This window comes from Desmodus rotundus, chromosome 5 (assembly GCF_022682495.2).
Source record: "Desmodus rotundus isolate HL8 chromosome 5, HLdesRot8A.1, whole genome shotgun sequence".
In the NCBI taxonomy this organism is placed as follows: Eukaryota; Metazoa; Chordata; class Mammalia; order Chiroptera; family Phyllostomidae; genus Desmodus; species Desmodus rotundus.
The window spans coordinates 153,077,155-153,199,050 of record NC_071391.1 but is presented as its reverse complement, the minus strand read 5'-3'; the positions used below and the strand labels follow the sequence as shown (position 1 = coordinate 153,199,050).

At 45.7% G+C, this 121,896-nt stretch overlaps 4 protein-coding genes, 2 long non-coding RNA genes and 1 other non-coding gene across 7 annotated transcripts in view; 3 read left to right on the top strand and 4 right to left on the bottom strand.

The window, feature by feature from the left end:
• Positions 1–386: 386 nt before the first annotated feature.
• LOC123478918 (uncharacterized) lies at positions 387–8,555 on the bottom strand. Its single transcript, XR_006654328.2, has 3 exons — positions 8,131–8,555; positions 7,455–7,615; positions 387–507 (listed from the first exon to the last, which is right to left on the bottom strand). It is a non-coding gene; the product is annotated as an uncharacterized lncRNA (long non-coding RNA).
• Positions 8,556–8,825: 270 nt separating this feature from the next.
• GAREM2 (GRB2 associated regulator of MAPK1 subtype 2) lies at positions 8,826–23,673 on the top strand. The gene is made up of 6 exons (XM_053923746.2): positions 8,826–9,052; positions 11,923–12,063; positions 16,432–16,562; positions 17,346–18,365; positions 19,316–19,485; positions 20,030–23,673. Exons 1-6 carry the CDS (start codon positions 8,941–8,943, stop codon positions 21,054–21,056), a joined length of 2,601 nt encoding a protein of 866 aa, XP_053779721.1. The 5' UTR covers positions 8,826–8,940; the 3' UTR covers positions 21,057–23,673.
• HADHA (hydroxyacyl-CoA dehydrogenase trifunctional multienzyme complex subunit alpha) lies at positions 23,667–58,418 on the bottom strand. The gene is made up of 20 exons (XM_053923747.2): positions 58,246–58,418; positions 52,138–52,179; positions 51,972–52,042; positions 50,602–50,735; positions 48,646–48,784; positions 47,367–47,486; positions 46,038–46,140; positions 42,198–42,320; positions 41,642–41,760; positions 39,656–39,712; positions 37,781–37,890; positions 34,763–34,897; positions 32,258–32,429; positions 28,854–28,940; positions 27,211–27,351; positions 26,715–26,783; positions 25,770–25,965; positions 24,948–25,062; positions 24,257–24,402; positions 23,667–24,170 (listed from the first exon to the last, which is right to left on the bottom strand). The coding sequence occupies exons 1-20, from the start codon at positions 58,313–58,315 to the stop codon at positions 24,025–24,027; spliced, it is 2,295 nt and encodes a 764-aa protein (XP_053779722.1). The 5' UTR covers positions 58,316–58,418; the 3' UTR covers positions 23,667–24,024.
• A 152-nt stretch (positions 58,419–58,570) lies between these two features.
• Positions 58,571–86,624, top strand: HADHB (hydroxyacyl-CoA dehydrogenase trifunctional multienzyme complex subunit beta). The gene is made up of 16 exons (XM_024552548.3): positions 58,571–58,725; positions 63,377–63,451; positions 63,562–63,606; positions 65,849–65,948; positions 69,479–69,523; positions 73,043–73,142; positions 76,525–76,612; positions 77,564–77,751; positions 78,074–78,254; positions 79,248–79,369; positions 81,281–81,360; positions 81,439–81,486; positions 82,176–82,263; positions 82,609–82,683; positions 83,410–83,574; positions 86,063–86,624. The coding sequence occupies exons 2-16, from the start codon at positions 63,385–63,387 to the stop codon at positions 86,096–86,098; spliced, it is 1,428 nt and encodes a 475-aa protein (XP_024408316.2). The 5' UTR covers positions 58,571–58,725; positions 63,377–63,384; the 3' UTR covers positions 86,099–86,624.
• A 5,519-nt stretch (positions 86,625–92,143) lies between these two features.
• On the bottom strand, positions 92,144–97,748 carry ADGRF3 (adhesion G protein-coupled receptor F3). Its single transcript, XM_053924486.1, is given in 12 exon segments — positions 92,144–92,203; positions 92,663–92,725; positions 92,812–92,853; positions 93,313–93,443; positions 93,446–93,732; positions 93,734–93,947; positions 93,950–94,402; positions 94,405–94,466; positions 94,468–94,712; positions 95,399–95,581; positions 95,583–95,784; positions 97,627–97,748. Coding segments are annotated over 12 exon segments (2,064 nt in total).
• A 9,407-nt stretch (positions 97,749–107,155) lies between these two features.
• On the bottom strand, positions 107,156–107,262 carry LOC112298221 (U6 spliceosomal RNA). The gene has a single exon (XR_002974126.2). It is a non-coding gene; the product is annotated as a U6 spliceosomal RNA (small nuclear RNA).
• A 7,861-nt stretch (positions 107,263–115,123) lies between these two features.
• Positions 115,124–121,896, top strand: part of LOC123478974 (uncharacterized) — a 6,995-nt gene continuing 222 nt past the window's right edge. The window contains exons 1-2 of the long non-coding RNA XR_006654409.3: positions 115,124–117,668; positions 121,424–121,488. This is a non-coding gene — a long non-coding RNA (uncharacterized lncRNA). The remainder of the gene's footprint in view (positions 117,669–121,423; positions 121,489–121,896) is intronic.

Genomic DNA, 121,896 nt, shown 5'->3' with positions numbered 1-121,896 from the left:
TTAAAAAATGGGAGATGGAATACAGAACTAACTGCTGTAGGACAGAAGTTACAGCCTAGATGTCCCAAGGAGGGGGGGCGCCAATAAAAAGTGGGCAAATTTTCCCTGAGCCCCAAGACAAAGAGGGAGACCTGAGGCCCCGGAAACCAGCGCTGGAGGGCTGTGCAGCCGGCTGCGAAGCAGCCCACCTGGGGAGGACCTGGAGGTCGAAGGCTCCAGGAAAACACGTGCGGGAGGTTGTGCTGACACGTGTGTTACACAGCTGAGGGGCCACGTGCAAATAATGAGGAAAGCTTTCCATCAGACAGGGAGAAGGCTCTCTGAGAGCAGGGCTAAGGCCGGCCTTCTTGGCCCCTGGCCCCCAGCCTACCTGTTCCTGGCACAGAGCAGGTGCTCAGTAAGTAACAGCAAACGAGCGAGTGAACAAACCACAGTGGATCCAGCTTCACGTACCTGCTTTATGTCCGGCAGTAAACACGACCAGCTTCCTTTCCCCACTGCAGACACCTAGAAATGCAAGATAAACATAAATTTAAATGCAGAGTCAAGTTCTAAGAAAGCAAGAACAACCGAAGGGACAAACAGGCCACTTAGAAACCGTGTTTCAGTGCTTTAATTTACAGATGCCCAGAGATGCCACACAACAGGCACCTGACCCCGCAGCGACAGTGCCTGAGCTGGGCATCCAGGGGACTCTCCTTCAGCCAGGCTGTCCCCACTTTACCGCGGGGCCTCTGCACTTACCCGAGAGCTGGCGAAGCGCAGCACAGGCACTTCGTGAGAGTAAGACCTTCCCGTAGGGGCTCTGACCAGTCCTCACGCTCCCTGAGCCGCAGAAAGCTGGGTAAAAACTCTTTGATTTACCCTTGTTAACTGGGTACGGTAATTACAGAGGACGTTGTTACTCCCGGCAAGTGTTTAGTGTTGACAAAACTGAGTGGGTAATTCTGAAAGAAAATGTTTTCTAGAGAAGTGGTTGTAAACCCCATTTCGAATAGGGGAAATCAATCTTTCTCTCTCTCTCTCTCTCTCTCTCTCAATCCCTCCCTCCTTCTCTCCATCTCTCATAGTTGACGTACAATATTATAGAGCACAGGTGGCAAACACAAGGCCCGAGGGCCGAATCCGGCCCTCCACCTTGTTTCTACCCGGCAGCAGCCCCTAGCTCCTTGCCCCTCGTTAAGGAGTAGTTACATTTACACAGCCCTAAAACTACATTAGGCCCTTTGAAGGCAACCGTGAGGCTGATGTGGCCCCCGGTGAAAATGAGTTTGGCGTCCCTGTTACAGGGGAAATCCCTTTTAAGGGCATAGTGCTTCACACAAAGTGGGAGAAATGACAACGTGAAACAGGCTGAAATATCTCGAATACCAAAACTAAAACCACTCTCCCTTGGTTCCAGACCCCACAGCCCCCACCTCCAGCTCCCACCCATGTCTCTGCTCCCTTTTACGGCAAAACTCCCTGAAAGAGCCATCTAGATACTCACCTCCAATCCTCCAGCTCTGCCTCTTCCGTCCACTAGAGTGGGGGCTTCCTCCCCACCACGCACCAGGGCGGCTCTCCCCAAGGTCACAGGGTGCTAAACCTGAGATGCTGGCTCGCTTAATCCCTCTCCTTCCTAAAACCCTCGCTCAGCTGGCTTCCAGGCCACTGCTTTCTGCCTACCTCCCTCGTCCCCCTCAGTCTGGCTGGTGTCTTCCTCTTCTTCGCCTCTAAGTGTTACAGCGTCTCAGGACCCAGTTATGGGGCCACTTCATCTACACTCTGGCCCCCGGGGAACTTCCTCCGAGTTCATGTCTTTAGACGTCACATGTGTCCCGATGACTCCCCAACTGGTTTAACTGTCCTAAAACGAACTCCCCACCAAAGGCTTCCCACAGCCTTCCCCATCTCAGAAAACGGGCAGCGCCATCCTTCCAAGGACTCTAACCATCCTCAGCTCTCTCTCTCCCACGCCTCACATCCAGCTCATCAGCAAATCCCATCGGTTGTACCTTCAGCTGTGCCCACAGCCCACCACGTCTCACTGCCAGCCACGGCTCTACCTAGCCCGTCGGCCGTCAGTCCGAGCAATAACCAAGAGCCCAAAGGGGTCTGCTTCCTCCCTGGCCCACAGGTTCTTCTCCACACAGCAGACAGCATGACCCCGAAAACATTTAGATCACCTCAAGGTTCTTCTGAAAATACCTCAAAGGCTTCCTATCTCACTCAGAATAAAATCTGAAGTCCTTAATGTGTCCCCCATTGTCCCCCTTCCCGTCCTGGCCTCTGACAGGCCATGCTGAGATCTTAAATCTGGGGAAGGAAGCGAACACTCCGACCGATGAAAATTGTCCAAGCTCTATTTCTCAGGTTGGAAATGCAGAAGTTTTTCATTTTGACGAAGTCCAACTTATCAATTTCTTTCATGGATTGTACTTTTGGGGTGGTTCCTAAAAAGTCATTGGCCAACCCAAGTTCACTTAGATTTTCTCTTATGTTATCTTCTACAAGTTCTATAATTTTGTATTTTATATTTAGATCTAGGGTCCATTTAGAATTAATTTTGTGAAGAGTGTAAGGTCTGTGTCTAGATTTTTTTATGTGAACGTCCCGTTATTATTCCAGCACCATTTGTTGAAAGGCTATTTTTCTTTCACCATTAAATTGCCTTTGCGCCTTTGTCAAAGATCAGCTGATTACCTGAAACTAATACAAAATAATATTGAATTTAAACTGTAATTGAAAAATAAAATTTAAAAAAGATCAGCTGTTATATTTGTGTGTTTTTCTCTGGGTTCTCTATTTTCTTCCATTGATCTATGTGTCTCATTGCTCTGGGATTATTGGACAATGTCTCTCAGCAAACCAAGGCAAATCTGTTAGATCCTCAGTTAATTCTCAATGATTTACACAAATGATGTTGAACAATTTTTACAGTTTCGCTTCATCATTTGCTGTCCCTTGGGCCCAGATGACACCAAGCCCATCTGAAATGGTTATTTAGGCAAATGTGGTTCTGAATGGTATGAAGGACAGCTAGCACAAAAATCTCTCTTATGGGAAACAATTTGAATGAAGTCATTTGTAAAGGATTCTGAAAGTTGTCAGGTTGTGAAAATAAACAGCACCATTTAAATGTGAGAGATGAAAAGGATGATGAAGCTTCAGGTAAAAAAATGTCTTAGTGGTTGTGAAGCTTAATTAGAAGAGAATTTACAGAATTAAAAATATGAAATAATTAAAAGAATAAACCATGTTGATCATTTGTTACTTTTTTCTTTCTTTTGAAACAAAACAAAACAAAAAAAAGATCAGTGGATTGAGTGCTGGACTGCAAACCAAAGGGTCGTCAGTTCCATTCCCAGTCAGAGCACATGCCTGGGTTGTGGGGCAGGTCCCCAGTAGGGGGGCGCTGGGGGGGGGCAACAATACATCAACGTTTCTCTTCCTCTCTTTCTCCCTCCCTTCCCCTCTCTAAAAATAAATAAGTGAAATCTTTAAAAATAAAATAAAAATGAATAAGACTGGTAACTAATAAAATCACTCCAAAAGAGTAAAAAAAAAATAAGAAACTAACATGAGACTTTTTTTAAAAAAAAGACCTTATTCATTTTTAGAGAGAGGAAAGGAGGGAGAAGGAAAGGAAGAGAAACGTCAATGTGTGGTTGCCTCTGGCATGCCCCCTACTGGGGACCTGGCCCACAACCCAGGTGTGTGCCCTGACTAGTAATGGAACTAGAGACCTTTTAGTTCTCAGGCCAGCGCTCAATCCACTGAGCCACACCAGCCAGGGCTTACCACCTTTTTCTTAAGTTTAAAATACTGCTGAGAGTCAAACGTTTCCTTTGTTTCAGATAAACATGTGTTATTCACTTGAAAACAAAGCGTACCCACTAAAAGTACCAGACCTGTGAGGGGCGGGGTTCGATGAGCTGTGTTCAGCACTACTGACCACAACTTAAAATTCCAGCTTCCTGAGACAAATATTTCGTGGGCTATCTATTTTTTAGAAAGGTGCATTTCAGGAATAATCTGTAGGTGAGGGTTGGATTTTAATTCCCCTCTACGCCCATAACATTCTCTTTTTTATCCTAAAATATAAACATGCAAAAAAAAAATCCCCTTAAATAGGGTCCTTTCTGTATTTCCTTGCATAATAAGCTACATTAGGTAAATTACAAAAGTCAATCAAATTATCGTTATTTCCTACTTTGCACCATTTTAAGACATTTTATAACTCACACCACAGAAATAAGAAAGAAAATCTCAAATGAGCTGTGCTTCATTGTAGAGAACCGAGGAAAAAGAAAACCAACACATGTGACTTTGATGAGGGCTGAACGTCAACAAATTGAACTCATTTTTTCAAAAATCCTCATCTGAGGACATGTTTACTGATTTCAGAGAGAGGGGAAGGGAGGGAGAGAGAGAGGGAGAGAAACACTGATTGGTTGCCTCTCCCACACCCCCCAACTGGGAACTGAACAGGAAACCTAGGCAGGTGCCCTGCCCTGCCATCAACTGGCCAGGGCTGTGTATCTCTTTAAGGACATTGTCTTGTGGGGTTAAGAAAATATATGTGGAAGTACTACATACTGCACTAAACACAATATACTGGAGAGGGAATAATGGATCTGTATGTTACATATTTTTTACATTTAATATGAACTAGTAAAACATTAATTCTATATAGACTGTGAAAATTTAAGAATAATGTAATTCCTATAGTAACCACCAAAAAGCGGGGTGGGGGGAGGAGTTTACTAAAAAGCCAATAGAAAAATAAAATAGATTTTTTTAAAAAAGAAAAAAGATCCAAGGAAGACATACAGATGGCCAACAGATACATGGAAAGATGCTCAACATCGCTAGTTATAAGGAAAGTGCCAATCAAAACCACAATGAGCTACCACCTCACACCTGGTAGAATGGCCATTATCAGTAAGACAAGAAATAACACGTGTTGGTGAGGAAGTGAAGAAAAGGGAACCCTCACACACTGCTGGTGGGAACGTAAACTGGTGCAACCACTATGGAAACAGTACGGAGGAGGTTCCTCGAAAAATTAAGAATACTCTCGCTGGTGTGGCTCAGTTGGCTGGAGCATTGTCCCGTAATCGAAAGGTTGCAGGTTCGATTCTTGGTCAGGGCATATACCTAGGTTGCAGGTTCAATCCCTGGTGCGGTTGTATATGATCCCTGGTCCAGGAGTCTATGGGAGGCAACCAATCAATGTTTCTCTCTCTCCCTCTAAAAAAGCAATAAAAAAATGTCCTCAAGTGAGGATTAAAAAAAGTTAAAAAAAAATTAAGGAATAGGCTCTTCCTGCAGGTAGTAGTGAAAGGTGACCTCTGAAAATGGTTTGCTTTTCACCTGACCCAGACAACCCTACAAAAATCATGCAGATCAAGAGGTTCAAATCTTCATGTTCACTTTAAGAACACTCATGAAACTGGCCAGGCCATCAAGCACATACATATCTGAAAGTCACCAAGTATCTGAAGGATGTCCCTTTATAGAAGCAATGTGAGCCATTCTGCTGTTACAGCAATGGAGCTGGCAGGTGCACTCAGGCCAAATAGTGGGGCTGGACACAGGATCAGTGGCACAAAAAGTGCTGAATTTTTGCTGCACGTGCTTAAAAATGCAGAGAGTAATGCTGAGCTTCAGGCTTTCGCTGTGGCCTCTGTGGTCATCGAGCACACCCAGGTGAACAAAGTTGCTGCAGAACAGAGCTTACAGAGCTCACGGGCAGGTCAACCCACACACGGATGGGCTCTCCCGCCACACTGGAGGTGCTCCTTCCTGAGAAGGAGCAGATTGTTCCTAAACCAGGAAAGGAGGTTGCACAGACGAATACGGTATCCCAAAAGAGCCCTGGCTGGTGTGGCTCAATGGACTGAGTGCCGGCCCATGAACTGAATCGCTGGTTCGATTCCCAGTCAGGGTACAGGCCTGGTTTGCCGGCCAGGTTCCCGGTTGGGAGTGTGTGAGAGGCAACTGATCACTGGATCTCTCACACATCCATGTGTCTCTCCCTCTCTTCCCCTCTCTTTAAAATAAATAAATAAATAACATCTTTAAAAAAAAAAAAGATATCCCAGAAGAAACTAAAGAAACAAAAACGCATGGCCTGGGAGTAAATTCAGCATAAAATAAATATTGATACAAGTAAAATAAAAATTAAGAATAGAGTTACCATGACCCAGAAACCCCTCTTCTGAGTATCTACCTGAAAAATTTGAAAGCAGTTGCTCATAAAGATATATGCATCCCTATGTTCATTGCAGTCTTATTCATAATAGCCAAGACATGGAAACAAACTAACTGTCCTTCAACAGCTGATTGGATAAAGAAGATGTGTTACACATATACAGTGGAATAGTACTTAGCCATAAAAGGATAAAATACTGCTATTTGTGACAACATGGATGGATCTTGAGAGTATCATACTAAGCAAAATAAGACAGAAAAGAGACAAGAACCATATGATTTGATTCACACTTGGAACATAAAATAAGAAGCAACAAATGAACAAACAAGACAAGCAAACTAACTCATAGATATGGACAAGGGATTCTGGGGGTTACCAGGAGGGGCCGGGAACCAGTGAAGAGGGCCAAGGGGGTCAAGTAGATGGTGACAAGGTGGCGGAAGGAGACTGGTCTTTGGGTGGTGAGCACACAGTGGAGTAGCAGATGTCATATTATAAAGTCACACACCTGAAATTTATGTAATGTTACTAACCAGCGTTACACCAAATTTAATAAAGAAAAAATGCTACAACTTTACACGAGGCACCAGATAGAAGAACTAGGGAACAACAACAACAACAAAGAAGAGCGATAAACAGAAAACAATAGAATAGTAGGTACAGAAAGGAACTTTCTCAACCTGAAGGAGCTCATCTATAAAAACTGTGCTTAACGGTGAACGACCAGAGACTTTCCTTCTAAGATCAGGAACAAGGCGAGGACGTCGCTGTCACCTCTCCCGGTCAACATAAGACGGCGGGGGGGGGGGGGGGGGGGGGGTCAGTGCCAGCGCGGTGGTTAGGCACAAAATAAAAAGCGTCCGGACTGGAGAGGGTCAAGTAAAACCGTTCTATATTCAAACATGCTCCCAAGGAATCTACAAAAACAGCCATGAGAACTGATCCTTCACTCTCAGAAGTGTCCCAGTGTGGTCGCCCTGCCCAAGAGAGAGACTTCGGGGACAAGAAAGTGACTTTAAGTTAGACCCCTTTTCATTCACTTGCTTCTTTCCACCTCCTCATCCTCCCACTCCAGACCCTCTATTCCCTTCTAGACTCTTTCATTTTCACGTCTCTATTTTCTTCTCTTCTACCCGTGTCCCTAGGGTACCTACCTCCACCCCCACCCCCACCGACCCAAGTGAGCTTCAGCCTCTTGCCCACCCGGGTTACCCCAAGTCACAGCCCTGTGGGGCAGAAGGCGGAGAGAGCCTACCCGCAGCTGCCAGCCCTCCGCGGTGGGTGCTCCGGCCAGGCCCGAGTTTGGAGTCAGCGCTGGCCCGGAGGGACCTGCCTTCGGGTCACGGCTCTGCTTCTTTCTTGCGGTGTGATCTTGGAACAAAGCATTTCCACTCCAGGAGTCTCCGCTTCTTTCCTCTGCAAAAGACGGAGAATGCACGATGATCGGAACTGTCTCTTCCTGCCGAGAAGTTGCGTTCACCTTACCTGGCGCCACTTCTCTCGGGGCTCGGGTCAGAGGCGCGGTGGCGGGGGAGGATGTCCGTCACCTGGGAAAAGAGGACATTGTGTGTGCGTGCTGGGGGGTCTCCCTAGGCCACTGAGGCGGGGGACTAGCCCGTGGAGCCCTTGCAGCGTCCTGACGGCCACAGAGCCGTCGCCTTGGGCTCGTCCCGCCGCAGGCCTGCACCGGCCGCGATCGCCTGCAGAGGCGCCGCGGGCACATCCAGGGGAAGGCGGTCCTGAGGCCAGGGGGCAAGGTCGGGCCACCGCAGCCTTTGGGAAGGGCTTCCCAAGAGGAGCCCCGGAGCCCAAGACAAGAAGGGTTGGAAGGAGGAGGCGAGTAGAACAGAAAAGGAAGAGCAAATTAAGAGAAGGGGCCACCGGAGAGAGGACGCCACCTGGGCGACCCCTGCACCCGTTTCTTCATTTACCGCGTGGGAGCCGCTGGCTCACAGGACTTGTGAAGATCGGTACCGGGGCGCTGGAAGCTTGGAACGTGCTCCACGGTGAGGACCGAGGTGGCGCGGACGACCAGGGAAGGCAGTAGGATGTGCAGTCAAAACTAGGTTCAAGTCCCCGCGGCCACTCGTCGTCGCTGGAGTCTCAGTCTGCTCGTCAATAAATGGGGTTTAATGCGGTGGCCTCGCCGGGCTGCGTGAAGCTGGAGATGATAAATGTCCCAGGGGCAGCGCCCGCTGCTGGGGTTGCAGTGGCTGAATTCAGGGCAGGAGCCTGGGGAAGCGGAGCAGGATCCGGCGCGGGCGCGCGGCGCCCCCCGGAGGCCGCGGCACCGCGGGAAGAGGACAGGCGCCGCTCCCGGCGCGGCGGGGGGAGGCAGACCCAGACCCACTCGGCTGCGGGAGCGGGGGGGGGGGGGGAGACCACCCCCACCCCGGCCCCCGCCCCGGCCCCCGCCGATGCCGCTCCGCTTCTCGGTGTTCTCTCCAGACTCCAGCCCCGGATTCTCGGTCCCCGGCTGTCACCTGGAAGCTCGCGGAGGGGGCGGGCCGCGGGGGCCCGGCGGAGAGGCGGGACTTGGCGGCGGCTGGCCGCGGGGTGGGGCGAGGGGCGGGGGCAGGCGCCCCGTGGGGAGTCCGGCCACGTGACGCCCGCTGCCCGGCCGGGCCTCCAGGCGGGGAGCGCCGCGGCGGCCCCAGGAGGTGGCGGCGGGCGCGGGAGCCCGGGCCGCGCGGGACTGGCCGTCGGGGGCCCGGGACGGCGGCCCCGGAGGCGCCCATGCCATGGACAAGCTGGCGGCCGGCCTGGCCGGCCTGCGCTGGAGCATGGTCGCCTTCCCGCTGGACCTCATCGTCAGCCGCTGCCGCCTGCCAACGCTCGCCTGCCTCGGGCCAGGTACCGGGGGTGCTGGGAAGGGCGACCGGGGTCCGCAGGGGAACCGGGAACTCCGCGGGCAGGCGCTGGCGGGGCCGTAGGAGCGGCCCCCGCGCGCCCCCGCTCGGCACGCGCGCTGCGCAGCTCCCGGCGCGTCTCCGCCGGAGACCAGGGCCCCCCTAGCCGAGGGTCTGCCTCGCCCGGCGCCCCGCGGACGACTCTGGGACAGAAACTAGGACACGGCCTGGGACGGGCCTGGGGCACAGTGTGCCGGCCCAGCTGGAACCCGGAGCACGGCCGAGCCGCCGCGCCCGCCCCGTCGGTGCGCCCCTTCCCTCGCTGCCCTCAGACCCCCGCCTGGGCCGCACCCCCTCCGTCCCTTTGTCTCCCGCCTCTCCCTCAAACCACCCGCATCCCTGGGACCGGTCTTCCCACCGCCGCCGCCCCCCAGCCCCTCTCCGCCCCTCTCGGGACCCTTCTCGCATCCTCCTTTCGCGTCTCGGGAGCTCCTCTGGGCCCGGGGCGAGCAGGCCACCTGGAGGAGAGGCCCTAATGAGCGAGTCCTCCCTCCGGGCGTGTCCTGGAGCCCCCAGCCCTCCCCCCCCATCTTGCCCCACTTCTCCTTGGGACGCCAGGGCCGGGGTTGCCCAGAGGATGGAACCTCGCCTGGGGCCTGAGAGGGGACGCCTGGAGGCTACACGGAGCGAGGGGACTGTTTGCGAGAAGAGGTGGGGGTGGGGGGGGCTGCTTGGCTGGGGGAGGGGCAGGAGCCGGGGCTGGCTGCCAGTCCGGGGGTTTTGTGTGTGAGAAGAATAGGGGTTTGGCCCGCGTTGGCACACTCGCTTCCCTGAATGCTAATGGGGCCCTAAGCCACAGTCTCCTGTCCTCTCCGCGGGGGCGGCAGCCCCTCCTCCGACCCGCGGCGGCCTGGGGTGGGCACAGTGAGCGGCAGGGCCCATAGCCGGGCCGTCGGACAGGGTGCCCCGCAGACTAACGTCTTGTTCTCGGGATCATCAGCTTGTGGTCCCGAGACAGTGCTTGTCGGCAGCGAGGGTGTATTCGTCCGCGTGAGAATGGGATATGCCGGCCCCTTCCCACACGTCCTCCTTGGCATCCCTCTCTCCTGGGGAGGGTCCTTTCTGAGCTCAGTATGATCGGGCCTCCTTTGGGCTCCCGTGATACTTCCGGCACACTGACTTGCCGCCTGCTGTGCGCACCTGATAGAAATGGTTAGTGTGCTGTCTTCGCACTGCGCTGCAGACTCCAGGAGCCGGGCATCCTGCCGAACAAAGATTGTGGGGGGGCTGACCCCCGAATGAATGAATGAATGAGTGAGCGAATGAGCAACTGGTGGGATGGCCCAGCTGTCTGTGACAGTAGTGGCTGTGGCAGTTGTCACCGTGTGAATATGTGATCGAAAGTGTGTCTTGAAGTCTTGAAGATCCGTCCCTGTGTGCCTTACGCATTTAGAAGGGGCCTCTTAGTGGGACAGTAGAATTGAGTTGTGCCACTGGAGTGACAAGCCCTTGTCACTGTGGGCCAGGTGGCTGTGCTGGCTCAACTGTTACCACGACCTATGGCTGTGGGTGTGCAGACGGGTGGGCTGGGGGTTAGGAGAGCTTTAAGAGGAGGTTGCAGAGTGGCAGAGCTTCCTCTGCCCCAGGAGGAAGGCTCAGATCCCCCCAAAACACATACAGTGGGAGAGCCAGGTCTCCCCACAGCCCTGAACACATTCCCTGTCCCCCTTCGTGGAGCACCTAGCCATGAGAGTAACCAGTTCCCATTGGCTGGATGGCAGACGTTTAGTAAGTTGTGTCTGAGGGGGCTGGGAAGGAGGCATCCCCACCCCCACTCTGCCCACCAGCTGCAGCCAGGAGACAGCTCCACCAGCTTCCTGGAAGCTGGGCCAGCCCCTCCTGCTCCCCTGGAAACGGTTGCTGGGGTTGGAGCCTCCAGGGGCCCAGGGCCCCCTCAGCACCTCTGCCCCTGTGCTGCTTCCCCCAGGACCAGGCCCCTCCCCACTTCTAAATCCACCCCCTTCTCCAGCAGTCATCGCTGTGTTCTAGGCACTGGGAGCACGAAGGGCTGACAGAGGGAGGGCCAAGAAAGAGCTTCTCCTCCGAGGTCCCCTGAAAGCAGGAGAGCCCTGTGGCACAGGGGGGAAGGGGCTGCCCATAAGACACCCAGGAATCAGCTCCCTTAAGCCCTCCTGGGTCCAAGTGACTCATGGCTCTGGGGAGCCCTCACAGCTGGGACCTCCAACAGGCGGCCCCCCAGGGCTCTCTCCAGTCCTCCAACTGGACCCTCTTTGCCTGGTCTAGCTGCTGGTTTGGGGGCGGAATATTCTGCTGCTGTGAGTGTGGGTGGTTCTGAGGCCCACCTGAAGTGTCTGCTGCTCAGTAACGTCTCCCTTCCTCACCCCACCCTCAGCTAGCCTGCTGCTCTCCTCTGGGGAGCCTGGCCACCCTCAGCTCAGCACCTCACACTCGGCCTGTATTCTTTGTTCGCATCTTTTTCCACTTCCCCACAGGCATAAGGGGTCCTGGAGGCTGGGGGCTGGCCTCATCTGCTGGGAGGCCCTGGCCTCAGCACAGGGCCTGGGACAGCAGGCAGTCCAGTCAAATGATGAATGAAGAGCAGTGGCTGGGCTGGTTGCTAGGGCCCCATCAGGAGCCTGAGCCCTGAGAGAGGGGCTTGACTCTGCCCTGAGGCCACAGCTGGCAGTCCGCCTGTCCCTAGAGCATTGCCGACCTGGTCAGGGATCGGGGGGGGCTGTCCCCGGAAAGGGTCTTGGTGAGAAAGTGAGGAGGTCATCTTGCCTATTCTTGCTGCCCCTCCTAATGTTTTCTCTTTTTCCTTCCTTCCTCTTCCCTCCTTCTTTCCCTTCCCAGGGGAGTATGCCGAGGGCGTCAGTGAGCGAGACATCCTGCTCATCCACTCCTGCCGCCAGTGGACGACGGTGACAGCCCACACACTGGAGGAAGGCCACTATGTCATCGGGCCCAAGATTGACATCCCCCTGCAGTACCCAGGTGTGCCAGCCGGGACCAGATGGTGCAAAGCTGGGGCGGGGGGGGGGGGGGGGAAGCTGTGGGATGAGGGAGGACAGGGTTGGCAGGGTGGCAGTTGGGGTTAGTGTTAGGGTGGGAGTTAGGACCCAGTGTTTTTCATACTCTTGTGTGCAGCCCCTAGTTTCTGGTTGCAAACCTTTGATTCTATTTTAAAATAGATTTTAAACTGATTTTTAAAAAAATACCCACAGTCTTAAACTGCTACAAATCCAACCTTGAGCTGCCTCATTAACCCGTTTTTGTATGAGCCTCAAAGAGAACGCCTCCAGCTGCAGGCTGCTCGGTGCTGTGCACCCCAAGCACCTCAGGATGGAGATGCCCAGGCTGGTCATCTGGCTGCACGCGTCAGCTCTCATCTTTTATTATTATTATTTTCTTCTTTTATTGTTTTATTGCGGTGACATTGGTTAAAACGTTAATCTGGTTTTCCCCGGTTTTAGTGTTAAACTCGTTGTTTTCGTTGATTGACTTTATAATTGAGTGTTAAACGTTTAGGCTTTTAAATAAGATCATGTGAGTGAAGTTCCACCTTGGTCTGCGTTACATATGGAGTTGACATGCTATGTAAGAGTTTGTTTGAAGAAAGGATTATGTTGCTAAAAAAAGAAAGTACAGCCCTTCCATTTAACTCACAAGGAAACAGGCTGAACTTCAGTAACTTGCTCAGTTCTGTGTTTTAACTGCTACCCCTTTCTCTTCCCCCCCCACCAAAAGTTGGGGCTCCTTTGTGCTGGGAAGGCCATAGTCCTTTCCTCGGGGACACCACTGTTCCCCCTCTGGCTCTGCCTGGGTCTCGCCTGGAGCCTGTGGGACAGGACTGAGCTGTCTGTCACATGCTTCTCTGCTCTTTATGACACCCCATTCGGTTGGGAAGCTCTCTCGGGTGTCTTTCTGACTTGGGACTGGGCTTTGTTCTGGGCCTGAAGCCCTTGAGGGGGCCTGCTGAAGCTAGGAACTCCCAGCTGGGGACAGGTCCCAGGTCTCCTTCTTGGGATAAAAAAGCAAAGATTGGAAATAGTCCTCGTTGACTAAAATGTGACTTAAGGGACTGTGCCATTTTAGTTTGTCATTAAAAATCTGGGAAACCAAGGCATGGAGCCTTCTAGGGAACTGTGGGTCCAGGGGGCTCCTAGCACTTTCTCCCCCAGTGCACGTGTACCGCGCGGTCGTGGGGTGACAGCTGGCTGCAGAGCTGCTGCCGCCCACTCTCTTTCCGGTGGACTGGACTGCCCGATGGGGGAGGGGAGGTCGAGGCCCCCTAGGAGGGGGAGGGGCCGGCCGACTAGTGGGTTAACGAGGAAGCTGAGTGCACAGCTTGGAACTGGTTCCTCTTAATGAATTAATAATTGTGCGGGTGGGCAGGGGTGGCCGGCCTCGGACCGCGGAGAGAGCCGGACGAAGGTGGGGAAGGGGAGGAGGGCGGAGGAGCTGGGTCTTTAGGCTGCCCACTGCCCAGGGGATGGGGACACCTGGCTCCTCTGAGACGGCCCGCACCGGCCCTGCTGGGGCCAGGCTGCTTCCCCAGCTTCGGCCGAGGAGGGCCCGTCGGAGCCGGGACAGTCACATCCTGGGAGCTAAGTAGCATGCTCCATTTTACAGATGGTAAAACGGAAGCCCAGCGAGATTCAGTAATTTGCCCAAGGTTGTGCAGCCGGTTGGTGGCAGAGCTGGAATTCAACCTGGCCTGTCCCGGCCCCACACTCTGTGCATATACCGACCATTCTTTATGGAGCATCTGCCATGGGTCAGGTGCTGGGAGGAGGGGTGATGGGCGAGACCCGTTCAGGCTGGAAGGGACCCTCAGGCCAGCGCAGTTGTGTGTGGGGAAAGAAGGGCAGGGGAGGAGGGACGGGCTCGGGTAGGGCTGGTCCCTAGAGTCGTGGGAACCTTGGGTCTCACGTAGTGGGAGGCAGGAGAGGAAGCTGCCCCTGGAGGGGCTGCACGGGGAGGAAAAGGCTTCCAGGGACTGGAGCATCACTCCCGGGAGGTCTCCCTTCCTTCCTCAGGGCAGTAATGACCGATGCTGGGCCCCAGCCTGCAGCAGAGGGGGTGGTGCTGGCTACCATGGTTACATCGATCTTTCCTGCCACATCCTCCCCTGGCTCCAGCCCTGATTTGGCTCCTGCTCTCCCCACAGGGGGCAGCGGGCATTTCTCCCTGCTTGGCTGCTTGGGGTTGGGGGTTTGTGTGTGGATATGGGGGGGGGAGGTTGAGTGGGGGCAGGGTACCACTGGCTGTTGGGTAGCAGAAGACCCTGATTCCTGTCCCCTGACCCTAGGTCCGGGCTCCTCGCCTGGTCCTCTCCCCAGTTTATCCCTCCGCCCGCCAGGGCTGTGGCACCTTCGGGCCTCTTCCCACCCGGGTCTCAGGGTGGTTAGGACATGACCTGGGGCCTCTCCTCCCAGCTCTGTGCAGGGCATTTCCCCTTCTTTTTCTTGGCTTTCACGTCTCTTCCTGCTCCTAGATATCAATGCTGCAGGCCCTGCCCTTGGCGGTCGGCTCCTCATACCCTGCACTGGGGGGGAAGGCTGGGTCTCAGTCTCAGTTTCTCTCTGGGTTGGGGGCTCCAGGAACCCCTGGCACTATGTGCAAAATGGCATGTGTTCATGCTAAGAATACACTGAGTATTTTTCTGGGAAGAGAGTCCCCAAAGGGTTAAGACCCTCTCTTCATCTTCTCTGAGCCATCCTACCTTCCTCTTGCAGGCCGGTGACTTTCAGTCTGTGCTTCCGGCCAGGCTGCCCCAGCCCCTGCCCCACAACCTGTTTCTTCTGGGCTCCAGTTTTGCCTAACAGCTCTGCTGGCTCCATTTTGGACCAGGCTGGTAGCCCAAGTCCCTACCTTCCCATCGGCCCCTCGTGAGTCACACCAGGCTGGTGAGCCTCCCACTCCGGGCTGCTTGGCACAGCCAAATGGGCCGTCCACTTCAACCCCCCCACCCCCCGGTCATCGTTCTCCTGAAGTCCTACCCTCCGGGCTCTCCCACTGGGGGCTGGCAGTCTGCTCTTGTGATTCTGTTTTTGCTCGTTCTTTTGCACAGGGACTGGTGTTTTGTGAAACTCTTTTCATTCTTAAGGTCCCTTCAAACTGCCAGGCAGCTTTCCCCCAATCCAGTGGTCCTCTAGCTCTTTTGTCACGAGTCTGTTGTAGCATTTGTCACATCCTGCCATCACTGGGTGCTGCCTGTCACATCTACTATATCTGGAAGTCTTGGAGCTGGCTGTGTTATGCCGATTTGCAGCCTCGGTCGGGCTGGCCGGCCCAGTGTCTGCTCCATAAATGTTTGTGGAGTGAGCAAATGAATGTACTGTGACTGAAGCAACCACCAGGAAGGCCACGAAGCTGAAGAGGCACCTAGTCTTCCCTCAGCCTGTTGTCGCCTCACCTGTACAAGACTCTCTGCCTCCTGTGTCAGGTCTGAGAAGAAGCCATCTGTCCAGATGTCAGGGTGGCGCACAGCCTATCCCTGTGTTCGTGGGGTGGGCTCATAGAGTGTGTGTGGCCAGTGAGGTGAGACAGTGACACAGGGGTGTCAGCCTTATGGATTATCACCATTCTTTAAAGTCCAAGTCTGCTGGAGGCGTCTGCCGAGCCAACCAAATCTCACAGCCCTAGACTGCCGGTGGGAAGGCCTCATTGGCAGGAGGCTTTGCTGGGCTCAGATCAGAGGCCTCTGGGACAGCTGAGCTGGGTGTTGGACGAGGGCAGGTTCTGGGAGCAGAGCTGGGGGCGGAGTGGCTCTCCCTGGGCCTCCAAGGCCTGGGGCTGGGCCCCGGTCTGCCCAGTGTATCGGTGTGCATCAGCAACCTGAGGCAGATGCACAGCATGCCAGGTCCAGGTGGGGCCCGATGCCATCTGTCTCAGCCTCCTCAGATGAGGACTTGGAGGCCCAGAGAGGGGAAGGGACTTGTCTAGGGTCATAGCAAGTCAGAGTGGGGCTGGGACCAAGTTAGGAGCCAGCATTCCCAATGCCACAGTGATGCTTGGTCAGAGGCCAGCTCTGTGTTCAAGTATTTGGGCTCCAGTTTGCACTTGGGCATCTCTGGGAAGACAGTCACCAGCCTCATCGCACACCCACAGCTCTCCACAGGGATAGGGCTGTGCTCTAGTTGTTAGGGACCTGTGCTCACCTCCTGCTGAGGCTTGAGCCAGCTAACCAGCTCCTTCCATCCCGTGCTGGTGCAAACCTGTCTTTCCACCCTCCTGAGTTCCAGAGGGGCTGGCTGAGGTGAGGGGAGCAGTAAGTAGGGACCACGAGGCCTCTTGGGATGCAGGCCAGGATCCCAGCAAGCAGGCCCACCCTAGCAGCCTGCATTTCCTCCTGTGCAGGGAAGTTCAAGCTCCTGGAACAGGCCCGGGATGTGCGGGAGCCAGTGAGGTACTTCAGCAGCGTGGAGGAGGTGGCCAGTGTCTTCCCCGACCGCATCTTTGTGATGGAAGCCATCACCTTCAGTGTCAAGGTCAGTCTTTCTGGCACTGGGCATGGTGTCCCCAGGCTGCCCCTTCCCTTCAGAGCAACTCTGACCCTGGCTGGAGGGTTGCCTTAGGGTCCAGGAGGTAGCAGGGATCACAGTGTGACTTCTGACAGCCCCTTGAGGGCCTTTGGCAAAATCAGGCCATGACAAATAAGCCAGGTGTTATGACCGACTGGGCTGAAGATCCTGTGAAAGGTAGTGCCACAGGAGGAAGTGTGTGGCGGGTCCTGCCCTGACTTAGAGACCTTCAGGGAAGCCTGTCCTCCTTATCCACGGGTAGAGGTGAGGGCGGGTTGGGGGGGGCGCAGGCAGAATGCAGACAGTCCTCCACTCTGTACAACAGCTTTTTACAGACCCTTTTCTTATCCAGCAATTTGCTACTTAGTTGCTTTGTTGAATGGATGGAGAATTATTGTCATCCAGATTATAAAGATAATGATAAAGGTGGTCATTTATTGAATATTTTCAAAGTATGTCACTATAGATGTAGCCTATTTAACCCTTAGAGCAACTCTTCCAAGTGTTACTAGATGACTAAAGCCCCAGAGGTGACTCACGGAAGGGTGCGCAGCCACTATGTGGCGTCCCCAGGGTGGAACATGCGTCGCTGACCCTGCCCGCCCCTTCGTGCCGCCCAGTCAAGTGCTCTGGATCTGATCCCAGCTTTGGGAAGACCCCCGATGCTGCCCTCCTGGGTCCTGAAGGTTCTCACAGCGCTGGCTTTCCCTGGGGCTCTGGCTAAGGCCTCCCCATTTGTGGGATCCCCAGGTGGTGTCAGGAGAGTTCAGCGAGGACAGCGAGGTGTACAATTTCACGCTGCACGCGGGCGATGAGCTCACTCTCATGGGTCAGGCAGAGATCCTGTGCGCCAAGACCACCAAGGAGCGCTCGCGCTTCACCACCCTGCTGCGCAAGCTGGGCCGGGCTGGGGCCCTGGCCGGAGTGGGCGGGCCCGGGGGCGCAGGGGCCGCGAGCGGGGGCGCCCGACCCATCAAAGGCAAGATGCCCTGTCTCATCTGCATGAACCACCGCACCAACGAGAGTCTGAGCCTGCCCTTCCAGTGCCAGGGCCGCTTCAGCACGCGCAGCCCGCTGGAGCTGCAGATGCAAGAGGGCGAGCACACCGTGCGCGCCATCATCGAGCGCGTGAGGCTCCCGGTGAACGTGCTGGTGCCCAGCCGGCCTCCACGCAACCCCTATGACCTGCACCCGGTGCGGGAGGGCCACTGCTACAAGCTGGTCAGCATCATCTCCAAGACCGTGGTGCTGGGGCTGGCGCTGCGCCGCGAGGGCCCGGCGCCCCTGCACTTCCTGCTGCTCACCGACACGCCACGCTTCGCGCTGCCGCAGGGCCTGCTGGCCGGGGACCCTCGTGTGGAGCGCCTGGTGCGCGACAGCGCCTCCTACTGCCGCGAGCGCTTCGACCCCGACGAGTACTCCACTGCGGTGAGAGAGGCGCCCGCAGAGCTGGCCGACGACTGCGCCAGCCCGCGCCGCGCCCGCCTCTGCCTGCCCGCGCCCCAGCGCGCCCCTGCGCGCGCCCCTAGCCCTCCGGGAGACGGCGACCAGGAGTACGTGAGCCCGGACTGGGCTGGCGCGCCCGAGCCTGCAGCCTCGCCCGCCGAGATCCCTTACGAGGAGCTGTGGGCGCACCAGGTGGCCGAGGGCCTCACCGAGGGCCGGACCAGGCCGCCCCCGGGACCCGACCTCATCTCCTTCGGGGCCCCGGGGCCGCCACGCCTGGAGCCCGAGACGCAGCCGCCTCCCGTGCCTCCCAAATCTGAGGCGGTGAGTGGACGCGGTTGAGGGGTGAAGGGTGCAGGGCAAGGGGCTGAGCGCTGTCGCTCTGTCCTCCAGGGAGGGAACCGCCAGGACGCTCCGTTTGGGCCTGAATAGTGAATTTTCCTGGGCACCCAACCCTTGGAGTGTGTGACAGAGGGTGGCCGATATGTAGGGTAAGGGAAGAAGAAAAAGGAGGAAGGGTTGCAAGGGCATTTGTAGTTCGGGATACCAGGGATGGTGGCGTTGGGAGTTGTGGGACAGGAGTGCCAGCAGGTCCCGAGCCACAGAAAAGTTGCGTTGAGCCTAGAAAAGCGATACCCAGAAGGTTCCACAGAACAGCCTTTGAAGTTGTCTAGCGAAAAGAAGGTTCCACGGAGAACTCAGTTGAGAAAATGTGTTGGGACCTCCAGCCCTCCACCCCGCTTCCCTTTGGAGTTGCAGAGCATGGGCCCGTCAAGGGCTCTGAGAAGTCCCGCCCTGCGGAAGCCTGCTCATCTGTGCTCCGCGCGGTTGCCCAGCCGCACCTGTCCGCAGAATGTGGACAGCGCGCACTGACACCCCAGGGCGTCCACTTTGAGTATCTGACCTGTACGGAAGGGATCCCGATGGCAGCTACTGTAGTTCGGTTCCCCCCCACCCCCATGCGTTTTCCCTCTTCTTTCCTTTTTTAAAAAAAATAATTGTTTTTTAACCCATTTTTCTGTATTCTTTTCGTACATTCATGAAGGATTTCCAAGGCAGTAGGAGATTCTGTTGTGGGCTCCTGATGGGTGGAACAGGTTGGAGAGAGGAGAAGGGGTGGAGGGGGAGGGTGGCTGGGTGAGGAGGTGGGGTGGAAGGTAAGGCAGCCTCTTTGCAAAGTGGGGCAAAGTGTCAGTCTCCGGGTTGCTGGGAAGGGGTAGATGGGGAGTGTCAGCTGCCCGGGGACAGACAGAGCCGTGGCTCTCCGTTCGCAGGTGAAGGAGGAGTGCCGCCTGCTCAATGCCCCGCCTGTGCCTCCCCGGGGTGGCAATGGCAGCGGCCGGCTCTCTGGCAGCCCCCCAGTGCCCCCGCGCTTCCCCAAGCTCCAGCCTGTCCATTCGCCCAGCTCCAGCCTCTCCTACTACTCCTCTGGCCTCCAGGATGGGTGAGCCCCTTCCTTCTCTTGGTCCTGGGGCCTCTCACAGTGGATGGAGGCAGGGGAGAGCTGGGAGGGCATCAGTGCTAAGGAAGAGGAAGACTTCAGGCTGGGGGTTCAGGGGCTGCAAGTCCCTGAGCAGTACTGAGAGGGAGGGCACTGGGGTTTGGGGGCTCGAGGCCCAGTCATTTCCTCTCCACTGTCCTGCTTCAGTTTGCTGCTTTCCTGAACACGAGGACTGGATGGGAACGCTGCTCTGGGTCCTTCCAGACTGGAGCTCCGCCACAGGATGATGTAGTCCTTGCTGTTTAAAGTTCTTTGTGCAATTCAGTTTCATTTACTTTTTCCTGGGGCTGGGGTTGCCTGAAGAAAGAAGCAAGCAACTGCAGAGGGTCTCGGGCCTGAGGGCTGGGGTGCGGGCCAGTGTTTCAGGGATCAGGACGGCAGCCGCTGAGCCGGCAGAGCGCTGGTTTGCAGGGTCAGGTGTGACCCTGTCACTTTTCCCTCCTGCTCTGTCCTACCCTTCCATATGTGTCTGTCTCTCTGCCCACAGGACGGGTTCCCGCAGTGGCAGTGGCTCCCCGTCACCAGATGCCTACTCCCTCTACTGCTACCCATGCACTTGGGGAGACTGCAAAGTGGGCGAGTCCTCTAGCCGCCCACCCTCGGGGCCCCTGCCCTCCACCACGCAGCCCAGCCAGGCCTCGCGGGCCCTTTCGGAGACCCTGAGCAGTCGAGCTGCCTCCCTCCTGGGGGCCGACACCCCTGTCAAGACCTACCACGGCTGCCCGCCACTCTTCAAGCCCTCTCAGCCCCAGAAACGCTTTGCTCCATTTGGAGCTCTCAACCCCTTTTCCGGGCCTGCCTACCCCTCAGGCCCTTCAGTGGCCCCCTCTCCTGGGCCCACAACCACCTCGGGGACCGTGGCTACCTCCAGCCCTGCGTATTCCCCAGGCCCAGGTTCACCAGGCCAGGCCTATTCAGCTGCTTCCACCTCCTCCGGTCCCACCTCCTCTTCCTCTTCCTCAGAGTGGCAGGAACCCGCCCTGGAGCCCTTTGACCCCTTTGAGCTGGGGCAGGGTGGTTCTCCGGAGCCTGAGGTGCTGCGCTGCCAGGAGCCCAGAGCTGTGGGGGTACCTGGGCCTGGACCCTGCCTCTCACCACTTGGACCCCCCAAGGTTTTAGAGCCTGAAGGTTTAGTGCTACGGCAGGTGTCTGCTCCACTGTCACCAGTGGCCCTGAAGGGTCCCAAGGCAGGTGGAGCACGACTCCTCCTCAACCAAGGGCGCTTAGAAGGGCCTCCTGCCAGTCCCCGGGATGGGCCCACGGGCTGGGGGGGCCGGGATGCTTCCTGGCAGCCCCCCGCTGACCTGTCTGCACTCTCCCTGGAGGAGGTCTCTCACAGCCTGCGTTTCATCGGGCTCTCAGAGGACGTGGTGAGCTTCTTTGCCCGAGAACGCATCGACGGCAGCATCTTTGTGCAGCTCAGTGAGGACATCCTGGCAGACGACTTCCACCTCACCAAGCTTCAGGTCAAGAAGATCATGCAGTTCATCAAAGGCTGGCGGCCCAAGATCTGACCTTCCAGCTTGTAGCTGCACAACCGGAATGCTGACGGAGAGGCTCTGGGGCCAACCACGGGGCTGCAGGGGCAGAACCCCGGGGGCAGGTCCTGCCTGCGGGGAGAATCTTTGCCGAGACTAAGGATGCTCGGGAGCTAGCTATCTGTTGAGTCCAGGGTAGACACACTTGGAAATGGGGTCCTCTGGGGCCACACCCCTGCATGGGGATGGCTTGCCTTTGAGCGTGCAGAGTAGGTGGGGAGAGGACAGGACGCCCCAGTGTGCACCTGGACCTGGTGCATTTGCTGCGATTCCCACAGTGGGGTCAAAAGATGGTCTCCATGGTGACCTAACACCTTCCCACAGCCTGCTGCATAGCTTCACAGACATCTCGCACTTCTCCTTTGTAGGTTCAGGTTAGAGACAAGGGAAGCTGGTCCCTAATTTAAGCACGAATTCCTTAAGTGCCCTCTCTCCTCTGAGCTCTGGGGGCTTCTGGCCTAAGCCACCCCAGGGTCGGGGTGCCAATTTTGGGACCTCTGCCATGCCCTTCCCCTCCCCTTCTGCTCCACCATGGGTAGGCCCCTGGCCCTGAGCACAAGTGTATCGAGTACAAGCCCATGCCAGCGCAGCTCGAGGCTCCACCTCTGGGTTCTGGCTCTTGGGCGATGACTTTGGAAGAGCACAGCGCTGCCTTTGAGGGACTTATCTAGTCAGGGAGGCGGATGCTCCCCTCATGTCCTGGGTTCTCACTTGAACTCAATGCAACATGCCCCTTCCATCCTGCTGGGTTGGGACCAGTCTGCCAAGACCTTGACTCCGTGGAAGAGCAGGTGGATTTGAGTCAGCTGCTCCTTGATCCTAGAGGCAAGGGCTTTCAACCCCTCCCACTTGCCCCCGTCTCCTGCCCCCACCCCTCAACTCTGGCAAACACCTGGTGTCCTTCCCTGGTTTCCTGTCACTGGTGCACAGAGTGGACAGGCGGGAGAGAGAGAGCACAGTGGCCTGGGAAAACCTGCCTTTTCTCCCCAGGAGCTCAGTCCTCCTGCACCTGCTCACGTGCTGCAGGGCAGGTCTTGGTGCCCTGGGTCTCAAGCACAGTCACCTGCTTGGCCCCCAGAGCAGGTTGGCCACTGTGCACCACTCTCCACCTCCTGCCCTTCCCTGTCTCACCTGCCCGGGACCACACCAATCCTCACGCTCACTAGTGCCAGGCTGCAGAGGTACCCGCCTTCTCTTCTGCCTTACCCTGCCAACCTTAATATTTATTTCCTCTCTCTGTCTCAAGTGTAGCAAAGCCATGCTGGCACTTGTGCCTCGAGCAGGCTGAGGGCAGGGGAGTCAGGGAACAGCACAGAAACTGACCTGGAGACTTGGTTTCCTTGCCTGTCACTGAATGAACCCTCCGGGACAAGTGAAATAAATGCTAGACCGCTGAAGGATAGTGCAAGTGGAGCTCTGGGTGTCAGGTGCTGGCCTCTCTTGGAGGAACGATGGACTTGCCTCCAGCAGGAGGAGACTCTGGAATGGCGTGTGCACGCGGCCCATTCATGCGGTCCCCAGAGGCAGCTGGCGGTGCAGGCCGGTTCCCTGCCGAAAGCCCCTCACCAGCCCCTGCCCAAGAACCTTCAGCTGTTTCAATGGGATTCACACTTACCTAGTGCTGCTGAGTGGAAAGACCAGACTTCAGAGCTCCCCCATACCCCCAGCCAGGGCCCAGGTTCAACTTCCTGTACTGGCTGAACGCCTGCCTTAGGCTCTCAGACCCCCGCATTTAGATGTCTGTTAATGGCCATGGTGTAGAGGATCAGTTCTCTACCTTCTACCGCTCATCTGAAAACCCCAACTTAGAGATGACTTGGTTTCAGAGCCTGGCTTCCTAGCTGCCAACTGTCAGTGTTTGGTAGAGCCAGAGTTAAGGGTCCTCGCCTGCCAGTCCCACCAGCAGAACTGCGCCGGGCAGTATCTGAAGTACTTGCAACCGCACAGAGGCTGAAGGGAAGTCGAGAAGCCACAGTGATGGGTCTTGAATTACGATTCTGCACACACTCAGCCGAATCCTTCCGCCAGACGGAGCTGAGAGCTGGGATGCCGCTTACCCAGACTGGGCTCCGCTTCTGCCCGAACACGTGCAGGAATGCTGCACGCCGCAGGGCAGGGGTCGAGTGTGGGGTCTAGCAGAGTGGAGGTGGTGGCGGGCTGACTCGGCAGCCCTTGTGGACTCCCCTGCGCTGCCTCTGACCGCTGTGCAGGGTGTATTGACCAGGGAAACGTTCTCTCTGGTTTAGCTGGGTAAAATTGTGCAACAAGGAGGGGCCGTGCAGGGAAAAAAAGTCTGCTTTCCGTCCTGGTCCTCCACACCTATTGTCCTTCTGCTGCTCTGGTTAGCCAGGGCCGCTTCCCCGCTTTACGCAGAAGCCCAGCCAAAGCAGTTAAATACAGTCAGGTCTAAAAGGCTCAAGCCTCATAAAGTACCACCTTCGATCATCAGTCTCTCTCCAGGTGCTGCTTAGAACTCTCAACACTTCTTATGCCAAAAGCACTGGGGTTTAGTCTAGCTCACTCCTTGAAGGAGGGGTTTAAACCAGAAGCACAAAGACAGAAGAAAAAGGAACAAGCAGGCAGGGAGGCTGATAAATAAGTTTGGTTTTTATTGTTATCCTGTGTTTGGCCAAGTGCATAGTTGCCCTCATCACTGTTAGCTGCCACTGGCCTCCGGGAGGAGCGCTGCCGCGCTGGGTCTTGGGGCTTATAGATTCACAAGGATAGCCGGTCCACCTCCCAACGTGAAGTGCAAACACAGCCAGACACCACCAGGAGGGAGGCACAGTCATGGCTGAAGGCACTTTAATCAAGGCACACACCCAATGCCAGAGTTGTTTTTCCTTGTGGTTACCGAAAATCTAGACACCACTCTGCTGGAGAACCAGCGCTGCCAGGAGTCGGGGTTAGTGGGCGAGCGAGCGAGCAGGGTGTGAGGGCCCGCTCACTGGTAAAATTTCTTGTTAGGGCTGTTGGCGTGATCGATTAGCAGCTGGCACGGGGTGAACTGTTTTCCGTAGGCGGCCTCATACTTCCTGAGCCGGTCCACTACCTTCTGAGCGCCAAACAGGTCGACAAAGCGGAAGGGCCCTGAGGGAGAGACCGGACTTGGGTGAAGCAGACAGCAACACGAGCTCTGGACCAAGCAAGCTGCCTTCCCGACCTGCAAGACCCACCTCCGAGGCAGGGGGGGAAGCCGAGCCCGAAGACTGCTCCGATGTCTCCCTCTGCGGGGGTGGCCAAGATCCCTTCCTGCAGGCACAGGGCAGCCTCGTTCACGAACCTGGTCACCAGGCGGTACTGGATGTCTTCATCAGAGGACCTGCCAACAAGGAGAGACGTTCAGGTGGAGGAAGAGCGGGAGGGGAGGGCCGCAGGAGCCACACGTGGAAGGTCCAGCCTCTAGCTCTAGAGAAGGTGCAGCTGGGAGGCCAGCCTGTCCCCTGGAAGAAGGCTCTGGAGACTGCAGCACAGAGATGCTGGCCCTAATTAGCCAGAAGCTGAGCACCTAGAACAGGGCCTGCCACAGAGTAGATAATTCATATCCCCTGACATCAGCAACAGCCAATCACAAATGACAAGAAAGGGTTTGGAGCCTGAAGGAGCCTGGGGTAATTGTCCCCCGAGTTGCTCTCTGGGACCTTCGGTGGGAAGGCTGGAGCAGGGGCCTCCCCAAAGTTTGGCTGCCACTCCCGATGGAGGCCGAGAACGAGATGGCGTGTGGAAGGGCCCAAGCGCACAGTGCTGTGCCAGCATCGGGAGTGCCTGGGTCAGTCCCAGCGATCCCAACAAAGGTGGAAGGGGGGCCGAGAAGCTCCGGGCTGATGAGAAATGTTTCCATGCCACAAGCCACTCGAACTGACTTACACATCAGACCTAGGAGGCACCTGCAGACTTGCCAAAACACTGTCCATGTCAGAATTCAAGTTCTTACTCTTCACACCCTCCTGGTAGATGTAAAAGCCCTTCCCAGACTTGCGACCTAAAGGCAGGAAAGGTAGAGTTAAAAACTCTCGGAGCCTGGGCCTGAGAAGTATCTTTCTGGCTAGTTGGCTATAAAGCTCCTGCCTCTCTTCTGTATTCCTGAGTTTGTATTTCTAGCTAACCCTAGGAAGCTAGTGTTTGTCAGAAGAGTTCACAGACAAGGAAAAAGGTCTTGTTTCTTGGAAATCTGTGTGTCTGGATGGGGAAGATCAGTGGGTGAGTTTTACTGTCCAGATGTGCAACCCCAGAACCTAGGATGCTCAGGCCCTCACTCCGATTCCGCTGCTACTTTGCCAGAAGAGAGAGCCGCCTCCCTCTGGTGGGCCTCAACTGTGTACTCACTGTGCAGAGGTTTTTAATATTCTGCACACAGGTGGCCAGACAACACGGTAAAAGCCGATGTAAGCTTGCTAGTGCAGAAGCAGATGTAGGAGAGGCCTTGGGCAGGAGGAAAATGCCTGTCGATCTAGTTTAACCTGGGCCAGGGAGTGGCAAAGCTTCAGGAGGCCAGAGTTCTGCCTTTTGTCTACAATCTACAGGCCCAGGCTAAGGAGAGTAGTCATGAAATCATTTTTGAAATCCCCTATGATAGCAGGCTTCATGTTTAGCAAACACACACACGGGCCTTCTGTAACTCTGGTGTCAAGAAACTGCTCAGAACTTGGTGAGTGATGGTCCTAGCTATGTTTCCTTGAGGCTACTCACCCAGGAAGCCCTTGGACACCATCTGTTTCAGCAGTTCTAGGCTTCCACCTCCAAATCTCTCCCCAAAGGCTTTGCCTAGATCTTCTGCTACGTGTTTTGCTACATCCACGCCAACTTCATCCACCAGTGTGGCAGCACCAACAGGAAAGCCAAAGCTTGTGGTCAGAGAATCCAACTTCTTAGGGTCCACTCCTTCCTGAATGAGAAGGGAAGCAGGGACCTCAGGGGAAGGCCATCTCTGACCCCCCACGAGGGCTCCCTGTGCTCGCCTTCAGAAACAGCCTTGTGCCACACCCACCTCTCATCTGGGTGCCACCTGGCCAGGCCAGGGCGGGCACTGCTACACTTAGGGAAACGTAAGAGGCGTAGGAGTCACAAGGGCAAAGTCTGAGCCTTCCCTAACCTATAGCCCTTTAAGGAAGGCTTGAGATGAACAAATATTTCATTTCCCTGTTGCCTGCAACTCTGAATCTCAGTAGCAACAAGATTCCATGGCCGACAGGGCGGCTTCCACAAGTGGGAGAAGAGACACTACTGAGGAGCGGTGCTGCAGAGTCCCAGGATCCCTGTGTCTAAGGGCCTGGTGAATGACCTCGATGGCCACCAGAAGGGCTGGCTTGCACAGAGGCAGATGTAGCACCAGGTGGGCCCTGTTCTGGACAGTCCCTGCCTCAAAGAGGGTGCAGAAGCAGCATGGGAGAGCATGTTGGGAGGCCTTTGGCCTAATGCAGCAGAGGGGAAGCTAAGAGAGCAGAGCTCAAATTCTGCCACCGGCCCATGACTTCCCACCACTTGCATAAAGGGAGGGCACAAACGGGCCTTCTTGGAGAAGAGCCAGGAGCTGGTGTATTAGGAGGCAGCTTGCTCCTCTTCTTGACATTACAAGTGTGGAGGACCGGTCTAAGGAGTGGAAGACACCTCAGACATTCCAAGGGCAATACCAACCTGGAGAATTCGGAGGACTTCAGACATCATGGGTGCGAGACACCTCGTGGTGTAGAAGCCAGGTCCATCCTGCCAAGGAAGAGAACATGAACTTGGTGGCCCCTCTGTTGTGGGTACTACCTGAGTTGAAAGCAGTCTCTCTTCCCCAGATTGCATTTCAAAGTTCAAAGTGATTATAAAGTCAATCAGAACCCTTCAAAGAGACTTCGAGGGGAGCCACAGCCAGGGCAGCACGGCTTGATTCCCAGAACACAGCGCATGGCTTCGCGGTCACCAGAGACGTCTGGGACAGCTGAGGGCGCCTGCCACGTCCGACACTCCCCACTGACCCGGACTCAGTGGTGCAGTCAGCACCACTATCCAGGTTGTAGGCAACCAGGAGGAAGTCATGTCCAAAGTTGGTGTGTTTGCCTCAGACAAGTTACAAAAAGCCCGGAGATGTAAGGAGTCTCAATAAAACTTTCCCAATCTGCCACTCTGTTACACAGCCCCTCACCTTCACCACGATGATGACCTTCCCCTGCCTGAGGCCCACGGCTACAGCAGAGGCACTTGTGTCCTTAGACGTTTTCTCCGTTGTGATGATCTCCAGCAGCTGCATCTTGTCCACAGGAGAGAAGTAGTGCATGCCAATCACCTGGCAAAGGAAACAGGAAGCCAAGAGACTGAGCACTGAGGAAGAAGCTTAGCAGCACCTTTCCTGCTGGCAAAGCCGTGGGGAGAAAGGTGGCTGGAATGCAGGGACACTGCTTGCTACAATCGGGTGGTTCGGCTCCATGGCTCTCTGACCCAAGTTCGGAGTGTCAGGGAGCGCTTACTGGACTCCTCTTCCATCTGCTCCCTGGGCTTTTCACTAAGGGCGACTGATTCTCAACAACCGGCACGAAAATGACAACTGAAGGCCAAGCTGGATGTATCAGGGAAGAGTGAAGGTCCCACTTACGTTAGTGAAGCTGAAGGTTTAGGTGAGGGTCCAGCTTTTTGGGGGGAGAAGGGGCAGGGGGAAAGCCATCCGGCCCTAACAGACTGAGGTGGCTGGTCGCCCTACTTGTGCCCCTTTGGCCTTCCTTGAATTCGAATGCTATAAGGCCAGCAGGTGATAACAGTTATCCAGGATACCCGCAGGCTGGACGGCAAAGTGTGATGCTCGTTCCACTCCACTGGGGAGAAGGAGAGGCTGGCGTCTCGGGAATGGTGGCAGACTGCCTTTGCTGGTTTGCACTGTGGCGGCGGTGGCAGAGTGATGAGGCCTGGCCAGGGCTGTCCACCCGCCTTTCTACTGCTTTTGTGCCCTCCCCAGTGTTACGCTGTCAGCTGCCACTTCTCCCTGGGACCTTTCCCTGCCATCACTGAACCTGCCTCTACCAGGCCCTAACCTGCTGAATGCTAGGAGACAAGATTGCCTTGCATCCACCAGCTATTACAATAGGAATGAGGCGGCTTCTGTGTTCTTAGTACATGGATTGTGTGTGAACCTTTTCAAATCCTTCAAGTCTTTTCTACTTCCTGCCTGCTTTTGGCTGGTTCTGGTTAGATGAGGCCAACTAGGTCCTCCTGAGAGGGGAGCTGTGTTATTTCTCCTTGAGTGTTTTTACTTTCCCTTGGTTACTCTGGTAGACAGCAGAAGCCCAAAGATAAACGTCTAGGCCTCATTCCCAATTGCCGAAAGTGCACCCACACCTGGCCCTTCATGCCCTGGGCTGAAGGTCTAAGTTACCTCACCGGGGGAGACATCCCACCACACGCTCCGACCCTCCGTTCCTGAGTCAGGAATTGGAACCAAACCAACCCCGGACAGTCACCAGAGTCTGCTCTGGAGCTGAAGTGATAGTTTGGAGCATCCCTTCTCAGGGCCTATCTTTCACTACCTAATTGTGATAGGGTAGGTCTCATAGTCTAAACCTGCATATTAATTCCCATTAGGGCTGCAAATCACCTATAAAGGTATCTTTCGTTGTATGTCACTTGTTCCTGCAATGCATGCTGGTTGTACTAGCTTTTGCTGTGCCCAGTTTTGGGGAACACACTGTCACCCCCATTCATTTCATAATCCATACTAGTCCCTTCTCACGTTTTAGCCTTTACCAGTGAGTCTGAAGCTGTAAAACCTTTTAGGGTTTTTCTCTCTTCAGGATTTACCTTCTCGGGTCTTTTGCTGACAGCGGCGATTTCATTGATTGGGAGAGCCGATGTGTTACTGGCAAAGATACAATGCTCTGGAATCACCTGCGGAGGAGGAGCATTTAAGACTATGTCAAGTAGGCCTGGGAGATGACTCGAGTCCAAAGAGGCTAAGGAGTGTCACTGGGCCCAGCCCACCACCTCAGCCAGAACCGCTCAGGCAGCAGACACCACTCACCGACATTTTCGATCACCCAGGGCAGCTGGGTTGGGGAGTGTGTTGGCCTTTTCTATTTCCCATCCGGCCCTCTGGTTATGGCCCATCATAAAGTCACCTCATCCTAATCTGGAGACTACATCCCAACAGTAGGTACATGAGAGACCTTAGATAAGCACTGAGAAGATGGCGTTGAATCAAATCTCATTGATCTCAGATCCATTATGGGCCCTGGCAGCCATGGCTCAGTGGATTGAGCACTGGACTACAAAGCACAGGGTCACTGGTTTGACTCCCGGTCAGGGCACATGCCTGGGTTGTGGACTAGGTCCCATTGGGGGGGGGGGCGTGAGAGGCAACCACACACTGGCGTTTCTTTCTCTTTTTCTCTCTCCCTTCCCCTCTCTAAAAATAAATAAATAACATCTTAAAAAAAAAAAGATCCACCATGGGTGGCAATGCCTCTTCTTGTTTGGATCTGCCCTCAAGTATGAGAGCTTAAGCTTCCGACACTTCCACCTTTCACCTTTGGAAGAATAAGCCACGAAGGGCACGCCCATCTCATTTACACTCCGGGCTCCTAGGAAACAGTACAGCGCCACAATCACATCTCCAGTACACGAGCACTATTAACTATTAGCTTCATCAGCCTGAAGAGTCTCTCTGTAGATCCTCCCAGCATTCTGTCCACGACCCCAGCTTATTCTCGTCCGTGTTCAGCTGCCTGGTGCGAAGAACACGGAAAGCATACTGTCGCGTCTGTGCGAATGTGGGACAGGCAGGATCCTAGTAAAGATGAGAGTCAAGGTTCAAGATGCCTTCAACACACTGGAGAGCTGAGTGTAAAATAAGGTCAATTATAATGGGAATGCAGGTTAAAGTACTGCATTAAGATTTAAAAAGAAAAGGGGGGAAAAAAAAGAACTGGAGAGGCACCTGATGAACAAGACCTGAACTGGCAGTAAGCTTGCGATAAAGATCCCGTGACTTTGGTTAGTCAAAAGTATAAGGTGAGCTGCCCGCGGAGCAAGGCTGTAAGAAAGCTAACGTCGTCTCAAGCTACGACACAGTGGTACAGGGCCCAAGGCTGGTGGTAAAATTTTTTATGAAGAGCAAACCAATGTCTCCGAAGATGGCTGGCAACAGCTCTTCCCCTCCTGTACGTGCCTGTCACTCCCCCATCCAGAGGCAGAGGCTGTTTTCCCGGCCCCTGCATCTGGGCTAGCCTGTGACGTGCTTTTAGCAATGGAAAGCAGCAGAAGTGACTGGGCCAGTTCCAGGCCCAGCCGTAAGCCCAGTAGCCTCTGCTTTTGCTCTCCTGGAAGCCAGCAGCCCCGCTACAGACCACGCCTGGCCAGACCGCTAAGTGAGGACAGGCTACGTGGAGGAGCACTGCGTGCCCCAACCCAGCTTTCGGCTGCGTGTGAAGTCGCGGAGTGCCCAGCTGCCGCTGCGAAGTCCTACCCAAACTGCAGAGCTGTGAACTGTTGTTACAGTGGTTTGTCACACGGCAATAGAGCACTGGGACATGCAGAAGACACTAAAAGGGACAACCAGGACCGGGAGGGGTCTGGAGACAAGGATTATGCAGAATGACAAAGGAGTGAGTTCAGTTCTGAGCAGAGGAAGAGAAGTTCTCAGTCCTTAAAGTGTCATGTAAACACAGCTCTAAGTTTTTCTTACACAGAAAACATAGACAAGAAGACGACCTTGATGACCTCCTAACAGGACCCGACTCCTGTCTTCTCTTCTCTGAATAACTTCGAGTATCTCCTACCTTAGATGATTTTACTAGCTTCACTAAGAAAGTAAAGGCATCTGACGTTATATAAGAAGCTAAGATACACAGAATATTTTGGATTTTACCTTTAGTAATAATCTTCCTTCCCAAAGCTGGCATCTCTTTTCTCCACTCTACTAAAAATTGATGATTCCCTGAGAGCCCCCCCCCCCTTTCTCTCTCTCTAATCACTTCCCACCGTGCCTCCCCCTCTGCTTTACTTCTCTTTCCCTTCGAGGCCCTGCCCATCTCTTTTTCTCTCATAATAACCTTTCTGTTTCCACTGGAACTACTCTACTGACTTATTCCTAGTCTGCACTTCTCTTGATCGGGTCTCTCTCCCCTTTTCCTTTACCACTGGCTTCCCAACCGCTAAACTAACAAACTTTCCTCCATACTGATCCTCGCAAACCCAGGTTTTCCAAGAGCAAATATCACCCACTCAGTGGGCAGTGTGCCTCTCTCCACTCTGGCTGTGTCTGCTTCTGCTGCTCCTCACGTTCTACCTGTCACTGGCTCAGTGGAGCCCTGGCAAGATCATCTTCATGTCTAGGCTGAAGTGCCACCCAGCAGAGAAGGAATGCAAACCCACCCAGCTTTTCTGAACTTCCTTCCTCAGCTACATCCGGCATCACGCTGTGTATAAGAAAAGGATTTGGAATGTGTGTCTCACGAGTGGCACCTGTGCCAAACAGAGCTGCCTGTCTTCAGTTCCCGAACCCTCCTTAGGTTCCGCCTTGGAGCAGGGGTAGTCCTCACCCAGGCAGGCAGCTCAAGAGCACGGCCCCCTACGCACAGCACCTAGCGCGCTGCCAAGTCAGTGCCACTTTGTTTATATCGTTTATTAGCCCACAGTCTGTTTACCCGAGTGCAGGCCGGTCTAGGTCCCGGCTCTGTCTCATGCCTGGATTACGGCCATTTCTTCTTTTCTGGACTCCATACCACAAGTACTTGTTTCGCTCACGTCATCCCATCTCAAGAACTGGCTACGTAGAGCCTTTGCAACAAAGACCAAAGCAGTATTTCCATAAAACGGACATTTGAATCCTGCCTGGAGAAACTGTTTCTCCCCTCTTTGCTGCCTAGAGCTGAAGAAGTTTGGCTGTGGCTTACGACCACCCGTAAGCAGCAAGACGCCTGGCTATACATACTCCATGTGGCTATCCGTATATTCGGGTGACGGTGGGAGACGGCAGCTAGCAAGCTCTGCACCTCAGATAACAAGCTATTTGATTTTCTTCCTGTAGGACTTAGAGCTGACCTTTATGAGCTCATATGCAGTGTGTATGAGCTCAATAAAAACTCAGGTCTGGAAATGAATAGCCCTACAGCAAGAACCACGAGTTTCCAACAGCTCCTGTAACAACTCCGTCCCTGTGTCCGCCACACACACTAGGAAGCAAGCACGACCGGCCCCTTACTTACCGCTTCTACCTCCTTTAGCACTCTGTGCTTAAGACTGAGGTCCTCAAAAACAGCTTCAATCACCATGTCGGACTTTTCAAAACCCTGGTAATCAAGCTGCCCAGTCAAGTTGCTGAAAATGAAGTCTCTTTCAAATGACGTCAGAGCTTTCTTCTTCACTTTATCATTCAATCTAGAAAAAAAAAAACAAAACACATTCCTAGTCAAAGGGGAAGAGCAGGAAACTAACACTTATGGGGTGCCCACGGGCCAGACAGTATCCCCCCATTGTGAGGGAGCTCACACACGCAGAAAGGCTCAGGGGCCTCACGGTCGAACGACCAGGTACCAGGTTAGCAGGCACAAGCGTTCACACAGGTAACCCTTGGGCCCACATTCTTCCTACTACAAGATGCCTCGAACTTCCCAACTTACAGAAACTGTATCATTCATAAAACAGTTGGATCTGCCAAGAGGAGTAACATGAATGCTAGAATGGCAAAATGAAAGAGCAGCTCTGGTAATTCTCTGCCTACAACAGGGCAAAGAGCCACCCCACGCCCTAGACCCTGTGCAGTTATACTTGCTTATACATCATTTTGTTATTCTGTAATTATAATCTTTTCTTTTATTTTTAAAAAAGATTTTATTTATTTATTTGGAGAGAGGGGAAGGGAAGGAGAGAGGGAGAGAAATATCAATGTGTAGTTGCTCCTTATGTGTTCCCAACTGGGGACCTGGCCTGCAGCCCAGGCATGTGCCCTGACTGGGTATCGAACCAGCAACCCTTTGGTTCACAGGCCCACGCTCAACCCACTGAACTATACCAGCCAGGGCTGTAATTACAATCTTCTAGAGGACAGAGACCAAGGGTTATTTCTTATGTTCTTAATCTGCTTCCCGGTCAGTGCCTCACAGCACAGTGTAGCGATCACATGAAACATTAGCTCCAGGTCCCTTCTCTCTCACAGGGAGCTGAGGAGGGTTCCTGCCACGCACACATTTACCTGATGGTTTTTTACCTGCTCAGGAAAACAGGCTTCCTCAGGTTTTCACCTGACCACATTTTCAGAATAAATGGCTGGGAGTTTTCGTCTGAATGAAGAATGGAGCTAAACCCATTCACGAATTTCCTTAACCAAAAGAAAAACTAAGGCCACAAGATAATTGCTTTTTAGTGATAAAACTACCTTCTAATGGTAGGGGAGGGAGCTTGCTCAAAAACCAAACGTTTTTATTAAAATAAAGTTCTCTTTTAAAAAAAGCCACAAGATTCAAAGAAGTTCAAAGAAGAATTCAAGCCTTAAAAGTATGGGTTCAAAACTCCTGGTTCCTGACAGCCTTGTCAGTGGTCAGCAACCAAAATGTTTTGAACCAAAAGTTCAAAATATTCTTAGTTGTTCTAAATCTAATGCCTAATGAAACCAAATGCCGGTCCCTAGTCAGCAGTATGCTGAGGGACATTCACCAGAGCCTGATGTTTCTCAGGCAAAAGGGACACCAGGGCACCTGGACCCCAAAGAGGTCAAGAGCAGGAAGCTATCTGACAGGCGCAAGTTCTCTGTAGGTGGCTGTACGAAGTGCTGTTTGGGGACGCTTGGGGGCTAGTCTCAGCCAATGCTGGTACCTGGCACATGCCCTTTCTTTTACTCTAACTCCTTGCTATCTTAAAATAATCTGCCAAAATGATTACACCTGCCAGGTCCTGGAAAGCGTTATGGTGACAACATATTAGCTTCTCTGCAGAAAAGGGGTAAAACCATGCTTCAGCTACACAGTCCATTTAAGAAACAGAAAATGCTCACTCGGCTAAAAGTCCCATGCAGGACAGTCCAAGTGCAGCCAGCTAGTCTATGACAGAGGAGCAGAGAACTGAGCTGAAACCAATCTCCAGTTTGGCGAAGCTGCTGCTCCCCTCTTCCCCTCGGCAAAACAGGCAGTGGGCGTGTGTGGCAGTGGGGCTAGGGGATAGGCAAACGGGAGGGAGAATAATTTTTATTCCTTGTTAATTCAGAAGTAAGATGCAGACAGTCTTGTAAAGCCTCAGACACTGCGGAACCGAACCAGTTACTTGCTTCTCCACAGCAGCGCCAGTCAACAAATACAGGTTCAGGAGCCCTGGCCCCGGTCCTGCCTTCCACATGCGGTCAGCACCCACTTCCTGACAGCCACACCTCAGTTCTCTCCACGGGGACAGCCCTGCTGTTTCAGTGTTCCCTAGCCACACAGCTATTTACATGGGGACTGTCAAAACGCACAAACACCGCAAGTTCTAGTCTGACATCCCAGCACAAAGTAAATGGCGTTTTGAAATATCTGTAGGTTTTTTCTTCTGCATTCAATGATGCTAATGGTTTGTAATACCTGTACCAACACAAAGTGAAGGAAGGCATTACTGTTTCCAAAAATCAAAGGAAACTTAACTATGGAGTATCTCGTTTTCACCGTGTTCAGGAAAAAGGAATCCGTGATGGCACCCCCCCGCCCCACCAAAGCTGTTCTAACTCCCAGCGAAGGCAGACTTACCCTTTGAACACCTGTTGCTGTCCTCGGCTCAGCCCGCCTAGTGTGGCATCTTTAAGTGTAGTCTTCATGCCCTTGTCCACGGAGACTTGGGCGATGCCGGCCCCCATCAGCCCTGCGCCAAGGACGGACAGGTGCCTGGAAGGCAAGGACAGAATGGCTCTCAGTAAACAGCTTTCAATCATCTCAGTACCAGTGGGGGACTGCCCCAGTTATTATCTAAAAAGCCAACTGAAGCAGGCACAACAATAAGGTATGTCAAATAATTTTTATCTGTAAGAATATACCTTCAAGAAATGATTTTCTAAGTTAAACGTAAAAATCCATTAGGTCTACAAGAATGGGCCTACCCATTAGAATTGCACACCTGAAACCTATATATAATTTTATTAACTGTCACCCCAATAACTACAGTAAGAAAGAAAAAGAATTGGCCTACCCAAGAAGATCAAATTACATTGCTCTTCAATCACGCCTGAGATCACTGAAAACTTGGTTTATGCCTAAGTCATCCTAAGTGTTTTTGTTTTCCAGAGAAAAAAGCCCGGGTTGCATTGATGTGCCCAAAGACCAGCTGCTCTTCCTCCAGCTACTTCTTTGTTAGTGATTTTACCATCTTCCAGTCATCTCTCTTTTCTCCTGAAATCTGTGCCTTTATCACCCCTACTTGGATTAGTCCAAAGTCTCTTGGAGCCGCCTTGCTTCCAGACCTTACCCTTGCCTCCAGCACCCGCACGCACGCACAGTCCTGCCTCTTCCAGTCCTGAATTCCTCTTGAACTTGTCAGGACCACTTGGTTTACTCTACAGTATTTTGGAATGGCTTCATGGCCATTATTTTTGTCTCTTCAATTACTTTCTAAGTGTTTTGAGGCTAGAGATCGTATCTGGTTACTTTTAGTTTTCCATAGTTCTGGAACAATATGGGTGGTCCCATAGTAACTAAATAAATTTCTTTTTCCATGACAACTTCTTTCATAACAGAAGGCCAAGTTTATAGCACGGCAGATCTAGAGTTATAATGTAAGATAAAATTTCATTCCTAACAATTCTAATTAAAAAAAAAATCATATTCGTGACCCAAAAGGAAACCTAATTTCAAGTCCTGGGAACATCTTTCAAATGTAGTTTTAAAAGAATAAAAATATTTATACGGTGAGTGTTAAATAATTGGAGAACAATGAGAAAATAGGGTGGAGAAATATAAAGAACAGGGCTGAAAAAAGATTGATACATTTACTGCTTCAAAATTTAAAATTTGTTTTACAAATGACTCCACCACTGGGAAAGCAGAGAGGGGGGACACTCTTTTTTCAAGAGTAAAATTGAAGAGAAAATTTAATGTTTTTCATTAAATTTTCAACTCAACCTATTCTGCCTTGGGTATGTTATAATCTGTCCTTCATTTTTAGATGCTATTATCTTTTCCTTCCTTATTTATTTCCCTAGTTAGGTCAACTCTTAGATCATATTTTTCTATCCATTTAGTTCGGAGCTTTAAATTTTGATTCAGGTGATTTTTTTTTCTCATCTGCACGTGCTTGTTTTAAGGATATTTAATTCAAGTTTGGAAGTGTTCTGTTATAAATGTCCTCCATTGTGGATGTTGTTTTGGGGGAGAGTTTTCATAAGCTTCAGTATTTTGATTCTCATTTTTTTCTTCTCATATTCGTTTCACGTGGCTGTGGCCTGTCTTTCTGGTGTATCTGGTACACACCACCACCTTCTCCAGGTGCACATACTTCTCAATGGTACATGCAGACGGGAACAGGAGTCTGGAGTGGTTAATTAGGTGTGTAAATTGAAGAGCACCCTCTTCTATTGCAAAGTGCAGTCTCTCCCTCTTATATAACAGAAATCAGTAGCATTAGCTGTCCTCTGTTTATGCTGTGCATTGGGAATGGGTGGCCCCGTCGTCCTTGTCCACCTGTTTGATTTCTGCAGGACCCATGAGCACATGCAGATTTAAGTGGCCGCCGTCAACACGGAAGGAATTGACCTTGCCCACTGAACGTGAGACCCTGCCAGTACTACGCGAGACAAACGCACCCAGATGATGCCGGCCACCGCGCGTGCTGGAGGATTTACGGCTGCAGTTCACAGTCTGTCTGGAAATCTGCCCTCTCATCTGTCTCATCCAGATTTCTTGCCCATTTTACCTTCTATTTTGAATTGAAATCTCCTTAAAGGTGAAGGGACAGAGAAGGTAGTAACATTAGCTGCTTTTCTTAAATCCCTCACTGTAATTCATCTAGAAGAGTATTTCTCAACCTTGGCACTACTGACATTTTAGAAAAAAATAATTCTTTGTTGTGGGGGCTCATCTTTGGGATGTTTAGCAGCATCCCTGGCCTCTAGCCACTATATGCCAGTGGCACCGCCCCCCCTCCAGTTGTGACAACTAAAACATTTCCAGACATTGTTAAGTGTCCCCTGGGGAGCAACACCACCCAGGTTGAGAAGCGCTGAGCAAGACGGTGAGTGCAGAGGCATTATTAAATTTAAAAGGCTGAAGAGCTCGTTAGGAAGCATAACATTGAAAGGCTTGCTGAAGAGAATACATATGACACAGGTAAGTAGAATCTCAAATGCTTAGGTGGTAAGCAAAAAGAAGGACAAGCTTTTAGCAATTAGAATGAGGCTTATGTTTTTTAATGGGGCAGAAGTGTGAGTTTCCAGAAACGGTATCTGAAGTCACAGGGAGAGACGAGATCATGAAACAGGGCACAGTGTGTGTGTTTGGTTCGGGAAGGGGGCACCTAAACCAGACTCCTCAGGAACATCAGTGGTGAGACAAGGAAGCCTCCACAGGAACCATCAGAGAGGGCTGCAGAAAACTTAACACGGGCCCAGCTTTGACAGCCAAGAAGTTCCTGGTAGGAATGGGCATCTAACGTGCTCGGACAGAAGGAGTTCATGGCAAGATCGAAGATATAAACCTAGCTCTGCAGACCTCCAAAGACAGCTGCAAGCTCAGCACATCACAAAATCCACAAGGGCTTCCTAGGTAGAGTTAACTTACTTAACCTCCTTCTGCGGAGATCCAAATTTATTCTTCTTGCACAGGACCTGACCATGATACAATCCTATCAAGGCCTTTGATTCTTTGGTCATCGCGAGCTCGGCAAATTTCTGAAATGTGAAAAGGGAACAAGAAAAGGTAGAACTTCACAGTCTCGGTGATGTGGACCCCTCCGGTTCGGTTTCCCTGGGGAGCAGAGGTGACGCATGCGAGCCACAGCTCCTCAGGTCTCGCAGTGCCTGGGCCGCGGAGTCTGTCTCCCACGGATGTCCCTTCCCCACTCATCTGCAGCGCTTTCCGACTACAGCTTTGAAAAGGTTCCAGATATAACTGTGCTCCCATGCTCTACACTAGCGCTGTGGTAACCGTTCTCATGGAACCAGAGTGTCAGAGCCAAAATGGTCTCCACAATCCTCTCAACCAACCCCTCCTTTGAAAGATCGGGAAGAGGAGGCCCAGAAAAGTTAAGTGACCTTGCTCAGAGTCACACTGCCTCAGAGTGGCGAAGACGGAAGGTGAACTCAAGCAGTATGACGCCCAACTCCATTTCTCTTTCCACTGGCCTCTAGCAGGTGGCCCACATGGTCCCAAACCACTTTAAAGAGTACCTTGCCGCTTACTGAGAACAAGTCTCAACCCAGCGGGGAGTAGCATGAGATTTAGAGCCTGGGTTTGACAGAGCTGGGTATGAATCCTGGCTCTGCCACTTCCCAGCCGTGAGGCCTTCTTCATCCTTCCACAACGGAAAAACGATGCCTATTTACAGCGCGGCGGGGATGAAATGAGAACACCAGCCAAATGGCTAGGGTCTCCGTGTTAGCTACTGTCATCAGCAATAATACCAGGATTGGCTGGTATAACTACATGGTTTCCAATGGTATTTCAAAGAAGGAATCCCTCTAATAAAGTTGCTATTAGGTCCTAATAAAGCATTAAACAATGTTCTACAGAATTAATGCTTTACTAATCTTGATATAGTAGGTATTATTCAATAAACCAGTGATTTTCAAAAAGATTAAAAAATAAATAAATAAATAAACCAGTGATTTTCAAACTGTGGGTAGAAACCCATTAGTGGTCATGAACTTAGTGGGTTGTGCTAAATAGAACAGACAGGAGATAGTGAGTATCATGCTCACAATTTTGATTTATAAAATATGCTTCAATTTTCCTGTACACATGACTACGTATAGGTAGTTATGACAGAAAAGAAGGAACCAGAAGTGCAAGGCAATAAGCAATAGAGTACAGGCCATGTTTTCTCTGGAACTTGTCTTAAGCTCTTTGCACACCTTTTGTCTTATTATCAAAGAATAATCACTCTTCAGTGATTGCTTAAAACTTAAAAACAACCAAACCACTTAAATTTGTCACGTCACCAACTCAAAGTGGAAGGGGGGAGGCTGGACCCTGTGTCCCTTCTCTTCTTTTTTTAGTGGGTACAAAACATTTCTTTTCACTTTCTAATTCACCAAAGAGAGGCTGGGCTTCAAAGTTTATCTCTTGTTTGTTAGGCCCTAACAAATAAGGATCGGACTTATCTATCAATGTTTTCATTTTATCACAACAAAACCAGCCGGACTGTAGAACACAATGTCCGCGCTTCATTCCGAAAGGATTGTAACTCTGCCCCTGCTCTTCCTAGTTATATTCAATACCTTCATTATTAAGAGCAAGTTCAAATGTCTGGGACCGCCAGAGCTTTCTTGCATCTACTTGCTGCCTGAGATTTATCAGAAGAAATGAAAACCACTGGAGAAAAAGTTTTACTAGGCTTTGGATACTTTTTCTTTTTTTCAGTTTTGTACAGTTTTAGATCTTTGGCTTTCTTGTATCTAATAACAAAAAAAAAAAATCAAAAGAAAAGAACTTTACCTGAGATTCAGCGAGATAGCCAGCCTCTTTCCCTTGCTCAAGTCCAGTTTTTACCACCTGAAAAAACATACAAGATACTTATTCATTGTTGGAGTGGATTGGCAAGATGTACGAATGCTGAATGAAATCCCTAGTGTTAGTTTTTAAAGACTAGATTGGAGTGAGGAAAAGGAGAGGATTTAGTGCCTGGTTACTTAAGGCCGACTTAATTCTCTGTCTCTGAGGCTAGAGCCAACCAAGCTCATCAAAAAATGGAAGGAAATAAATAGAATTTAAAAAGTCAGAATAGGAAGACAAAGACATTCTATAGCTCGAACTCCACCTCCTCGTCCACCTTTGAACCCTATTATTTTGTCAGAGAAAGAGTTGTTGCCGCCCCTCTCCAAGTCCGCTTGAATTGCTCGTCCAGCTTTTCACCAGCTCTCTACCAGAGGGCAGATCCCCAAAGCTTCACCTTCAGGCCTTTTCTCCCTCTCTGCTCTCCTCCTCAAACACCTCACCTAGCTTACCACATTAATCACAAACTCTATGAAACTGAACTTAACATTTGGGGTAGGTTCTATCCTAAGTACAATGGCAAATAGAAAAGATGAAGAGATGACCCTGTACTCAATCACTGTAACTTATTGGAATGACAAATCAAAACAAACATAGAGCTACATCCTTAATTGACATCTCCATCTACACTACCGATGCCTGAATTTCCTCAAATACCTACACTCAACACTTCTCAAACTTAACTCATGTCTGTCTTTGGTGAGTCTCTCACTACCTGCCTATTTTTACTAGTATATCTCAGGGTCTTATTTGAACTTCAAGTGTGGGATAACAAGGTAGCTTCCTAATTCATGGCTCTACTTTGTTTCTCTCTAATCCATTTTCTCTGACTCACTACCATGACAATGGTTCTCTGTGGTCTACACAGAACCAAGGTCAAATTTCTTAATTCATTATTGACCAACCTTCTAAAATCTAGCTTTGATCTGCTGTTCTGCAGACACTTCACCGTCCTCCTACAAAAACTGATTTCATTTTAGGTCTCTTGAAGAGCCTGCTGTTTTCCACCTCCTGTAACTTTGCTCACAATGCCAACTCTGCCTGGAGCCACTTTCCCTCCACCTACTCTCTACCCACTTTCCAGGGTGCAGGCCAACTCCGCTTTTCCTGATCTCTTTTGGCCCATGGTGACGGTTCCCTCCTCTGTGCACTCGGCAATTCTCCTCTGTCCCAATTAGCTGGCAAAATTTCTATGCTGCTTTTATAATGTCACTTACACTGTTATCTGCCTCACCACATACCTGTGTCTCATCTCCCCAGCCCGGACTGGGAAATGAATGGAGGTAGGGGATCATGTTTCGTATTTATGTACTTCAGTGTCTCCTGCTCAAAATATATCTGTTGACTAACTCATTCTCCAATTCTGATGTTTTTAGTTATATGCTCTCTTAATCTTAGACTTTCCAGAGCAAAGAGTTCTGTTTCAAAGTCTACCTTTAGAAAAAAGTTTCTTTAACCCTACGATTGTTTCACCTATTCTCTTCGTTCTGTTCAGAATTTCTCAACATCGTTACAGCTTTTTTGTAATTATGGCAATGAGGAAATCGATGAATGAGACACTGTAGTTACCGACAACGGTTTTGACAAAGGATAAAATACAGTCATCAATTTTTGTTTCAACTACGTTTCTATAAATGCTCAGTATTTTACTAGCCTTGTTATACTGACATGACAGAAATTCCATCCTGGTTTATAAGTGACAGTTTTAAACTCATCAACTAATTAAGTATGATGCATTATCCCCAAATACAACAGTTTATATGAATCCCTATAGTTTGTTGTGTTCTTCCTTATTTTTGGAGGGTACTTCAATAGCAGAATGCAGACGTTCTGTACTGGTGCACACAGGCCAGAGGGGTGGTGAGAGTGCCGTGCTATATACAAAGGGAGAAAATACATGGGACCTGAGAGTGGGGGAAAAAGACTCACGTCAATTATTTTCAGAGGCGCAGGATAAAGGCCTTTGGTCTGCTTTCGTACTTGTTCTTCCACCTTTTTGTACACTTGCTGCCTGACAAATGGAATACTCATGGCGTACGACGTCAATTCTGTAAGGTAAAATGCTTTTAGACACTTATTGGCAATGAGCAAATTCCTTGTTAGTTTGTTCTGTAAACTCCATAAAAATGCAGGCGTTCTAGCTACCTGAAAGAACTGCTCTTTACTCTGATACACAGAATCTAAAGTTCAATCTCAGCACTCTTTTAAACACAGTTTCATTAGGTGATAAATTCTAAAGCTAGGTCTTGTAGTGTTCTTCTTTTGTACTAATGCTAAAAATTTTCTGTGGAAGTTTTCAAACAACGTTTTTAACTAGGCAGTGTAAGGTTCAGGAGCTGCCCCAGAGCAGAGCTACCGCACCCCCAAGGCTGACTCCATGCTTCTAGTAAATGATTCACTTACCTCTTCCTCACTTAAAAGTTATAGCAAATAAAGTTAAACTCCTTGCAACGAAGCATTGCCTTGTTTTTTTAACAACACTCACTTTCCATTAATCCCCTGTTTCTCTTTAAAGAGATTTTCTTATCAGCTAGTCCTTTGGCAAAAGTAACTGCAACTTCTTCTAGGTATTCAACAGTCCGTTCCTCTGGAGGTTTGATTCCTGGTCCTGTAAAAAGGAACAACAGACTGGGATGCAAATTGGGCTTAGATCAGTCCCTGGAGGCAAAGGACCAGCACGACAAGGCAAGAGGCCCTAGTCCTGGCTCTCAGCTCAGGAGCTTTCTGTGTCGGTCAGGTGAGAGACCGGTAGGGGGAGGAGTTAGGGCCTAGGCCTCCCAGCTGGGGACCGAGCTCGTGAGGACTCACTGTACTCTGACCACCACAAACTTAAACTAGCAATATATAACAGGAAGATACCTGACACATCCCCCAAATATCTGGGAATTAACACACTTCTAAATCACACGTGGGTCAAATAAGAAATCACACAAAAAAATCAGAAAATATTTTGACATTCAGGGAAATGAAAACATTACATTAAAATATGCAGATAAAGAAAGCAATGCTAAGAGGGAAATTTATAGCTTTAAATGTTTATGTTAAAAAGAAGAAACGCCTAAAATCAATGATGTAAGGTTCTACCTTAAGAAACGAGAAAGAGTAAATTAAATCCAAAGCAAGCAGAAAGAAAGAATGATAGCTGAAACCAATAAAATAGCAAACAAATGTACCAGAAAAAATATCAATGAAACTAAAAGCTGGTTCTTAAAGATGATCAATAAAGTTAATAAATTTCTAGTCAGACTCATCAGGAAGAGAGAAAACATGTATTATCAATGTTGGGAATGAAAGAGGAGACACCATTCCAGAGTATAAAAATATTAAAAGAATAATTTTGAAGTATTATGAAAAACTTTATTGCAATAACTTTGGTAAGTTAGATCAAACAGACAAAATCACTGAAAAACATTCAGCCACAGCTCACTCAAGAAATGGAAAACCCAAATAGCCCTGTATCCCTTCAGGAAACTGAGTTCATAGGGGAAAACCTTCCCACAAGAAAACTCCAAGTCTGTGACTTCACTAGTGAACTCTATAAAGGATTTAAGGAAGAAATAATAGCAATTCTACACAAAGTCTTCCAGAGAAGAGAAGAGAAGATTTTCCAACTCATTTTATTAAACCAGCATTATCCTGATAAGAATAGCAGGCAGAAATATCACAAGAAAACTATCGCTGAGGTAATTACCGCTCATAACCAGGCATAAAAATCCTTTACACAATTTTAGCTGATCCAGCCAACAATTTAGTACATCATGACTACGTGGATTTTGTTCCAGGAATGCAAAGCTAGTTCTATAGTCAAAAATCAGGGTAACTGACATCACCAACGGACTAAAAAAAGAAAAAACCCACACAATCATCTCAATAAGAGCAGAAACAGCATTGGACAAAATTCAACATCTGTTCTCAGCAAAATATAAATGAAAGGGAACCCCACAATCTGATAAAGGGCATACAAGAAAAATCTACATAGCTAACATTAAGCATCAGGGCGCATGCTTCCTCCTAACACTGGAGCAAGTTAACCTTAGCTGCTTTCCCACTTCTGTCCAGTATCACACCAAAGATCTTAGCCATCAGCAGTCGGTCAAGCAAAAGAAACGAATGTCCAGATGGGAAAGGAGGAAGTCAAAATGCCTTTGTTTGTAGACAACATGATTATTTATGTAGAGGGTCCTTAGGAATCTACAGAAAAAGCTAATAGAACTAGTAAATTTAGCAAAATCACAGAAAACAAGGTCTATGTATAAAAATCAATTATATTTATATAGTAGTAATTAACAAGGAGAAATTAAAGTAAAGTATGAAACACTTAGGCATACATTTAACAAAGTGTGTGCAAGATCTATTCAATGAAAAGCAGAGAACACTGCTGAGAGAGACTGAAGAAGACCCAAACAGAGCGCTACCCCACGTTCACCATGACAAGATTCAGCATGTCGAAGATGTCAGTTCTCCCCGCCTGACAGTGACTCGATGCGGTGTCACTCAGAATCCGAGCAGGGGTGTTTACAGATAGGGCTTCGATGACTGTGAAGTTTATATGTGAACGGAAAGAAACTAGTGTAGGCGAAGTAATTTTGAAAGAAGAGAAAGAACCGAGTTAGAGAGGGTCACACTCCCTGATTTCAAGTGTTATTAAAAAAACACAGTAATTAAGACAGCGTGATATTGGCTTAAGTGAAGATATATAGGTAACTGGAAATGGGAAATCCAGACATAGATTCAAACACAGAGGGGCAACTGATTTCAACCAAGGTGTCCGGGCAGTTCAACGGGGAAAGAAGAGTCTTCCCAACAAACTGTGTTAGGACACTGGGATACTCTTATGCCAACAAACAGACAAACAGACAGAAACACCTTCAATCTTTACCTCACGCCGCATACAAAAATTAACTTGAAAAGGATTGCAGACCGAAATGTAAGAGCTAACCTACAAAACTGCCAGAGGGAAACACAGGAGAAAATCTCCGTGGTCTTGTTAGAAAAAGGTCTCCCAGATGCAACGCCAACAGCATGATCCATACATGGGACCTTGGATTTCACTGAAATTCAACAATTTCTGCTCTGAGATAATGGAGGCAAGCCACAGACAGGGAGAAAATATTTGAAAATCACAAATCTCATAAAGGACTTGTATCCTGCTATATAAAGAACTCTGAAAACTCAATAAAACAAAACAAAACCCAATCAAACGAAATGGGTAAAACATTCAGACACTTCACCAGAAGATACACAGAAGCAGATAAACACATGAAAGAAATGCAGTATCTTTGGTGACTAGGAAGGTACAAATTAAAACCACAATGAGACAGTGCTACACTCCTATTAAAATATCTAAAATTAAAAAAGACTGACTGTGCAAAGTGGTCGGTAATTATAATAGAACCCACGCTGCCAGCCCTCAAATAATGCTGGCAGAGTGCAAAATGGTGTTACCACTTTGGGAAAACAGTTTGACAATTTTATAAAAGTTAAACACACATCTATCATATGGTCCAGCCAATCTACTCTTTGATATTTGTCAAATAGAAATGAAGTACAGGTCCACACTCAGAACAGCCCTGAATTGGAGACAACTCACTGTCCACCATTTGGTGAATGGATATACAAGTCACGGTGTAGCTACACAACGGAATAACCCTCACCAGTAAGAAGGGACACACTGCTGACAGTGCAACAAGGTGGATGAGTATCAAAGGCATTACACTAAATGAAAGACACAAAAAACTACAAACTAAAATGTTCTATTGTATGATCATGATTGTGTTTACACAGTTACGTACATTTGTCCAAATTCAAACTGTACATCAAAAACTGGTAAATTTATTATTACGCAAATGACATCTCCATAGTGCTGACTTTTAAGAAATAAAAGAGGGTGATGAACACACAATCTAGAATAGTGATTTCCTTGGGTGAGGGGAGGCGACGAAATTGTATGTGGGGAAGTAGTACATCAGCAGATGACAATTATTGTTAATATTCTCAGGTTGTTTCATGAGTTTATTGTATTATTAAAATAAAAACAAAAAAGGAAGGTGGGTTATCATGGATAATGATACAGGTAATTTAATAACCAAAAATAATGACGATTTAACTCTGTACCCCTGATGTCCAAATTATAAATAAAGTAGAACAGAAACTGGGGTGATGTTGAAATGATTTAGTATTGTAATTTTTAGAAAACTTCACTCTTCAGAATGATGACTCACTCCTTAAGAGCCTGAGTTTCAGTCTAACCAATATTCAAGACATTAACTCCTTAAGAAAATAAGTAAGTTTGTAGGACTCAACTCTAAGGCATGCCCGCACTTACCCAGCGGTTCCACCAATTGGTCAACCAGCCCCATCCTTTTTGCTCTGTCTGCACGAATGTTCCTACCAGTCAGCATCATGTCAAAAGCAGCAGGTATGCTCACCTAACATGCACGCCAAGGTCAGGACACAGAAGGAAAAAGTATCAGTGACAATTACAGTTTACAAATCATCCAACTGAGCAAAATAAATACTCAAGTGAGAAAAGGCAAACCCATTTTTTATGCCATTTATCACATTTAGGTAACTTCTGGGATTAGAAATCTTCAGATAAAGCAAAAATGTCTTTATATCTCTTCTTTTAACTCAATATGCAAGAGTTGTAATACAATTAATAAAGTGGAGAAATAATTTCATGTATCCTAAAATTGTGTACGCATGGCATTCTAAGTTTCTTCTCTATCATGTATATAACATTTAAAATTCCTCTATGGGAACTAGTAGAGACTCTGAGAAACCTGATAGTTTTGATGACGTCTTTAGAAAGGATTTCAAGCTTAACAAAAACTGAACTCAGCCAAGAGCTTCTTAGGTAAATAGTAGAAGAATGGCTCCCAGCAACATTCCAATACCAACTACAATAAACGAAAGAAACTCAGCAGTATTTTCTACACGCACACTGGCTTAATCATTCTCTGGATAAATCTTCTTGACAATTCCTATGAAGGAATGTACACTATTTATTATCAGGAAATTAATACATAAAACCTTCTTCCTATTTTTCTGTGCCCAACACATATCAACTTCCCTCCGAAGAGTGTTTCTGCTGAGCCTTGTTTTCATCGAGGAATCTATAGAGCCAGAAGCTGCGAGGCTTGGCAAGCTCTGAAGTTGGATATTAAATAGCTCTGCAGCCTCTAGGTCTGACTGCCCTTCCCCTCTCCTTAAGAACTCAAGACTCTAACGGGCCTCTTTTGGTTCTATAGAATCCAACAACGAGATCATCCAAATCAGGGGAAGGTCTGCCCCTTCTGTTTATTAGGAAACGTGGCCCACGGCTTTGCAACACTGGGACCGCGCACAGAAGGAAGAGGTTAAACCACAAGCACCAGAGAGGCAAGACGTGTGCCTCAGTTACCTCTGTCCTTCCTCAGGAACGAACAAAGAACCTGGCTTAACAATCATAATCAAGAAACTGAAAAAGTAAAAGTAGAATTGAAAAAATGCCAAAAATAGAAACCTGTCATTGATCCTAAATATTCATATTTTATTTGGTTTCTAGATTCTACAGTGAATACACACATTTATGCCTTTTGTATTAACAAAAAATAGATCTAAAGGGGCACAGAAGTACCAAGGTTCTAAAGTTCACGGGAGGGTTTAAACTCACCAATTTGGGTAGCCTTTGTGTGCCTCCCGCTCCTGGTAAGAGTCCCAGCAAGACTTCAGGGACACCTAAGGCTGTTTTCTTATCTTTTGTTGCTATCCTGTATTGGCATGAAATGGCAAGCTTCAAACAAATGAAAGAAAATTAGAATGTTAGAAAATGTAACTTTATAACATCTCAGGATCTGTGAGGGTTTAAAATTTATTTAAAAAAAAGATTTTATTTACTTATTTTTAGAGCGAGGAGAAGGGAGGAAGAGAAGGAGAGAAACATTCATGTGAGAGAGAAACATCGACTGGTTACCTCTGGCACTGAACCTGCAACCCTGGCATGTGCCTTGACCAGATAGCAAAATGGCAACCTTTCCCCTTGTGGGACATCGCCCCACCGACGGGAGCCACAGCGGTCAGGGCTAAAGACGACTTTAGAGCAAGAATGGGCCCAGAGAAGAAACTGTACTTCCTTAGGCCAGCACTTGATGCTTTCTACAATTTACATTTCCAGCTTTATTTCCCTTGATTCATTAACCTCTTTTTGGGTTGCGGATTTCCTTAAAATTCTGCTGAAAGCTGTGGAAGCTCTCAGTGGAAAAACGCATACACACTGCAGGTTAAGAAGCCCTGTACCCTGGAGACTCTCCTTTCGATAAGGCAGGCCGACTTCTGACGTCCTAACAGGCTTCACTTATCCTTGCATTTGCCCACACCTCACCACACGTGGAATGCTCTGGGGAATGAAATCCTGCCTATTGCTGAGGACCAAGTACAGGTTCCCTTAATTAATTATTGTGAAAGTAATTACAAATTTTATATCCTCTAGCATAGAGCCCAGCATGTGACAGATGCTTGATGAATGTTATTTTCTTTTCCCTTTCTTTTTTCCTACATGCCCTAGTCTAGTAAGCATCTCTTCTGTCAAATCTTTTATTATTTTCCATCTTTGCTACTCACAGAGCAGTTAAGTGTATATTATGCTTTGTGTGTCTCAACTAGGCTTAAGCAGCTCAAGAGCATGTATCACACTTCTGAATCTCTGCCCTGCAAACCTGAACAAGGTTTTCAGACTCAAAGGGGACCTAAGAGATCTAGTAGAGATGTTCTGTTTACAAATGAAAACATCACACTTTGGTGCACATGCGTTGTGCCATGAGAACAAGGATTAAAACAGATTAAAAAGAAAGCTGATTCTCCAAGAACTTTTCTCAGGCAAAACAGTGCCTGAAGTTTTATAGCTGGTGCACCCTCCCAATGAGCTAAACAGTGACTTTGTAAGAAATGCATACCTCAAGGCCTCCTCCCAAGCAGGATCCACTGATGGCTGCCACGATTGGCTTTGTAGACTTCTCGAGTTTCTCGAACATTTTCTGACCCTCCTGTGATATTTCTCTCACCTCTTCAGGGGTCTTGCAAGAAGCTATCATGCTGCAGTAGCACGGAGGCAGAGGGCAGAAAAAACCGAAGATGAAACCATAGGCTACTTTGTTAAGTACCTCGTGTACTACATCCTCATCCTAGCCTACATCAGCACGTGGTGGGGACTCTTCAAGTGCTCGGAAGTGTAAGCATGGTTCCACCTCGGCACAGTACCAGTGACATCATCTCTCTATAGAGTGTTAGATTTCTGGATCTACAGAACGTGAAACAGAACGTGGCGCACAACTTTATTTTCATTTCCATTAGCAAATCATTAGATTACAAAGCTCTGAGCATGAGAAAATCATCTTCTGCTAAATATTTCCATGATCAGAGTAAAGATTTTTCCTATCAGGTAGATTTCAGATTAAACGGCAATCAAAATCACAGAAAAAGAAAGCTTTCAAATTGATTTCAGGCATCTAAAATCTTAAATGGATCCCCTAATGACCAAAAAAAGATCTGCTAAGATAATGTAATCGATGTCCTTTAGTTTCAGTTTGCTTCATTTCCTACTTTGTTTCTGAACACACTTCTGCAGTGAATTTTGTACTTGTGCCGAAGGACAACTAGTTTTCTGCCATTTTACACCCTGGGCGTTGCTCAGCTAGCCCCGTGGGAGCTGCAGTATTTTCTCACGGATGCAGCTAGCTACAGGTGTGTCAGTGTCTCCCTAGGTTCAGATCACGGAGCTAAAGACAAAGCATTTGATACAGATAATTTTGTTTTCTAAAAACTAAACAATGAACAGAATACTTGTAAATTGCTAATTACATAACCAAAAAAGGGCACACAATGCACAGCAAGGTTTAAAAATGTACAAGTACTTTAAGTACAAATTATTAAGCCTATAATATTAGTTTCCATTGCCTAAAGTACAAAGCGTAACAAATACCCACATTTTGGCCAAATTAACTGTTAAAATTTTAACCCATTAAAGTAACACTAATGTAGCACTTCTCCTTCTCATATATGCTGTAAAGAATTATGAACAGGTTTTAGAGCCATACAGTCAATCATTTAAAGAGAGAAAGAAACTACTAGCTGCATCAGTGAAGTCCCGTCTGACAAATTCCTCAGGGTCTGCCGGCCATTCACTGGCCTGGAACCACACATTCATGCCTGTGTGTGCGCCCTTCCAGAGCAGCCACCTGTTGTGTCCACAGATGCTATAAAGAAGTGTTTCACGTATGGTTCACAAACCTTTACATAAACTATATACTGTGTGAATCATTCTATAACTCATCTTTTTAAAAAAAACGTCATGTTTCTGACTAGTGTTATGTTGCAGATCTAGTTAATTCCTTTGAGCTGTTTTGGAGTACCCTGTTCCACATTTTCCTTAGCCATTCCCCTGATGGCAGACATTTAGCTTGTTTCAAATTCTATTTTAAACCACATAGGACTGCACACCCTTGCACATGGGTCCTTAAACACAAAGGGGAGGACTTCTCCAGCAAACATACCTAGAAGAGGTATCACCAGTTTGTACGATACGTGCATTTGCATTTTTACTAAGTGCTGCCCAACTGCCCTCCAAAGTGGCTGTGCCGACTGGCGTTCCTACTGGTAACACATTAACTTTCTCATTTCCCCAAGTCCCTGCTAACGCATTTTCAAACTTTTAAGTGGTATCTCACTGTTAGGTTAATTTTACAGTATTTTTGTATTCTACTCACACAGGAGTTTGAACTGCTTTCAAATTCGTTAAGGAAAGTCTGTATTTAGTCTTACATGGCTTAAGCAATTAGCTCTACATACCCCCCCCCCTCCACACCCCCCCCCCCCCCCCCCCCCGCTTTTAAATCAACTCTATTGAAACTTACTTGATGTCAGCACCTGCAATAAAGCAGCCCGGCTTCGAGGAGATAAGGACAGCACTTCTGACTTGATCACTTGCCCAGATTTCATTCATTACTTCTATGAACTCCAGTTGTAGTTCTTTATTCAGTGTATTTACCTGTCAAAGAGAAACACGTATAAATCTAAGGGTTTACATTTGAAGAACCAGATGTGCGAGCCACCATCAGCCGCTATTTTGATGGAACGAAATACATTTATCCATCAGGAAGATACTGTTATAAGAAGGAGAGGTGGGGAAAAAAATCAAATACCCAGTGACTTTCTATTCAGGCAGTTTTGATGAACTATGAGCAACTGCACCCTTAAAAACAGGTCTACTCAAAGGAGGAACCCAGAGCCACGTTCCTAAGAGTTTACAGGCTGTAAGTAACTCTACGAGTGTTGACTGGCATGGAAAAAATTTACATAACGTTAAGGGAAAAAATAAAACTTAGGTATATAGTGTGATCTTAATTTCATAAACAGTTTGCTGAAAGTGGATTAAATGTTAAAAGTAGTTATTTATGGGTTTGAAATAGAAGGGATTATTTTTTCTTCAGTTTTGAAATTCCCTACCACAGCTACATGTTGTTGGAACCACTGGTCGGGGTGCCAAGATTACTCTAGTGAGGGGAACTATCTGTTTTCCTTGATTTGCTATAGTTGTTCGTTGCTTCCACCTAGGTCCTCCCATTTCATCTAGGCCTCTGGTGAGAAGATTTCTGAAATACAATATCTTTACAGCAACTGGAGATGGGGTTTTCATGAGCTCCTGCAATAGAACTCTTTTTGGCAGAGACTAGATGAATGCTATACGCTTTGCTGAAGTCGCCAAAAACAAATAAAGCTCCACTTTGAACAGAACTTGACCTCCAATATGTGACCTCCACTAAGTCATTCATGTCCCTCAGGAAGCTTAACAACCACATTTAACCCAGCTAATTTATGGATAGTAACTTATGTCAGGCCGGTAATGAAGAACCCAGATTAAATAATCTCACAGCTAAGATGGTCAGTTTTGATTCTTATAAACAAAAATGGTACTTTGATTCTTATTTAGTGAGTCAACTCTTATTTGATAAATCATCATTCTACAATGCAGCAGAAGGCTAGTTTTATTAATCCTTGATGTTAATATGACACCTGAGGTCAGCTAGAAAGAATTCTTAAACAAGGACCTCTGCTTCAGAAAACTCTATTCCTTTGGCAACCTGTCAAACTAGTTTAACTATGAAAACCGTAAATTCCTACGACAAGGTTACTGCCAGATTGGTGGGTTTCCTTCTTTCCCATCCCGGACTGCATTCACAAATGTAGTTAGCAGAGACAAACCGCAGCAAGTTCAGGTAGGTACCTTGGAATTGGGTGAGTTAATTCGGATAACTGCCACATCCCCTTTGACTCCATAGTTAATATGGGTTCTGGCTAAAAACAAATAAAGAAAATTTATTTGTAAACATTTTTATTGCTAGATAAATCTAAAAAGCAATGTAAACGTGTTAATCAGAAATTAAACTTACTCAGCAAAGCAGACGACCTTGTAAAGTTGCGACAAATGTAACCTGTAAGAAAAAAAGATTTCAAACTTAATTATTTTACAAAGCAGGATTTCTGTAGTACCTGTTATATGTGACAGAAAAACATAATCAGAACAATGTGCTCTAGGCCGTACTGTGACCACTATCATATCTTTTTTTGTTTCAATTACCAGGTCATACAATTATTTGGATGCCAAGCGTGGGAGGTAGAAGAATGGCTCCTCAAAGATGTCCACGTCCCTAGAAACTGAGAATATATGAGGTCACATGGCAAAGGGGGATTACAGTTGCTCATAAGGTGACCTTAAGTGCAGGATGATTATCCTGGGTTATCCAGTTGGGCCCAACGTGATCACAAATGGAAAGAGAGAGGCAAAGAGCACCAGAGAGATGGCAGCAGAAGGACTTGGTCGCATTCTGCCGGCTTTGAAGAAATGGAGAAATGCAGGCAGCCTCTAGAAAAGGCAAGGAAATAGATTCTCTCTTACAGCATCCAGAATGAACACAGTCCCGCCAACACCTCTGATTTAGCCCAGTGAGACTCATTTCCGACATCCCGAACAGCAAGAGACAAATTAGTGTCTGCATTGGTTCAGACACTAAATTTGAGGGAATTTCTTACGGCACCGATAGGAAATGTACATACTAGGAAATAAGTTATCTACAGAGCAACCCATGACGTCAGTTCCAAATGTATTCCAAATGTACCTCAACCATGTTCTTCAGCCACATCCTCCTGCATTTTTATGGAGAGACAGAGTTTCCAGTGTTATCAAAGTAAAATCAAGGGGCACTAGGGACTAATAAATAAAAGTCCACATCACACTTTGTTATTTAAGCTCGCCACCAAAGATACTTTGTTATCTGGGGATAACAAAGACCAGCTGCTCTCCTTCCTCTTTCCCAGCCACTTCACCGCTTAAGGCTCTCCAGCACGCTGATGCTGAGATGATCTTTTGAGCAAAAACCATCACGAGAAGTCCCAACAGAGGGTCCTTCAATCTGGACTCTGGGTAGAAGGAAGGAACACTGGGGAATTCTAGGGAAAAACTCCCAGTTTGTTCTGGGCATTACCCGACCTCCTTTCTAGCACTAAAGGCTCACCTCTGCTGTGCTCCCATCTGAACACCTTGCTCCAGGCCGTAACCAAGCTGTTCCGGGAGGCCAGCGCAGAGTTAACACCCCTTAATTACGACTTCCAATCTTTAAAAAAAAAAAAAAAATCCTGCTCTTTTTCCCCTTGCCTTTCACATTTACAGTCCACCTTGAACCCTATCTCCTATGTACCTCTTTAACTCCTACTCCTCCCTACACATATCTTCCAAATCTTGTCCAATCATCACAGGAAAAAGTTTTCTCTTTCTCTGGGTCTAAAAATAAAAACAAATTGTCTCTTAATTCATGACAACTGCAATAGCAGTACACATGAAAACACTTGTACCCAGGAGAGGCGTGAGTTTGAAAGCAATATCGAACGCAATAAAGAACTAGTACTTAAATAATTACCAGTGGTTCCTTTACGTGTCTCCTCTAATGATACCACCTTTCCCCAAGTATTATTTAATTTTTATTACTGGCACTAAAACTTTATTTCTAATTTTCATCAAAATACACTGCATTTGGGCTACATTAGGGGCTACCTAGTCTTGGAATCCACAAACATAATTTAGGAGAGTGTGGAATGCCTACTAATTTAGGAGTGCTACTATTATTATTATTTTTTAAGTTAAAATCCCTACATCCTTTCCACCAGCCTGTGACTGCCTGTCTCTCTCTGTGCCTGCTCTCTCATTCTCTAAACCGCTCCCTCTACCTGGCATGTCAAACCCAGAGTCTAATGAGACTTTGCCTTGGCATTCAATGATAATCAAGGACATTGGACAATGAAATCACCCATTTTGGTCACTTTATGTTATGATGGTATTCTAAATGCGATTTTAGGAATCAACTCAACCGAAAGTATTGTCTACACGATTTAGGAACAAACTCTAGAACCACCCCTAGTTCCCGAGTTAGAATGTCTGCATCTGCCCAGGAGGCAGGGACCCTTCTGGAGCGGAGCACTGTCACACGGGGCCAAACTGTTACACATGAGACAGCTACTCCACATATCCAGCCAGTCCGGGATTCCCAGAGCAGTGCTGAAAAGTGACTCCAGAACTATGTTGGGTATGAGAATCAGCCGGGGAGGTTCAAATATACTCACAAATTCCTGGGTGACAAAATCAGAATTTAAGGGGACTGAGCCTCAGCATCTGTATTTTTAAAAAAGGGTAACTGAAGTAGACAGCAAACATGTGGGCACATGGGAACTACTGATCAGAACCCACTGACAGTGAGGTTAGGAGAGGGCCATAAACAGTGGCCAAGGATCTTGCTGGTTTCGAAGGCAAAGCAACATGTTATTTAAAAGGAAAAGAAAACCGTGTAGATGGCTCCGGAACCACAATGATGTGCTCTGTGGTTCTTCTGCATTTCTTCTTCCAGCCATCCAAGTCGGGCCCCTCTAGTGCAAAGATGAAGGACCTGGTTTATCATTTACTAGTTGACTGCCCAGGCACAACTCTTTCAGTGCATTTCGGTGTTCTGGTAGAGGTAGAAATACAAGTTCCGTAATGATGCTAAAGTACCTGTAAGGCACAGTGCTACGCCAAAGTAAACTGAGAGAAGCAGCCAGGTATTTCCTCAATCCCCTGCGCCCCTACTTCACTAACGATATGCTTCCCTTCTTTGCTTTCCCATCATTTGAAGTCTGTATCATCTGTATTATCACTCTTTCTTCTTTATATTTGTATCATGGCTCCAACCTTTCCCACAAAGCCTTGTTTTGAGATTCTGTCTACAATGATCCTTCCTGTCTCTGCAGAAAATTTTATCTTCATTATCTACTGTTTTGTTCTCTGATCACTGCATCTGTAGCAGGCATTTCCCTTCCTGAACTGTAGTCTTTTCTAACATCACTTCACAATTATTCTTCACTCAACAACAAAAATTTTACTGTGTCCGACAAGTGCCACACAGTCTATGCACTTGGAGTAAGCAAAGACAAAATCCCTGCCTTTGTGCAGCTTGCATTGTATGGCAGCCGGTGAAATGGTATCTGGGAAGAATTAGTTCCTACTCCGTAGAAATAAATTAGAGGTGAAAATAAGCCTGGCATAAAAAGAAGTTTGCCGATAAAGCAGAAATTTCAGTGGGAGGGGAGTCAAGGAATAGGCAATGCTAGCTCAAACAGGGTAAAGTGGATTCAAGTGGGGAATGGATTGACTGGGAATGCAGAGTGGGAGGGATGGGTGAAAAGGCAGATAAAAAAAAGAGAAACGGATATGTAAATACGTATGTTAAAAGATAAGTACCTAAACAGAAAAGAAAATAGAGCTGGTGAGGGGGCTTGGGCATGGGTTGCTATTTGAAAGACCAGATAGTTGAGGAAACAGCTTGGTGCTCATTAGCTTATATATTAAACCATTTTAAACTCTTACCCACTACCTTTAAACTCTTACTCGCTGCCTATACACCCATTAGCACATACACAGTACCTCCTCTAAATCAACTGAGACAAAAAACAGAAAAATCAGTACACGTAAAAACATATCTGGAAAAGAATTCCAAACACGGTCAAGTTGTAGTCAGTTTTGCTTTTGGAATCTAGCTTTACCTACTACCTAACCCACAGAGCTTACGTTGGAGCAGCTGGGTGAACTTTAGCCTACATCTCTTATGCCAGCAGCAGAGAGAGAAACCTTTGTCCCACTTTTTAATCATTTTAACAATGTAACTCAAGAAGATACCGACAAGAGTTACAACTACAGCAGTAGAGAAAGTTAGATTATGCTGACACAAATTTCAAATATGAAAATGTTACATTGGTTGTTACAATCAACAGTTTTCCTCAACATTCAAAGAGACAGGATCAAGAACATAAAAGGATTAAGGAAGTGAGGGTTAAATTTAAATACATGTCTTCTAAAGTATTTGTCTCCAATCCATTTCCTGTGAGAACATTTTACCACTTGTTATGATTCACTCTCTAAACATTTTTTTCAAAATCTATAAGTTGCTATTAAAAGTAGCAATATCTATAATGAGCCATAGTTTCTTATTGGTGAAAATGTAATGCAAAAATGTATGTGTGAATATATTTGTGTGTTAAAAAAAATAGAAAAACTAAGTTTGTAACTTTTAATTACACATGTAAAATGTAAGAATTACTTTCAAAAATTTTCAGATATATAAAATCATAGTTCCTCAGGGCAGGCAGTTAGTAATAGCTAACATTTACGGACACTTTAAAAAAACTGCTTTGTATCTAGAGTGACTCCTTTAACGTTCGCAAGGTGAGATTATTCTCCATTTCACAAGTGAGAACAAAGACAGAAATTAATTGCCCAAGATCATCAAAACGTAAAAGACAGAGCCAGACTGAAATCCACACTCTTCTGTCAGGGAATTTCTCCTTTCAAAGCAAATTCATGGTCTCAGTCATTCATTTTACAGTTGAAGAAAATAAAGCCCAGTGACAGTAAGGTGTTTGCCCAGTCACGCAGTTAGTTAATGACTAGAAATCACATGACCTGATTATCAACTCAGCTGCTAATCCATGAGAAGTACCTTGAAACGAATGCAAGTGCAAATTCAAAAATATACATTTGATTTTTCTAACGTGTTAAATCATAAATGTGGAAAACAGGAAACAAAACAAAACCGTTAGGTAACATGACCAAATTCTACCAGTAGCTATGTGAAAAGTAAGAGATGGCTGATTCTTTTATCTTAATCTCCTTTCCCAATCTTTACATTTAGGTTTTTTTTTGTAGCATTACAATTGGCGTGCGCGCGCGCACACACACGCACACACAGAACAGTCCAGTAGCAGAATAAAAACAGTGGTTGAAATAAAACAGAAAAAGATTTAATTATTTAGAATTAAGCTCTTAGCCCTGGTGGTGTGGCTCCGTGGACTGAGCGCCCGCCTGTTGACCAAAAGGTCACCAGTTTGATTCCCAGTCAAGGCACACACCTGGGTTGGGGGCCAGGTCCCCAGTAGAGGGCGTGTGAGCAGCAACCACACATTGATGTTTCTCTCCCTCTTTCTCCCTCCCCTCTCTAAAATAAATGAAATCTTTAAAAATATATAAAATTAAGCTCTTAAAGGGAGATTCCAGCCAGCTGTCTAAAATCAGTACACTACTCCTGTGGTTCCGGAGGAGGAAGGCATATTACACATTAAACTTCTAATTAATTGGTATTAATATCATACAATAAAAAAAGTCACTTTTCACCTTATAGATGATGTAGATGAGAGGAAAATCCTTCAATTTCAATAATCAACCACTTTCACCCTTTCACCACCTTTCACGTTTGGAGAAAGATGGTATAGCTAATGCAAGCTGATTATCATTAGAAACGAACAAGATTAGAAAGAGTTCTTAAAACTGTCTAACATTTTATTCAATTAGATACACGTGTTTGCGTATTTTAAAAATGTTTCTTCTAGCAAATTGCAGAACCTCCCCCTGAAATTCAACAGATTGGGATTATTGGAACTGCACAGTTGAGCTCCCTATTAAAATATGGTTAAAAAGAAAAAAAACGGTTTTGAGGGAAAGGAGCTGGCAGTGGCAGTCATTTGCAAGGCTGGTTAATTCCATCCAAGAAGCTTTTAAGATAGCTCTGGTTACGGGCAAGTTGCCGTGGAGGCATAAAGATGTGATAGACTTGAGTGTCCCAGTCCTGGAACTCCTGATCTAGTGGGGACAGGTTCAAGGCCATCATTAAAGAACATCAGAGGAACGCGAGCCCAGAAGTGCAACAGGGAGATCTGCGGAAAGTGCCAGAGCGGTGTGGACAGGACTCGGAAACGTTAGGGGTTACGAATCCTTAAGTCGATGAAGGACTCGGAGTCATGAGAGAGGAAGTGACAGTCATTTCCCAAGGACACAAGAGGCCGGGGCGCAGGGCAGCATCCCTCCCCTGCTAATCCAGGGCTGGGGCCCCAGGCGGCAGCGAGCGGGAAACGCGGGTTCGAGGCCGCCCACTCTCCGCAGGCGTTTTGTCCGGGGCTCCGGAGCACCCTCAGCCGGGCCTCACCTGGGCAGCGGAACGTCCTGGAGGCATTCGAGAAGCGTCTGAGGCTGCCGATTGCCCGAGAGGCCACCATCTTCAGCAGAAGAGGACGAAAGTGGAAAGAGGTTCAAGTACTGGGGGCCCGGCAGAAGACTTTTCTGCCCGCTGCCTGGCCCTGAGTAGGCGCCCGACGCATTGCCTGACCAAAAAACCGGGACGCTAAATTGCCGCCGGCTCCTTAAACCTGCCTTTCGCTTCTGGCTATCGGAGCGAAAAGGACTCTTCCTCCGCTGGAAGGAAGGCGGCCCATCGAGAAGGCGGCACAGTGCCGGGTTTTCCAGTCAGGCGGCCGACGGGCAGCCGCAAGGCCCGGGAAGCCCGCGGTACCCGCCGGCGGGCGTGAGGGGTCCTTTCCAGGCAGGACCCGCCTCCTGGTCCCTTCGCGTTCTGCCACTTGGGGCCAGACCTTGCCAGTAGTCGGAGCTCGAGCGGACGCGGACGCAGGTGAGACGGCGGGCGCGCTCGGCTTTCCGCCTGGCCTCTTCCCCTCGGCAAGATCCGCAGTTTTTTTCCACTTGCTGCTTCATTGCCTACGGCCGCCTCCCCAGTTTGGGGGAGTGGGGCTCCAGCCAGCGGAAGGAAGCTCCTCGGCCGAGGTCTCCGGGACCAAATCAATTAGTGCAGGGAACGGGCCTGGCATTCCGTCGTAGCTCCCAGCAGCGATGTCACCCGTGTTTTACTTTTTCACCGCGTGCGAACGAACTCCTCGCTGTGAGCGTGTGGGCTCACAGCGCTGGGCTGCGTGGCAGTGTTTGTTGTTTCACCTGCTTTGCTTGTAGCGGCGGTAGAGGTTCAGCACAGGCCGGCGGGCTTACCCGGCTTCCTGCGGCCAAGGGTGGGACTGCTCCTTTGACTTTTCGGGATTCGACTGTGGAAGGAGACGTTCCCCCATCCTGTTTGGAGGAATGTATTCAGTGCTTCAGAGGGTTTTCTAACCCAGAAGGGACCTGGCCATGTATTTATCTGGTCATCCCCTTCACTTTATCGCTGAGGAAACCCAAGCCCCTGAATCACAGTGAGTGATTTTACCCATGGTCGCAGGTGGTAGAAACAGGACTAGAGCCTTACTCTGCTAACTTCTAGTCAAGAGCTCTGCAATTGCATAATAGCTATTTTTGTTCTGGAAAGGTGGGCTTGAGTCCTCCAAATCGCTGATTGATCCCCAAAGCAAGTTCACGGCATCGCATTTAATCCTCACAATCCTAGAATTATTGTTGTTTGGATTTTCTAGATGAAATTTGGGAGGCTCAGGGACTTCATGTAAATTTTTGGTAGGTGGCAGGCAGAGGCAGGATTCAGACCTAAATCTGCGTTTCACGGCTCAGCACATTGAAAGTTCCACACGAGAGGAAGCAAGAAGGGGCAGGGGGAATCCGCAGGGAGGTTGAGGCTGAAATGAGTGTGGAAAGAAGAGAGAGTTCTGTTTAAAACTCAGGCCACATAGCGAGTTCTCCATCACTCTGAGCACTTTAGGCAGAAACGGGATGACCAGTGATTATTTAATTTTCCAGAAAGGATTCTTGGTGACCTCCAAAGGCCCTCTAACTCATAAGATCTTTGTAGCACTTAGTATTCAGATCAGGGGTGGCAACCTTTTTCTGTAAAGAGCCAGATAGTATATAGTTTAGGCTTTGCAAACCCACATTGACCTCTTGGTATAAATTGTTCTGTTTTGCTCTGCAGCTCTTTAAAAAATATAACAACTGTTATTAGCTAGAGGCCCATGGGTTACAGTTTGGCCCTTGACTTTTTTGTTCCCTGTATTCTCAATAAATAGTGAACTCCATCAAGGCAGAAATGTTATGTCGCTTACTATGGTTTATATAGAGGGAAACTAAGTACCCCACCCACTAATATTAATAGCAAACACATGTACGCCCCTCACTATGTATCAGGTATTATTCTGTTTTATATGTATATGAATTATTACCTATAAGGTAAGTACTGGAATTATCTACATCTTACAGATGCATTTTACAGAGGAATTATCTTAATTCTAAGACAGAGAAAGGTTAAGTAATTTGTTTAAGGTCATACAACTAGGGTGGAGCCAGGATTTGGATTTAGCCCAGTTTACGAGTCTGCGCTCTTAAGCATTATATTGTGTCTTAATGATACCGTAATCCTGAGCTGCCGGGGCCAACTCTTCTTGTTTTCTTTGCTTGCCTAGCCCCTCCTTTCTTTCCCTTGTTCCCAGGTCCCTGCAACTTCATTCATCTTTCCATAGCTCTGAACTCAGCAGAGCCTTACAATTACACTACAGTTTCCGTGCCCCGCAAATCCATGTTTCCTAAAATGTCTGTTTCCTAAAGTTCAGAGAGATGACAACAAGGGTCGGCCCTCCCATACGGTAGTTTGCCTATTCCCTTTTTCTTTTGAAATCGCTCCTAATTTTTATTAATTATTGATGGACTGTATATTCTGTGTAACTTTTTTTTCAGAAACTATGGAAAAGTCTAAAGAAAAATACACCTATAATTCCACCACTCAGATGACAATTATTAACATCGTGATATGTATTTTTGGTCATTTTTAAATGTAGATTTTAAATAAAACGAGCTATACTGTGTAAAAAAATAAAGCACTCATTATAAAAATTCTTTTTTTAATATATTTATTGATTATGCTATTACAGTTGTCCCATTCCCCCCCTCACTCCACTCCATCCTGCCCACCCCCTCCCTCCCACATTCCCCCCCTATAGTTCATGTCTATGGGTCATACTTATAAGTTCTTTGGCTTCTACATTTCCTACACTATTCTTACCCTCCCCCTGTCTATTTTCCACCTATCATCTATGCTACTGATTCTCTGTACCTTTCCCCCCCTCTCCCCCTCCCATTCCCCTATTGACAACCCTCCATGTGATCTCCATCTCTATGGTTCTGTTCCTGTTCTAGTTGTTTGCCTAGTTTGCTCTTGTTTTTGTTTTAGGTGTGGTCGTTAATAACTGTGAGTTTGCTGTCATTTTTACTGTTCATATTTTTTATCTTCTTTTTCTTAGGTAACTCCCTTTAACATTTCATGTAATAAGGGCTTGGTGATGATGAACTTCTTTAACTTGACCTTATCTGAGAAGCACTTTATCTTCCCTTCCATTCTAAATGATAGCTTTGCTGGATACAGTAATCTTGGATGTAGGTCCTTGCGTTTAATCTTGGGTAATGTAATTATGATGTGCCTTGGTGTGTTGCTCCTTGGGTCCAGCTTCTTTGGGACTCTCAGAGCTTCCTGGACTTCCTGGAAGTCTATTTCCTTTGCCAGATTAGGGAAGTTCTCCTTCATTATTTGTTCAAATAAGTTTTCAATTTTTTGTTCTTCCTCTTCTCCTTCTGGCACCCCTATAATTCGGATGTTGGAACGTTTCAAGATGTCCTGGAGATTCCTAAGCCTCTCCTCATTTTTCTGAGTTCTTGTTTCTTCATTCTTTCCTGGTTGGATGTTTCTTTCTTCCTTCTGGTCCACACTGTTGATTTGAGTCCCAGTTTCCTTCGCATCACTATTGGTTCCCTGTACCTTTTCCTTTGTTTCTCTTAGCATAGGCTTCATTTTTTTTCATCTAGTTTTCGAACAAATTCAACCAATTCTGTGAGCATCCTTATTACCAGCGTTTTGAACTGTGCATCTGATAGGTTGGCTATCTCTTCCTCGCTTAGTTGTATTTTTTTCTGGAGCTTTGAAGTGTTCTGTCATTTGGGCCTTTTTTTTTTTTTTTTTTTGTCTTTGCTGGTCTGTTACTTAAAGGGGTGGAACCTTAGGTGTTCACCGAGGTGGGGTGACACTGGTCGCTGTGATGTGACGCTGTACGTGGGGGAGGGGCCGAGAGGGAGCAATGGCGCCCGCTTCACTCTCCTCCGGATTTCAATCCTTCACTCCGCTACCCACAATCAAACTGGGCCCCTCTGGTGCTGGTTCCCGAGTGGGTGGGCTTGTGCACACTCTAGGCCCCTGTGGGTCTCTCCAACGACCTCTCCTGTGAGGCTGGGAGTCTCTCCTGCTGCTGCCCCAACCCCCACGGGCGTTTTCAATCAGAGGTTTGAGGCTTTATTTCTCCGCGCTGGAGCCCTGGGTTGCACGGTCTGCTAGTTTCCTGTTTGTCCCACACTCCGCCAGTCTCAGTCCTGCTACGGCCACGCAAGTCCTCTCCACCCCGGTGCCCGTCTCCGCCCCTCCTACCGGTCTGGATGAATGTTTATTTTTTATTTCCTTGGTGTCGGACCCCCTTGCCGTTCGATTCTCTGTCAGTTCTGGTTGTGCGAGGAGGTGCAGTGTGTCCACCTATGCCGCCATCTTGGTTCTCTCATAAAAATTCTTAAGAAGTCAGAAGAATACGAAATGAAAGCCCCTCTTTTTCCCTTCCATGTACAGACCATTAGCTTTATGGACTTCCTTTTCTCCCTGTGTCCTATGGGGTCTTACCCTACCTACTGTTTCGCAGCTTTTTTTTTTCACTTAATCTATGCATCGTGGATATCTTTCCATGTCAGTGTGTGCGTGCATATCATTATGTTTCATTTTTCTTTCACACTGCTTCACAGTATTTCATGTATAGGGCTTTTATATTTTTATTATTTTGAGACAATATCAAGCTTACAAAAAAGTAGCAAGCGCAGTACGTGAACTTTTTTTTTAAAGAAGTTGAGAGTAAGTTGCTGACATTATACCGCACTATCCTTGAACAGTTTAGTGTGTATTCCCTTGAAATACAAACATACCTCAAGGCATTCTGTATAATCACAATACAAACTTAAAAACCAGGAAATTAATATTGGTGGCTTCTGCCTCTTACTACTGTGAGCCTTTGTGCAGGTTACCAGTCCCTGTATGCCTCAGTTTTCTCATAACAGAGGGGCAAGAATCATGCCCGCTTCACAGGTCAGTGTTAGGGTTAGATGAGTTAATGCTTAGAATAATGATTTGTGTACTATGGAAGCTCTATCAGTGTAGTTATAAGAATATTGGAGGAAGGGTAGTTGGTGATAGACTAAATTTCACAGTACTTTGTAGTAGCCATGGATGAGGTTATCAGAGATCATAGATTATAATATAAGCTACAAATTACTCAAATAACCAGGACGTGTGTTTGTCTTTGCAGATTTCACAATGACTTCCATCTTGACTTACACTTTTAAAAACCTTCCCAGTACATCACAATGGGCCTTCAGATTTTGTAAGTTGAATTTGTTCTTTTCTTTTTTAACATTAGGTTTGGGTTTGTAAGCATCTTACACAGACATTGAATTGTATTTTTTTTGTAAACACTTTATTTTTGTCTTCCAGCTATAAGACCTCTGAGCTGTTCCTCCCAGCTACGAGCAGCACCAGGTACTGTAATTTGTAAAATAAATATTTCTGATTTATTTTTATTTAATTTTTTTAATGTACTGATTTGAGAGAGAAAGAGAAAAACATCAATTTGTTGTTTATTTATGCATTCATTGGTTGATTCTTGTATGTGCCCTGACTGGGGCCGAAAGGGCAACCTTGGCGTATAGAAATGACACTCTCACCAACTGAACTACTCAGCCAGGGCCCAAAACATTTCTGATTTGAATGTTAGATTCTAGGTTTGTGAATTCTGAATGAAAACCAAAACTAATTTGCTAGATTTCCCCCTTTTATGAGCAACATGAATATCACTATTGATTTTAAATTAAAATAATGTAAGGCCAGTCAATAATGATGGTACATGGTGCAGGGCTGGGCTCGAGGATGTTGACAGGAGGCTGCGTGCTGGGATTTGGAGTCTCATGGAGTTATGGATGTTCCCGGAGCCTTGCTGGCCAGTTTATTCACCCACTGGCTGTCAGTCCTGGAGATGATTAGCTAACACTTTTGAGACTGTTGTAGAGTCAAAAGTTAACTCTGCGATTAGTGATAGCGTCTCTACTAATGGATATCTTCTTGTCCCATAAACAAGAGGACGCATTCTTGAAGTAGGGGCAACTAGGAAACTAGGTAACACAAGAAGGTGGTTTGGTCAATGTGAAATGAAAAAGTAAGGAAATGTGTTGATTTTTACATGGTATTAGACACTTGGTAAACCCACTGTTGAAAACATAGCCAGGGCTATGGCCAAGGCTAAAAACACCCTAGCAAATTCGTACTGTATTCTCCTTGCCAGGTCCTGTGTCAACCTGTTGCTTCCGGCTTTGGTTTTATTATGGATGATAACTTAATAGAAAAAGCACCTTACCAGTGCTCAGAGAACCTCTGCTCTGTTTCAGTTCTTCCTTTTTCTGGGCAGTGTGGCCTCAAGCTGGTCACTTTATTTCCTTGTGTTTTAGTTTCTTTGTCTAAAAAAACCCAATAATTTTAGTTTTGTTAGAATTGCCTGAGTCTCTTTATTTTTAAGTTAGTGACTGCTTGCTCAAAATATGAACAAAACAATCTAAGAATAGAACTAGTGTTCCATTTCATTTGAATCCAGTTACCAAAGTCCATCCTCAGCTTTTTGACAGACTGCTACCCTGAAGTCATTTGTAAGCCACAGTTGTGGGGCAGCGAAAACCCTGGTTCTTCCTCATGGCATCCTTTCAGCTTCAGCTAGTTGGCATTTCTCTCTGTGCTTCTGCTTCTTTGCTTAGATTCCTAAGAGAAAGAGTCTGACAGGCACAGCCTATCACTTCTAGGTAGATGACGTGGGTTACCGGCTGACTACCCTGTGGATTGACTTTTGGTGGTCCATTACCCGTCCTGACTCTAATCAGTTTTGGCTGTGGACTTAGGGACACGGTGGGTGTGGCTGCTTCTGGCAGGGACCGTAGCAGGGCAATACCCTTTAGAGGGGGCTGTGGGTGAGCAGGCATTTCAAAATATGTCTCCTTTCTTTGTCTGTACAAAACCGCTCATGTGTCATGGCTGTCTCATCTGCACCTCACTTTCCTCAGAGCTTTAGTTTTGTATCCTAGCTACCTGTCAAGTGGACGTGTCCACCTGTATGTCTCTTCATCACCTTAAAAGTAGCATGTTTAAACGGGAGATCATCTTTCTTCCAGTGGAGAGTAGCTAGGTTTTCTTAGTCTCTAAGATTTCTTTACAATCCTGTTTTCCTTTTTCCTTCCTTTCTATATCTGATTGGTCATCAAGATACCTTCCTTTCTAAAATCTCTTGTGTTACCCCTTCCTTTTCATTCACATTGATACTGTATTTCTTTATAGAAAAGCAAGAATATTAAGCTATGTAAAGAGTTAACAACATCAGTTATTTTGACTTCTAATATTAAGGAACAGCTTATTTGTCAAATTGGTTGCTCAGCGTGATATCGGTGTCAATAGATTGTTAAACACTTGATAAAAAGAAACAGTTTTATTAGTGGCATACATACCCTCATCATTAGGTATAATCTGTGTATTTACCTTAAATATTATTTGTAAGCTCATAAATGTTAGTTTCATAGTCTTTACACACACACACACACACACACAACCACACACGTATATAGAAGTGGTTTGGTGAATGGCATTGAATAATGTAATTCTTCTTAGACTGTCTATCTTTAGAAATGTAAAAAGTCATCTGACTTCATATGTGTTAACTAATAGATCTTTGAACTTTGTCTCAAAGCTGCCCAGGCTAAATCAAAGAAAACCTTGGCAAAACCCAATCTGAGAAACATCGTGGTGGTTGACGGTGTTCGCATTCCATTTCTGCTGTCAGGCACTTCGTACGTATGAAATGATTGTTTTCCCCCCCACTTTATGGAGGTATAATTGACACATAAAAACTGTATCAATTTAGGCTGTGATTTTTTTCTTCTGTTTTTTCTTTTTTTAGGCTATGTTTTTTATAAAAGATATACAATGTGATAGTTTAATGTACATTGTGTATAATGATTACCACAATCAAGTTAATTAACACATCCATCACCTCACATAGTTTATTTATTTTTTCTTTTAAGGCATTGTTAAACATGGTCTTTGTAAATGTAGGTAATATTGTGGTTAGTGGACTAATTAATACATAGATAACATTTGCAGAAATTAATACAGAATAAGTCAAGCCGGTGTGATATAATACGGCAAATTTATTTTTCATCCTTTAACAAGCCTAGTGTAGTGTTTGGCTGAGCTAGCCCTGCTTTGAAAATCCAGTGTGGTCCGGATGCTTGCTTCCAGCAGAGATATCCTTTCCTGTCTGGAGATAAGTACGTTGTTCCGGTGCCTCTTCAGACTTAACAGAATCAGAATGATGCTAAACCAGCCCGAAAATTCCCTAGAACCAAACTGCAGTTCTTCTTAGACTTTTCTGTGCCCAAGTGAAGCCTAGTCTATCCAAAGTTGATAACAGATTTTGGTAATGAACTTAAAAACATGCTGGGGAATGTTAGGCATCTGCTAAGAATAAGGAGACATATTTGTACGTACTAATGTGGACATATGTTGGATATGTTAAGTGTAAAACAAGATGCTGGGCAGCATGTATACTACCGTTAATTGTGGAAGATGCACACCCGCTTGTATGTGTGTGTAGACACATTTACAGACAGTAAACACTCATTTTTAAACTGACGATTTAGTACCTAGAGAGTATTTTCTTAGAGAAGCAATGCTTCAAGAAAATGGTGGCAGTTTCATTTACTGTCTTTTCTCAATATAATAACCCATTTAACAGTGTTTCTATAATCTGTAGTGACACAGCAGCAGTAAGGGTAAGAATCTGAAGCTTTAGCGGCAGGAAAGTGAGGAGATGGGATCCTCTTTGTACTCAGCAGTAAAAAGAAAGTTCGATCAAGAGAAAATTCTCGGCTAGGAAGACATTTTTTTGAAAGGGCTGTTTGTATACTGCACAGATGTTTATTATGACTGTTTTACTAGCTGTTAAAAATATGAACACACTCAGCTGAATTATTTATTTAGACATTATTTTTTGGTAGTTAGTATTTGCAGAAAGGTTGATTTGTGGTATTGGGCACATCAGTATAGGCATTGTTCCACTTGTTGTTTATTGTTACGTCGTAGTTTAATTCAGGGTCCTGACTGAAAAAAAGAAAGTTTATGAACAATTTAGTAGTAGAGAGAATAGATAAGCTTTGAGTAATATAAGAAATGATAGTTAATAGGGAAGGAAGAATAAAAATTTTAAGACAATGTTCATATAAATAATAAAAGTGACAATACAGAGGGGAAAATTTATGAAGTCAAATAGTTTAGGTATATTATTGGTGTTATAATTGAGGTCACAAAAAAGTCTTCTATACTAGATCATTTTCTAGATGGAAAAATATCTTTTTCTGTTCAGGTTGAAGAAGCTTTGCTTTCAACTTGAGTGATGTTTGTTAGAACAGGTGCTTCTAAGAGGGGAGGCATTTGGGAGACACCCCTAGGAATAGACCCCGGGAGCGGGACATGAGTCTGTCCGTCATCCTGGGAGAGGAGGGTACAGGAGCGTGAGAATAAAGATTGTAAGACAGTAATTTATGATTTAAAAATCGACACAACTTTTCCCCAAATTGTTTTGGTCTAAATTTGAGGGACTTGGGAAAAAATTGGAAAACTACTGATGATTCTTCTGTGATTCACAGTGAAAATAAAAACATTTTGGATTTTTAGGTTTTAATTTCCAGGAACTTAAAGAATTAATCTTCTAATTCAATCTAATGGTTAAATATTTGACTTAAAAGTAAAGGGGGTTTAGTTTTGGACATTTAAACAAACAGTTCACGCTTAGGTCTTGTTTTTCAATATAAGGAACTTGGCTCCCTAGAAGAATGAATAGGTCGGGACCAGAGGAAATGCAGGAGCAGCCTGGAACAGTTTGTTGTGCCAGAACACAAAGAAGTGCTTTAAAAAAGAGGATGGCTGCAAGTGAAAAGGTCAAAAACGACAGAAGACCAACCTGAAATAAATTCCAATGACCAAACCTGGAACAGTTTGATCAATAAAATAAATTATGATAGTATTGCATCATAACCCAAAGAATAAAATAAATATGCATGACTCCAATCTGACATAAATAAATGATTGAATAAATAAATAAATGAGAGGGAAAGATAAATCTTCCTTACAGAAGGATTTCAATGAGTAAATGTAGAAGGAACGGGAAGATAAATGACTGCACTAGAACACCACAGTAATAATCGCTGCAGGCTGGGTCTATGAATTAACGCTGAAGTCGGTGGAGGAGAAATGCTGAGAAGAAACAAGGTAGTAGCATAGCCTCTGCCTCTCTCCCCAAATATTTATTATAATCACTGTGGTGATTTTAACATACGTTCCCAAATTCTTTGTTACTTCTTCCACTAGGAAGTAAAGCTTGCTTCTCCTCTGGAGTGAGGACCAGACTAGTGACTCACTTCTAACAATTGAGTAAAGAAAGGGAAAAGCATTAATAGTAGAAAAATCTAGCAAAGACCACCTTAGCCAAGTTAACATTGTTGTTAATAAGTCATATTGATATTATGTACACTCTGATATGAAACAATGAGAAGAGCACTTTACCTCTGTGATATTCTTTTCCCAAATCCATAACCCTGATCTTCAAGGGTCAGGATCATGAAAGACAGGGAAAGATTGAGAAACTCACAGACCGGAGGAGGCTAAGGAGCCATGACAACAAAATGCATGGATAGATTCTGGAACAGAACGTTTAAAGGGTGTTAGTGGGAAAACTGGTGAGGTGCAGATAAAGGTTAGTAGCTTAGTGAATGCATTATGCCGATGTTAATTTCTTAGTTTGGACAAGTGCCTCTTGGCCATACAAGATACTACTAGCATTTGAGGTAGAGGAGTAAAGGGTATGCAGGAACTCTGTTCTATCTTTCCGTTTCTTTTGTAAATCTCGAATTACTTCAATATAACACACATTCCTTGAAATGTCCTAATATATCCTTCATGCCTCTGTAGGCGTCACTAAATAAATAAATAATAAATAAATACTATTTTAAACAGGAGAATTCAAAAGGTGGGATTTAAAGAATAGTTAACATATGTCATGCTGAACACTAATATATTGGGCAGATTGTTTTTGATTCTTGGCTCCTTCTCAGTTAAGCCTTACCAGATTTTTAAGGATGGCAGATAGCAAGTCACACTATTTTCATTTGAAGAACTGGATGGACTGCCTTAGATAGTAAAGATAAATGCATTTGCAGCCTCATATGTTAGAGGATGTCCTTAGGTATTTCAAACAGAATGAAAAAAAAAATTTAGTAAAACTCTAGGCTTTGGGTTTAAATTATTTATGTTCTTTCCCCAGATATAAAGACCTGATGCCACATGATTTGGCTAGAGCAGCACTTTCGTAAGTAAATGCAGTTTCGTTAAAAGCACTTTTCTTCAGTTAGCACTTGAAATAGCATGTTTAATAGAATTTCCGTATCTAGGACATACTAACTTTTATGTGATAAGAAAACACTTATTAAATGGGGAGAAAAGGCATACAACTGTAATTGAATAACAATAAAAATTTAAAAAAAAAGAAAACACTAGTTTTTACAAGATTCATTTATTATTATTATTATTAAAGATTTTGTTTATTTACTTTTAGAGAGAAGGGAAGGGAGGGAGGGAGAAAGAGAGGGAAACATCCATATATGAGAGAAACGATTGGTTGCCTCTCACACGCCCCTAACTGGCGGTCTGGCCCGCAACCCAGGCATGTGCTGCCCTGACTGGGAATCAAACCGGGGACTTTTCCATTCATAGGCTGGCGCTCAGTTCACTGAGCCACACCAGCCAGGACTATTCTTAATTTTAGCCACATGTGCTACCCAGATTCAAGCAGCTGGTGGATGTAGGGCATTATCTCATTTATTTTCCATTGATGCTTTCTTTGCCTTTGTGTCTCCAACCAGCCATAGGGTTTTTCCTAGTTCAAAAAAACCCTTCAGTTGACCTTTCTGCCCATCTGTTTTGTTTCTTCTGTTCCTGCCAGATTTAAAGAATCAATGAAAGCAGCCTTGGCTGGGTGGCTCAGTTGGTTGAACCTTGACTTGTACACCAGAAGGCTGTGAATTCAATTCCTGATCAGGGCACACAAATACCTAGGTTGTAGGTTCGATCCCCATTGGGGGCACATACAGGAGGCAACTGATCAATGTTTCTTTCTCACATCAATGTCTCTCTCTTTCTCTCTCACTCTCTCAATCTCTTTCTCCCCCTTCCTCTCTCTCTGATATCAATAAATATATCCTGGGGTGAGGATTAACAAAAAGAAAGAAAGAATGAAAGCAACAGTTACTACTCCCATTTATTTTCCTTCATTGCATAGTAATCATTTCCATCCCCATTGCTCTACAGTAACTATACTTTGGAAGCTTTTCTTAGTAGCAATGACTTTATGATCACTAAATGCACCAATTTTTTCTCAGGCATCAGTCTTTATATATTCTGTAGCATTTGACATGTCACTTGAAATTGTCTTCCTTTGACTTCTTAATATTATGCCTTTCTGATTTCCCTTCCAGCTCGTGACTGATTCTTCTCTACTTTAAAAAACAAAACTAGAATTCTTCCTATTTCTCTTTTTAAAGGTATTTTGCAAGTTTCAATCCTTAGAGCTTTGCATATCTCTGTGTACATGTTTTTTCTTAAAAATCTCATTTTTTAATCTTTTTTTTTATGCAGAGGACTCACAAATCTCTAAATCTGACTTGTTTTCTTCGACACCTCAAGCTCAGCATATCAAAAATAAAAGTGATCTTTTCCTCAAAACCTGCTTATTTTCCTATTTCTGAATATAGACCCAGGCTGGCAATTTGCAAGTTTGTCCTCAACTTGTTATTTTAAAAAAATATGAAATGTATAATAAAATTGAAAGAATGATACAGTGAATGTTTATATACCCTCTACCTAGATTTAATCATTATCATTTTGCCATATTTGCTATATTATGACATATAGTTTGGAGCATTTGACAGTGAATTGTCAACATCTTAATACTTCAGTCCTAAATGCCTTGACTGGTGTGGCTCAGTGGGCTGGGCATCATCCAGCAAACTAAAAGGTGGCCGGTTCGATTCCCAGTTAGGACACATGCCTGGGCTGTGGGCCAGGTCCTTGGTTGGGGCTGTGTGATGGATCAGTGTTTCTCTCCTCTTTCTCCCTCCCTTCCTCTGTCTCTAAAAACAAGTGGATAAATAAACAAATAAATCTTTTAAAAAGTACCTCAGCCCTAAACACTCCAGTGTTTATCTCCAAAGCACGAGGACCTGCTCTCCTATCGGTGATCCCATTACCATAGCTAAGATAGTAATGGTGATTTCATGATAACATTTAATACCGGGTTCACAGTCAAGTCCCTCTCAATTATTCTAAGCCTGTCTTGTCTTTTAATAGTTTTTGTCAAACCAGCACCCAATCCAGGTTCATAGTGCAGATGAATATGTCTCTTTAGTCTGTTTTAATTCAGAAAATTTCTTCTCCTTCCACTCACTTCCCTATGACAATAATTTTTTGAAAAGTCCAGGCTAGCTGTTCTATAAATGTCCCTTATCCTCCATGTTTTCTCATGATATTTAACTTTCCTCTATGAATTTCCTGTAAACTGGAGATCTCCAGGCTTGATTATATTCAGGTTAAACATTTTTGGGTTTTTTTGGCAACACATCGTGAATAAAGCACACGGGTATTGCATCAGGAGGCACATGAGGTGTGAAACTAAATCTAACCACATGGTCACGGTGGTGGTCAGACAGCCAGACTGTAAAAATAAGGTGGCGTGTTTCCCTTTGCAATTAGTACGTAATCTATAAAGTGCCGTCTTAGTGCCACGGGAATGTCCTGTTCCTTGGCAACCTTTCACTAAGTGGTTTTAGCATTTATCGATAATTTTTGCCTGAATCAGGTGTTACGGATTTGTGATATTTCTAGTTCTGCTATTCCTCCCACATTTGTTGGCTGGTATTTTTCTATAAAGAATAGTTTCCCTTTTTTTTTTATGATGAGGACTTACAGATTTTTATTTATTTCTTATGTTATAGCCAAGTTTAGTCATTATTCTTTTTGTAGCTCAGATTATCCCCCATTTTAACTGCTGGAATTCCTTCAAGGTGGCTCCTGCGCCCCTTTCGTTTTTTTAGTATAGTGTTATTTTTTTGAGGTATAATTTGTACATAATAAAATGCACAGATTTTAAGGGTACAGTGTGATGAGTTTTGACAAATCTGTACACCTGTATTCCTGTTTTTGATATGGTCCCAAAAGCCTTTGAGTGCTTTCCCATGTCCAGCACAAGATCAATGAGGCTCACTTTATACTTTCTCTACCTTAGACCTGGTCTCAGTCATTTATTAAAATGTTCTGATTCCTTTGATGGGGAGTGGCATTTAGAACCAAGTCTGAATTCAGGGTGGCTCATTCCCATTCCTTCTAGTTTCTATCAGTGGAGAGAACTAAAAATATGTATATATTTACATTGATACTTCAAATTTATATTTAACACACAAACGTTAACTTTAACATATCCGGGATTTTTACTTCTTTTTGGTTTTATATTTGTCTCTTCTCTTTTTACTGAACACTGTTTCCCACTATTACTGTGTTTACTTATTTATTTTATTCTATTCCAAATTATTTTTTATTCTTTCTGTAACTTCTCATTGCCAATCGAGCATCACATGTTGACTTTTTAAATCACTCTTTCATTCATTTCTTCTTCGATAAGGTGCCAGCCACATGCTTGTCAAATTAAGAAAAAGATACAGTTGCTGCTCTTTTAAATTCAAGGTTTAACCTTTTGAAAGAAGCGTGGTGTTTTAAGTGATTTGTTGCTCTACCATGATGTGTTAACTGTTCCTTTGCTTTGGACTTCCGCACTCAGGGGTTTATTGCAACGGACCAATGTCCCAAAGGAAGTTGTCGATTATATCATCTTTGGCACAGTTATACAGGAAGTGAAAACAAGCAATGTAGCTAGAGAGGTGAGTAAAACAAACTTTATATTGTTTAAAGAGACTGATAAGAGAATCAATTTGTATTTTAACTAATAGAATGTATTCTTTAAAAGCTATTACAATCCAGCCCTGGCAGGTGTGGCTCAGTGGATTGAGCTCTGGCCTGCAAACCAAAGGGTCATGGGTTCAATTCCCAGTCAGGGCATATGCCTGGGTTGCAGGCCAGGTGCCCAGTAGGAGACATGAGAGGCAACCACACACTGACGTTTCTCTTTCTCCCTCCCTTTCTCTAAAAATAGATAAATGAAATCTTTTCTAAAAAGCTGTTAAAATCCATTAAATAAAAGTTATATCTGACTTAAAATGTGATTTTATAACTTGAATAATGAATGTTGTTTAATATGTAAAAGAATTATAACATAAACCAAATGATGTACACTGTACTTTATTAGTATATATTTATACTATATAAAAATCAAATCAGTTATTTGAGCTGGTTGGGGAAATGTTAATTTGTCTGTTTTCTTAGGAAAGTAGAGATTATAGCAGAGTGTGGTTGATATGATTTTTATAAATATTAGAGTGTGGCTTCTAATTAACTTAAAGTTTTAACATCTTGCAAAGAGCTTATTTTATAGCATGGGTTTTGTTGGAGGTAGCCTTGCTTATTCATTTGTTCCCATTGACTAAATGACACGTAGGTCAGCTTTTTAACACACTGTTTTACAAGAGTTTACTTTTGCCCTAGTTGGCATAACTCCATGCAGTGTTTATTGGGTAACCAAGATAATGACAGACCTTGGAACTTGTGTGACGTGTCTTACAGGCATTTCATGGTGAACAGTACAAACACATCTCCGGGGCTTTGTTTCTCTTTGAAAGTATTATTTGGAGTTGGCTTCATAGCATAATGCAGTGTGCCAAACGTTTTATTTCTAGTCTGTGCCTGCTGTTACTGTGTTCATATCGTTGTAAGGGCAGTTACTCCACACTGTCAGCCCAGAGAAGGGAAAATGAGCAGGACTGAAGTATTTGTTCTGCCCCACCTTTTTACCTGTCAGTGAACGTTCTAACTGTTGAGGGCCTGGTGTTACTGCGGCATACAAAAATCAACTGTATGTTGTTCAGGAATCAGGAAAGAAGTAAGAATAGGAAGAGGTTTTTTTTTCCTCCTCCTTTGATTTCTGTATTTTCCGTGGGCCTTCACATTTTTTTAAAGAGATTTTATTTATTTTTAGGGAGAGGGGAAGGGAGTGAGAAAGAGGGAGAGAAACATCACTGTGCAAGAGAAATATCAGTCAATTGCCTCTCACATGCCCCCAGCTGGGAACCTGGCCTGCAACCCAGGCATGTGCCCTGACTGGGAATTGAACCAGCGATCCTTTGGTTTGCAGGCTGGCACTCAGCCCACTGAGCCATACCAGCCAGGGCTCCCTTAATTATTTTCCTAGAAGCTTTACATCCATATGCAGATCTCAGCTATTGATTGATGTTAGCTAGATTCCCTTTCTCTGTCCTATCTTGACACCAGTTGCTTGCACTCCAGGTAATTTTTGCAGTGGCTGCAGGGAAAGATTCAGTTGAGGAGATGTCACCTAAAAGCTGAAATAACTTGCAGCTAGGGAATTTATTGTGTGTATTAATACAAAATTGATAGGAAATCCTAAAAAAATTTGGTGCTGAGTTCACATGAATCTGGCTTGACCGAAGCATATTTCCCTGCTCTCTCACTTAACTAAGAGGCACTTTGCTCCTTAGTGTACCACCTAGGGCCTAAGCTTGTCGTCAGAGGTACTCCAACTTTAAATAGAAGAAGCATGTGGACAAGGCTCACCAGCTCCCACTTCTATTTAAAGCTCCTCCTGTCCTGAGAGTCATCTGGGGCCAAGGGTGTTGTCACACAGGCTTGGAAGGACCTCGTGAGCATGGCTCTTGTGACCTGAGTGCCCTTTACACTTGCCCCACTGAGGAGCTCTCCCCGCCCCCTGAAGAGTTGCTTTTCTCTTCATTTTGGATTGGTTTACGTGGAGAGGCTGACCTGCAGTTGGCAGTGGGGTACTTTTCAGCAAAATCAGTTGGTCACTTAGTATCAGACCTACCTGGAAGACCAGAGTAAGGTCATGTTGCATGTACAGAACTCTAACGTGTTTATATTTCTGTAGATTGTGGGAGTGTACAGATAGTATAAATATAAAGGTGAAAATCAGTTAAGTAACACTGAACCTCTTTAATCTAGACTTTGGAAACATGTTTATTTTACCAAATTATAGGAGAGTTTGGATTCTGAGGATAGTTAAATAGTTTCAGAAAAAGGCCCCTAAAAATTAATCCCCCTAATGTTAGAATTTCATAGTAAACAGTGGTGATAGTGGTGGAATGTGGGGAGTTGAGAGTGTTATTTTTACAGTGAAACTTTAATACTATAAAAATAAGTATTTTGTTGTTGAACCTGTGCTTTTAATTCTTTACACGAACCATGGAGTCAGGCATTTCTTGGTTTATTGGCAGCCTAATATCCCCAATAAATAGTGTGATAAAATAATAGAGGTGCTCTTTTCACGTGTAACTAACTTTTCTGTGCCATCGTAATGTAGACCATTTTTGTAAGAGTGACATGGGGTCTCATTTTTTCTCAAGGCCCCTCAAATTGTTCTCTTTGAAGCCCCTGTGTCATCATCCCGGCTAGCTCACTCTTCCAGGCATTGACTGGTCTAACCCTTCTTTGTCAGAGGCTCACTGGTGGCTCAGGCACTTTTCCAAAGTTTCTTCCGTCGACTTGAACTCCTGCCTATTTGGCAAGTTTCCCCGTTTGACTTTTCATTGCATCCACAGAGAGCCTGAGTCTGAGGTCGCAGGCGGTAGTGAGACAGACTGACCGACAGAGTACCCACGGGTATTAAGTGGGCGGGGACGCACGTGAGAACTCTGTTTCCGGGTGGTCAGTTCTTTGTAAATTTTTTTCATGTTTGAGGACTTTTGCTTTTGCCACTAAGGCTTTGAACTGTAGGAACACAGATCATGAGGACCACACCCTATGATATGTTTTACCATTTCATCGACTGTTTTTAACAGGCTTACTGTAGGTTTATTTGAACATTTAAATACATTAAAATCAAATTATGTATTGGTATATCTTTGAAGGCTCTGAGCAAAGCGTTGCTAGGCAATTAGATGACATTTTATAGGTTTGTATACCATACCAGAAACTTGCTACCAAGAGTTTTGCAGAGTGATTCTCAATAGCTAGGTGAAAAATGAGTAAAACATGTCTGCGATGGGCTTGATTTTATCTTAAATGTTACCGTGTAGAATGTTAAACTCGAACCCTCTCCTGATTCAGCACACGGAGTAGTGCGCAAAGCATCACTTACATGTAGCACGGTCATCTCACTCACTGTGTCTTCCGAAGGCTGCCCTCGGCGCGGGCTTCTCCGACAAGACCCCTGCCCACACTGTCACCATGGCCTGCATCTCTTCCAATCAAGCCATGACCACAGGTGTGTCTTTGGGAAGCAGAAGGTGCATGGTGATTCTCTTTTGTCTTTGATTCCATCGTTAAAAAATACTCTTCACAGAAGTAAGTGATGAACACAGATCTCTGAATTTGTGTTTTTTAAAAAATAAGGTAGTAATATTTAAATCTTTGTATTATCAACTGGAGGAGTATGTTTCTAGGTAGGTGCTTCTGACTTGGAGGCGTGAATAGTTTATAACTTCCTAAGTTTTGAAGCCGGGTGATGCTAAAGCAGTCCTCTGCCACTGAGGTTGTGGCCTTCCTCCGCCCACCATCGCCACAGTGGTAAATCACTGCGTTAGACAGTACAGCTGCCTCCTCTACTGTCTCCCCACAGCTCAGCATTTTTTATTACTAGTTACACATTCTCCTCACAAACTTGAGCAAAACTGGGGCATTTTGCGGCACCCTTATTGCGAAAAGGTAGGAAATCTGAGAGATACAGCGGTCATGTGTTCTCTCAGTAGCTTCAAGGCCAGGGGGGCCACCTCCCCGTGGGTGGCAGGAGGCGAAGCCAGGGCAGTGACTGGGGCTCCTCACCCTGCCCAGCACGGGATCACTCCCAGTTCCAGCAATAGAATACTTGCCTGTGGCCATAAAGAGGGAGGGGGCTGCCTTACATCTCAACAGCCAGAATTTCTTTGGCTTATAGTAGAAACTGAAATTCTTTTACAGTAGAAATACCTGAAAACTAAAACTGGGAGCATGTAGAACATGCTGAAGGTTCTGGTTTAGAGTGCGATTCTGATGTGTGAGCTGGCCCAGCGGGCATCTCCAGATGTTCGTGTGGCCTGAGTGGAACTTGCTTTTCTCTAGTGCGTTGGATGTACAATGCTGATGGCTGTCCTACAACTTTTAAATCAAAAAGCTTAGACTATCAATGGCCTTTGGATTTCTCAAAAAATGTTCATGTGTATTGACCTGTGCCCTGTAGGTGTTGGCTTGATTGCTTCTGGCCAGTCTGATGTGGTCGTGGCAGGTGGTGTGGAGTTAATGTCCGACGTCCCTATTCGCCATTCAAGGAAAATGAGGAAAATGATGCTTGACCTCAATAAGGCCAAGACTCTGGGTCAGCGACTGTCTTTAATCTCTAAATTCAGACTGAACTTCCTCGCACCCGAGGTAAGACTTGTGAACTCTTACATAAAGACTTGTGTTCCCAAAGCAGCTCACTGCAGAGACTTAGAATTAGGCAAGAATTAGCCAAGACAGCACAGGTTCACTTATGCTCTGATAGTTACAGGGCACAGTTAATTATTTGGTTAAAAAAAGGATAATGGTTGGAAAATTTGAGTGTGTGAGCCCTCTTTAGAGATGCCCTGTTTCCACTGAGCTTTGCTTGTCTTGGTCTTGATTGATAGCAGATTTTAACTCCCCCAGATAACCCTGGGTGTGGTATAACATCTGTAACAGTGTGCCTGATCCTGTGCCGCTCCTTTCCCAGCTCCCTGCGGTGGCAGAGTTCTCCACCAATGAGACCATGGGCCACTCTGCAGACCGACTGGCTGCCGCCTTTGCTGTTTCTCGGCTGGAACAGGACGAGTATGCACTGCGCTCACATAGCCTGGCCAAGAAGGCGCAGGATGAGGGACTCCTTTCTGACATTGTGCCCTTCAAAGTACCAGGTAAAACGATTTGCTCTCCTTTGGGAAGGGGATGTCGTGATATTTGTTAGGGAGGTCTGAATTGCTCCTAAAACTCCAAGACCCCAAATGACTTTTTGGTTCATCTGTTGGTCCTGTTTCCAAAATACTCAGCCTTTATGCTTAAATGTGGACTCAAGTTTCAATTTGTGTTACAACAATAGGTGAACATTTTATTTATTTATTTTTAGAGAGAAGGGAAGGGAGGGAGAGAAACATCAATAGGTTACCTCTAGCATGCCCCCAAACCAGGAACCTGGCCTGCAACCCAGGCATGTGCCCTGACTGGGAATCGAACCAGTGACCTTTTGCTTTGTGGAATGATGTCCAACACACTGAGCCACACCAGTCAGGGCACAATAGGTAAATATTTTAAAGAGAGAAGTTTTTTATACGAATATCCTTTTGTATTTTCCTGATATACTTTAGTTCTTATGTACATGCCTATTTTTCCTTCATATGATTTCTGTTTACAATAATCAAACGTGAATGAGTATCTTAAGAAAATAGGGTATCCCTTTTTTGTTAAATTATTTAGATTTTTTTCCAAATGTTTTAAGGGTTTAGTTTAAAATTTGATAATATCATGATAACTGTAAAGGACTTTCTTTTTAGCTAATAGGTATGGTTTACATTTCATTTGTCTTTGTAATTTTTATTTTTTACTTTTAAAGATTTTATTTCTTTACTTTTAGAGAAAGGGGAAGGGAAGGAGAAAGAGAGGGAAAGAAATATCAGTGTGTGAGAGCTACATCGATCTGTTGCCTCTCATACGCCCCCAACTGGGGACCTGACCTGAAACCCAGGCATGTGCCCTAACTGGGAATCAAACCTATGACCTTTTGATTCACAGGTCGGCGCTCAATCCACTGAGCCACACCAGCCAGGGCTGTTCTCATTTTTAAAGCATATTTCTCTAGAGAAGATATATAATGCTTGTAGTTCCGTAGAGTTAAAAAATTTATATTTTTATAGGAAGAGATACAGTTACCAAAGATAATGGCATTCGTCCTTCCTCCCTGGAGCAGATGGGCAAACTAAAACCTGCATTCATCAAGCCCTATGGAACAGTGACAGCTGCAAATTCATCTTTCCTGGTAACTATGTGTTTACTGGGGACTTTCATATTTGTGTACTCTCGATAGAAAAACCTAATGTAGGCCTGTCTGTATTAAGAATAGAGGCTTAAAATATATTCATTAAAACAATAATGTTAAAATGGAATCAGGGTTTTCAAGGCCTTACAGTCATCTGGTCCGGCCACCAGGCTGATAGAAAAGGCTGTTGTCCTCAAACACTTAAGCAGTGAAAGAATGTTGAGCCTAGGCCGTTAGAGAAAATACATATTTGGGGCAGTCGAAGAGACTTTTCTGAGGAGGTTAACACTTGAGCGGCAGATCTTGAGGGAAGAGTACAAGCCATTTCAAGAAATGTATAAAAGGCATTCTGGCAAAAGGAATAGCAAATGCAAAATCAAGGAGACGTGAGTGCAAAGGCATTTTGGGGACATAGGATATGAATTTGGGGAGTCTTACAAGACATGGAAAGTGGACAGAAAGAGTGACAAGACAACTCTTCTAGTTCTGATTGTTAGAAAGTGATGCTTTTTACTCCCAGATCATTTTCCTGTCGTGAAATAAGTACGCCCTCATTTCATGTAGTTATTTTACTCACTTGCAGGTAGCTTCATGTCCTTCCTTGTTTTTTTGGCTCCCCCTCATTTAATCATCCCTATTCATTCTGTTCTGCCTAAGATATGCGGTTTCCCTGCTCCTACCATCATGGGCATAATCTTCTGAATGTAGTCTGCCTGGTCAATATTTCTCTTATAACATATCTCCCCTACCTGGACCTAATGTCCAGAAACACAGGCGGATGTTTGACATACTGGCCTGGGTAAGGGACTGTTTAATGGCTGCTCTTGGCTGAGGGAGAGGTAGCTGGAGAAGCTCCAGCAGGATGGCGCGCCAGCTTGGTAAGCCTGAGTGGTAAAGGACTGGTTAGATGACCATTTCCAAAACCAAATTGGACGACAGGTCCATATGGTGTGGACCATGCTCTTGCAGATCTGAATCCCCTTGATTACTTCCGGAGTGTGCAGGTTTATTTATTGAAAACCAGAAACACAAGTCATCAGAGGCAATACATCACAGATACACGGGTGTTTGGGAATGTGTACTGCATCATATCCATTGCAATTTTGCACAGCGGCGCATTGATTAATGTAATGTCCATCAACCGTACATTACATATAGTAAGCTGTGTTTCCACACTCTATGGCCCCCCTACTGGTGGTGCCTACATAGTCTCTTCAGGGTTACTGAGTTACAAAGTATGTTAAAATGTGGTAGAATTCTTTTCATTTACAAACTACAGAGTAGTTTCCTTTTCTGTGGAATTTTGGATTTTTTTTTTTAAGCTCTTGAAGTCTTGGTAAAGACTTTTTTTCAGTGGTACCTCTTTGTCCTCCAGTTTCTCCATTATAAATTAGGAAAAAGCATATGGGTTGTGTCCAAAGAGGGAAGACCATGGTTCTAATGTTCTCAGCTGCCTACCTGTTTCCCTTCTCCCATTGGTTTGCTTTTGGAGACTCTTAGTAGAAGAATATCACCTAGAAGCCACAGGCAGGAAGCAGCTAAAAAAATAAATCACAGATTGTTCTAATGCATGAAATTACTGATATTCTCTGCCAAAAGTGAACAACTTTTGCTCTAAGCTTATTATAAATACATGTTTCTAAATATGTATATACTTATACCTGTTCTCTTTGTCCATTGTAGTAATTGTGGTACTTTGAATATCTTGCAAATCAGGGTCAGACACGCAGCAGTGTGGATGTTTGAATTGGGATGTTTGATGGAGAAAATGAAAAGGTTTTGGTAGATAGAATCACCATATAACTGTAACTAGTTGGTAGGTTCAGGAACAGAACATAGAAGGAGATGACTATAGAAAGACCTCCAGATAGGCTGAAGAATTTATCATCGTTGTTCCAATTAACATTTCAGACCGACGGGGCCTCTGCAATGCTGATTATGGCGGAGGAAAAAGCTCTGGCCATGGGTTATAAGCCAAAGGCATATTTGAGGTAAAGTAAATGTTTAAATACATTGCCTCTGATTTCTTTATTTTATTGCTGGAGCTAACCTCTCCGTTTTTGACCTAGGGATTTTGTGTACGTGTCTCAAGATCCAAAGGATCAACTTCTGCTCGGGTATGTGGCAGTATATATATCCTTGAACTACAATCAAAAGTGTTTATTGTACAGATTTTAAAGTCTATTAAGTCCTGAATTCATAATTGATTTGTTTGTTGGATTTTTTTTAAAAAAAAACAATAATAATCCTCTATGTTGGTATGTCATTTTATAGTTTTGGATTCTTTCCACTTATTCCTATAATTTCTACTTAGTTTCATATATAACTTTGTATTCTTTTTTTATTAACATGTGTAAGTATTTTTTCATGTTGCTACGCACTCTGCTACACGATCTTCAGAAGAGCCTTTTATAAAAGCCCCCTCATTTTAGACCGCCTGCCCTCCCTCGCAAGGCTGTGCGCTGACTGGCCTCCACTATGTCCTTCAGACTAGCCGTGCCGTTTCCTGTGCTTTGCCCTTCGAACTCTGTTCTTCTGGCTCTTCACACTATTAGTGTGTCTTTCTCTTTCATTGTCTGCTTGTTTGTTATCTGGTTCCCTGACTGTAGAATATAAACTGCATTAAGAGCAGAGGCCATGTCTATTTAATTCACTGTTGTACCCCCAGCACGTAATATTGTGCAGTGGAGTCTGAGAACGAGAGGAGAGCGTTCTGATGCCTGTGTAGAGCTCAGTTTGGGGAATGGGAATGTGCTCTGAGGTTAAAGGTTAAAGTTCTAACATACTACTTTTTTCTTCTTTTCAGACCAACATATGCTACTCCAAAAGTTCTAGAAAAGGCAGGATTAACAATGAATGATATTGATGCTTTTGAATTTCATGAAGCTTTCTCAGTAAGTCATGTTAAAGAGCTATAATAATAAAAAAAAATGTAGGCAGGCTTGTGGGAGAGCGCAGGGCGTGGTTGGTAATGCGCATAAAACGGAAGTGCAGCTCTGTCTACGGAGCGCGGACCCAGGGCCGCGTGGATGTGGACGGTGGTAGAGGTCGAGGGCGTGGTAGTGGTTTTGAGGCCCTCTCTTACAGGCCCTTCGAAAGCACCAGGTTGTTTCTTTAGAAGATTGTCAGTGAAGACTGATTTAAAACTTTGGTCAACTTCAAAGTTAGACAACTCGTGTAAAAGAAGCCCTCAAGAAACATTAGTGACAAGGTCTTTATTGAATTATTTTCCCTTCTAGGGTCAGATTTTGGCTAACTTTAAAGCCATGGATTCTGATTGGTTTGCACAAAACTACATGGGTAGAAAAACCAAGGTAAGTTTCTGATTAAAAATAGGCTTGACCTTCCAGAGCACTTTAATATTTGGAGCTTAGTTACCTGCCAGTAAAAATATGATGTGGGAAGCTTCTCCTGTGAAGAAGTTTGTGTTAATGTTTCTTAGTTGCAAAATTCTTTAGAAAAAAATAAAAGCAAAATTTTAGGTTGTTTTTTGTTCTTCTTATTCAAATGTTAGATGAAAAAGAAACAAAATACATAAATAAATTTTGGCCCTGGCTGGTGTGGCGCAGTGGATTGAGTGCCAGCCTGTGAACCAAAGGGTCACTGGTTCCATTCCCAGTCAGGGACATGCCTGGGTTGCGGGCCAGGTCCCCAGGTAGGGACGTGTGAGAGGCAACTGACCAATGTATCTCTTGCACATTGATGTTTCTCTCCTTCTGTTTCTCCCTCCCGCCCCCTCTCTGAGAGTAAATAAACAAAATCTAAAAAAAAAATTAGGGGACACTGAGATGAAATCTATGAAGACATCCTGTCAGAAAATGAAGGAACGAAGGAAGGGAGGGAAGGAGAGAGGGAGGAAAATCAATAGACCCTTGGCTTTCAGAATTGACCTAGAATTTTCTTTTGCAGTAAAATAATTTGTGATGTATCTTGTTCGTTATTTCTCTAGTTCTGTTACTTCTTATTACTAAGGGCATGGTCTGATTCTTATCTTTAGTAAACTCATCTTTATATTTGTGTCTGCTTTTAATGTGAGCCAGGTGGGAACTCCCCCCTTGGAGAAGTTTAACAACTGGGGCGGGTCACTGTCCCTTGGACACCCTTTTGGAGCCACTGGCTGCCGGTTGGTCATGGCAGCCGCCAACAGATTACGGAAGGAAGGAGGCCAGTTCGGTTTGGTGGCTGCGTGTGCAGCTGGAGGGCAGGTACGTTACAGGACTTCGGGAGCATCATTGTTTGTGGTGGGGGGAAACAAGCTCATCCAAGAATGTTTGGTTTGGTTTATTCTGAAGCATTTTCAGAGCAATATTTCTGATGGCATGCAACCAAAAAAGAAGCAGCCTGTTTTTTGAGGAGGGGTACAACTTTAATTCTGATAGTACTTTGGAAAGAAGATGCTATTTAAATCCTAAAGCTTTTTTCCTAAAATAATGCTTACATTTTTTGTTTATAAAAATAGTACATGCTGTTTATGGTAATTATGGAAAATATAAAAATATGTAGAAAAAACTTAGATTGCCTATAATTCCCTCACCACTCATAATTCACAATTTAATTTGTTTTCTTCTTTAAGAATAAGTTTCTATTCGTTTGTCTAGTCACTTATCTATATGAAACTTATCTACAGAATCTCTCCAAGAGGTAAACTGTCTTTCTTGAGAACTGAACAGTACTTGAATTGGAGAATTAATTTACCTCTGGACAACTTACTGCTATTTAACTGAGAGAAATTATATTATTCTACAGATTTTCTTATACTTGCTTTACTTGCAGTACAGGAAGGTACAATTTCCTACCTGCTATAGCATTTCACTGTGGGAACAAAATCCAAAAGGAAGGCTGGCCGTAATCTTTTTGTTTTTTAATCTTGATGGAAACATTTGATTTTTCCTCCAGATTACAGAAACTTCCTGTTGCTAATCAAGATAAATAAATAAGATACGTAAAAATATAAACATTTTACATTTTTAAACTGCTATGGCATTTCTTCAGAGACTTTGAAGAAACAAGGGGTCAGTTGTTTATAGGTTGGAGCATTTTAGACTTTGTGATCAGAAGCACTTTTTTAACCTGTGAACTTTTTTACAGAAAGCCATCGTCAGTCAGAACCAGAGCCCTCCCTCTTACCTTTCTGTCCCCGGCTGGCTCGGAGAGGACAGCTAGTGCACCACCCTGTGTGCAGTACACAGTTCAATGGGCGAATGCTCTCCGTTTGCCGCGTTTGTTTTTGTTCCCTGCTTTTTTGTCTCGCACCTGGAGTATAAGTAACACAAAACCAGATGCTTTTGTGGATGAACAAAGAATAATACCTAGTACCTTTTAGAAGTTTATAGTCTGGTGAGGAGAAGGATGATGCATCTTAGAAACCAGACTACATTTGGCATTGGTCATCAAGAGCCAAACGAAATAGGAGCATGACTAGATCAGACGAGGAATCCATCACTGTGAATCTAGAGCAGGGTTTCTCACCTTCGGCAGTATTAACATTTTGGGCCATGTAATTCCTTGTTGGGGGTGGGGGGTTATGCTATGTGTTGTAAGATGTTTGGCATGGTCTCTACCCACTAAGTACCAGTAGCAGCACCCCCTTCCCTTATACACATAGTTGGGACAACCAGAAGTATCTTTAGATACTGCTAAATGTCCTCAGGGGAAAGTAAGGAGCAAAATTACCTCTAGTTGAGAACCACTGATCTAGAGCAATCTGAAAGATTTGGGACATGAAACCAATACATTTTAAATAAAGCCAGAAAAGAATATCTCTGCCATATCATGGACCCTACTAGGGTAGCCCAAAGTCGGTCAAACCTTTCCATCCCTGTTCTTTTTTGTTTGCTTGTCCCTGTATCAAGGTATTCAGCAATTTGTTTTGAGCTATAGTGTATAGTATATACCATGTAGCAAGTTTCTTAATAAATATTTATGGGTATTGCATTGAACCAAGTAGCAGGGCATTAGTTAAGCTATTCACTGATTTGATCACAGTCCAAAAGATAGAATGACTGAATGTCAGATAGGGTTTAGATTCAGGAAACTATAAATTTCTATGCTTGGTTTCAGCTAGGGAGATAACCAGTGCACCGCACTGTGCAGAGTGCTGGGGAAGGGATTTTTCTGCCTTATGACCTTTGTGGGCCCTTGGATCACCTGCCTCTGAGTGGAGAAGAGTCCTTGAAATCATCTAGATCTGGTTTCAAATCCTGGCTCTGTTGTTTAGTAGTGTTGTGGATTTGGATGAGTTACTTAACCTTTCAAAGCCTCAGTTTTCTAATCTAGAAATTTACTGTTGTTGGTATTCATTATATTATGTTTATTTTTGTGCAGCTAAAAAAGCCCCCTGTGGCTTCTCATTTAGATCACAACCACTTGTGGAGCATCTGCTAGGAATCCGGCTCTATCAGACAGACTGCGATGTGCACGTGTATGCGTGTGTGTGTATAGAAATGTGTGCGTGTGTGTTTATTATATGCTACCTCATTTAGTGCTCACAGAAACACTGTGCAGTGGGCACCGTGAGCTCCCCTCGATAGGTGAACTTGCGCATCAGAATGGCTTCCCCAAGATCACACCCCATTTGAATGGCAGAGCCAACATCAAACTCCAAAGCTTGTGCTTTCCCCATTGTCCTCAGAAGCCTCTGTACTGGCTGGATTCCTAGTTCATTGCTCTCACTGAACTTCTTTTCCTTCACAGGGCCATGCGATGATAGTGGAAGCTTACCCAAAGTAATGGATCAGGAAGCGGTGGCCTGGAGTTTCTGTGCAGCACTCACAGTAGGCAATGCCATTTCAATGCATTACTAAATGACATCTGTAGTTCCTAGCACCTCGTAGGGAAACAAAATCTGTGGCCTTCTGTTAAATACTTCGCAATTAAGCCTTGCGGTGTTCTGAGCTTTCCAGTAATCACGGCTTACTGCTCCTTCAGGGATTTCTTAGTCGCCAGCATTTCACACGTGGCATATTTAAGCATTTGTTTTTGTTCTGTATTTTTATTAAAGACTAAACAAGTTGCAATTTGGAAAAGAGGTTAGCTGAAATTTGGAATCACCTTTGTAACATTTGCAAATTATAGTCATTCCTATTTGTGACTTAAAGCTAAGTATTTTCTATAAAATACAAACCAATGTGCCTAAATTAACTTAATTACAGAATGATAATTCAGAATGTACACATCACTGAGAACTTACAGTAAATGTTTAGATACATAAATACTATGTTGGTTAACCTTAATAAAGTGGAGACGTATTAGAGAACTCTTTGCCTTACTTTTTTTTTGAGACGAAAGGTGGTTCTCTTGGCTTAGGGGCAGATTTTGCCTTTGATTCTTCATTTGTCAACCATGAGGCTGCTAGGAACAGAGGGGCCTGCTTTAGAATAATTCCTTCCCTCCCACCCACCCCTCCATTGCTCAACTAACATAAATCTATTTTTTTTAATTTTTAAAAATATGTTTATTGATTTGAGAGAAAGAGGAAAGGAAAGAGAGAAAGAGGGAAACATCTATTGGTTGCCTCCCATCCACATTCTGACCAGGGATTGAATGAACCTGCAACCTAAAATCAATAAACATATTCTCAGGTGAGGATTTAAAACAACAACAAAAAACTAATGGGGTAAGACGGTCTTTTCAACAAATCACGTTGGGAAAATTGTATATCCACGTGCAGAAGAATGAGGTGGGACCCCTACCTTTCACCATATACAAATATTAACTCAGAATGAATAAAAGACCTAAATATAAGAGCTAAACTTATAAATCTCTTAAAAGAAAATGGGAAAGGCTACATGACATTGGATTTGGCACTGATTTCTTGGATATGACACCAAAAACACAGGAAAGAAAAATAGATAAATTGGACTTCATCAAAATTTAAAACTGCATCAAAGGACAGAGTGAAAAGACAGCCTTCAGAATGGGAGAAAAATACATGCAAATCATATATTCAGTAAGGGGTTAGTATTTAGAATATCTAAAGAAATGCTACAATTCAACAACCAGAAATAAAACAACTCAGTTTTAAAATGGACAAAGAGTTTGAATAGACATTTCTCTAAAGAAGATATACAATTGACCAATACGTGTGTGAAAAGATGTTCAGCGTCTCTAATCAATAGGGAAATGCAAATCAAAACTATACCACTTCACACTTTGGATAGCAGACGTTAGGATGCCTACTATCAGAAAACCTGAAAGTAGTAAGTGTTGGTGAGGATGTGGAGAAATTGGAGCCCTTGTGCACGGTTGGTGGGAAAGTAAAATGGTGCAGCCACTATGGAAAACAGTATGTCATTTATTCAAAAAATTAACTGGAATTACCATGTGATCCAGCAGTTCCATGTCTAGGTATACTCGTGCCTCCAAAAGAATCGAAAGCAGGCTCTAACGAGGTGTCTGCGTCTGTGTTCATAGCATTATTCACGGTAGCCTATGCGTAGAAGCACCCCAGCGTCCGTCAGTATATAAACAAAGTGTACGTACAGGGTGGGGCAAAAGTAGGTTTAGAGTTGTTCACATGGAAAATAACACAGTAATAGATATACAGTAGAATGCCATGCAGCCTTACAAAGGACGGGAATCCTGTCACAGACAACATGAATGAACCTTGAGGATGTTACGCTGACTGAAATAAGCCAGTCACACACACACACACATGCACACACACGAACCCAAATACTGTGTGATCCACTTATATGAGGCGTCTAAAGCAGTCAAATTCACAGAGACGTAAAGTAGAAGGATGGTTGCCAGGGGCTGGACGAGGGGGAATGACTTGTTTAATGTCTCCAGAGTTCCTGTTTTGAAAGATGAAAAGAGTTCTGGAGTTTTGTTGCATGACAGTGTGAATGTGCTTAAAACACTACTAAACTGTGTATTTAAAAATGGGTAATGTGATCAATTTTTTGTGTATTTTACCACAATTAAAAATGATTTTTAGAAAAAAGGTAAGGGGAACATTCGGAACAGAGGTGGCCTCTGGGCGGGGGCAGTGGAATTGGATTGCAGAGGCGCACACAGCTTCAGTGGTGCTGAAGTTCTGTTGTGGTTCTGAGGGTGGTTCGCAGGTTCGCCCAACTTCGCACAATTACATACCGTTTCAAAACATGCCATGCGTGTGAGAGTAAGCCAAGTTATTTTCACTGGCATGGTGTGTTGTTTATTGTAGATGCTTCCATTCTTAGACAAACTTAGATAATAGTAAATATCCCAGCTTAAGCATCTTTTTCATATAAAACTTTAATTAGATCCTCTGCTCCACCAAATAACTTATTTGGGAGTGCAGCATTTATTTTCCCTCATCCTCTTTCGTTTTCATTCAAACTTCAAAAGGTTTGCTTCCCTCTTTGCCCCATCCCCGGCCCAGCTCTTTGCTTCTGATGGTCTGATTCTGAGTAAAAGTTCGTGTTCTTCCCATGGTCTATATAGTTCATTCATTCAGCAAGAATCTATTGAGTGCTTGTTATGTGTCGAGCACTATTCTAGACGCTGAGGCTACAGCAACCAATAAAACACAGAGAAATTCGTGCCCTCCTTGCTTCCATCTTTCCAGAGAGAAGAATCCTAATTCTCAGCCCATCCTCCCCTCTATCCTTTCTGAGTTGTACTGATTCCTCCAAGCCTCTCAAGTTCTGGTCTTTCGTGAAGGGTGAAAAGCAGTATCAAGGTCTCCCAGCCTGTCTCAGATTTTAATGGACGGCTCAGAGGTCCCTCTGCCTTTGTCCACTGTGGTTTATTTGGGACTTGAGCTGGTATATTCTGCTTTTTCGATGAAGAGCGATCACTGATTGAGGGGAAATAGGAGAATGTGGGAATAGAAGGACAAAAATAGTAGAAATACTATTCTGAAAACGTTGTGAAAGAGAAAAGCACTTAGACATGTTGGCAGTGTTTGTAGCTGCAACCAGCTCAACTAGGAGCCCTCTTCCCTTCCATACTTAAAGGGCCACCAGTGACCACACAGAATTGATTCCCAAAGCAGAATTCCAGGTGGGCTCAGAGCTTTCTCAGGGACCCTAATGTAGCCCACACTCCACAGAAACCTAAATTCCAGAGGGCATTTTGTTTCTTTGCTTGTCGTTTTTTGTTTTTTTTAATTCCAGAGAGGAAGGAGGGAGGAAAGGGTGGGGAGAGAGAGAGAGAGAGAGAGAGAGAGAGAGAGAGAGAGAGATAGATCAGTGTAAGAGAAACATCGGTTTCCTCCCATACTCGCCCCTACCAGGGACCGAACCCACAATCTTTCAGTTTATGGGAAGACGCTCCAACTAACTGAGCCACACTGGCCAGGGCACGAGTTTCTATTTTTAAATACGCAAAATGTTCAACAGAACGTTTTTTAAAATCATTTTATTATTTTTCTAATATAAAAATGCATGCTTATTGTAAAAATTCATTATTTATAGAGTGAGAAGAAAATGAAAAATCAAGTAAAGATACTCACTATTAATAGTTTGATATATTTTTCTCCCAATGCATATGTATTTATTTGGACATGTGGAGCAAAATTGCCTATTACAATGCTGCTCTGGTCCCCTCTCATTTTCCTTAGCTATATAGCCCAAACATTTTTCCGTATCAGAGGGTGTAGCTATACATCACTTTTTTAGTGACCACATAGCATTCCTCTGTATGGATATGTCCTGATTGTGCCTCTCTTTTGAGGATGTAAGCACTGGAACGCACATCCCTTGTACATTTATCTGTTTACTTGTCTGCTTGCTTCCTTAAGCCATCTTTTCAGAAATGGAATTGCTGCTAAATCTCACAATTAGTTCCAGAGCCTCCTTTTTCAGTCCTTCCTTTCCTTTTGTGGTGAGAGCCAAGTGAACAAAGGCTTAGTGTCATTTCACTTATCAATTCTAAAGTGATTTTTTTTTTACCAGCAGAGCATGCACTGGGTGTGTGCAGTCATTTGAGAAGGAAAATGAGAACATGTTTCTACAAAGCATATCAGAAAAGGAGTCTCTGCTGCTTCCAAAGTATAGTGTTTGAATCATCCCGAAAATAATTCTATAATTGAAAAAAAAAATCAAGACTGTAAATACTAATGAAGTGACAGTGACATTGAGACATGTCTGTGTTGCCAGGGAAACCAGCAAGGCAAAGTCTTCTGTTTCAGGAGCTGCCTGCCTCCCCTGGGGGCTGCAGCAAGCCCTAGGCCTAGACACGTCACCACGGTCCTGGTGACTTGGTACCTTCTACTTGGGAGAACGATCGAATCCACTTGGAGAACTATTTGGTCTGGTTTACACACAGTTGAAATATTCACACAAATCATGTGTGAATATGCACTTATCAGAATTGTTTCATTTATCCAGTTTAAAAGTTCTTCGGGCCCTGTCATTATCTATTGTGAATTCCATACATTAGTTCAGCGAGATGTCTTGGTGTCTGCTAGAGGCTTTTCTTAAATCTTTATTCTCTGTATCTGATCTTAGCTGCATCCTGTCACTTTTAAATGTGCTTGTCATCTTTTCTTAATTTGTAGCAGTCTGTGGTACCTTTCTCCTAGTTTAAAATTTACAACACCGCCTTTCAAGTGTGTTCATATCAGTGACTGTGTAGACACGCAAGTGTCTGTGAAACAAGTTTATATTGATATGTTTAAATGTTGAAGAAAGGGGCTCATTACCTTCACCTTTTTGTGAACTTTGACAATAAACACACCAAATTCTGCTTTTCACCTCTAATGTTTGGGAGATCAGCGTTCCTGTCAGTTAAGCCATCCTTTCTTCATAACGTAGAGAAGAAATAATGAGAAATCACTGAATAGTTAAAACCATTTGTATCAACTGTATCTGTAACATAAACTGTTGGTGAGTTAAAAACTGTTTGAGACAGTTTTACTTGCAATTATTTTAAACTCATCTTGATAATTTCTACAGCAAAGCCAGGTTCATTCATTAGAGAGCTTCAGCTAGTTTGTCATGCTCTTCTTGCCGGGCTAGTTTAGGGGTGGGGACAGGTGAGTGCCAGAGAGATGAGTGTGACTAATGGAAACATAGCCTGGCTTTCTGGAGGGCTGAGCTCTGGGAGCAGGGAAGGGTTCGGGGCATTGGGCCAAGGCCTGTCCTGGCGGGTCCAAGCACACACCCTGCATTCCCTCAGAGGGAACGTGGGGTCTCTGTGTGGCTCCCCGCGAGAGAGCTTGCCCTGACGCTCTGGGCCGGTGAAAAGAGACCTTGCCCCACCTTCGCAGATCACCCTTCCTCTGGACAACAAGCTCACCCATGCTAATTCCTTCGAAACAAGGATTTTATTTTTTGCCCTGGCTGCTTGGGGCTCAGTGGATTGAGCACCAGCCTGAGAACAAAAAGGTTGCCAGTTCGATTCCCAGTGAAGGCACATGCCTAAGTTGTGGGCCAGGTCCCCAGTAGGGGGTACACAAGAGGCAACCACACATTGATGTTTCCCTCTCTTTCTCCCTTCCTTCCCCTCTGCCTGAAAATCAATAAATAAAATCTTAAAGGAAAAACAAACAAGGATTTGTCAGGATAATTAAATATCTGAAAGTGTGAAAAGGAACTTTCAGAGGGAACTGAGTTAAGGGCTGTTGTGGTTAAACTCCCTCCAGCTTTTTGGGAAAGCAATAGCAGGTGCTATCATTTCTGCTCGCTAAGGCCTCCACCTTCCCAGCTCATGGAGAAATGTCTACTGTAGCGAAGTCTGTTTTCCTCCCTTTGGGCTGGGGCAGGTGTATGAAGAGGAGCTTTCTGTCAAGAGCTCTGCCAGGAGCCTGCTCACCCCGCTCACTCTGCTCCAAAGAAAGCTTCATCCTCACCTGGCATTTTCACTCCTTCCTTTGCTGTGTTCCAGGATGTGGGTTTCATTGGTGGCCTGGGGAGGGGTGAAAAGGCCCGGTTGCAGGGCGATCATTGCCAACTCGCCTTTAATGAGGTTGTGTCCATTTTCACATTCTCACCTGTCCTCCTTCAGGGGCCACAGTGAGGGGGGCACTTTGCTCTCAGCTATGGTGAGGCCCGTGCCTACCGATCCTGCCTTGTCCCTTCAAATAGTAACTGGAGGCAGATTTTCAGATGGAGAAACCAGGGACAAGAGAGTCACCGGGAGTCCAGGTTGTGAGCAGGGACCAGGGTACCTGATTCTGACGTTCCTGACCAGGCTGCTTTCTGCACTGCAGTGGACAGCTCGAGCCTGGAACGTGCTCGCTCTAGAGAACGACCCCAGTCTTCTCTCAGCTGCTAGTGGTGCCCATCTCCCCAGGGAAGGGCTGTGGGCACCTGCTTCCCACCTGCTCTCAGGGGGAGAACGAAGGATTTGAAGGCAGAGACTCACCAGGGAGATGGTGGAGTTGGGGGGCTGCGTGTGGCAGAAGCTTCTGAGTAAAGCCTGTTGTACCTGCAGGGAGATAAATGCCTGGTTATGGCAGCCGAAGTCCCTGCCTTTGGCTGTGAGTCAGGCGGGGATGAGGTGGGCATACTCACTTTCTTGTCCATAAGGCAACCGAACCATAAGATGAAGACACCCTGAAAGGAGGGAGAAGGGGATAAGTGAGTCAAGGAGGAAGGAATCAACCGCAATCCACTCGTTCCCTCCCCTCCTCCTCTGCCTCTGACCTCTTGTCCTACTCTCGAACGAGGCCTCCCGTCTCGGGTTTCTGTACATCAGCATCATTGGGGTACAGGACCCTTTTGGTGCTGTTCTTACTGCTATGGTTGCGAAGGGGATATCAAAGGGCTCGGTGCTGACGATTCCCTGGCTTCTCTGGCAAAACCAGGTATTATTTCACAGATACGAAAACCAAAGCTCGGAGGGATTTATCCAGTTATCCAGCCAGCCAGTGGAACTGGGACCCAAACCTATGCTTTCTAAACTTCCCGAGCCATATTTCCTCTGCTCCACCACGACAGCACCTTGAGAAGGGACTGGCAGTGACTGAGAACATCTAAAATGGCACAAAGCACGGCCACCTCGTCACCACCCACCTGGGAGGTGGTGAGAATCGTGGAGATGTAGTGAGGGACTGTGGAGATGTCCTCCGGCAGAGTGGCCAGGCCCAGCACCCAGGTGACACTGAAGATGGGTGTGAGGACGAGCAGGGCTTTGATCACCCCAGAAGGTCTTGGCACTTCTCCACCCGGGGTCCCTCTGACAGCGAAGGTCTCAGCAACTTCAGCATGGTCATGGCAAGTACCAGCCCATTCAGGCCCACGATGACCAGCACCGGCCCCGCAAAGGTGTAGAGCGCCCCTCCCTTCTCATCCAACCAGTATGCCCTCTCCCCCAGGTATTGCCCTTGAGGTAGGTAGAGGCCCAGGGCGACACCTGCAAACCCTATTGGGCACAGGTAGCCGAGAACCACCATGAGGGAGAGTACTCGGTGCTTGGACAGCTGATGGAAGACAGAGCAACTGGTGGGCTAACATCAGGGCCTGAGCCAGCATCCAGAAAAAGGTGGCCAGGCAGAGGGAATGACAGAGGAAGGCAGCAGCCAGGCAGAGTGGACTTTCCAGCCCTGGAGGAAGCAGTGCGGCTCCCAGGAAGCAGGTGTCTGTGGCCAGCAGGCAGAGCACCATGTTGAGTAGGGCTGTGTTGCGTAAGTAGGCAACTTTGTTCCTACCATGACTCTCCGCACGAGCCTGTACACGCCCAAGCACACAAGCAGTGCCAGAATGGAGGCCCCCAAGCCCACCTGACTCAGCAGATCCAGGGTGCGCTTTTCTGGAACAGTGTGTCGGGACTTGAGGATGGAGAAGGCAGTGAGGTGCCAGCAGATGCACTGCGTGGCAGGGCTGGCATTGGCTGCCTACACCTGGCACCCTTCCTCTGACCAGCCTCCGTTGCCCTGGAAGAGATGCTGGTCCCAGACGATACAGTGAAGGGTGCTATCTCTGTCCCCAAAGTCCATGATGACTTCCTGGTTGAAGGCCTGGCCACCTGCTATGATGGAGATGGCGAGGACCAGACCAGGAGTGGCATAGAGGGGGTCTCCCAGCCCTTGTCCATAGTTTGAAGGTAGAAGGTGGTCCAGCTTGCGCAGCACCAAGCTGTTCATGGGGATGTTATTGTTACTAGTAACAGTGGGGCCAGTGAGCGTCTGGGAATCAGTGCCTGCGGTGGGGGCTGAGTGGAGAATGAGACTGTAGTCAGCAGGGAGCGTGGGGCCGAGGAGCTGGGTCTGCACCTGCACGTTGGGCAAGCTGAAGGTAAGGGGGTGGTCTTGTGGGCACAGGCTGCACGCCAGGGTCTCCACAGCCAGCAGGAGGTCTGAGCTTGCCGAGGGCATCCGTCCCTGGGCCGTGGTCCACAGAGAACTGGTGTCTGCGTCTAGGACCTTGTCAGTGGTTTTCAGGAGAGTCTGTGGTGCCCAACAGAGAGGGGAACACTAGCTGCTAGCGCTCTTAGCACTGAGCCAGGGCACTAGGGTACATAGGCCCCCAAACCTACCTTTCCTCATTCAGTGCAAGACCCCAGGTTGGTGAGGAAGGGGGAAGAGAAGACAGGCCTCTGAAGGGGGGTTTCTAGATAGGAAGAATGGGGGCACTGTTCAGCTAACCACTGGAGCATCTTCAAGTATGTGGTCTCCTGAAGCTCATCCCTCCCCTCCACCCAACAACCCTTCTTCCCCCTCCATCCCTTGGGGTCAGCCAGGCCCTAAGGGGGCCCTCTTCAATTTCTTGACCTCTACCCGTCTGAAAAGCAGGAATGGTGGTGGCACAGTGTCCTGAACTAAAGAGTCACACGCATGTCTGTACGCCAACAGCTGAGCTGTGACACTTCCCCATCTTCTGATTCCTGTCCCTCTTCACTCCCTCCCACCTAGCATTTTTTATTTTACTTTCTCCCTGGAGGAGTGTGGCTGCTGCAGTCCAGCCTGGAAGACCCATCTGTCACTGGGAACCAAACAGGGAGCCTTTTTGACCTATGACCTCCCCTGTCCCAGTGGGGAAATTTCTCTCCTTGTTGGTATGTCTCCAAGCCTTGTTCATTAGCCTCGCTACTCAGGTCCTAAGATGGGGGCCTGTGATCTGCCGCGATGGCTGTCGTCTTCTCCCATCCAGAGGAGCCTCAGGGCTTGGGCCAGCTGGCAGAAATAATAGGAGTCAGCGAGGGAAAAAACACAGGGAAGGTTTCTTTCACTTGGGCCCAGTGGTTTCCAAGTTCTCCACTCTCCTCACCAGGTGGCAGCAACTGGCAGTACCCAGCTTCCGGAGGGCTGAGGACAAGACAGCCGCAGGGCTGGTGGTTGTAGGGGGGCTGGCTGGCAAGGATCGTGACGAGAGCAGACACTGGTGTTCTACTGGTACCCAGTCAGGCAAGCACAGTAGGTAAACCCATCGGGCTTGGTGGCGCACTCTGTGACAGGGAAGGGAGTGAGAAGGGGGCAGGCTGCCTGAGAAGGCCACCTGGGCAGGACCAACCACCGCTGGATGCCTGAGAGGTCTGGGGCTGGGTGTCTGGAGCAATCGCAAAGTCACGGGCACATCTGGGGCTGCCTCCTCAGCTAGGGTTCGCAGCAGTGGAGGTCATGCACTCCCAAAGGCGCCCAGGGTCAGGGTGGGGAAGTCCAGGTTCCCCCCCACCTACCCCTTGGGCCCTCTGTTACAAGATGGGGACCGGGAGCAGGAAGGGAAGGGTCTGTCTGGTAGGAAAGTGAGGAAGGAGCTGGGCCATGCAGACCCTCCAGGAAATGGGGAGCATAGCAGGCAAGCTGGCTGCAGGAGGGCTGGGAGGCCCATGTTCCCTTCACTCTGAGCCCCCTTCCCAAGCCATCGGAGGCCCTGAGAGGCAGGACCCAGTGGAGTTCCCCCTACCTGTCGTGAGGCTGAAGCCAGTGAGAGTTCTTGGGGAAGAGGGAGCTGGGCAGGCAGCAGGGTCAGGGGCCTGGAAGAGTGCGGCTGGCCTCACCGGAGACATCCAGCTGCACATAGACCGAGGCCAGGACCGATTCTACAGGAGAAGAGGGGCAGCTGGAGAGGAGGGGCAGCTGGAGAAGAGGGGCAGCTGGAGAGGAGGGGCAGGGAGACCATGGGCCAGTTCCCATGCCCAGCTGCTCACTGCCAGGAACCTGGAGCAGACCTCCGTCCCGTGGCCCATCCAGGCACAGCCAGGGCTCAGGGACAGTTACTCCGCATCCAGCTGAGGCACGCCCCCAGCAACCCCCATCTCACAGACGAGGCTCTTGAGGACAGATGAGTTTCCCAAGGCCTCACAGTTGGACACCTGGTAGATGGACCTGCCTGAGCAGCGCTGGTCTGGTCCTCTCTGTTCACCCACTGCCCTGTGCTGTGGCCTCTCCCAGGGCTCTCTTCCCGCCTCACTCCCTGCTCCCGCTCCTCCTCTCCTGTCCACTCACTACCTGCTGCCCAGATTCCCCTCCTGCCCAACCAGGTGGCTAGAACAGAGCACAGAGGAGAGACCTCTGAAGACAGGCTGACCCCAGGTTTCTTTCAGGGACACCTTCTTCCCCAGGTGGCTCAGGGGCCAGCCTGGCTAATCTGCTGGCACGACACAGTCTCTTGGAAGGGCCTCTTTTTAAAATGTTATCTTTATTTTTTGCCTGGAATTAAGTGGAACACCAGGAGGAGGAAATAGGCTTCTGGCAGGAGGTTCAAGGGACACAGCTCCAGGGACCCGCCAGAGCCTGAACCCAGGAACCAGGCACCCCCAAGAGTCAATACACTCTGCTGCATTCCTTCCTGAGTTCACCTGTCCCTGGGCCTCTAGGCTAATTGAAATGGCTGGGCCTGCAGCTCCAGGGGGAGGGCCCAGAGGCTTGGGGACTTCTCTTCCCTCCATAGGAACCGCCACTGGGGTGGGCAGAAGCAGCATCTTCCCGTAGTCCCTGGTTCCTGGAAATGGTTCCTCACCAACTCCCCCGTTGCTCAAACGGTGTGTGTACGTGGGTACCTACCTAAAAACAGATAGGGATGTAGATAAGGACATGGATGGAGATGGAGACAGAGATACCACGTGGGAGCAAACACAGATGAAAAAGTACTACTCCAGACTCGGCTGCCTTTCCTCAGATACTCTCCTCTCCTCTGTGCCAATGGTCCCCAAATCTGGGAAGTTTCTCTTTTCACGTTCAAATTGCGAGCTTAAGTGGAAGTGCAGCAGGCAGCCCTGGAGTTCCCAGGGACTCGAATGAAGAAACAAAGCTACCCCCACACTCTGGAATACAGACTGAACTCTCGGAGACCTTGTAACAAACCAGCTTTTTTTTAAGTCTTTTCCCCTCCACCTGTCATTTCATCCTGCACCTTTACTGCTCTCACACCCGATATCCTCATTGTTACCTCTGCAGACCTTCCTGGGGTCCTCACCCCAGTCTTACAGATTGGGACGCTCGGGCCCCTGGTCACCCCACCAGGGGCAGAGTCGTGGCCAGCAGGAGCACGGGGGCAGCTGAGCAGACCATGGCTGGCTGAGCAGACCATGGCTGGCGGAGCAGTCCTGCAGAGCCCTCCCTCTGCCACATGATGCAAATTTCCTGGAGAAGAGCAGGGGGCAGAGCACAGGTGGGATGGGAGGGAGCAGTGAAGGGAGCTGGGGCCCAATTTACAGAGGAAGTGCTACCGCCCGAGACCGAGACAAAGGGGCATCCAGATCGCTGTGCGGCCACCTGGTGCCCACGCCCCCCTGAGAAGAGTCTGCCCAGATTCCCCCTGGGGTCTGGGCCGAGGACTCAGTGAGCAGGAGAGGACGTAGGGGTCCAAGGTTACAACCAGCAATGTGCCATTAAGTCAGGTTCAGTCACATCTCCAAGGGTCCGGGAAAATCTGGGTTGTTTGGAACTCCCAGGAAGCTGGATCACGGATCACAGAGTCAGGGTTAGAAAAGACAGACATAGAGCTGATGGCTGCCCTCAAATACTTTCCAGACAGAGACTTAATGGAACAAAAAATCTGGGAAAATACTAGGAGAAATTATCCCATAATTTCACAAAATAATTTTGAAGTGAAGAAGGCATTTCTGAACAAGACACAAACCCCAGAAGCCAGAAAGGAAATGAATTAGACATTCAAAAAAGACTTAACTTTGTGATGAAAAGAATGTTAAGGTCAAAGGGCAAAAGACAGCCTATTTTTAGCTAGATGATTGCCGGAGGGCCTATTCTTTTTATTTTTTAATTTTTCAATTACAGTTGACATTCAATATTATATTAGTTTCAGGTGTACAGCCTAGTGGTTAGACATTTAGATAGCTTATGAAGAGATCACCCTGATAAGTCTAGCACCCACCTGGCACCACACACAGTTAGTACAACGTTATTGGCTGTGTTTCCTGTGCTGTACTTTTCGTTCAAGCGTCCAGTTTGTAACTGCCACTTGGTACTTCTTAATATCCTCACCTTTTTCACCCAGCCCTCCAAGCCCCCTCCCACCTGGCAACCTGAACTCTGTATCTATGAGTCTGTTTCTGTTTTGTTTATTTTGGTGTTTAGATTCCACACATATGAAAAATCACATGGTATTTGTCTTTCTCTGACTTATTTCACTTACCATAATACCCTCCAGGTCCATCCACGTTGTCACAAGTGGTAAGATTTCACTCTTTCTTATTAGCCAAGTAATATTCCATTGTATGCCCAGAAAAAGTCCAACCATTGTTAATGTAACAAGAACAGTTTGTGTGACATCGATGTAGCCTGGCAGCCAAGGAGAGTGGACTGGAATGCGCATGCATGAACAATGACGACTTCACTGTACTAGTCAGTGGGGGAGGTAGATGCCGTTGAGTGAGCATGTGTCCTGTGTGTTGTTTCATTCAAAATGACTGAGCAAGCAGAGCAATGAATCTGCAGCAAATTTTGCATTAAGCTTGAACATTCCTTGGCAGAAACTATTTGGATGATTCAGAAGCCTCTTGGGGACGATGCAATGAGTGCAGCACAAATAAAAGCGTGGCGCAAGCGCCTCCAAGATGGTCGGGAATCTGTGGGAAGTGATCCACGCTCTGGAAGGCCTGCAACAAGCAGATCACATGAAATTGTTGAACGTGTACGGGCTGCAATCAACAAAGATTGGCAACTGACAGAGCAAGAACTAGAAGCTTATCTGGAGATTCCAAAAACTACTCTGTCCAAGATTTTGATGCAGGATCTTGGCATGAAATGTGTCGTGGAAAAATTTGTTCTGCAGCTTCTGCTACCAGAGCAGAAGGAGCATCGTGCTGCAGTTGCTAATGACTTGATTCAAACCACTGCCAATGAACCAGATTTCCTCAAGAAGGTCGTAACTTGGAAGGGGACTGAGGTGTCATTGTCCTATGTACACTGTTTCTTCTATCTTGTATCTTCAACAAATGTCTCTGTTTTTCATATTACATGGCTGGATATGTTCTGGACCAACCTTATGTACTACTGGTAGTGCTGCAATGAATACAAGGGTGTATATATCTTTTTGACGTGATGTTTTGGAATTCTTCCAATAAATATCCAGAAGTAGAATTGCTGGATCATAAGGTAGTTCTATTTTTAAGTTTTTTAAAGTATATTTAATTGATTACGCTATTACAGCTGCCCCATTTTTTCTCCCCTTTTTCCCCTCCACTCTGTAATATCCTACCCTCCAACCCCCCCCCACCACCACTTAGTTCATTTCCATGGGTCATACATATAAGTTCTTTGGCTTCTCCATTTTCTATACTGTTCTTAACCTCCTCCTGTCTATTTTGTTCTTACTAATTATGCTTCTTATTCCCTGTAACTTTTCCCCCATTCTCCCCTCCCGCTTCCCACTTCAGGGCTACCCCTACGCTGCGTTGTGGTGCTGTATGTGGGGGAGGGGTCCGAGAGGGAACAGTGCCGCTTGCTTCGCTCTCTGCCAGTTTTCTGTCACTCCCCTCACTCCCCACAAGCAAAGTGGGCCCTTCTGGTGCTGATTCCCAGGTGGGTGGGCTTGTGTACATCCTAGGACCTTGTGGGTCTCTCCAATGAGCTCTCCCGTGAGTCGGAGAGTTTCTCCCGCTGCCGCTTCAGTCCCCTCACGTGTTTTCAATCAGAGGTTTGAGGCTTTATTTCCCCGAGCTGGAGCCCTGGGTTGCGTGGTCTGTCTTGCTCCCCAGTTGTTCCTCCCGGTTTATCTGCAGGGAAATGTGGGACCGCCCGCTCCACCAGCCCGGCTGCCCATCTCCGCCCCTCCTACTGGTCTGGATGAGTGTTTCTTTATCTCCTTGGTGGTCAGAGTTCCCTGCGGTTTTATTTCCCGGCACTTCTGGTTGTTTTTTGTTTTTAAATTGGTTGTTATCCTTTTGGTTGTGTGAGGAAGTGAAGTGTTTCTACCTATGCCTATGCCTCCATCTTGGCCTGTACTCCCTCTATTTTTAAGTTTTTGAGGAAACTCCATATTGTTTTCCATAGTGGCTATACCAGTTTGTAATTCCATGAACAGTGCATGAGGGTCCTCTTTTTTCCACATCCTTACCAACACTTGTCCTTTGTTGATTTATTCATAGTCATTCTGAGAGGTGTGAGGTGATACCTCATTGTGATTTTAATTTGCATCTCTGATGATCAGTGATGTTGAGCATCTTTTCACATGTCTGTGGGCCATCTGCATGTCCTCTTTGGAGAAGTGTCTGTTCAGGTCCTGGATTGCTTTTTTTGGTGTTATGTTGTATAAGTTCTTTATATTAAGGATTTGGGATATTAAGCCTTTATCAGATATATTACTGGTGAATATCTTCTCCCATTTGGTATGTTGTCTTATTGTTTTGTCAATAGTTTCCTTTGCTGAGCAAAACCTTTTTAGTTTGATGTAATCTCATTTGTTTTTTCTTGTTCCCTTTGAAAGGGCTAATCTTCTTAACACAAGAATTTTTTATTGTATACATCAGTAAGATAGAAAATAAGTAGAAAAATAGGAACAGGCAGCTTACTGAAAAAAAATAGTTTGATAAACATGGAAAAACATCCAATTCAAGATATAAACAAATGCAAATGAGTAAGAAGAAAATTGTCGGCTACCAATTACCAAAAGACAAGATATGGATTATAATCAAGCTGATGAAATCCACTTGTACACGAGTGTACACATATGTGTATAGGATGTTCAAGGCAGAGTCGTTTGTGAAAGCAGATGAGCTATGTCCATTCCAAAGGAATAGGCTAAGTAAATATGGGCTTTCCAAACAACATAACACTGTGGGGAAAAACAGTGAAGTAGCTCTAAGAGGCCTTCAGTAATATTTGTATTAGGTGAATCAATAAATAAATGAAATACACCAAGACCACAACAGTCGTTGTTGTCGTTGGGGTAATTGGTGATGCGGGCTGTGAAAGAGTTCACAAAGAGAAGAAAGGGTAGGGAGTAAAGTTTTTGTTCACTGCCCAAGAAAGGAGAGGGGCACGGTGTGGAGAGATGCACAGCAGTGAGGGGTGGGGGCTTTGAGCTTTCATTGAGCTAGAATTGGCTTAAAGGGGGGCATTGCCATTGTGCGGCCCATTGGCTGTTGGGGGCGTTATAACTCGAGGCTGCAGTTTCTTCCAACGTTACCGTCTGCCTGTGGCTGCAGGGAGCAGTTAATCACATTCTTTCTGGTCTAGCTTTCCAGTAATCGCCAGTCCTGGGGACATAAGCACAGAAGAGTAAGAGGGCGTCGTGTTTAACAAGGTCACAGGCCTGCTCTGCAGACGGTGCCAGGAGAGCAAAAGGTGCTGACTTTATCCTTTCCATCGTAACTAAATGGTAGGGTTTGTACCTTCTTCTTCTTTTCTGTACTTTTCCATTTTGTATTCTATGATGAAAAAGAAGCCTTAATAAAAATATCAAGTGTCAACTTCTTTGTCATACACCAACCAGGTTCAGAGTCCTTCAGCTGTGCCCAGGTGTCCCAGTTGTCAGGAAGCACCCACCGGGCTGAGTCAGTCCCTGGGCCTAGGGTGCGGTTCAGACAAGCAGGTACTTACTCACTGCTGCTACTCCCAAGTCCGAGGTCAATCATAAGGCTATTGACCTTTGTCCCTCTATATACAGAATGGCATTTAGAAACCAGTAAGTTTTCACCCCTGCTGACAGCTTCTCTGAGCGAGTTGCACCCTGGTCCAAGAAAGTTTCCTTCCTATTCCTTTGTGCTTTGACCCCTTCAGGCCATGTCAGCTGGGGCTTTTGATGACAAAGGTTTGCGACCCAGGCCTCTCTTATCTGTATCCCTGAATCCAAACAAGTTATCTTAAAGCTTCCTTTACTATGTAAACTATTAATAGGTTACTAAAGAATAAAGGCAGCTTGGGCCTCTATTCCACGTGAATCCTAACTTATTCTCTTTCCACCTGGCATGGCATTGAGTTATCAGAAATATTAAAGGATAGATTGTTGGAGTGGGAAGGGACCTCGGCCGAGATATCATCCAATCCAACTCTCACTTTACAGAAAAGGAACAGGAGCCAAGAGGGGAAATGGACTTGGTGAAGGTCATACAACTTGTAAGTGTCAGAACCAGAAGACCAAAGGCCAGGTCATCCAACTCTGAGTCCAGGGAATCTAGACAGAGGGACTTAAGATAGACCAATTTAAATATAGAATAATAGAAACGTCTGTCTACAAAAATGAATGACAAATGACGTAAGATAGAATTTGATTCTACAAGGAAGACAGTTCTTCAAAAAGTCTTCCTCAAGAGGAAAGGAAATGAAAATAATACACAAACAGAAGTTTATGGAAAGTGTGTGGATGAGAATCAAGGTGTCCTTGGAAAGGCACCTCATGAATACCTTACTTATCTAGAGGTCCTTAATTCAGCAAATGTGACCACTTGGAACTCAGCTGACATCCACAAGGAGCCAAAAAAGGCCTGTGAGCAGCAAAACAGGTGATAGAAATATTCTATTGAAGGGTGTAGCCAAGAAAAAGAACTAAAAGGCATCCAGACTGGAAAATAAAAGTGAAATTATCTTTACTCACAGATGATGTGACCTTATAGTTAGAACATCCTCAGGAATCCACTAAAAAACTGTCTGAGCTAATGGAAGTTCAGCAAAGGCTCGAGAGCGGTATGCAAAAGATCATATTGTTCTTGTGAAAATGAATAAATGAAACCTCATTTAAAATGGAGAAAGAAGACAAGAAGAGAGAACTCTCACACATGTGTCAGCGCCCACTGCTGACCCCAAGACTACATGTCCCTCGATGTATATGCCAAAATAGGATTTGGGCAGACAGATCACGACAGCTGCTATGACATATAGTATTTCGACAGTGTGCAGAGAGGAGGAGAAAGTGCACAGCTTTTTACCCAGTTATGTAATGGGGTGTTGAGCTAGAGGTTCCCCCCAAATGGAGAAAACCCCCACAGCTATCGCTCAGGGCATGAGGGAAGCTGAGCAGGGCCATTGAGAGCTACCTGGCGTGTCTGAAGAACTTGGTCGGTGTTTTAGCAATATTAAAACCTGTGCCTGCTGGGGGCCAGGGAGAGGGGCATGACCCTAACCCACGACGGGATGTAGCCAGAGGAGCTTCCTGTGCCTGCGAGAGCAGCTTGGAAGGGGCTTCTGTGTCACAGGCCACACTTGCCTGGACTAACGGTGGTGGAAGAGAAAAGGCAGAGGAAACCAGACTACTGGCAGGTGTAACTCAGTGTGAGAGGAGTTGGGACCGTGGTTATGGAGGAAGATCTGCGCAGGGACTTAAACTCAGGCGCCGCTGCCCTGCTGGGCCTTTACCATGCGGTTTGGGAGCAGAGAGGGGGCTCTTTTGACCACGTGGCTTAGAAAGCTAGAAAACAAGATGTAGCAGCCACGCGGAGCTCTCTCTCTTGGCCATGTGGTTCGAAAGAATGCAGAAGGATGCCCACCAGTCTGCCATTAGGAAGTGCTACACGGTTTTGGATTAAGAACAGGAGCCTAGCCGGGCTACGGACTTCTATTTTCTTTTTCTGAGATACAGTACCCCTGCCTGGCCTGGTTTGGCAGGGGGAAGCTGGACTGTGTATGTGTGTTTGTGGGTATTTTACAGGCACTTTGGGATTTAATGGTGACATTCCACCATTACTCTAAACCTGTGTAACTTTTGAATAAATAATTCCTTTCCTCTCTACCAAACTCTGGCATTGAGAGTGACAATTCCTTCTTTCTTTCTTTTCTTTTTTTGAAGATTTTATGTATTTCTTTTAGACAGAGGGGAAGGGAGAAAGAGAGAGAAATATCAATGTCTGGTTGCCTCTCACGTGCCCCCTACTGGGACCTGATCTGGACCGCAACCCAGGCATGTGACCTGACTGGGCCCGCACTCAATCCATTGAGCCACACCAGCCAGGGAGAGAGTGACAATTCTTAATGGGCTGTGGGCAAAAAGAACCACAGAGTAACAAGATGGTGGCAGGGGGGTGGAATTTTCTGTAACAGTTATAATAACAGCTAATCAGCTAATCCTTGGGTGAGGCAGAAAGTTCTAACACAGAAAGTACTTGTTTAAAATTGTTTGATGCAAAAAATAAAAAAATAAAAATAAACCAACCCAGAAGAAAGAAATAAAAAATTGTGTTTGATGCCAAGAAATGCATGATTTGTGAAGTATATGACATTAAGAGGTACTTTAACATAAAGCCAGGTGCTATATATGCCTTCAGAAAAATTAAGGATATTTATGACATCAAAAAATTTACAGAGGTGGTATAAAGTGGTTCAGAAAGAGCAGCGAGAATTTCAGATCTCATATGACCTAAGCATCTAACTCTGGGTCCCAGAATGAGATCCCAGGCTCGCTGTCTGGGATAGTACTGAAAACACTGAGCCAACATTCATGTTCAAGTATTTGCCCAATAGCGCAACTGAAGAGAAGCTGAAGAAACTCATGGAATTTCTGGTGCTATCTTTGATTTCCTACAAGATGCGGGAGGAACAGGACATGCGAGTAGAACAGAATTTTTTCTTCTGAAGATAAAATAATGTCAAATCCTCTAAGTGGGGGGCCTGCCTGATTTTAATGTATAATTCAGGCTATCGAAATCTAAATATACTTAAGTATCTATTAAGCAACGTTCCCTATGTATTTAGACCCTCTGTAAAACAATTTTGTAATTTTGGAGGTATAAAATTGAAACCAGACAATTCGGCCTGCGTGCTACCCGGCGCCGCCAGGCCCAATATTAGGCAGAGACAGGGACTGAATCTTCGTGGGCGCCTCATTCACTTGGCCGGCGGTCTGAGTGTCGGCGGGTTGGGCAGCCTCACAGACCCTCTCTCACTCCATTTCAAGCCAACCCTTTCTATAAGGGGAAGGAAAGTGCAGGTAAGGGGTTTGGAATTCGGGGAAAAGGGTCATCAGATAAAAAGCTCAAGCATTCTTTCATCTGTGCTTCTTTATCTGCGTCCTGGGCAGTGGACATATGTCCCTGGAGCATGGTGGCTCACCTCCCATCTTGATGGCTTGCAGTCCTCCTGGGGCACAAAGGGGGAACTGCTTGTGGTCTCCTGGAGTCAGGGTGGGTCACACCTTCAGTGTCTGAAACAATAGCTTTCACATGCATCAATTACTAAGCTTATTGTCTATTACCTAACACTAAAATTTTCCAACTCTTGAGTCCTCCAGCAAAATGGCTTTCCCAAGCAATAAATGAAATCCTGAAAATCTATAGGACAAGATGACTGATTTGAGCATGAAAAATATGAGATATCTTACAGAAATCACAAAAGCCTATAAGATAGTGATATTACTCCATCCGAGAAGAACGGTTTTGTCTAGGAGCAAACAACTTCGTGTTCTGGTTCGAGAAGGGGCATCTAATGGAAATGCAGACAGAGATAGTCCTCTGGAGATCAAAGTCAGCTTCGTTCCTGGAAAGCTGGGTGGGGGAAGGTGGCTTGGAGCTCAGCCAGAGGCACCTCCCAGTACATCCACCTTGAACTGAATTTACTTACTCAGTCACTGATATCGCTGGGCCTGTCCAGGTCTCCCTTGTAGGGGGCGGGTGAGAGAGGGGTGGGGAGGTGGCTGACAAAGATAAGTCGAGTTTTGCCTGGGGAAAAGAGAGAGGGAATCAAGGCCACGGTCTTCTTCTGGGGAGTGGACATTCCCTCCCTGCTGCGGAGATGTGAGAAGGAAGGAATAAGCATTCCTTGCCAACGCTGTGCAGTAACAATTATGCCCAAATTTTAATACTCTAAGTGAGAAAGTTGAAAAACTTCATTTAACTAATGACAAAAATACATAAATAAGTAAATTTTATAAAATCAGTAAACCTAGAAAATACTCTTGAATACGTTGTTAGAAACCCTACAGAAGTATGTGCCAAGGGCAAAACATTGTAGGTACATTTACCAGAAATCTGCTGCTTCTGCTTATATTCCACTTCTTTTTTCTTTTACTTTTAAAGATTTTACATATTTTTAGAGACAGGAAGGGAGGGAGGAGAGGAAGAGAAACGTCAATGTGTGGTTGCCTCTCAAGCGCCCCCTACTGGGGACCTGGCCTTCAGCCCAGGCCTGTGCCCTGAGTGGACGTTGAACCAGTGACCTTTTGGTTCGCAGGCCGGCACTCAATCCGCTGAGCCACACCAGCCAGGGCTCTTTTTTGTTGCTGCTGTTGTTGTTCTATTACAACTCTCCCAATTTTTCTCCCTTGCTCTTCCCCGTCCCGCTCCCCTGCCACGGTCAAGCCCTACCCTGTTGTCCATGTCCATGGGTCACTTATACTTGTTTTTTAACTAGGCCTTTGCCCTTCTACTCTCATCTCCTTTCCCCTCCCCTCTGGTCCCTGTCAGTCTGTTCCTTGTTTCCATGCCTCCTGTTCTATTTTGCTCATTTGTTTGTTTTGTTCATTAGGTTCCTGTTGTAGGTGAGATCCTATGGTATTTGTCGTTCACCACCTGGCTTATTTCACTTAGCGTAAAAATATGGAACGCTTCACGCATTCGCGTGTCTCGCTTGCGCAGGGGCCGTGGTACTCTCCTCTGTATCGCTCCAGTTTTAGTGTATGTGTTGCCCAAGTGAGCACGCCCCTTATTTTCTTATTCACTTCCCAGAAACCGTCCTTCACCCGTAATTACAGTTCACCACGGAAATCATTTCAGACGAGGTTCCCAGGCCCCCGACCACAGCAATTTTGGAACTGGGACCCAGTGAGAGGCTGAAGTTGGACCTGCGGCATGGAACTCAGCAGCGGGGGGCTGTCTGGCCTGTGGACTGGCATATGGTCTGAGCGCAAAGGAAGAGCGGGGCTAGTGTGTAGGCAGAAACAGAAACGCACACAAACACGCAGGGAGTCCACTGTTTCAGCTTTATTTTCTTTCTGATGCTCTTTTGCACTCCTGATCTTGACTTCCATGGGAGGCCCCAACTTCTCATTACTTCCCTTTTGGCTCGAGATAGAGAGAGCAGGCTCCTGTTATTTGCTGCTGGAAGAATGTGCACTGGCACAGGCCCAGGAAAGCCGGAGAAGCTGTGTTGGTGGAAAAGTGGTCAGTATATGGAGACACGGGATGAAAGAGCCTAGGGGTTCAAGACAAGCACTTCATCTTTCTAGACTTCAGTTTCTACCTCAGTAAGATAAAGGAGTTAAATTAGATGACCTTTGTGACAATGTTAAAATGTTGTTTCACTTCTGGCCTTCATGGTTTCTTTCCTTTCCTGTTCTTTTCTTTTTCTTTAAAGGAATACAGGTATAACCTTATTATAATATTTACCTTGAAATTTATTAAATTTCATGTCCTTGGATTTCTATTTGTGATGGGGGACTCAAGAGTTGGAGAAATTTAGTGTTAGGTAATAGTCAATAAGCTTAGTAACTGGTACATGTGAAAAGCTATTGTTTCAGACACTGAAGGTGTGACCCACCCTGACTCCAGACCACAGGCAGTTCCCCCTTTGTGCCCCAGGAGGACTGTAAGCCATCAAGATGGGAGATGAGCCACCATGCTCCAGGGACATATGTCTACTGCCCAGGATGCAGATAAAGAAGCACAGATGAAAGAATGCTTGAGCTTTTTCTCTGATGACCCTTTTCCCCGAATTCCAAACCCCTTACCTGCACTTTCCTTCCCCTTACAGAAAGGGTTGGCTTGAAATGGAGTGGGAGAGGGTCTGTGAGGGTGCACAACCCACTGACACTCAGACCGCCGGCCGTGTGAATGAGGCGCCCACAAAGATTCAGTCCCTGTCTCTGCCTATTGGGCCTGGTGATGACAGGCAGCAGGAATGCCCACTTTTCCAGTTTCATTTGTAGGCATGTACTCAAGACAGTTTTACATACATATTTGATGAGACGTGTATAAATATGTTATGTGGCATTAAAAGCATAGTTCTGGCCCTGGCTGGGTAGCTCAGTTGGCTAGAGCGTCATCCTGCCATGCCAGGGTTGTGGGTTCGATCCCCAGTCAGGGCACGTAAGTTGACTTTTCCTGGTTCTTCACATGCCAAGTAGTTTTAAATTGTATCCTGGACACTTGAATATTATGTTATGAGACCATGGATCTTGCTTAAACCATATGGAAAATGTTGCTATTTTTGTCCTCATTTGGTTCAGGTCACAAGTTCTGACCAAACTCCCATGGACTGTGTTTTCAACATCGCATCCCCTTTCAAAGCAGTGATACCCAGCTCTACTGCATATGTGAGCCACCCAGTGGCCAGTCTGGGACCCGGGGATGATCTGTCTCTTCACACAGGTCTGAGTCTATGCGGTGACATTTAGGGTCAGACCCATGCACGTACAACCAGGAGACCATCTCAGGAGTTCATGAAACTCTGTGGGGTCATCTTCCGGAAATCCTCTCTCCAGTTACTGAGGTTTCCCTGAAACAGTAACTCTAGCCGAAGTAACACGCACATATTCTTTCTGCCACTGATGAGCAGATGGAAATGTCCACATCAGTGAAACTATGACAGAATGTCTGTGTCCTGTAAACTCAGGAACATGGTGACGATGTATTTGGTCTCCGTCATGGTAGAAAAAAAGTTTCTCAGGTTTATCCTAACCTTTCTATAGACGGTGGGGAAATATCCCGAACCAGCTGGCCAGCAGTGCGTGTCCTCTCCAGCTACAAGCTTACCTGTGAGATACTGCAATCCTTGAGAAATTCTTTGCTACAGTGGATATTTCATTTCAAAGTCTGCAGAAACAGTGATGAAACCCTTCAGCTGCAGAAAACCAAGGCAAATCTCTTGATCTTTTGAAAATATACAGATATTGGAATGAACTTTCATGAAAGCAGGTGAATCCTGATCCAAATTATATATGAACTGATACGTTTTTTGCCAAAGACAATCATTATAAATTAGCCTATTTTTACTGACCATATTCCTTCAACTTGGATTCAGCTTTAATTTTGAGAGAAGAAGAAAATATCTCACCTCTGGAACTGACTTAAATGAAAGAGCATAAGATCAGAGGAGTGGATGGGGCTTGGCCATTCCTAGCTTGGCGCAGCAAGATATGGGCTCCAGGAGATGTTTCTGGAAGACATACGTGTTTGACTCCATGGGCATCCCCCAGAAAGGGAGCTCCGGAAACTATTCCTATGATTAAGTATCTCAGGCTTTCCCACCTAGTTGTAAGTTCTGGATGGTGGAGATGATCTTTGCTAAACTCTAAACAGTCATTTCTGATCATTTATTAATGTGGCTTTCTGATGTTTCACATGGAAGTTTTAAAACATACTTTAACCAAAATATTTTCATAGTTTATACCTTAGTATTCCTCATGCCTTGCAAAAAGAAAGTGAATCCAGGGTTGTTTTTCTATTAAAAATCTTTTCTGATGCTTTCAGTAGTGAGATTTTTATGATCTTACGAAGTTGACGTGTCAGTGAAATGGACCTTGTGAGCCTGCAGATTTCTCTAAGTCCTATAGTTCCGTAATTTTAAACATCTAACTTCAGGACTAGGCGTGACTGTTCCAAGACTATGACTAAATAAGGGGATATTTTCTGGCTTATTTCCAAACAGTCATTCTATTATTATCTTATACCATTGTCTTTTTTAAAATCATGCGTGGCCAATATAATAATTTTGGTGTGGGGAAAATGCAATTAGTCACTTCTTTGGGGTCATATTTGATGGAGAATACTCGATAAATGAAAATCCATTCTTTAGCATGTATTCATATTGAGTATATTATTAGTTCATTAGCTTTTTAAATGCTCACTTGGAATGTATGTCATTTTTTAGTTGTCAATCAATCACAAAGTATGAACTTATCTGTGGTTTTCCTTCCTGGAAGAATTTATTGATGTGTATAAACTTTGGAATTTCCTCTTATATGTTCTCCGACACTTAAAACATACATATAAGTTAAAATAGGGCTGATCTTAGAGATAATTCTCAAAGGAATTCCATTGTTTACATTTTTTCTTGGAACGGTATAACCCTTTATGCCTTATACATTTTACTTTATTTTTGTGCCTCCTTTCCTGTCGGGTCGTGGATTTGGGGGAGTATGTCTTACTCTGTATTTCCCATAGTTCCTGGCTAAGCACATACTGTTCATTGAATTAAATGTCAAAAAAGTGGCATGCACATAGCACACTTTTAACTCTTTTATCACGTTTAAACACATCCCTGAGTGCGTTACAGAATGCCACACATATCCCTTAAATGCTCTTCTCTTTATAGCAAACGGATAGTGTTCTTAAAATCATTGTTATTACGTGCTTTTGAAAACACTTCTCTAAATGCATTACAGAAGAACTAAGGATAAAAAAAGAGAGAGAAAACAGACAAGCTAAGGATATTCTCAAGTGTTCTTAGAATCTCACATCATTCCTCTTAAAATATCCTTCACGGGATAAAATCCAGCCTCCTCAGATCTAACTGGTGTAATGAGAGAGGTAGGGGCCAATTGATATGTCACAACTGCCAGCAGGAAGTGAATTGATCACAGGACACCTAGGTCAAATAAAAATGAAGGTGGGTTCTGCATCCACCCGCGCAGGCAAGCTCACCCTGTCTCCTTAAATCTGGGATAGAATTAGTTTGGACCTTTACATCACAGGTGAAGAATAAATCCCACCAAAGAGGAGTTTGCATTCATTTAAGACCCCGCTGTGTTTGAGCAACAACAGACTGCCTGCGCTAAACACATGAAAGCAAATAGCAACTTCTAAACACCACAAATGACTTTGGTTTTAGGTAATCACAGCAATGGTTGCTCATTGCAGAAAATGAAGACAATTGAGGAATGTGTAATTGAGAAACTGAAAGTGCTTATGGCTCCCTTTCTGGTCATAAAATTATACACTTTGCTTTTGAATGTTTACTTAAAAGGTGTATGTTCCCTGTTCTTATTTTAAAAATTGAAACGACCTCAACTTTTCATATTGTTCTCACACACACAAAAGAAATATACAAGGAAGTTGTTCTTTTCTTCATGAATGTGGTTCTCAGAATGTTTTTTTCTTAAGAGTCTGTGAACTTTTAAAAAAAATTAGAGATACTCTGGTTTCTCTTCAGATTGTATAAATCTTTCGCCTTTTAAAAAAATTTAGAAAAGAAATTTATTAAAGAATGACCCAAGAAATGGAAATGACCTTATTGTCCGTAAGTAGTAGAATGAATAAACACACTGTGGATAGTTTTACAATATGCTACCATACTTTAAAACTGTTCAAAAATTAAAATGAACGTAGGTCTATATGTATAGTATGGCTCAATATCAAAATAATGTTAGCTGTAAAAAATGTAACAGTTTAGGAATAGTGGGATACTATTTAAGTACACACACACAAGCACAATATAATATTATATTGAATCTGAACATACGTAATAAAAGTAAAAATAATATAAGAACAATAAACAACAATTTCAAGACAGCATTAACTCAGGGGATAAAAGGGAAAGGATGGCGAAGAGCGGGAGCTTTAGCTGAAGCATTAAAAAAAAACGCTCTGAAGCACATATGACAAAAGAGTGACATCTGTCAATCCTGGTGGTGGTACATGTATATAAGTACATTACTTTCTTTTTAAAAAATTATATTTTATTGATTATGCTATTACAGTTGTCCTGATTTTCCCCATTGACCTCCCTCCACCCAGCACCCCCCACTCCCTCAGGCAATCCCCACACCATTGTTCATGTCCATGGGTCATGTGTATAAGTTTTTTGGCTACTCCACTTCCTATACTGCACTTTACATCCCCATGGCTGTTCTGTAACTGCCTGTTTGTACTTCTTAATCCCCTCACCTCCTCACCCATTCCCCCACAAACCCCCATCCCCTCTGGCAAACATCAAAACACTCTCCGTATTCATGATTCTGTCTCTGTTCTTCTTGTTTGCTTAGTTTGTTTTTTTAGAGTCAGTTGTTGATATATATTTATTGCCATTTTCCTGTTTATAGTTTTGATCTTCTTTTTCTTATATAAGTCCCTTTACCATTTCATATAATCATGGTTTGGTGATGATGAATTCCTTTAGTTTTTTCTTGTCTGGGAACCTCTTTATCTGCCCTTTGATTCTAAAAGATAACTTTGCTGGATAGAGCAGTCTTGCCCAGAAAAAGTAGATCCTGCTTTTCATGACTTTCAACATTTCTTGCCAATCCCTGCCTGAAAACTTTCTTTTGAGAAATTAGTTGGCAGTCTTATGGGAACTTCCCTGTAGGTAACTAACTGCTTTTCTCTTGATGCTTTTAAGATTCTCTATTTATCTTTAACTTTTGACATTTTAATTATGAAGTGTTTTGGAGTGGGCTTCTTTGCATGCATCATAATTGGGATTCTCTGTGCTTCCTGGACTTGCATGTCCATTTCCTTCACCAAATTAGGGAAGCTTTCTTTCATTATTTTTTCAAATAGATTTCCAATGTCTTGCTCTTTCTCTTCACCTTCTGGAAACCATATGATGCAAATGTTGGAAAGCTTGAAGCTGTCCCAGAGGCTGCTTATACTATCCTCAATTTTTTTTGGATTCTCTTTTCTTCTTGTTCTGACTGGTTGTATTTTGCTTCCTAAATCCCAAATCATTGATGTGGTTTTTGGCTTCATCCACCCTACTGTTGATTCCCTGTAAATTGTTCTTTATTTCAATCAGTGCATCCTTCGTTTCTGACTGGATTTTTTTTCATGCTGTGGAGGTCCTCACTGTGTTCCGTGAGCATCCTTATAACCAGTGTTTTGAACTTTGCATCTGATAGATTGCTTATTTCCATTTTGTTTAGTTCTTTTTCCTGGAGTTTTGATCTGTTCTTTCATTTGGAACATGATTATTTGTCTCTAACTTTTGGCAGCCTCCCTGTGTTTGATTCTATGTATTAGGTAGAGCTGCTATGACTCCCTGTCTTGGTTGTATGGCCTAATGTAGTAGGTGTCCTGTAGGGTCCAGTGGCACAACCTGTCATATCACCCAAGCGGGGTACTCGAGGCTCACCCTTTGTGTGGGATGAGTACACCGTCCTCTTGTTGTTGAGCCTTGGTTGCTGTTGGCAGGTCAATGGGAGAAATTTACCCAGGCCAGTTAGCTGCAGGGACTGGCTGTGACCACTGGCCACCAACCTTCACCCTCTGTGGAGGATCAGCTGTGCAGGGGCAGGGTGGTGATGCTCCAACATGGTCTGTAGCTGTTTAATGGGTGGGGAGGCCCTAGGGTTTCCTGGGTTGTACAGGCCAAGGTCAGCCCCAACCTGTGTTTTGCCTGGAGCCACCCTGCCTGAGTTATAAAACCATCTGAGATGGCTACAACTTGTGCTGGACTTGGAGATTCCCAGGCAAAGCTAAGCTGTGAACCTAGGCTGGCTGCTGCTCATTCTGGGCCTGGGGCCACGTAGCAGGAGGTAGTGGGGACTAGGGGGTTACTGAGGCTGGCTGTTGCTTGTTTGATAGGATTTAGGAAGTTGTGAAGCTTGAGGCAAGACCAGCCATTCATGTGGAAAAGTCACTGTTAACAGTTTGGGTGGGCCCACACATTTGGTGGACCGAATCTCAGGGGATCTCCAGGATAGGGCAAACAGTGTTAGCCAGGTATGTAGTTTCAGATATGGTACCTACCTGCCAGCTCTGTGGTTGTGTTCGGGGGAGGGTTCAGAAAAGGGGCAATGGCCTCTGCCTTTCTGTCTGAAAGATAGTTGTCCCCCAGCTCCTGCCTTGATGCCAGACACTTCAGTCCCTCCCTGTATGCCTTTGGTGCCTCTTAATCTGCTACCCTGGTGCTGGAGCTCAGAGGGAGTAAGTCTGAGTAAATCCATGTATGGGTTCTTTAAGGGGAACTGCTCCAGCAATTTCTTCCACCAACTCAATCCCTGCTGGTTTTTGCAGCCAGAAGTTATGGGAACCTATCTTCCTGGCACTGGAACCCTGGGCTGGAGGGCCAGGTGTGGGGCTGGGACTCCTTATACCTGAGATATCCCTCCCAAATTTTTATCCACCACACATGGATGTGGGACCATCCTGCATCCCGGCCCCTCCTACCAGTCTGGATAAATGTGGTTTCTTTAATTCCGTAGTTGTCAGACTTCCATTCAACTAATTTCTGATGGTTCTGAGTGATGGTTATTCTATATTTTACTTGTAATTTTGATGTAATTTTTAGACGTAATTTTGATGCGAGGAGGTAAGCTGTGTTTACCTATGCCTCCTCCATCTTGACTGGAAGTCCTCTTCTTTAAAAAAAATAAAAAAACAAGAACCTTTCCAAGTTGCTTATGAAGCTACCCTAATTAAAATGATGTATAAATGTTCTTAACACCCCCGAACCTCTTTATTTAATGAATTTTCTGAAGTTGCTGTGGCATAAGGACTCTCCTTTTACAATTAAATTTACACTGCTCCCGTTTTGCATGCTATCATTAAGAAACAAGGGTAGTCACTTGTGAATGTCACTGAAATTTTAAAAACCATATATTTAATTCAGGTGTGTCACTAGCTTCATTTTCCAGGTGACACAGAACAGGTGAAAGTCTCCCAATCTGTCTAGGCTATCGTTCAAGCATTTCTGCCACTTGAACTCATGACCCAGAAAGGAAATCAGTTGTTCCGAACGTGTCCCCGGAACTTGAGAAAGTTGCCTGCAGCCTGTCCCAGGCCGTGACATACTACTTTCTGTTTATTGTAGTGACAATGGGTGATGATGATGACGATGGTGAGCAGAGGATGAGAGCCTTTCCTGGTCTTGACCCATAAGAGAGCAATGACTGGTCCTTTTCCTTTTTTTTACTACAAGATAAGTTTCTGGATGCAATATATAATGCGTATTATGTATTTGTATATTATAATATGTATAATAATTATTTCACAGATACCATCTTTTTATGTAGTTTAAATCATTCTAATATTTTAAAAACAAAAAGTGAGTGCTGATTTTTGCCCTATTACTTGTTTTCTGTTATTTTTATTTATTTATTTTTAACACACATAGTTCTACTGGCCGCCATGCCCAGAGGAGGTAGGGAAAGCAGCCACGGTGCCCTTGCTTGATGCTGCTGTGGGCCCTGCCTCCTCCTCTCCGACACACGTAGGAGCTCACAGGGGTTGCTTTACCCTACCACTGCCGTGCGTTAGCTCAGTTTCACATCGTGTGCATGTCCCTCCCCGACATCTCCATTCCAAAATAAAGCACAAGCAGCTGTTAACGGTCAGGGCACATCTGCCCAATGGCATCCGCTCCTACCCTGTGATGGGAGAGTGGGGGGGTCATCGGGTTTGGAGCAGGTAAGTGAAAGAGGTGGAGTGACAAGAGCTGAAGGAAGGGTCTGCAGAAGACCTAGGTCAGGAGAGCGTAGAAGGCACAGGTGAAGTTGGGCCATGTCTGTGAGATAAAGTCCGGAGAATTCTCACCGGGTTTAAAGAGATCAATGCATTAAAATTTAAAATAAAAACAAAAGGCATTCAAATAATCAGCAATTCAAACACTACTGAATTTCTCTTTTTCCCATCAAGACAGCTCAAATATAGCAGTAACAGTCTAGATATTTCTAGGAAGTAGAGGTAGAGCCCCAGCATTCTTCCTGACAACCCTGGGTTGGATTCTAGAAGGATCCTAAGATGCCTCAGTTACTACATTTGCAGCTGTTCAGTCTGGAAGACACCAGGAAGAGTCAAGGGCATAAAGGAAGTGGCCTCAACCCTCAGGGCTGCCCTGGACAACCTGCACATATTTTCAGCCACAAAGAAGGAGAGGTCAGAAGTGGCCCTGGCCTTGAACCTGGCTCTCTGGGAATAGCTCTGTCAGACTCCTACAGGGTCTCATCTAGCTCCTGTCATCCTCCTCAGTCTTCCTGGTCACTTGTGAGAGTGATTCCTCCCCAGAACGAGGGCTGTGGTGGTGGCGGTGGCCCTGGCTGTCGGGTGCCCCAGCCACAGATGCCTTCTCTCACAAGAGAATTATTTCTTCTCATACATACTTAGGCTTTCATTTCTAAAAGAAAAGTCTTCACTTCTAGCACATATAAAATTTAAAGCACTTACACAGAAGATGAGATTTTTTAAATTACCTATAAAAAGTGCTTTATCCTATTTTATTCTCCTTTGGCTTTTACTGACATTCTTATTTGCCAGCCTTATTCCTTTGTAGCAATGTGGGCTCCTGAGTCCGTCTTATTGCCTTCATTCTTTATTTCAGATTTCTCTATGGAAGCTGTTATTTCACTTTCTGCTGATTACCTACATACTGTTTTCGAGAGGGAACTGGCAGGTGGCTACCTCAAGGGCTTACTTCTCAAATCAGGGATGCTTTAGCCTTTCCTATTCCTATCCCTTGTCGAACCAGAGAGAGAAATCCAGTATGGGTAGTTTGCTGACACTGACATCAAGTCCTTACGACTATCTCTCCATTAGTAAAACACAGGGTATCCTGAACAACCGCCCTATTAACACAATGATGTATCCTCTCCTACTCTATAAAATGATAGAACTTTATAGTTTTACCCTACATGGTCGAACTTTGTCATTCTACACTTTCAGCTTTGTACAGTTTGCTACAATGTTCTAGTAGATGTGTCTTTAAAGTACTAACTTGGAATAACTTTACTTAAAATAATAAAAAGCTCATAAATTAAAAACACCTAATTCGTGACATTCCTCTGTCTTCTCCTTGGTTATCAACATTTTTTGGTCAAAAAGAGAAAGTATATTTAGCCGTGGCTGGTGTAGCTCAGTGGATTGAGTGCCAGCTGCGAACCAAAGGGTTGCTAGTTCAAGTCCCAGTCAGGGCACATGCCTGGGTTGCAGGCCAGGTCCCCAGTAGGAGGCGTGCAAGAGGCAGCCACACATTGATATTTCTCTCTCTTTCTCCCTCCCTTCTCCTCTGTCTAAAAATAAGTAAATAAAATCTTTAAAAAAGAGACAGAGAGAAAGTTTATTTTAGGACATCGTAGAGGCAGTAGCAGTGAGCCCGTTGGGCTGCGTACGCTTGGGAAATAAGTTGCAGAAGCACAAGAAGGACCCTTGGATCTTAGGAGACAGACAGGCAAAGGTAATGTGCCCGGGGGTGGGGGGGCAAGATAGAGGGGAGGGAAAGGCACGGGGTGCTCCTGATGAGGAGAGCGTGTCCCAACACATTTTTGATTGTAAGAAGCATACTCGAATATACGTGCTATCTTATGCTTCCATTTTTAATGTAACACTAATAATCCATTTTGTTTTTGTTGAGATAAAATTCACTGAACATAAAATTCACCTTTATAAAGGGGATATTTCAATGGCTTTTAGTATATTTACAATGTTGTGCAATCATCACCACTATTTCCAGGAAGTTTCATCACCTCAGAAAGAAACCCCACACCTATTAGTTATTCCCAATCCTTCTCACCCCCATCTGCTGGCCATCACTAATCTCCTTTCTGTCTCTATACACCTGTCTCTTCTGGACACATCATATAAATGGAATCATACAACTTATGGTCTTCTGTGTCTGGCTTCTTTCACTTAGCATATTGATTTCAAGGTTCATACACATTGCAGCTTGTATCCTTTTAGGGGTGAAAAATATTTCACTTATAGATGTACGATGTACACATTTTCTTTTTCCATTCATCAGTTGATGAGTGTCTGGGTTGTTACCACTTTGTGGCTGTTATGATTGATGCTGCTATAAATATTCATGTACAAGTTCTGGATTATGTACTTAGGAGTAGAGTTGCTGGGTCATACATTAACTCTATGTTTAACTGTTTGGATAACAGCCAAAATTTTTTCCACAAAGGCTGGACTTTACAATCCCACCAGCAATGCTCAAGGATTTCAATTTCCCCTCCTCCTTGCCAACACTTGTTATTTTCTGGAGCTTCCCCCATGTTTTATGAACCCACTGGGTTATCTTCTTAATGACTGTATATTTTATCACATTGACTTACCCTGGTTTACAGGTTGGGTGCTTATTTCATTGGGCATTTTAACGGCATGCATTTCCCCCCTGCAGTTATACAGGGATAAATACGGCTCCTTACAAATCTTCAGAACAAAGATTGTTTTATTTCAGGTAATTTCCTGGAAGTATATTCTTCCAAAGTGGGATTACTAGGTCCGCGAATAGAGAGTTTTTTTTAGCACTTGTTGCTGACAGCAACATATATTTCTTTATTCCCTCACAGTTCAATTTAAATCAACAAAAGCTTACTAGGGGCTTATTGAATAATAGGCATTATGCTAGGTTCAGGGGTATAGAGATGAGGTCCTTACCCTCAACGCACTCACAGTCCAGAAAATAGGTAACTTCATAACACGCAAGGACAAAGAAAGGTATACACACGACGCTGCAGGAGCGCGGAGGAACGGAATTGACTCCAGTCAGGGGACGTTGGAGGAGCTTAGGAACTGGGACCAAAAAAAAGCTTCTTGGAATCAGTGAAACCTATGGTGAATTTTGAAGGCTGAGAGGGACTTAGCCAGGCATGAACAAAGAGATAGAAGCTTTATGAGTACAGCCTGACATGTCCCAGGACCCACGGATAACCCTGCATCCCAGGGAGACCATGTGCTGTGTGTGCGTGTTGGGAGGAGCAATCAGAGAGAGAAGAAGAAAGGACAAGAGTAAGTCAAAATATTCAAGGCAGGAGGAAGTTCCAAGGAAATGATGGGAGGCACTGTAAGCTGACGAAAAGTCAAATAATAAATCTGAAAGTGCCCATTTGATTTAGCAACAAAGTGGAGGAGCCTGAAGCCACCACTTCAGTGGAGTTGGGGAGGTTGGAAACCAGACTGGAGAAGGTAGAAGGGTGACTGAGGAGTGTGGGAGCTAGGGACAGCTTATGTTGATGACGGGGCCTTGTAACAAGGAATGTTTTTACTGTTTGGGTTTGTTTTTGCCATTCTTTTTCTCAGTACTTTAAAACAGTTCGAATGTTCTCTGGCCAGTGTGGCTCGGCTGGTTGGGCGTTGTCCCGTAAAGCAAAAGATTGCCTGTTGGATTCCTGGTCAGGGCACGTGCCCGGGCTGCAGGTTCAGTCCCCAGTCACGGTGCATACGAAAAGCAGCCAATTGATGTTTCTCTCTCACACTGATGTTTCTCTCCCTCTTTCTCCCTCCCTTCCCCTTCTCTCTAAAAAATAATAATAATAATAATAATTAAATTAAAAAAACCAATTCGAATGTAGTTTAGTGGTTTCTAAAGCTCTCCCTGATGAAACTTACTGTCCTGTCTTTTAGTGAGAGCAGCCAACCCGAAGTGGTAGGTTGCTTGCAAAGATGGTAGCCACAATCCCTCCAACCCACCTGTGCAGGCCCCATTGCCAGGTAACTTTCCATTCCATCCATTAAGAGGTAGACTGTATTTTTCTTCCCATGAATCTGGGCTGGCCTAGAGATTTGCTTGGTCTGGTAGAGTCTGAGTGACTCCGGAGCCTAGGCTTGAAAGACCTTGTAGCTTCTACTTAGGCCCTCTGGACATAATGACCAGCGGGACCAGTAGAGCTGTCCCAGTAAGTCCAGCCCAAATTGCTGATCCTCAGAACTATGAGCAAGTACAGTGGTTATTATTTTTGGATACTAAGTTTGAGTGATTCGTTATGTGGCAATAGATCACTCTGACATCTGCTTAGTTTTTTAAAGTTTTCTCCCTTAGTATATATGCCTACTGATACTTCCTTATCAGTATTAGCATACTCAAAGAGTTGTTTCTGTACCCCACCTTCTAGATTATTCATCAAAATATTAAATCAATCCCAGTGAGATCTCGAAGTCTACTTAGAGAGTTTTCTTTTGACTGCAAACATTTGTTTTCTGGCTTTAAGTCAATTCTCTGTCCACGACAAAATATCTCACACTTTAACAGTAAATTTTTAAAAAAGAGAGAAGGGGTGAGGGGAGGAAGGAAGAAAGAGAATCTATGAAGAGCCAGGGCATTAGGTAGTGCTGGTCTTTCACAGAACGTAGCAATAACCCCTTCCTGCTTGGGGTTCACATTTTATTTGAGTTTGTATCTCCGAGGTCTATCACTCTATCACGGTCTCTTGGTTTGGTACACAGCTATGCTCAGCAAAGATACAGGTGGACAGAATGAAGTTGCTATTTGTATACGTTGTTTCATATTTGTGTGTCTTGTTTCCTAAAAGTAGAGCCAGCTTCTGCTAGAGTTCTGGTCAAGCAGGGTGTAGAGTCCTGAATATATCAAGGAAGATCTCAAAGCCTTGTGTGGTAGATACCTATGTTGGCAACTTCGTCTCAACCCCTGCCCCAGGTTTTCAAGGATTCGTACAGGAAAAAGGGTCACAGCGATGTATACTACTCTCTTGCTTCTCTTAGGGTTTTTTTTTTTTCTTTTTTTCCTGCCAGTACTTTCTCTTCCACCAAAACCATTGATTTCAACTCCCAAGATCTCACTGTTTTCATAAAGACAAAAATGATCCCTACTCAAAAATGGGGTTCCTTGAGTATGTTCAAATTGAAGTAACTACATAAAAAGGGTAGTGGTTACATTTGGTTATATCTGCAGACTTGATATTAGGTGAGGCAAACAGCAATAAGGGGAAAGACACCATAGGGGTGGTGCCACTCCGGCTTCTTATCGGAATGATTTGGACTTGGTTTATCTAGCGTTCTGCTTCCATTCTAGGGCAGTACTAATGGGGAGGAGGATGTGTATGTGGGAGAAGTATCAATTCTCTCTTTGCTCAGGAAATGCAGATGCTGCGTCACTACCAGAACTTCAAGAATGCTGAAAACAAGACTTTGCTCAATGTAAAACTTGGCCTGAAATCATTTTTTAAAAATAATTCTCCTTTTCTTTAACAGTCATGCTCATAAAAAAGAGACTATAAAAGAGAAATAATCACTCATCTTCAACACCAGCATGGCAAGTAAGTAGAGGGCCTAAATAAATGACCAGGCCTGTGATTTTACTCCTTCCTCATGTCACACCAGAAACTCTCAGACTGACCTATGATCAAAGTTGTACAACCTTCTGCAGAAGAGAGGCGGCACATTGTAACTGTGCTCACAAAATTAAAAGCTGCTCTTTTAAAAAAATTGATTTTGAAGAAAATATCAGACAGGTAGAAAATTTTATTTACAAAATCAGAAATGTTATTTTGAATTTGCTTACATCTGAAGTGATTAGTAATAAGTGCAGTATACAAACTATTATTAGTTTGTACTCAAGCCACATTTTATGCTTTTCACAAGTAACTAAAATATGATTTACGAGTATGATGTTTATACTTCTGATGGTAAGCACAGGTCTTATATTAAAAATCATTTGATAATGT

Coding starts and splice junctions, on each gene's coding strand:
- GAREM2 (XM_053923746.2), top strand. CDS start 8,941: ATGGACAAGCTGGCGGCCGGCCTGGCCGGCCTGCGCTGGAGCATGGTC. Junction 12,064..16,431: donor CATCCCCCTGCAGTACCCAG/GTGTGCCAGCCG, acceptor CCTCCTGTGCAG/GGAAGTTCAAGCTCCTGGAA. Junction 16,563..17,345: donor CCATCACCTTCAGTGTCAAG/GTCAGTCTTTCT, acceptor TGGGATCCCCAG/GTGGTGTCAGGAGAGTTCAG.
- HADHA (XM_053923747.2), bottom strand. CDS start 58,315: ATGGTGGCCTCTCGGGCAATCGGCAGCCTCAGACGCTTCTCGAATGCC. Junction 34,898..37,780: donor TCTCCGCAGAAGGAGGTTAA/GTAAGTTAACTC, acceptor CTTGCCTTCCAG/GCACCTGTCCGTCCTTGGCG. Junction 27,352..28,853: donor TCAGCAAAAGACCCGAGAAG/GTAAATCCTGAA, acceptor TTCCTTTGCCAG/GTGATTGGCATGCACTACTT.
- HADHB (XM_024552548.3), top strand. CDS start 63,385: ATGACTTCCATCTTGACTTACACTTTTAAAAACCTTCCCAGTACATCA. Junction 77,752..78,073: donor TGAACTTCCTCGCACCCGAG/GTAAGACTTGTG, acceptor CTCCTTTCCCAG/CTCCCTGCGGTGGCAGAGTT. Junction 82,684..83,409: donor ACATGGGTAGAAAAACCAAG/GTAAGTTTCTGA, acceptor AATGTGAGCCAG/GTGGGAACTCCCCCCTTGGA.